We start from the raw sequence: 127,778 nt of genomic DNA, 5'->3' as shown, positions 1-127,778 counted from the left end.
TTATTCAGCTAAAAGAACATAACAATAAAATTACCCCTAATGATAATGACATATTGCTATTCCCATCGATTAATACATTACCCAACCCTCATCAGAGGAATTTATTCATGCAGTAGATGGTAATTATCAAGAAGATCCTCCACAACTGAACAATATTCAGAGAATGAGAAACTTAGGGGCATTCAGCCCTAAATGCCATGTCTTCATCAAACTCCTCCCCTCAAGGTTCAGGGATCTGTGTGAAATGGAGGTTGAAAGATTTTAAGAGAGGTAATAGAGGACTCCAGGAAAACAGTGCCTTCCAGACACACAGACTGTGACAGCATGCACAAGACCTACACAGCTTTACATCCTAGTATTGAGAGGGGGACGTGAGCACAAAGTCACACCCCAACCAAGAAGCTGTTTGCAACTGATGTCTGCTGGGAAAGGGAAAATTACTCCAATGAATTGTCACTGAGTATATCAAATATGCTCTAGAGCAGGCCCCATGGCCAGGAGCAATTGACTCACGCAAAACAGACTCTTATGTTTTTGGGTGTGTGTGTTGTTTTGATTTGAAGTTTTTTGTTACTGATTTTCCTTTGTTTCTTTGTTATTTTTGGTTTTTGTTGTTTTTCTTTTTGATTTTAAGAGAGGATATACAGTTGTGTTGGTATGGAAGGGAGGGAGAATTTGGGAGGAGTTGGAGGAAAGGGAATATAATCAAAATACACTGCATGAAGAAAAATCTAAAGATGAAGGGGGAAATTGAAGCTCATCAAAGGATCTGACACCACCACATAATCATCTTTCCATCGCTGCTCACTGAGGACTTGCACACAAGCTGCACTGGGGCAAATAGAATTGCCTCTGAAAATCACTCTATTGATTGTGTCCTTTTTACACAAATTATCTCTATTTGAAAACATGAGCTCAAACTTCAAGTGCCTGAGAGAAATCTAAAGAGAGTTAACCTAGAAAAACAGTCATTTCCCATCCCATGGACCGGGAATACAAAAAATTTAAAAAAAAAAAGTTTGACCTGCACATGTTTTGATGACAGTGCAGTTTTGGTCCCTGTGTTAGTGGCCTTTTTGTTGCTGTAATAACATGCCATGGCTAAAATTAAGTTATGGGGGAAGAGTTTATTTGGGTTATGGGTGCAGATGGAAAGTCCATAATAGCTGGAGCAGCAAGCTGAGAGATTGCAGGTTTACTGTAAACGTGAAGAGAGAGTGAGCGGTAAATGGGGAGAGGCTCTAAACTCTCAGAGCCTGGCACCATTGATGTGCTTCCTCCAGTAAGGCCCCATCACCTAATTCTCCCCAAACTGTACCACCAAATGAGGCAAATGCTTGAATACCTGAGACTAAGAAGGTAATTTTTCATTAAAACAATCACACTCCACTCCATAGCACTCATAGGCTCATGGTCACATCATAATGTAAAATGTATTTAGCCCAACTTTGACAAGCCCTACAGTCTTTCACATTATCAACACTGTTTTAAAAGTCAATGTCCGAATTTTCTTCTGAGACTGAGGGCACTCTCTCAACTATGATCCTCAAATATAAGGAAAAAATTATGCACTTCCAACACAAAATGGCACAGAATTTACATTTCTATTCCATAAGAAGAATAGAGCATAGTGACAAAATACTGAAACAAAGCAAGACTCAAACTGAGAAGGGCAAACAACAAATTCTGAGTGTAGCTCTATGACAAGTATCTGGAACTTAAAGGGGCTTGAGTGACTCCTCTCCAAATTTGATGTCTGCGACACACATCTTTCTATGGGGTGGGTTCCATTTCCTGTATGGATATTTTATGACTCTGCCATCACCAACACCTTAGTGTCCCCACTTCAAACCAGGCTTTACTTGTATAGCTTCATATAATGGCTTCCCAGGGCTTCATGCTCTCTTAAAGCTTTTACACAGGGACTACACTGCCACAAGTTACCTGGTCTCAGTTGCTCTACTAAAGCCATAGAAGAAAAAACTATTACCCCCTCACTCCTGCATCAGTCATACCTCCAAAGGCCATACTACATAGGTAGCACTGCCAAGTTTGAATACCAACTTGTGACAGACCCTTCTCCCCTAAATCACATTAGCAACAGCTTTTGTGTGCAGTTGCTTTCTATGAGCAGAAAACCCTGTAGGCACTCTATCATAAATTGGAAGCTTAGTTGTATAGGGTCATGCCCTGAAGACACATTCATATTATTTCAATACAGAGAAGGAGGGGGCTCCTTAATGGTGCTAATCTTAACAATTACACATGCTTTTTAGAATATGCCCTTGACTGTAATATTAAGCTTCATAGTGCTATTTTTCATTGTGACCTATATGAGAGTTCTCAATAAAAATGCCACCAACTTAGTGTTATGCTTTCTTAAAATTTACTCTACCATAGGAGTTTCTTTGTTTCTTCTCTCTCTCTCTCTCTCTCTCTCTCTCTCTCTCTCTCTCTCTCTCTCTGTCTCTCTCTCTCTCATCTTCCTTCTTTTCTTTCTTCATACAGCATGTCATGTTTTCCCTCTTCCAGCTTATCCCATATCCTCCTCACTTTTCTCCTCACTCAACCTTACCAACTACCTCAGGTTCTTTGGACATGGGCAGAAAGCAACCAGATACTTTCCCAAAATATCACAGGAAAGGTCTCTAGCCCAGCTGGTGTGAAACTACTTACTTCCCTTTGAAATGTCATGAGCCAAGTCTCTGAAGTCTGCTTTATATTCAGAACTTCTATCTTCAGGACTCATACCAGAATAATGTGCTAAGCTTTCTTTATAGCATTCAAATTCTTTTCTAGTACAAAGTTCCAAAGTCTTCCACATTCCTCCAAAAACATGGTCATGTTCTTCACAGCAGTAGCCCACTCTATGGTACAAACTTCTGTATTAGCTGCTTTTCTATTACTGTGATAAAACATCATGACCAAAAGCAATTTATGGAAGAAGGAATTTATTTTGGACTTAAGGCTCCAGCTAGAAAGAGTCTATAATGGCAGAGAAATTGTAATAGTAGATGGCCAAAGCAAAAATCTGAGAAATCATTATCTTTAACTGCAAATAAAAAGCAGAGAGACTAAGCTGGAAGGGGGTGAGACTATGGACTGTCAAATGCTGCACTAGGTAGTGTAATTCCACCATCGAGACACCATCACCTAAAACTCAGAGAAGCACTATCAACTAGGGAACAAGTGCCCAAATACATGAGCCTATGGGGGCCATCCTTCATTCATACACCCACAAACTTCACATTAAATAAGAATCATTTTGTTTCCATTGTTTGAGAATTTCATACATGATTAAAATGTACCCATTTATCTCCTCATCCATATCTACCACCAATATTTCTTCCCAAATTAATGTGTCATCTTTTTAAAAATCAGCACGAGTCCATTTAATGCTGCTGTATGCTCATGATTGTGGGAACCATCTATATCCTTGAAGGAAATTGACTTTTCTCCTCCCAGCAACTATCAATTGCCAATAACTACAAATAAAGATCAGTTTAAGTGGCAATATCTTCAGTTCTGTGTTCTTATAAGTATAGATGCCAGTAATCAGAAGAAAGTATGACCCAATCAATACAAATAGTCAATGAAAATTATTTCATAAATGTAAGAATGTTTCAATATCATAAAATATACCAATGTTAATTTTCATGTAAATATAGTGAGTGGGCATTTATAAGTTATTTCATCTAACAAAAGATAAAAATTAGTTGAGTCACTTAACAATTCAAAATTTTAAAACATTATTATTTTTAAAACTTCTATCTGGCCCAAAATATAAAACTATTTCCTTATGGTAAATATGTTTTGCACCTTAACAGCAAATATTGCAGTTACTTTACTGTGGAAATACAAAGTACAGCTATTGTAGATCATTCTCTCTACCATGTAAATCACATGCTATTCATAATCTTGGAACTCACTTAAATAAGACCAGGTCAGATCTTTATGAGGGAGCTATATTTCTCCCTTCACTAGTGTTTTAAGTTAATACACACGAATCAATAGCTTTCATTATGGTGTTTTTTTTATCTTATTGGTCCTACTTACTCATGGACTTTCCCTCTCCTCTTGCTCCCTCTTTCTGGTCCCCTTCCTTACCCCCATAGTCTTCTCTTCTGTTTTCATGTCACATGTATTCCATTATACCCTCTTTTTTCCTTTCCAATACATTATGCTCTTTTCTTTATATTTGTGGTTTACTTTTTTCATTTCATCTTTACTCCCACCCACCCACCTACACCCCCACACACAAACATTTATCTACATGCCACATTAAACAGAAAACATACACATTTAATTTTCCTTTTAAGAGCATGGCATATTTTGCTAGGTATAACAATTTCCAATTGTGTTTGTTTCATTATTTTGTGGATGAATAAAAATTCATCTCCATTAACCTGTTTGTGGATATCTAGGCTGAATCTGTTTCTGAGTTATTATAAATAGTCTAACAATAAACATGAATGTGCAAGTATTTCTGTGGTAGGACTTATATATCTTTGAATAAAATCTCAGGAGTGATATATCTGGGACATATAGTTGTTTAAACCTTTGTTTGTTATTTGAGAAGCATTTATACTTTTTTTTTCTTATAGTGGCTACACCAGTTTTCACTCCCACAAGCACTGATTAAGAGTTCTTCCTTCCCCATATCTTTGGCAGTACTTGTGGGACATTTTTTTTATAAACTATGCCATTGTTCCCTTTATTTTTTATTGAAAAGATTTTTTTCCTATACATTACATTCTGATCATGATATCTTCCATAACACCTCCCAGATCCTTCCTACTTCCATACCCACCCACATCAACACTTTCTTTCTCTATTCTGTTAGAAACAAACAGGCAACTAAAAAACAAACAAAAACTTACCATAATAAAACAAAACAAAAAATGGAAAAAAGAAAAGTAAGCCAAAGGAAAAGCACAAGAAACATACAGATGCTGAGACATACACATTTACACAAACAGAAAATCCATAAAACCAAAAAATAAAAATCCATAATAACGCTGGGCAGTGGTGCACATGCCTTTAATCCCAGCACTCGGGAGGCAGAGCCAGGCGGATCTCTGTGAGCTTGAGGCCAACCTGGGCTACCAAGTGAGTTCCAAGAGAGGCACAATGCTACACAGAGAAACCCTGTCTCTAAAAACCAAAAAAAAAATGCAAAATATATAAGCAAAAGACCTGAAGGGCAGATAAATGGCCAGACAAAACATTATGAGACAAAAACCTTTTAAAAAATAGCACTGAGTTCATTTTCAATTCATCATCTACTGCTGGTATTGGGGCCTGCCCTTAAGTGTGGTTTGTACAGCCAGTGAGACTCTGTTGGAGATAGCTAATTTTTTCCTTTGTAAGCAGAAGTCAATTGGAGATAGCTTCTAGATTAGGTATGTATGTCTGTCCCCACTTCTTTCACGTCTGGGATCCCAGTGCTAAGACCTGTGCAGGCCCTATGCATCCCTCCTCAGTTTCTGTGAGTTCATATTGCATCAGCCCTGTTGTATCTAGAAGGCTAGTTCATGTAGATCTCATCCATTTCTCCGTGTCTTTTTTGGGATCCCGTTTTTCAGGTAGCCTCACTGGTGATGTGAGTAGCAGTCCAGTCATCCCTGTTCCATATCTAGCATCCTCCTATGAGTGAGTACATACCATATTTGTCTTTCTGAGTCTGGGTTACCTCACTCAGGATGATCTTTTCTAGATCCATCCATTTGTCTGCAAACCCCATGATGTCATTGTTTTTCTCTGCTGAGTAGTATTCCATTGTGTATATGTGCCACAATTTATTTATTCATTCTTCAGTTGAAGGGCATCTAGGTTGTTTCCAGGTTTTGGCTATTACAAACAATGCTGATATGAACATAGCTGAGCAAGTGCTCTTGTGGTATGATTGAGCATTTCTCAAGTGCACTAGCCCATACATTGACTAGAATAGTTGATATTTTGGTATTTAACTTATCATTATTTATATATTTTATGCGTTAACTCTCTGTTTTATGTACATAAAGACTTCCTCACATTCTACAATTTGCTTCTTCACTATAGTGACTGCTTCCTTTGATGTACCAAATATTCTTTATTTGGTCTAATTTCTTTTGTCAAATTTTGATAATATTCCCTCTACTACTGGATAACATTTAAAAAATTCTTTTCCTGGTTGTGTTTTGTAGTGAGTGTTTTCCTGAGTTTCATGTTTCATATTAAAGTTTTTGATACACTTTGAATTGAATTTTGGCAGGTTGAAAGACATGGGTATAATTTTATTGATCTACTCTCATGCATATTCAGTTGCCCAAGAATCACTTGCTGAATAGAAAAGATTATCTTTTTCCCTGTATGTGCATTTGGCACTTTATAAAGGAACTTAAAATTGAATTAAAAGTAACTATTTGGGATGATATGCTAAAATGCTCATTATCTCAATTTTTTAAAAAATATTTATTTATTTTCTTATATGTGTGTGAGTGTTTTGTCTGTCTGGTGCCCTTGGAGACCAGAAGAAGGCTTCAGACCTCCTGGAATTCGAGTTTCATGGGGTGGTTCTGAACCCCTTTGTGGATACTCGGAACGGTACCTGAGTCCCCTGCAAGAGCACCAAGTGTTCTTTTTTTGTTTTTGTTTTTGTTTTTTGAGACAGGGTTTCTCTACGTAGCTTTGTGCCTTTCCTGGAGCTCACTTGGTAGCCCAGGCTGGCCTTGAACTCACAGAGATCAGCCTGGCTCTGCCTCCTGAATGCTGGGATTAAAGGCATGCACCACCACCTCCTGGTGTGCCAATTGTTCTTAATTACTGAGGCATTTCTCAAGTACCCATTGCCTCAAATTTAGCAATGAAAATGACAGTGTAATATTTAAGTAAACTTATCCTAAAAATTCTGTCTAGAAAAAGAAATGTAATAATAGGCCAGTCTTCAAAAGAAGAATGAACATGGGATATTGTTATTTTCTGTTATTAAGTTATAAGACAAATTCACAAAACAGACTATGTTATCAAAACAAGAATATTTCAACAAAGGAAATACCAATGTGTTGTGGGATATTTGATTGCACAGTGATACTCCTGATACTGTTAATAAAGTTAAACCTTTAATAAAGGGGCAGAGTCCATGCCTAGCTCCTGCTGAGGGTTTTGCCCACCGTGGTCTCCTTGCACTCCCCCGGGCTGACAGTCCCAGGGCCTCAGTCACAGCTACTTTCAACCTGTTATACAGCAGCCTGAGTCAGCTGCTCACTGCCCACTGCTGGCTCTGTCATCCAGGCATCCCAGTGCCCTTGCACACTGCACCCTCAGACCCTGGCTGTACGCTGCTACAGATGCCCTAGGCCTATCCTGTGCAGCACAGCGGTGAGCCCTTCTGTTTGGACACCTCACAGGCCTGCCTCGTTGTTATCCTGGGCCTCAGGATGGCAAAAGTACCTGGGACAAGAGGAGTTAGCCCAGCTGCCAGAACACCCCACAGCCCTCTTTCCCCAGACACACATATGGGAATTTGATGAAGTCCTGAATTACACACCAGTAGAAAAATAGATTATTCAATTGATGGTGTTGGGAAAAATGGATCACTCTATGGAGGAAAATAAAACTGAATAATCATTTACCACTAAATGGAATGCTCAGTTATACTTGTGTTAAGACTAAAATTTAAATAGTGAAACAACTAAATTTATTGAAAATGTGGAACTACATGATCTATAGGCAAAAGATATCTTTTAAAAATATTTTATTTTTGTTTTTATTATGAATACATGCGGTTCTCAGTGTGGGCTTTGTGCTTTGAGTGAAGTGCCTTGTGCAGTCCATAAGAGAGTGTCAGGTCATCTGGAGCTAGAGTTACAAGTGGATGTGAGCCATCTGACATGGGTGGTAGCAACTGAATAGAGAGATGTTATCTGAAAGAGCAGTATGCACTCTTTTTTATTTTACTGGTAAGAAATTTTGTATTCATTTTACATACCAACCACAGATCCCCCCTCCTCCCTCTTCCCACCCTCCAGCCTTCTCCCACAACCTAAGCCCCATTCCTATCTCCCCTATGTCAAGGTCTCCCATGGCGAGTCAGCAGAGCCTGGTACACTCAGCTGAGGCAGGTCCAAGCCCCTCCCCTATGCACCAAGGCTGTGCAAGGTATCATATCCTATGCACTGGGCTCCAGAAATCCCACCTATGCACCAGGGACAGAACTCATCATGTAGATCTCATCTATTTCTCCTTCGCTGGGCTATCTATGTGTCCCTCTTAGGATCCTCCTTGTTAGCTAGCTTCGCTGTAGCTGTGGGTTGCAGTCTGGTTATCTTTTGCTTTACATCTAATATACACTTATGAGTGAGTACATACCATGTTTGTCCTTCTGAGTCTGGGTTACCTCACTCGGGGTGATTTTTTCTAGTTCCATCCATTTGCCTACAAATTTCATGATATCATTGTTTTTTTTTTTTACTGCTGTGTAGTATTCCATTGTGTATATGTGCCACATTTTCTTTATCCATTCTTTGGTTGAGTGGCATCTAGTTTGTTTCCAGGTTCTGGATATTAGGAATAATGCTTCTATGAACACAGCTGAGCATGTGTTTTTGTGATAAGATTGAGCATTCCTTGGATATATGCCCAAGAATGGTATAGCTGGGTCCTGAGGTAGATTGATTCCCAATTTTCGGAGAAACTGCCATACTGATTTCCAATGTGGCTGTACAAGTTTGCATTCCCACCAACAGTGGAGGAGAGTTCACCTTGCTCCACATCTTCTCCAACATAAGGTGTCTTCAGTGTTTTTTATCTTAGCCAGTCTGACAGGTGTAAGATGGTATCCAGAGTCATTTTGATTTGCATTTCCCTGATAACTAAGGATGTTGAGCAGTTCCCTAACTCCACATCTGACAGAGGGCTAGTCTCCAAAATATATAAAGAATTCAAAAAGATAGACATAAAAATACTGAACAATCCAATTTTTAAAATGAGCTATAGAACTTAAAGAATTCTCTCTCTCTCTCTCTCTCTCTCTCTCTCTCTCTCTCTCTCTCTCTCTCTCTCTCTCTCTCTCTCTCTTTAGAGAATCTCAAATGGCAGCATGTGCTCTTAATTGCTGAGTCATCTCTCTAGCCACCACAATAAGACTTCATGGAACTTGGAACTTGGAAAATACTTAAAAGAAACATTTTTTTATGAAACTGATTACATCAAACCAAATTAATTCTGTTTAACAAAGAATACTGGACAATGTCTCTATGCCTTATAAAATTGAAAAAAAAACATATTTATAATACCTGAAAGAAATATTTTCCTCTTATATAAGATTGTCTAGAAATACATATTAGCTTAAGAACAAAAACATAATAATGTAAAACACACTATGATCTTATAGTTTTGTAGTAGAACTTGAAATCAGGAATGTGGATGCCTCCGGTAGTTCAGGATTAGTTTAGCTATCCTTATTTCCTATTTTTTCTTTCTATTTTATTTTTGTGCTTGTGATTGTGTGTTTCCATATAAAGCCACAAATGGTCATTTCAAGACCTGTGAAGAGCTGTGTTGGAATTTAAATGTGCATGGCTTGAATCTATAGCTTGCTTTTGGTAGGATGGCTATTTTTACTGTTAATCCTACTCATCCTTGAGCATGAGAGATCTTTCCATCTTCAGATATCTTCAACAATTTCTACAATGACTTGAAGTTTTTAATCATACAAGTATTTCACTTGCTTGGTTGGAGTTATCTCAAGGTATTTTATATTATTTGAGGCTACTGTAAAGGATGTTGTTTCCCTGATTTTTTTCTCAGTCCATTCATCATTTGGAGGCCTAATGATTTTTATGAATTAACTTTGTATCCATCTAATTTGCTGAAAGTGTTTATCAGCTATAGGACTTTCCTGGCAGAATTTTTAGGTTCACTTATGTTACTATTATAAGTTCTGAAAACGGAGATATTTTTATTTCTTTCTTTCCAACATGTATCCCCTTGATCTCTGTACTTGCTGGTTCTGTGTGTCAACTTGACACTAGCTAGAATCATCAGAGAGGAAGAAGACTCATTGAGGAAATGCCTCCATGATATTCAGTTGTAAGGCATTTTCCCATTTAGTGGTCAATAGAGGAATGCTCAGCCATGGTGGGTGGTTCCATCCCTAGGCTGCTGGTCCAGCCTTCTATAAGAAGGTGAGCTGAGCAATCCATGAGAAGCAAGCCAGTAACCAGCTCTGCTCCATGGCCACTGCATCAGCTTCTGCCTCCAGGACCATGCCCTGTTTGAGTTCCTGTCCTGACTTCCTTATATGATGAACAGTGATATGGAAGTGTAAGCCAAATAAGCCCTTTCTTCCCCAACTTGGTTTTTGGTCATGATATTTCATTGCGGCAATAGAAACCCTAAGACAGTCTTTTTCAGTTTTCTTGTTCTAGGTATACTTCAAGTACTATATTGAATAGGAATGGAGAGAGTGGACAAATTGCCTTGTTTCTGATTTTGGTAGAACTAATTTGAGTTTCTCTCCATTTAATTTGCTGTTGCTGTGGACTTGCTATCTACTGCCTTTATAATGTTTGGGTATGGCTTTGGATCTCTATTCTCTACAAGACTTACCATGAAAGGGTTTTACTGAATCTAATGAGATAATCATGTTGTTTTTGTCTTTCAGTCCATTTATATGGTAGATTATACTGATTTTCATATATTGAACCATCCTTGAATCACCAGGGTGAAGGTTATTCCATCATGGTGGATGCTCCATTTGGTGTTTCCTTGGATTTGGTTTACAAGTATTTTACTGAGTATTTTTGCATCTATGTTCATAAGGGAAATTGGTCTATAATTCTCCTTTGTTGGGTCTTTATGTTGTTTGGGGATTGGGTAACTGTGGCCTTGTAAAATGAATTAGTAAATGTTCCTTCTGTTTCTATTTTGTAGAACTATTTGAGGAGTATTGGCATTAACTCTTCCTTGAAAGTCTGCAAGACATCTGTCCAGGCTATTCTGACTTTTAGAGTGTGCATTATGGAGATGGGTTAGAGTGTACTTTAAGAAACTGGGTGTAATTCTAATAGCTCTGCCTTTATATGTCACTTGGCCTTTTTCCCTTGAAGCTTTAACATTTTTTCTTTGTTCTCTATGTTTAGTGTTTTGATTCTTATGTGACTCTGGGACTTTCTTTTCTGATCCAATCTATAAGGTGTTCTGTGTGCTTCATGTAGCTTTATAGGTATGTCCTTTTTTATGTTAGGAAAATTATATTTTATGCTTTTGTTAAATAGATTCTCTGTATTTTTAAGCTGTGATTCTTCTTCTTCTATTCATATTCTTCTTAGGTTTGGTCTTTTCATTGTGTCTCAGATTTCCTAGATTTTGTTTTGTTTTGTTTTGTTTTGGTTTTTGGTTTTTCGAGACAGGGTTTCTCTGCGTAGCTTTGTGCCTTTCCTGGAGCTCACTTGGTAGCCCAGGCTGGCCTCGAACTCACAGTGATCCGCCTGGCTCTGCCTCCCGAGGGCTGGGATTAAAGGCATGCGCCACCACCGCCCGGCTCCTAGATGTTATGTATTAAGATTTTTTTAGATTTAACATTTTCTTTGACAGATGTTTCTATTTCTTCTATTGCAGCTTCAATGCCTGAGAACCTCTCTTCCATATCGTGTATTTTTTTTTTTTTAGGTAATTTTTGCATCTGTAGTTTCTGTTAGCTTACCCAGATTTTCCATTTCCAGAATTCCCTATGTTTGGATTTTCTTTATTGCTTCTCTTTCAATTTTCATTTCATGAATAGGTTCCTTCTCCTGTTTGTTTTTCTCAGCTTTCTCATCATTCTTTATGAGAAATTATTAATTTCCTCCATTTTTTATTGTATTTTTCTCATTTTCCTTCAGGGAATTTTTCATTTCCTCTTTAAGGACCTCTATAATCTTTATAAAATTGTTCTTAAGGTTGTTTTCTTGTGCTTCAGCTGCGTTGGAATATTCACATCTTTCTGTGGTATAACAGCTGGGCACTGGGGGTGCCATATTGCCCTGGATATAGTTGCTTGCATTTTTAAACTGGCATTTAGGCATCTGAATTTGTGATGATTAGATCAAGGCCCCAATATCTGAGTTTGTCTTTGTTGGATGTGTGTTTTGCTCCTTGGTTTCTGTTTCATCTTTGATTTTCTAATCTTGGTAGCCTAGGTTTCTGGAGGCTTGTGTGACTTCTGGTCTAGTAGCGAGTCTCTGTCCAAATTGGGAGCTGGCCTTATGGTGGGTAGGTTGGCCTTTGTTGCAACAGGTCTCTGTTCTTCTGAGTGGTATGGACTGTGCCTGAGTGGCTGAAGTCCACTGTGGTTGGGGCCTGGGCCAGTAGCAAGGCAAGTAATGAGCTCGGAAGGCATGGGATATGGGTAGGGTCTTTGCAAACATAATCTAGGGAGGGATCAGTTGCACTTACTTGTTGTAGATGGTATGGCCTGTGTCTGAGTGGAGAAAATCTGATGGGGTTGGGGGCAAGGCCTGGACTTAAGTTGGCATGGAGTGGGATGAGGGAAGGGTCTTTGTGATCAGAAGGTAGAAGTGGGATAGTTCAGGAGGCATGCAAGTCACTCACCTGTTCTTCTAACTGGGTTGGACTGTAGCTGAGTGTTGAAAGTCTGCTGGGGAAAATGATCAGGTTACATTTTAAACTTTGAGAACATTATTCCTGTTTGGATGTTTAGGGGAATTAATGTTGTTCTCACAGATAATTATAAAGTCATATTTTAGTTTTCAAGAAAATCTACTACATATGCTTGAAAGTTACCATAAGGAAGGTGATTTGTTCAGGTTTCAAACAAGTTGCAACATTTATGGACATCTCTTGACTTTTGCCTATTATCTCTTCAGCTTCAACACTCTGACTATCTAAAATCTTAACAATTTTATCATAAAAATCACATATATATTCACCAAACAAAATTTTCAACTATCATATATATATATATATATATATATATATATATATATATATATAAAATCTTTGATGATTGCATATAATTATATACACATATACATATGTACATATATATGTAAATATATAACCCTAGGTGATCCCTTGATTTGGTTAAAGAGAAATAAATGAAGATTAGCATAGAATCATGTTGCTTTTAGTAAATTGTGATTTATTAATGGTGATTTTTTTTCCCTTAATTCTGTCTCTGGTATCTGCACTTCATGAAGAACTTTTAGCACCATGCAGTAGAATTTTAACAGATGACATTTTCATTGGGGTTTTAAAATTTTTATTTATTTCTGAGAAAAAAACTAAGTAGTTTTTAAATATATTAGCCCAAGGCCATTAATGAAAGTTTTTAATGGTGTATTTGCTTGTAACATAAAACAGATTTTCCTTTATTATTTTCAGTTTGTTGCCTGCATGTTGAAATATTTCAAACAAAAATCTGATATAATAATTCTATTTCTAAAAACATAAAAACAAAAACAGTGTTCACAGATGTTTACCATTTATTTCCTTTTGCTGTTTGCATTTCCAAATTCCTCAGAGCTTGTATCATTTTCTGTTAACCTTCTAAAATGTTCATCTCAGGAATTTACTCCTCTAATTCAAAATTGTGTGCAAATTGCCCTGGGTATCAGTGAACAAATCAACTTACTCAAAGGAATAGTTGAAACTTTCATAATCAGATATGACATACTTTTCTTCTAGTTAACATAAGTAATGTACTTTTAAAGGATGAATTGAAAATAGAGATAGCTGCAAAGTAAAAAGTAAAATGTAACCTTAAGATAACACTTGTGAGCAATTTTCTGTATGTGCATCCAGATTAACAGAAGCAGTGCCATATGGAGTTCTTTGTAATTTTTCTAAGTTTAAATGACAACTTAATAATGAAAAATTTAAACATGTAGAAAAATACAAAGTCAATATTAATCATATCAGCATGTAGTTCTACTAGATCAGTCAGATTTTACCAGAGAAATAGAACCAATACTATTGGTGGAGAGTATGCACACACAAATGTTTACCAGAGAAATATAACCAATACTATTGGTAGAGTGTGTATACACACCAATGTTTGCCATAGAAATAGAACCAATAATATTGGTAGAGAGTGTGCACACACAAATGTTTACCAGAGAAATAGAACCAATACTATTGGTAGAGTGTGTGTACACACAAATGTTTGCCATAGAAATAGAACCAATACTATTGGTAGAGAGTGTGCACACACAAATGTTTCCCAGAGAAATATAACCAATACTATTGGTAGAGTGTGTGTACACACAAATGTTTGCCATAGAAATAGAACCAATACTATTGGTAGAGAGTGTGCACACACAAATGTTTCCCAGAGAAATAGAACCAATACTATTGGTAGAGTGTGTGTACACACAAATGTTTGCCATAGAAATATAACAAATACAATTTGTAGAGAGTGTATACACACAAATGTTTCCCAGAGAAATAGAACCAATACTATTGGTAGAGTGTGTGTACACACAAATGTTTGCCATAGAAATAGAACCAATACTATTGGTAGAGAGTGTGCACACACAAATGTTTCCCAGAGAAATAGAACCAATACTATTGGTAGAGTGTGTGTACACACAAATGTTTGCCATAGAAATATAACAAATACAATTGGTAGAGTGTGCACATGTGCACACACACACACACACAAGCAAATGAGCACCACACACATGTATATATAGACATGATATATGTTTGTATACAAAAAAGAAACAGGAAGAATAAGTATTGCAACTTAAGTGTGTAGGTAGTTTACTGCCAGAAGTCACCCATGTTAATGAAGGGAACCTATATTAAACTCAACAGGTTGCCAGGCAGTGGTGGCACACACCTTTAATCCCAGCAGAGCCAGGCGGATCTCTATGAGTTTGAGGCCAGCCTGGGCTACCAAGTGAGTTCCAGGACAGGTGCAAGGCTACACAGAGAAATCCTGTCTCGGGAAAAAAAAAAACCCTCAACAGATCACCAATAGATGACATGAAAATGTGGAGAGGAGAGGAATTGTTAGGAAAAGGGAGTCAGGGAAAGCAGAAGAGACATAAGACAATAGTGGTGGTGAATATGGTTTCTCTCTCTCTCTTCCCCTCTCTCTCTCTCTCTCTCTCTCTCTCTCTCTCTCTCTCTCTCTTTCTCTGTCTCTCTCTCTCTCTCTCTCTCTCTCCCCATACACACACACACACACACACACACACACACACACACACACACACAAACACACACACATGACACTTCAGGGAAAGGCTCTCTTTGACTAATTAGATAAGGTCCAATAATAATTGCTATGTTGGGATAACTTTTACAGATTTAATTTGCATTTTTCTCTATATATTTTTAAATTACCTTTCATGGAACTCTATTACTTGCATTAAACAGTAGAGGAAAAAGTCACATTGTATAAACAGAATCTGCCAACTCAGTCTTCTGGCTTATGTCAATGTCATTGATACACACTTGAGTCATCTTTAAAAATGTCTTTACAGTTACATCAAGAGCTTTACAAAAAATGTAGTTAGTGGGTTGTACTCAAGTCACTATATACGAATAATCACCAAATCCATGTGGTATTAGTTAATATCATGTGAAATATTGCAGTCTGAATGTACTATGGGATTCCCATTAGAGAATATTTAATTTTAGTTTGTGTGAAAAACGACTATGATATTGTACTTGACACTTCAATGATTGATAGAAGATTGGCAGAAACTGGGAATTTAAGATATGGGAATTAATAAGGGGATTGCAGAACATAGTAAAGTTTACTAGGTATGAAAGCACACACACACACACACACACACACACACACACACACACACACACACACATTGTACTATGCTCAGGAACTATGATGGAAAAAAAATGAAGGGCTTCCTGACATTGAAGTTGGACAGGCCCTGGGGTTTATGTATACTTTTCAACTGTGTTTATATAGCACATGTGATAACTTTTTGCAACAATAAAATGAAAATACTGTATATTTAAAGAATTTCAATGGAATTTTGGCTTTAAATTTCTATTGGATCAGCTTCTCCTTGATTGCTCTTAACAACCAAAGGTTAAGATATCTCATAGTTTCACAACTTCATAAGAGTTAACATGCCAATGTTGTCCTCTGTCCCTTCCCCCAATGCACCTGGTCCCTCCAGCTCCTATACCCACCCTCCAGCTGCAAAATCTATTCTATTTCCCCTTCCCAGGGACCCAATCTTTCTGTGCCTGTGGATTTTCACTTAATTATCATTTATTTAACAGCTAATATCCACACAGATTATTGAATGTAGAGAGGTACTAGCATGGAACTTTCACTGCTATGTTCTAGTCTCTTTGACACAAGAAGGTACTCGGCAGGAATGAGAAACCTGGACACCAACCTATCCACAAAACCCACTCTCTACAATCTGTCTTGCCTGCAAGATGTGCTGGGGAAATGGCGGCACAGAACTGGTGGAAGTGGCCAACCAATGTTTGGTTTAACATGAGGCTCATGCCATGAGAGAGCCATGCTCTGCATTGCCAGGATCTGGAGACTGGGTGGACTGGAGAACTAGGGTAGAACCAAACATAACTGAAAACAAAAAAGAAAAAAAAATCAGCAAAATGATTTCTAGTGATATTCTGCTATGCTCATAAATTGGTGCCATGCCCAATCATCAGCAGAGAGTCTTCATCCAGAAAAAGATGGGAGCAGTTGCAGAGACCCACAGCCAGATATTATACAGAGTCTAAATTAGCATCACTCCTCTCAGTGATCATGGATCGATCCCTGTGAATGAAGGGAAGGAAATACTGTAGGAGTCAGAGGAAATGGAGGTCAACAGGAGAACAATACCCAACTGTAGCTTGAGTTTTCTCTCTGGGTCCCTCCAAGCCCTGGAAGTCCCTTAGCCCACTTATAAAATAAACATACAGATGCTTATATTATTTAAACTGCTTGGCCATTAGCTCAGGCCTATCATTGTTTAGCTCTTACTCTTAAATTTAGTCCATTTTTATTAATCTATACTTTGCCACGTGGCTCGTGGCTTACTGGTACCTTATATCTTCTTTGTCCTGGCAGCGGCTCCAGGCAGTCTCTCCCTTTTCTTTTTGTTCCCTCAATTCTCCTTGCTGTTAGTCCCGCCTATATTTTCTGTCTGGCTACTGGCTAATCAGTGTTTTATTTATTAACACATTTGCCACAGAATATCCCACAGCACCCAACAAACCAACTAAGCAGGGCTCATATGGCCTCACAGAGACTGAAGCGAGAAGCATAGGGCCTGCATGGGTCTGCACCAGGTCCTCTGTGTATGTTATCACTGTTAGCCTTGAGTTTTTGTGGGAGTCTTAACAGCAGGAGTCCAGGTGTCTCTGACACTTTTGCCTGCCCTTGGAACTCTTTTCCTCCTATTGTGTTCCCTGTCCAGCCTCAATATAAGGGTTTTTGCCTTGTCTTACTGTATCTTATCTTGTTTTGTAATTTGGTTGTTGTCTCCTGGAGGCCTGCTCTCTCTGGAGGGAAACAGTGGAGATATGGGGAGCTAGGAGGAGTGTAATTGGGATGCATTGTATGAGACAAGAATCTATTTTCAATTAAAAATAAAAGAATCAACATTTCATCTAGGTGCAGGGGGTGGCACAGGTCTATAATACCAGTACTCTGAAGGCTGATATAGGAAGAACATAGTGTGCCTATGACCAATATTAGCTATACTATGAGTTTCAGAAGGCTAGCATATGGGTATAAGCGAGAATACATTTCCCAAGAGAAAAAAACAAAACAAAATTAATGTGTCTATTTTTCAAAGTAAGGATAATTAAATGTTTAAGTCAGTAGTATATTAAAAATTTCATGGTTTGGATGTATGTAAGATATTCCTTTCTGTGAATTTGTGATTCATGTGAATCAAACTTATGATTATTATATCTGAGTATCGCTTTTAAAAAGATTTCTCTTTTCAAGGGAGAGTTTCTTATTTGACAACTGTTTCGTTACGTCTGATGTCATTAAGTTGACCAGAAATGTCTATATTATTTCATAAATTGTTAGAAAAGAGGCAGCTAAGAAGCTAATAAAAAGTAGGATTTTTTTGTGGTTGTATTGATTTAATCTACATAAAGAATATTGAAAGTTAGTAATATATTTTTTTTAATCTGAAGATTCATACATGCCTGGAAACATTGGGTAACTTTAAGGTCATGATTAGAGGTTTACAAGAATTAGAAACACAATTAGGTGGATGGCCCCTCAAGCTTTGTACAATGGCAAACATCTAAATCATGGAAAGTTCAGAGTTCAGTGTCTTATGAGATTTCCAGAATATCCAAGGCTGTCTAAGAAATGATCCCATGAAGGGATGATTAGGGAGACAAGAGAATGGACTGAACATTCTCAGAGCCCAGTGTTCTCATGTCATTGATTAAAGAAAATGAGCCAATTGCTAGTCTATAAAGGAATTTCAATCTATATATGTGACTTACAGAGTAGTAGTCATTCAATGCAAGATTTCTCATAAATTATGATTAGAGAACTTTAATGCCAATATGACATTTCTAACTCTACAAATGTGTATGCATGTCTTCTGTATCAAAAAGGGAAAAGAAAACTTTTAAAAATCTAAGCTCCTGTAGAATTTAATATCTCACTAACATTTGAAAATTGATTTTATGAAAACAGAGGACTGGGTACATATGTATGCATCTATACCTATATGCCTAACTTTATGAATTCCTTGAAAATTACTCAAATAATTCTCCCTTGCATGTGGAAAATTTCCTTAGAAAGGTAATTCTTTTATGTCAATAAACTACAACTACCAAAATCAAGATATAACTGTAATATTTTAAACTAGTCCATAGATATGATCCAAATTTTACCACTGTCCCCAATTTGTGGGATTTATTTTCCTCTAGTCCATGTTGATCCAGGATCTCATGTTGCAATTGTGCTTGTGGTTCTCTAGTTGTATTTACCCTGGGATATTCCCCTCGGACCTCCCTTGTCTTTTCATAGCTGAGACATTTGAAAAATATACCAGGTAGTTATCTTGAAAAATTTCACCAATTTTACTTAGTATGATATTTCTTGATTATTAGCTTCAGGTTATACTTTTTTTGTCAGAAGCTACCTTTTAGGGCACACATTTTGGAGAGAGCAATGATAATATAAACTTATGCTTGCAGTTTTAAGAATGGTGCTAAATGACTGCTATTCCTTGTTCTTATAAAGGTAAAATAGGGGTCAATAATATAGTGAAAAAGAAAATTTGGCAGCTTTCTTGCCTTTTAGCTTTCCAAGTAGTTGAGATTTTTCTCCCTTTAAATTAGATAATTTTTCTGCACAATTTCCTGTTTGAATGAGTATTACCACAATTACACATAGAGAAAACAATATAAGGTTACAGATTCCAACATAGTACTTTAGTGAGTGGATAGTCTTTAATTTTTAAATTTGTACCATATCCCTAAGAGTGTGACTCAGCACAAATAATGTTTGAAAAGATATAAAAATTATACTTTGCATTGTGACAAAGGTTCATCTGGTCACAATATTGCTATGCACTGTCATTTTAAGTATGCATTTCCCACTGCAAAAGCAGCAGAGTACAGGAATCAAACACATTGATTTACTGGAGAAGAAACCCAGGTCTTTGATCTTGATCTTTGGAAGATCCTGGATCGTTCTAATTTTTGCCTATATAAGGGAAATCATACTATTACTAAATGATGTAATTATGGAAGATTAAATGGAATAATTGAACCAGATTCCTTACTGTAGCTCTGGAAATTTACTCCTCACTTACATCTATGATCTAATTCTCAATGACATATTCAAATCCATTTTTGTAGCCTTGATCGAGTACTTCAATTTCTCTTCATCTCTAGCCTCTATTTTGAAAAGGAAGCAATAATAATACCTACTTGACTGTGGTAATATATTGTGTTCCCCAATTTACAGTGTACCCTAATAAAACTTTTCTGTGGTGAGAGAACAGAACAGCCATTAGATTAGACATAGAGGCCAGACATGGTGGAACACACCTTTAAACCTAGGACTTGAGATCTCATGTCTTGCTTGGGAAAGACACATGCCTTTAATCCCAAGAAGTGATGGCAGGAAGCAGAAAGGTATATAAGGCATGAGGACCAGGAACTAGAGTCTTTTAAACTTTCAGGCTTTTAGCAGCAGTTCAGCTGTGATCCATTCAAGTGAGGACTCAGAAGGTTTTAGTCTGAGGATTCATGGAAAGAGGATCTGATGAGGAGTTGTTGAGATGAGGTTGGCTGTAGTTTGTTCTGCTTCTCTGATCTTTCAGAATTCACCCCACTATCTGGATCCAGGTTTTCTTTTATTTAAAAGACTGTTTAGTAATTTGTGTTAACAACTTGACAGTGTCATTAAGTGTCTTAGTAACCATTCAACATATTTCTATTGTCTTTCCTATTATTTTCATTAAGATTATTAATAAATCACCATGTTTCTCATTAATGTCCCCTTTTAGAAAAACAGGCTTTATAAGAATTAGTAGTTACTAAAGTGCTATTTGAAACTTGAAGAACATTATTAAGACAAATAGTGCTGAAGAACATTCGCTTTACATCCAGAAAGTAATTGTCAAAAAAAGACATTTATTTTGTATGAATACCAGTACTTCATAGAAAACTTCAGATCTGTTTTTACCATTTTCTACAGTTATGTATAACATGAATTTCTAAATGGTCTTATTAAATAAAAAAAAAAAAACATGGAGCCAAATATAGGAGTGAAAAACTTGGAGGCCAGGGAAATAGGAATAGCTACCTGTAGATGTAATTCTAAATAGTCTTATTAAATAAGAAACAGAGAGCCAAATAAAGAGTTAAAAGCCCAAGAGGTCAGAGAACTAGCAAATAGCCTTTAGCTTATCAACCGCTGCCGTCCTTCTTTTGAGAAAAGAGACCTACTTCCTGTGTGTCTGTATTTTTTATTGACTTTCTATTCTGCCTTCTCATTGGATCTAAACCCAACCACATGACTTCTTTGTCACTGCCTGTCTATACAGACTTCCAGGTCCCTATGGTTGGTACTTGGATTAAAGGCCTGTGTCACCAAGCTGGCTATGTCCTTGAACACACAGACCTGGCCTGCCATGTGATCAGATTAAGGGAGTGTGCTACCATTGCCAGACTTCTGCTAAATAACTTCCTATTAGCTCTGACCCCCAAGCAACTTTATTTATTAACATACAAATAGACATTTTAGCACAAATAAAATATTACCATAGCTCCCAACCAGCCTTACCTCACCAGCTCTGCAACTTCCAAATGAGAGCTACTTCCTGTCTTACTCACGCCTTTATTGCCTTGCTCTTCTGCCCTCTCATTGGCTATCTTAGCCCAGCTCCCTGACTTCCAGGTCATTGCCTGTCTGTACAGACCTCCAGGTCTCTATGGTTGGTACTGGAATTAAAGGCGTGTGTCACCACACTTGGCTCTGTTCTCTAGTGTGGTCTTGAACACACAGAGACCCTGCCTGCCAAGTGATCAGATTAAGGGCATGTACTACCACTGCCTGACTTTTGTGTTTACTTAAAATGGCTTGATATTTTCTCTGATCTCCAGGTAAAACTTATTAAAGCACACATAAAATATCACCACAGTTATGTTATAATTTTTGTAAGTTATAGCAATATATTGATATTTGCTGATATTTTAAATTTATATTAGACAATATAATAAATACTTGGAAATAAGGTTCAAAGGTGTGTGTGCAAGTGTGTGTTCATTATGTTGACCTTAAGAGGGCACTGATTTGATTAACCAGAATTTCACCTTGTTTGGTTAATGTTTGAGATCAATAATGGCTTACTTCAACTGCTTAAATTGAACATCAAAATTTCCTGTCAATGTCATTGTCACCTAGGGTATATGCTGTGGATATTGCTCTAGATAAATAAAACACTGATGGCCAGTGACCAGGCAGGAAGTAGGTTGCCAGGCAGGAAGTAGGTGGGACAAGGAGAGAGGAGAATTCTGGGAAGTGGAAGGCTGAGGAGGGAGACACTGCAGCCACCGCCAGGACAAGCAACATGTAAAGACTCTGGTAAGCCACCAGCCACGTGGCAAGGTATAGATTTATAAAAATGGGTTAATTTAAGATAAAAGAACAGTTAGCAAGAAGCCTGCCACGGCCATACAGTTTATAAGTGATATAAGCATCTGAGTGATTATTTTATATGTGGATTGTGGGACTGTGGGGCTTGGGGAACCTGGAGAGAAGCCCTCCAGCAACAGGTATACAATGTTCAAATATCTCATCCATCAAACAGGGATATATAGAAATCCAGTTTTTGTCATGTCTCTTCTCTCTCTCCCTCCCTCCCTCCCCCCCCTCTGTGCGTTTCTTTAAATGTTGTGTTTGTGTTCACATCAAGGCTAAGATAAAAATCACTAGAAATTATTATTCTTTGGCATTTTCTATGTGTGTGACAAGTAGCCAGCAGCAACCAGGATTCATCTAATATTGACCTGTTCCCTTCCTTTTAATGTAATACTTCCTCTAATGCCTGCAGAAGTATAATTCATTACCCTGAAGACAGAATATTCCACTTTCTAAGAAAAGAAGCTCAAATTGTTGGGAAAGTTATTTTTTAGTTACAGCATAGGCTGATGAGTACATTATAATTTTAGTTTTCAACATGGACAGCTCCTTAGTTTTCTTTTGGAAAACTATAGACATTGTCTCTATGTGACATGAAAGTAAAATTGAATAATAAAAAGAAAAATATTAAATTTTGGGGCTGAGTGGATTAAGTTGATAGAGTATATACCACAAAATCATGAAGACCTGAGTTGATCTCCCTGGCATCCATGTAAAAAGTCAGGTACAGCAAAATGGATTCCTAGAACTTACTAACTAGGTAGTCTAGCCATTCTGTGAGCTCTTGGATCACTAAGACATTATGTCTCAAACATAAGATGAAGACTGATAAAGATACTCAATACCAACCTCCATCCCCCACACACGGATATGCTGGAGCACGCATACCTGCCCACCCATGTGGACACACCAAAATACATATACACATAAACGTAACACATGTACAAATAAAATGATGAAAATAAAAAAACAGAAAATTATAATTATAAAAATGTATGACAAGTTTATAAATTATTAATCACAGAAGACACATTTTCTTTTAAAATAATAGATAAAAATCCATTGTTTCCTAGTTAGTGTCAATTTTCTCCTCCATTCAATAGTAGCAAATAGATGAGACTAACACAGTCTAACCTGTAAAAGACCTGTGAAACAGGCATGACAAGAATGATTTTTCTTTTTGTCAGGCTAAGTAGATTCCACCATGAATTAGCAAGTGACTTATCAGAGCTCCCATAATTATTCCTGTCAGAAGCATGACCTGTCTTGTGGCTCTGGAACCAGTGTTTTCAGTACACCACCCTGTTGTTTAGTGTTACTCCAAATGTATAATCTGCCAAATCAATTCCACAAGTCAATTAGGACATGTCTTCCTGTGTTGAGTTGGCTTTAGCTTCACTTTCCCCTATGAAACAGAATAGACCTTGAGGTGGTTACTGAAAGTAGGCAGATGAGTTCAAAAGTTTAAAGGAAACAATTAAGAATTAAGAAAAGGTTACAGCCTATATGATAATATATACCATTGGCCTCCATAATTTTGATGGGCAAGATGACTGAACAGGTAAATATTCTTGTCGACAAGCTTAAAGACCTGAGTTCGATACCTGGAACTCACATGGAGGGAGGAAAGAATGATGTCCTATGGTCTCCATATTTGTGCCATGGCACCATCACCTTCAAAAATCAATAAATAAATGCTAATGTTCCATAGGATCATTTGAAACACGTTTGTATTTTTACATGTGTCTCTATTTGCTTTAGCACCTTCCAAAATACATTTCAACAATTATCCTGTATATTTGAAGGCATACAATAATACTATCTATCTAACATCTGTAACTTTGTCCTAAAACAGGTTTCCCCACCACCCTCTATATCTACTCACAAATGTAAACATTAAAACCAGGCATTTTTTTAAAGTTTAATTATAGTTTCAAAGAATTAAATTTTTATTTATTTACTCTTCTCTCCCTACATTATATCCTGACCAGAGTTCCCCCTCCCTTCACCTCTCCCAGTTCCTCTCCCACATCCCCTCCCCTTCCATCCTTCTCAATTTCCCTTCAAATAAGGGCAGGCCTCCCAAGGATATCAAGGGATCACGGCACATCAAATTGCAATAAGACTAGGCACATAACTTTATATCAAAGCTAGATGAGGCAACCCAGTAGAAGGAAAGGGATTCCAAAAGCAGGAAAAAGAATCAGAGATATCCCCTAACTCTAACTGTTAGGCATCCCACAAAAACCCCAAGCTAAGAACCATAGCATATATTCAGAGGACCTAGTACAGACCCATGCAGGCTCCATGATTGCCCCTTCAGTCTCTGTCAGCCCCTATAAGTTTCTGTAGACCATGTTCTCCTGGTGTCCTCAACCACTCTGGTTCCTATGATTCTTCCTCTCCCTCTTCAGAGGGATTCATTCCTCAAATTCTGCCTGATGTTTGGCTTGATCTGTGTCTGCTTCCATCAGTTGCTGGATTGGGCATCAATCTATTAATACAGCAGAGACTATCATTAATAATCATTTCACTGACTTTTTTTTGCCAGTTGTGTTTGGTACTATCGGGATATCCAAACTCCGGTTTCTGGCCATCCAGCCAGTGTTGTGTGCATGGGCTCCCTCATGATGTGGGCTTCAAGGTGTCAGCCATTCTTACAAGTTCTGTGTCACCATTACCCCCAGCATATGTTGCAGACAGGATAGACTGTAGGTCAAAGGTTTTGAGGCCAGATTGATCTCCCAGTCCCACCACTGAAGAAGGCCTTGCTTGGTTACAGAAGATGGCTGGTTGAGGTCCATATCCCTCATTACTAGGAGTCTTCAATAGGGTCATCCTGTTACAACGAATTAAATTTTGGGGGTCCAAAAGAGCTTCAATGGAAGACCTTGGAGATACTCATTTTATTCAATAATTTATGGGCATTTATAAAATATTTCATTGCTGATATTGACAAAAACAATCAAATAAAACTAGTGTTCTAATTTTTTAAGAGACTTGATTATAGCATCTCTATTTTACCTTGTTCTCAGATATAATCAAAACTATTACATATGGATTGTTAGATAGTTTTGAAAAAAATTTCAGAATGAGAAATTTTTGAACTGAAATGCACTTATCTGAAGCTTAAAAGCTAATATCCACACATAAAATATGCAATATTTTGTCCTTTTGGTTCTGGATTAATATATCCAAGGAAACAGCATCTAATTAATACAAACTCACAGAGACTGGCAGTATGCACAAGATCTGCACAGGTTAAAACCTGACAAAATATCAGCGTAAAGGGAAATGGACACAAAGTCCTACCACTAACAAAGAAGTTGTTTGCAATTGATACTAATGGGAAAGAGAAGTATCAATTGTCCTCAAAGGAGGGTGACTTGATCTATCAACTATATACCATGGTAGGCCAAATGCCCAGGAGTAGTTGAACAACACAAAATGGACTTCACGTGTTGTTGTTATTTGATTTTTGGTATATGCAATTTTTGTTTTGTTTTGGTATTTTTTTTTGTCTTACAATTTTTTAAGTTTGCTTATTTATTTTGATTTTCAATTGTTGCCTTTTTTGCTTTTCCTTTTTCAAGAGACAGAGTACATAAATTTGGACAGGTAGAAGTTAGAAATGTGGAGAGCATCTGGGAAGAGTTGGAAAAGAGGAAGGAATATGATCAAAATACATTTTCTGAAAATAATAACAAAAATTAAAAATAAAAGAGCAAAAGTTACTGAAATGTAAGTTCCCGATAAGGTTGAAGAATTAAAAGTATTCCAGTCCTAAATGGTATATCTGGGAGAAATGAAAATCAGAAAAGAAAATAAGGATATACTCTCTGACTCAGGTTTGAGTAACTAATCTACAATAACAATATATTGTTATTCTTCAGGAATTAAGTTATTAAAAATAGCTTCTGATTCACTCTAGTAACAGTGACAATAACATTTCTTGTGTTCAAAATTGGTATCTTAAATTGTCCTATAACTTTTTTTCTTTTTATTATCATGACAACCTCAACCTTTCTGGTGGCGGTGTGTAAATCTCTAAAATTTAATGTTATTATTGCATTGCTATGTTACTTTTTTTGCTGAGATTTAATCTGGCAAATAGTAATTGTACATATTTCTTAGATATAATGTGATGCTTTTATATATACATATAAACACATTATGGAATGATAAAATCAACTTAATTAGTATATAGAGTATTTCCAAAATGTATCATCACTTTGAGAAAAAAACATTTAAAATCTTGTCTTTTGGCCTATTATGGAAGTAGGAGGGAATACAGAAGGATGGGAGGGAGAAAATAATGGCTATTTGGGAAGGTATATATGATCAAATGTATATATATATATATATATATATATATATATATATATATATATATATATACTGCTCATGACAGAAAAAATGTAGTACATATCTTTCTGAGTTTATTTTTTCACTTAATATAATAATCTGCAATTCTATTCCATTTGTATCTGCAATAACATGATTTAATTGATCATATTTTAAATTAAAATTTTAAATTAGTGTGAACTATATTAGAAATTACAAAGAAGTAGAAAGCAGATTTGGGACAATTAGGTAAAAATGAAGACTAGTGAGAAGAGAGAGAGAAGAAAATGTTAATAATAGTGAGGATGTATAAAATCTAAATACTTTAAATTAATGTCTGAAAATTAACTCATTAATTTTTACAGTTAATATGTAACAATAACAACCTAAAAATTAATTAGCATTTTTTTCACAAGGCACATATTGATGTTTAATATCTAAACCTAACTAGGTCTCAGAAGGATTCTGGAGGAACACCTTGTGCATATATTTGAGTTTTCCCACAGTGGTGGACATTTGACATCTTCAAGTTTCACCGATGCTGGAGGACCCCAAACTTCCCTTTCTGCAGTTCATCAATCAAAGTTCATCCTTATCTGTTAGCCCTTTGAACAAACTAAGGCCTTGGAACAAACAGGCTGGATTTTCAACATTCTCACCCCTCCTGACCATGCACTAAAGCATTCAGAGCAAAGGACAGGAAGGTGTCAACAGGGAACAGGGGAGCTCAGACCATCTTACCTTAATGGACTCTCTTCATGAAAACCCAAGTACTCTAGATGGGGCCCAGGCTTGGAGAAAATCTTGAGTAGGTCTGAGAAACTTTCATTGTTATCCTTAAATGGGATGATGGCTGGGTTGGAGATTTCTCTATCCTTTCTTTTTTAGGAGGCAATCGGGAATTTGATACGTTTAAGGCTCTTTAGTAAGGGGAAGGGTTTCCTATTAATTTTGACAACTCATCTGTAAGTAGGTTTAATCAGACACTTCATCCAAGATCTCAAGAGGCTAAAACACACACACACACACACACACACACACACACACACACACACACACACACACACCACAAATCAAATACCTAGGTGGTAGGTGGCCAGGAACCCAAGACCTTAGGCTATCCCCATTCTAGGTAGCACACCAAGTTCCCTGGTTCAGTCTTCGCAGATCTCATCCCACACTGTTGTGGATGAAGAGGCTTTAGCTTCTAGTCACAGATGGCAGGCCACTTCCCAGAGAATCTGAAGGGCCATGGAGACACAGGCAAAGTGAGTCAGAATATAGGCCGTGGAGGAGATGCATGAGTTCAGCTTGCCAAAGTAGGTCACTGTGTATACTGCATGATAAGGATGAAAAGGAAATATAACCAGACAATCAAACAGTTGAGTCCAAGGAACTAGTGGACAAAGCCCAGAAAAGGTATTCTCCATGTTACTTTGGTGGGCTCTGAGACAGTGCTCCATCCATGTATGGATCACTCCTGTAGTTCTGGAAGCCAACACATTTCAGAGCATCCTTGGGGTTGGCAAAAGCCATCTTCAACAGCCTAGTGTAGCCTGTGATGACAGCCAACAAGTTACATCTTGCTGACCAGCCACATGCCATAGAACAGGATGGCCAAGAGTACCTGGCTGTTCTCCATCACCAGGCCCAAGGAAGGTATCTCTGCTAGCTTTCCTGTGCTCCAATACTGGACAGGGCAATGGTGGGTGAGACCAAAAGTGAAATTAATACCAATTAAAACACTATGTATACACATTTGGAAATTTCATGCTGAAATCTTTTAACTTATATAGTTAATATTACTTAAGTATCATGAAACAGAGAGTACTTCACACATTTGAGGGAATTTTTATATCCTACTCTATGAGCTTTATCCTATGTAATAAATACACTCAGGTCATTCATTTCTTATTTAAAAGCTTGGCTCTGAATATATTCCATTCTCAGTTTCCCACCAATGGACATATTCTCATTTGTCTACATAAGTACCTATCAAAGTGTGCCACCAAATTTAAATGAGAAACCTCAAATGGACTCTCTGGCACAAAGCCATTATTGCTTCCTCACTTCCAGAGATCTATAATTCTATTACAGAAATTCTTGTTCAGTTCATAATCACTTTTTTGATCACATCATACTAACATGCATATAAATATTTAGATATATAAATGATGTGTATGTCATGAGATTCACAGTAAGCATATATTTAAAGGATTTTGTCTCAATGTTATGACCTCAAATATTTCATTACTGTATTTCATTGTCTTTGTTCTAAGCTAATGGCCCACATATTCAAACAACTTAAAATTTTCATTCTGTTTTCTTATGTGTTTACTGTCCACTCTACCTCCAATGCAAATCATCAGGAAATTTAAATTTTGATATATATTTAGTAGATAATAAGTAGATAAAATACAGAATTATCTTATGAGTTTTTTTTTTTTTTTTTTGAGACAGGGTTTCTCTTTGTAGCTTTGGAGCCTGTCCTGCAACTCACTCTGTAGCTCAGGCTGGCCTCAAACTCACAGAGATCTGCCTGCTTCTGCCTCCTGAGTGCTGGGACTAAAGGCGATTACCACCACTGCCTGGCATCTTATGATTTTTTTTACCGGTATATTTTATCTAAGCAGGTACACAGCTGTCAATGTTCATCCCATTGATCATCCCAATATGATTTTGTTTCTTGGTATTATTTTCATCTTGTTTCTCTATGTTGTAACAAAATTTAAAAAATAATCAGAAAAATACTTTCCTAAAACACCTATCATTTCTATTTTCAGAAGAGTTCTGATACTTAGAATATGAAACAGTAATTTATATGAAGTGCTATGAGGTTTTTAGGAAAGGAAATTAAAGCATAAATTAAAACCAGTTCTTTGTTTTGAAATATACATTATATTATTATTAACTATTATGGTTGAGTTTACATCTCCTATTTAGCTATGTAAACATGGTGGTTCAGATGAGAATGGCTGCGGATAGGCTCATATATTTGAATTATTGGTTCACAGTTGATGGAACTGTTTGAGAAGGATTAGAGGGTGTAGCTTTGATGGAGGAGATGTGTCACTGGGGTTGTTTTTAAGGTTTCAAAGCTCAAGCCACGTCCAATCTCCATCTGTTTGTCTGCTGCTATGGATCATATGTAAGTTCTCAACTACTGGTCCAGAGCCATGCCTGCTTACATGCTGCCATGATCCCTGCCATGAGGGTCATGGACTAATCAAGCAAGCCACAAATTAAATACTTTCTTTTATAAGTTGCCTTGGTCATAGTGTCTCTTCACAGCAGTAGAACAGTAAGACAGTAAATTAAACAAAACCATGAATTATTTGTTCCTCTTTTGAGGTTAAGCTCTTTTTAATTTTCATTTTACTCTCTTTCTTGGCTTTATAATTATAGTTGTTAGATTTAAATGGTTGTTTGGGGATGATACTACATGTCTTTAACATATCACTATTCTTAAGATAAAAATGTCCTACTTCAGCTACATATCAGCCTCTTTAAACCCTGCTCTCCCAGTCCTTATGTTTTGCTTGTAATATATTTTATTACAATACAGGGTTTGAACAAAGCCTTGCATCGTTATTATCTTAGGTTTAAACATATGATTATATTCTGAAGTAAGCTTTGTCATGTGAATAACATTTTAGTTATTTCTTATGTTTTAGAAATGAATTGTCATATCCATCCCACCCCCCATCCCCTCTGCTCCAATTCTTCACACATACTCCTATCACTATACTTTAACAACTTCATGTACTTGTTCTTTTATTTTAAACACATTGAGTTCATTTTGTCTGGCCAGTATGTGAAGGAATAGAGGGCTATCTACTGCAACAGGCACATATTCTCAGGTGCTGCTTTCTTGAAAGCTGGTTCTCCCTCCATCAGCAGCATCCAATTATCAGTACCTCCTCAGCTAGGGGCACAATGTCATAAATTCCTTTCCTATCTATGCTTAAGTGTTGTCTGGCTTGACCCATGCAGATCTTGTGCAAAGCTGTTACAGCCTCTGTGAGTTTGTATGTACAATAGATCTCTCATGTCAAAAAAACATTATTTTGCTGTAGTCACCCACTGACTCTGGCTCTTACAATTTTCCCTCCCATACTTCTGTGATAATCCCTGATCCCCAGGAGGAAGTAGTATGATATACATATCCCATTTAGGGCTGAGATCTCATAAGTCTCTTTTTCTCTGCACCTTGACTAATTGGTTGTAGATCTCTGAATTTAATAGTCATCAACTGCAAAACGAAACTTCTCTAATGAGATCTGAGAGATATACTAATCTATGTATATAAAGATAAGTACCCAGTAGGGCTGTTTAATATTATATTAATTTAGAAAATTAGAGTAAGTTTTCCCTTAGGACCTATGATCTACCCAACCATGGTTTCTTGGCTTGGTTAATGATATAAGACATGCATTTTTATCTTAGAAAGCATGTCTTAAATCAAATCAGGAAAATTTGGCTTACTCATAACATTCATGACACTCACATACCAGTTGACATATCTTCCCCTACCAGGTCTTATTATATCAGGTTTCAGGGCTGCATAAGACTGTCAATTAGCTTACTCCCTGATAGTATTCATTGAAATTGTAAGCACTTTAGAAGATGGCTCATAGGGCTGAAACTTCCAGGTTGGTACCAGCTTGATTTTTCCATTTCCTATGATTCAGTGATGTGCTGTCATAAGCAATAGGATCATACCATGAAGTTTTAGAGGGCAACCAAAAGCAGTGACAATATGACAACAGTTCATAATATTCAGAGTATATGTGACATCATTGACTAACTACTGGAACAGAGGTATGACGTACTACTGGGGTTTGTTTTTGAATAATGTAAAGTATATGAGAGAGTAATTACACAAATATTATAGGGTAACTACATTTAAACTCTTTATTTTAGGAAGCTTACACATTATGTGTGCCTGTACTTTTTGCAGAGGTCTTCAGTGTTAGTTATCTCTCCCAAATGCCTACCTCTATCTACACTGCTTCTCACCTCTACCTCTTAACCCTTCCTATTCTAGTAATTCACATTTCTTCCTTCATAACATCTATATTCTACCCTATCTTTAACATTTAGCCCTGTGGTGGTGTGAATGAGAATATCTCCCATACTCTCAGGTTTTTGAACATCTGGTCTACATTTGGTGGCATTATTTTGGGAGGTGATGCGGCCTTGATGAATTATAACACTTGGGGTGGGCATTAAGAGTTCAATGCCTTGCCCCATTCCCAGTTTTCTCTCCCTACTTCAGGTTTACTTTATTTTATATACAAATCAATGTTTAAAGTTCTTGTTACATTTACTATTTTCAAGATGCTGTTCTAATGTCATCTTGATTGCATTTATTCCAATGAGAAGTCTACTGTTTGATTCTTTTCATATAACGTATCGTTTTGACTTTGGTTCCTTTTATAACCTTTGGTTATTAAGAGTAATTAAAAGTAGATTTTTATTTTTTATTAAGAAAATTATTTTATTCATTTTACATACCAATCACAGATCCTCTTCTTCCCTCCCCCGACCCCTCCAGGCTCCCCCCACAACCCACCCCTCATCCCCTCCTACAAGAAGGTAAGGCTTTTCATTGGGGAGTCAGCAGTGCCTGGTACATTTACATTCAGTTGAGGCAGGTCCAAGCCCCTCTCCTGTCTCAAGGCTGTGCAAGGTGTCCTACCATAGGTAGTGGGCTTCAAAAAGCCAGCTCATGCACCAGGGATAGATCCTGATCTTACTGCCAGGGTGCCCCTTAAGCAGATCAAGCTACAAAACTGTCTCCCTATGCAGAGGGCCTAGTCCAGTCCCATGGAAGCTCCACAGCTGTTGGTCTAAAGTTCATGAGTGCCCACTAGTTTGGTTTGGTTGTCTCTGTAGGTTTCCCCATCATGATCTTGATACCCCTTGCTCACAGAATCCCTCTTCTCTCTCTTTGACTGGATTCCTGGAGCTCGGCCTGGTGTTGGGCTGTGTATCTCTGCATCTGCATCAGTTACTGGATGAAGGCTCTATAATGACAGTCAGGGTATTCACCAATCTGACTACCGGGGTAAGCCAGTTCAGGCACCCTCTCCTCTATTGCTAGTAGTCTAAATTGGCGTCTTCCTTGTGGATTCCTGGGAACTTCCTTAGCACCCATTTTCTCCCTATCCCCATGATTTCTCACTCTATCATGGTATCTCTTTCATTGCTCTCCCACTCCATCCTATTTCATCTCTCATCCCCTAACCTCCATTGCCTACTCCTTACACCCCCCCCCCGTTTACTCATGGAGATTTCTTCTATTTCTCCTTCTCAGTGTGATCCATGCATCCCTCTTTGGGCCATTTGAGATTCTTCTGTGGAGAATTCTCTGTTTAGCTCTGCACCCCAGTTTTTAATCAGATTGTTCAGTATTTTGATGCCTAGTTTCTTGAGTTCTTTATATATTTTGGAGATCAGCCCTCTATCAGGTGTGGAGTTAGTGAAGATCTTTTCCCATTCTGTAGTCTGTCATTTTGCCTTATGCCCTCCCTCTCAGCAGGGTCCCCAACGGGGACCTAAAGGGAGGGCTGGCAAATGAGAGGAACAAGAGACACAAAGAATGAGAGGAAGACAGGATGTCTGATCAAGCTCCAAAATTTTATTTTTCTCTCAAGGCATACATATATAGGTAGGCAAAGGGGGTTGCAAGCAGGAAGGGGCTTAATTATGGGCTGTTCAGCCAGCAGGGGATGTTGCTCTGGGGGTTATCTATCTACTCTTGTCTAACTGCCTAATTGCCTAACTGCAGCTCATTCACCTGATATCTGAGAAGAGGTTCTGGTATTTGTGAGAAGAGGTTCTGATGCTATGGAGACTTAAGCAAGGCCTATATCTAAGAAAGAGGAGAAAGAGGAAAGAAGCCAAAATATGGCAACATGTGTGTCAAGGGCCGCTTAGGCTTATGGCTCCTGTCAGTCTTATTTACCATGTCCTTTGCCTTACAGAAGCTTCTCAGTTTCAGGAGGTCCCATTTATTAACTGTTGTTCTCAGTGTCTGTGCTACTGGTGTTACATTTAAGAAGTAGTCTCCTGTGCCAATGTGTTCAAGAATACTTCTGAGTAGAAATTTATTAATGAACACATTTTATAACAACAAAACAAATTATGCAAAAATAAATCAAAACTTTCATAAAGAGAATAAAAATGAAACATTTTAAATAATGTTTGTTAAGTTTTTGAGAATTACATACAATGTGATTTGATCATGACTTATACACATATAGAAAATTCATAGGAAAGAAATGTTGAGTCTACTGAACACAGAGCTTTTATATTATACAGTAAATATTGTTATTCTTTGCATTCAAGGGAGCTAATTTATCTTTCTCCTAATTTGATTTTATATTAACATCCCCTAACAAAACATGTCAGATCAAACGTAGTTATTGATTCTGTTTGGAAGACATGCCAAAGATAGATCTTCTTGGACTAAACTATATCCTTTCAAAATTATATGTGAAATCCTCTTCTTTGAGGTGACTATATTTAGAAATAAGGCCTTCAGAACTCAGTTTCTTAAACTCTAGGTCACATAACTGGATGCATAGGTTGCAAAATATTTGGCCACTGGGAAATGTTTTCTGAAAATGCAGTAAGCAGGAATCAATTAAGAAGAAAAGGCTGATGGAACCAGAAGTGTTTCTGGTAGCACACTCTTAGTCGCATTACACATCACTGAAGCTTTAGCTCTGAACAAACATGTGCAGATCTTGTGACACCAAGCAATTCCAACACATGCTGTCTCTGACAACATATTCAAGACTAGAATACATAATGGATGACATAAAATTTTACTGTAATGAAAACAACCATGAACTTGAATGCATGCACTTTCCAGACTCCTAGATTCAACTCTTCCACTCAAGAGTGAAATCCTAGTTCTTCCTAGTCTTACCACAACTGTGCAGAAGTTCAGAACTCTTAATGTATAGTAAGCTGAAGCTTATACCATTTTCCCTTCTTTTAAGAATTCATATTTTACTCAGCCTGATACCCAGTGTCTATAAATCATTTGCAGTACTGTTTATCTTTTTTAGTTGTTTTAGACAGAAAAAGAACATCAGACCCAGACAGAAAAGGAAGATTGTTTCCCTAAAGTATAAATATATATTTGTAAAAGCTGAATTGATAATTAGTTTGGAACTTAAGGGATTCATCACTGTTTTGACTCTACTACTTCTCAGAGTTATGGATGCATGTCAAATGCCCTGAGTATTTATGCCTCATTTCCTCATTTGTGGCTCTGGGAAGCAAATAAATAACTAAGCCTTCTGAGTAGAATTTCATTAGAGGAAGTATTTTGATGAAGAGTTGAACTCACTAAAGTAAGTTTATATATAAAGAAGAGGTTTCAACATTATTAACCACACCTAGAAAGTTCCAGTAATATTATAAAATGATAAAATGTCAAAGTGAGTATGAAAGTTTTCTACTATTACTGTGATGGCTGCAGTTGAACTCTGGGAGGGAAGGGAGGGGAGGTGAATATATATCTATATATAATTCATATATATGAGTTTTGAGAGATTTTCAATTTTATATCATACATTGGCCTGTAAATGACTATGTAGCTCAAGCTGTCAATGAACTCATGGCAATCCTTTTGACTCAACATCTTGAGTATTTTCGGTATGAGCCACCATGCTGGGCTCCTATTTTTTGTTGTTCTTGCTTGTTTTATTTGTGAGTCTTTTGCTTGATATTTAGTTATTGAATACCCAAAACAAACCTTTCATATATATATTTCCAATCTTATAGATTTAAGTTTACTGTATTCCTTTTATTTAAAAGGAAGACAGAAAAAAAAATGACTGAGGCAATAAAAATATATAATGGAACTTGCATAGAAGTTGAGTTCTGCAAGCTACAGTGTATAATATTGTGAATCATAAATAGTTTGCAATAAAAAGAAATAATTGCCTTTGATAACAACTCACAAATATTGGAAAATTGTATCAGAAGTGATGACAATTCTAAAAAGGAAAAGGAAGGTGAAGGGGACAAGAAACAGAAAATAGATTAGACAGAGATACCTTTTCATTGAGGAAACAAGTGTTTAAAAATGACTTCTAAAAAATTACTTTTCTTGATCAAAGGGAAGATGTCATCTAGGAGAGTACACTATGAAACTGTCTTTAAATGATTTTCAAAACATGTATCTGGAAAAAATATCATTTAGATTCATTTTAGTAAAAAGTCTCCTCTTCCAACATATTCACAATTGCAAAAGAAATGCTAAGTAAGAAATTGGTTTTAAGTAACTTAAAATTGATCTTTAAATACAACCTTTACTTTTAGTGAAAAAAAAAAGAAATGGCAGACATTTTCTTTAGTTTGCTTTTTGTACAACCTTGTGTGAAAAGTTTCATAGTTTAATATGTCAAAGAGGCAGTTTTAAGGTGTTCAGAAGAGAAGATTTAGTATAAAACTAACCCTGCATGCACCTTGATATCAGTCTTCCAAATCAGTGATAAAATAAATTTCTGATCTTGAAACCACCCAATATGTGGTATTTTGTTATAATTTTACTGGATAACGAAAACAGAAAAACTTTCTACTTATTTTTAATGGGAAAATATCTTGCCATACAGTTGAATTATTAGAATAAAAGAAAAGAAGAGAAAGGCAGAAGGGAGCTTTATGTTATAGGAGTTAGCAAGCTATTGGCTTCTTGCTGACTTTCAAAACTAAGTTGTGTCAAACTGTATTGTTTTCTGATTTATTTTTCAATTCAGCAAAATACTTAGTCATTGCTTCAGTGTTTACTCTGAAAGAAGTCAATGTTCTTTCAAAGTTCTAAGTTTGAGAAATATGACACTCTCAGGTTCATTATACTGACTCATCTCTTCTGGCATTTACATAATTGTCTGAAACACAGCAGTATTTTTAGTGTTATAATTATTATTTTATTATCTATAGTCTTTTTCTTTTTATTAAGAAAATAATTTTACTTATTTTACATAACAAAGATCCCCCTCTTCGCTCCTCATGTTCCTCCAGCCTTCCCCTCCCAACCCACACCCCATTCCCTCCTACAAGAAGGTAAGGCCTCCCATGGAGTAGTATTTTGATAAATTAGAATTGCTACAGATAAAATGGACTTGATACTCTGTCGCAGCTCTAGAGGTGATGGGACCTGGAAGAATGGAGTCAATAAATGAGATGGATTAAAGTCTCATCCAATAATCAACTTTATTCAAAGCATCAGATATCTTGTTCTCTGATGTTTAAGAAAAGTCATGTGAGTAAAATATACAATCACAAGGGTAAGCCACGTGATGGATAAGCTGTATGTGACAAACATGATTTCTATAGAGGAACATAAACAAACAATAGCCAATAAAAACAAATAGTTAGAAGTAAACTCATTCCTATGCACTATACCTAGAGGAACACAAAATCACATTCCAAGAACAATTTCGTGTTTTTGAAGAAACTGAAGTCACAAGACATTTGTCTTGATTTCATGGAGTTTACTAATGAACACTCAAAAATTTCCTTACATGACTCTGTTCTTGGACCTTGTTCCAATAATATTCTATTTTTAATATTTGCTGCTATTTATGTTAATTATAAATGTGACAAAAAACTAATAATTTCAGTTTTTACTACATTTTGTCATTATTCATTAAGTGCCTTTAAATATAGGGATTAGATGTAATAAAGGACAGTGCTTTACTTTTCTTTTGATTTATATTTGGCTTGAGTTGTAAACAAGGCATGCTAGCAGTTATGTTATGCTTGATATTTGTATATTATACATAATAACTATAGTTCAGGTGTCTAAAATTCTTATTCCAATACCACAATGATCATTTTACTGTCCTTTCAAATCTAGGTAAAACTTATGTTCCATAGATATCTTCATTAGCAAACTTTAACTACACATATACATTATTATACATACATTCACACAAACTCATCCAATAATCACTTAATATTTTAGAGATTTACAAAATGATATAAGGAAATTAATGCTCTGATTTATAGTTACATATGCTTCAATATATTTTGAGAAGTTGTATTTCTTTCATTTCTAGGTGAGTTTTGTGTTCTAAAGATAAAACAATGGATATTTTACTGAAAGTATAATCATTATAAGTATCTGGAAAATGCCCTTGGTAAATGCCATTTCTTGAGACAAGTATTCATGTATTTCATGTCACAAACATATATTTGTGGGACTGATGAAAGTACAGAAGTTGCTAAAGAGACTAAAATCATACAAGGAAAAAATAACTGATCTCAGATAGAACACGATGAAATTCTAGGCCCCAGAAAAGGACAAAATTGAGGCACTCATGATTTCATAGATCCTTACCTATTAGGTAAGGATGTCAGTAGAGTGATGTATCAACTTAATTTGCATTCATATCTTCAATGAGTGATAGACTATAACTCTAGCCTGTAGTAGAAGTTTTTCTGTGTCCTGGCAGGCCAGAGGTCAAGACAAATCTCTTCCATTTGCATCCCCCAAGTAAATACACAGAGGCTTATATTAATTAAAACTGCTTGGCCATTAGCTCAGGCTTATTACTGACAGCTCTTACACTTAAATTAACCCATAATTCTTAATTTTGTTTAGCCACGTGGCTTGGTATCTTTTCTCAGTTCTGTTTTGTCATCTTACTTCCTCTGTGTCTGGCTGGCAACTCCTGATTCAGCCTTTCTCTTCCCAGAATTCTCCTTGTCTGCTTGCCCCGCCTATACTTCCTGCCTAGCTACTGGCCATACAGCGTTTTATTAACAAGAGCTTTTATTTGTACAAGAGCATTATCTCACAGCACTAGCCCTCAGTCAATGTGTCTAGTGAGAATACATTATTTTTTTTCAATTTTTAAGTGAGATGCCACATAGTGGCAGATGCATATCTGACCATCTGGCATTGTTCTTTGGTTCGTAGTATACTTTCCATAACAAACTTAGAGGGATTTTTCATCCAGTAAGTTTTGATATGTTAAATCAAGTTTTTTGTGAGTTTTACTGTTTAATAAGGAGATGACTTTTTTTTTATTATTATTTTACAACACCATTCAGTTCAACATAATAGCCACAGATTCCCCTGTTCTCCCCCTCTCACCCACCCCTCCCCCCAGCCCACCCCCCATTCCCACCTCCTCCAGATCAAGGTCTCCCCCGAGGACCGGGGTTGACCTGGTAGACTCAGTCCAGGCAGGTCCATTCCCCCCTCCCAGACCGAGCCAAGTGTCCCTGCATAAGTCCCAGGATTCAAACAGCCAACTCATGCAACGAGCCCAGGACCTGGCACCAATGCACAGCTGCCTCCCAAACAGATCAAGCCAAATGACTGTCTCACCCGTTCAGGTGGCCTGATCCAGTTGGGGGCCCCTCAGCCTTCAGTTCATAGATCCTGTGCTTCCATTCATTTGGTTATTTGTCCTGGTGTTTTATCCAACCTTGGCTTCAACAATTCTCGCTCATATAAACCCTCTTCTTACTCACTAATTAGACTCCCAGTGCTCCACCAGGGGCCCAGCCATGGATGTCTGCCTTCAGATTCCTCAGTCCTTGGATGGGGTTTATGGCACCACTATCTGGGTGTCTGGCCATCCCATCACCAGAGTAGGTCAGTTCCTGCCGTCTCGCGACCATTGCCAGCAGTCTTTTCAGGGGGTATCTTTGTGGATCTCCGTGGGCCTCCCTAGCTCTCTGCTTCCTCCCCTTCTCACCTTCCCATGTGGTCTTCATTTACCATGGTCTCCTATTCCTTGTTCTCCCTCTCTTTTCTTGATCCAGCTAGGATCTCCCACTCTTTCCCTCGACTGTCGCCCTTCATTGTTCCCACTCATGACCAGGCTATTCATGTAGATCTCGTCCATTTCTCCGTGTCTTTTTTTGGGGTCCCGTTTTCCAGGTAGCCTCACTGGTGATGTGAGTAGCAGTCTAGTCATCCTTGTTCCACATCTAGCATCTTCCTATGAGTGAGTACATACCATATTTGTCTTTCTGAGTCTGGGTTACCTCACTGAGGATGATTTTTTCTAGATCCATCCATTTGCCTGCAAACCTCATGATGTCATTGTTTTTCTCTGCTGAGTAGTATTCCATTGTGTATATGTGCCACAATTTATTTATCCATTCTTCAGTTGAAGGGCATCTAGGTTGTTTCCAGGTTTTGGCTATTACAAACAATGCTGATATGAACATAGCTGAGCAAGTGCTCTTGTGGTATGATTGAGCATTTCTTGGGTATATGCCCAGGAGTGGTATAGCTGGATCTTGGGGGAGATTGATTCCCAATTTTCTAAGAAAGCGCCATATTGACTTCCAAAGTGGTTGTAAAAGCTTGCATTCCCACCAGCAGTGGAGGAGAGTTCCCCTAGTTCCACATCCTCTCCAGCATAAAGTGTCTTCAGTGTTTTTGATCTTAGCCACTCTGACAGGCATAAGGTGGTATCTCAGTGTAGATGTAACCAACTGTCTTATTAAATAAGAAACACAGAAACAATGTAAAAGAGAAAGCCGAGAAGTCAGAGCTCAGAGCTAAAATCTCACCCTTCCTCCTGCTGTCCCAGCTTCGCGAAAAGAGACCTACTTCCTGTCGGTTCGTATTTTTAAAGTATGTTGTTCTGCCTTCTCATTGGTTGTAAACCCAAACACATGACTGCCTCGTCACTGTCTAAATGTACAGCCCCCTAGGTCTTAAAGGCATATGTCTCCAATGCTGGCTGTATCCCTGAACACACAGAGATCTTATGGGATTAAAGGCGTGTGCCGCCACCGCCACACTCTTGCTATGGCTCTAATAGCTCTGAACCTGAACACACAGATATCTATGGGATTAAAGGCATGTGCCACCACCGCCCAGCTCTTGCTATGGCTCTAATAGCTCTGACCCCCGGACAACTTTATTTATTAACATACAATCAAAACAATAATTCAGTACAATTAGATTACCACCACATTTCCCCTTTTCTATTTTAATAAAAAGAAAAAAAGCAAAAGGTTATAACTAACAAAAGAAAAACTATATACAAAAGTACAATAACTATATACAATATATACAAGTAATAAATACCTAAACAGGTATTTGACAAATCAGCGTTAGAAGAACTTGTTAAACCTGTAAAAATTCAGACAGAAGAAATTAACAGTGAAGTTGTTTCAAGTCGGGATCATAAGGTTGCAGAAAGAAAGCCTGTTTTCACACAGTCACCCTTAATTTATCCTGTAACAGTACAGCAGATGCCTGATCAAATGGCTACACAAAATACTTGGGCTCCAATTGAAATGTTGGATTTAAAAAGGTTTAAGGAGGCAATAGTATCTTATGGCATGCATTCCCCATATGTAAAGCAAATGTTAAACACTTGGTCAACATATAATAGGATAGTACCACAGGACTGGCGGGACCTCGCACAAGGTGTTCTGGAACCCAGCCAGAGACTTCAATTTCTGACTTGGTTTAAGGAGGAGGCTAAAAACATAGAAAAACAATGGAGGGATAAAGGAGTACAAGTTTGCCAGGATCAGCTTATGGGCGAAGGCCAATATGCTTCAGCACAAGCACAATGTTTATATGATGTCCAAACCCTAATTTTATGTCGAACGGCAGCCTTGAATGCATGGGACAAAGTTGAGGAACCAGGAAAAAAATCTGAGTCATTTACAAAGGTGAAGCAAGGCCCAAAAGAGTCTTTTACAGATTTTTTACAAAGACTGGCTTCAGCAGTAAAGAGAACGGTCTCGGATTCAGAAGCTGGTAAGGCAATAATTGAATCTTTGGCCTTTGAGAATGCGAATGCAGCATGCAAAAGAATAATCAGGCCATTAAGGGCAAGATCTGCACCTATGGAAGATTGGATTAGAGAAACAATTAATGTTGAAGCTGATGAGCATGATGATACATGGGTAGGAGAAGTAATTTCAAAAGGTTTGAGGAGTGTTAGATGTTTTGGATGTGGAAAGCAAGGACATTTGAAAAGGGACTGTAGACAGGTCATTTCCAGAAACAATGTTTCTTCAAGGAACAATGGCAACAGAATGCCCCTTCCTTCTGGAGTATGCAGAAGGTGTGGTAAGGGAAAACACTGGACCAACGAATGTAGATCAACAAAAGACAGACAGGGTAATCCTTTGCCTCAGTCTTCGGGAAACTCCCAGAGGGGCCTCAGGCAGGCCCCCAGTGCAAATCCAGTTCAAACCTTTCCGGCAGCCATAGAGGAAATGCCTGCTCTGGAGAGCGATTAAATAACCAAATGCCTATTGGAATAAATCATGCTGGTCAGGATGATGAAACAGAGAGAATAGAAAATTCAGGAGAAAACATAAAGAAAATTTTTTGGCAAACTTCTATTAATGAACAAAGACCAAAATTAACGATAAAAATAAATGGTGTTTTGTTGTCTGGTCTGGTAGACACAGGTGCGGACGTTACCATAATAGCACCAGAATTTTGGCATCCAACTTGGCCTCTTCAGGAGGTAAACGTTCAACTGTTAGGAATTGGGACATTATCTCAGGTGAAACAGAGTGCAAGATGGCTCGAATGTATAGGTCCAGAAGGACAGAGAGGAAAATTAAAACCATATGTGGCTAATATAACTATGAACCTGTGGGGTCGAGACTTGTTGCAACAATGGAATACTCAGATTAACATCCCTCCAATCTCAGAAACAAATCATAAACTAGCACATGTTACTGAGAGAAATATTAGAAGATATTGTTCTAATGAGTGGTCACCAGCCATCCATATTATACAAGAACAGGGCACAATAACTGATGATCTTCCAAAGACACCAACAGCTCTACCTTTAAAATGGTTAACAGACAAGCCTGTATGGGTCCAGCATCTCAGAGTTGTCTTGATTTGCATTTCCCTGATGATTAGGGAAGTTGAGCAATTCCTTAAATGTCTTTCAGCCATTTGGGATTCCTCTGTTGAGAATTCTCTGTTTAGTTCTAAAGCCCATTTCTTAATTGGACTGTTGGGCATTTTGATGTCTAATTTCTTGAGTTCCTTATATATTCTGGATATCAGTCCTCTGTCAGATGTGGGGTTGGTGAAGATCTTTTCCCATTCTATAGGCTGTCGCTTTGCCTTGTTGACCATATCCTTTGCTCTACAAAAGCTTCTCAGTTTCAAGAGGTCCCATTGATTGATTGTTTGTCTCAGTGTCTGTGCTACTAGTGTTATATTTAGGAAGTGAACTCCTATGCCAAGGCGTTCAAGACTATTTCCTACTTTCTCTTCTAGCAGGTTCAGAGTAGCTGGATTTATGTTGAGGTCTTTGATCCACTTGGACTTAAGTTTTGTGCACGGTGACAGATATGGATCTATTTGCAGCCTTCTACACGCTGATATCCAGTTATGCCAGCACCATTTGTTGAAGATGCTTTCTTTTTTCCATTGTACACTTTTGGCTTCTTTGTCAAAAATTATATGTCCATAGGTGTGTGAGTTAATGTCAGGGTCTTCAATTCGATTCCATTGGTCCACATGTCGGTTTTTATGCCAATACCAGGCTGTTTTTATTACTGTAGCTCTATAGTAGAGCTTGAAGTCGGGATTGTGATGCCTCCAGAAGTTGTTTTATTGTACAGGTTTCTTTTAGCTATCCTGGGTTTTTTGTTTTTCCATATGAAGTTGAGTATTGTTCTTTCCAGATCTGTGAAGAATTGTGTTGGTATTTTGATGGGGATTGCATTGAATCTGTAAATTGCTTTTGGTAAGATTGCCATTTTTACTATGTTAACCCTGCCTATCCATGAGCATGGGAGATCTTTCCATTTTCTGAGATCTTCTTCAATTTCTTTTTTCAGGGACTTAAAGTTCTTGTCATATAGGTCCTTCACTTGCTTGGTTAGTGTTACCCCAAGGTATTTTATGTCATTTTTGGCTATTGTAAAGGGTGATGTATCTCTAATTGCCTTCTCAGCTTCTTTGTCCATTGTATATAGGAGGGCTACTGATTTTTTTGAGTTGATCTTGTATCCTGCTATGTTGCTGAAGGTGTTTATAAGCTTTATCAATTCCTGGGTGGAATCTTTGGGGTCACTCAAGTATACTATCATGTCGTCTGCAAATAGGGAAAGCTTGACTTCTTCCTTTCCAATTTGAATCCCCTTAATCTCCTTATGTTGTCTTATTGCTCTGGCTAGAACTTCAAGTACTATATTGAATAAGTATGGGGAGAGTGGACAGCCTTCTCTCATTCCTGATTTTAGTGGAATTGCTTTGAGTTTCTCTCCATTTAATTTGATGTTGGCTGTTGGTTTGCTATATATTGCCTTTATTATGTTTAGGTATGTTCCCTGTATTCCTGATCGCTCCAAGACTTTTATCATGAAGGGGTGTTAGATTTTGTCAAATGCCTTTTCTGCATCTAGTGAGATGATCATGTGGTTTTTTTCTTTGAGTTTGTTTATATTGTATATTACATTGATGGACTTTCATATGTTGAACCACCCTTGCATCCCTGGGATGAAGCCTACTTGATCATGGTGGATAATTGTTCTGATGTGTTCTTGGAGTCTGTTTGCCAGTATTTTATTGAGTATTTTTGCATCAATGTTCATGAGTGAGATCGGTCTGTAGTTCTCTTTCTTTGTTGCATCCTTGTTTGGTTTAGGAATCAGGGTAATTGTAGCCTCATAAAAGGAGTTTGGTAATGTTCCTTCTGTTTCTATTATGTGGAACAATTTAGAGAGTATTGGTATTAACTCTTCTTTGAAGATCTGGTAGAATTCTGTGCTGAAACCATCTGGTCCTGGGCTTTTTTTGGTTGGGAGACCTTTAATGACTGTTTCTATTTCCTTAGGGGTTATTGGACTATTTAAATAGTTTATCTGGTCTTGATTCAACTTATGTATGTGGTATCTATCCAGAAAAATGTCCATTTCTTTTAGGTTTTCCAGTTTTGTGGAGTAGAGGTTTTTGAAATATGACCTTATAATTCTCTGGATTTCCTCAATGTCTGTTGTTATGTCCCCCTTTTCATTTCTGATTTTGTTGATTTGGATTCTCTCTTTCTGTCTTTTGGTTAGTTTGGATAAGGGCTTGTCTATCTTATTGATTTTCTCAAAGAACCAACTCTTTGTTTCATTATTTTTTGTATTATTCTCTTAGTTTCTAATTTATTAATTTCACCTCTCACTTTGATAATTTCCTGGCGTCTATTCTTCCTGGGAGACTTTGCTTCTTCTTGTTCTAGAGCTTTCAGATGTGCTGTTAATTCATTAGTGTGCGATTTCTCCAACTTCTTTATGTGGGCATTTAGTGCTATGAATTTCCCTCTTAACACTGCTTTCATAGTGTCCCATAAGTTTGGGTATGTGGTGTCTTCATTTTCATTGATCTTTAGGAAGTCTTTAATTTCTTTCTTTATTTCTTCCTTAACCCATTGGTGATTCAGTTGAGCATTATTCAGTTTCCATGAGGTTGTAGGTTTTCTGTAGTTTTTGTTGTTGTTGAAATCTAGCTTTAAACCATGGTGGTCTGATAGAACACAGGACGTTATTCTGATTGTTTTGTATCTGTTGAGATTTACTTTGTGCCCAAGTATGTGGTTGATTTTAGAGAAAGTTCCATGGGGTGCTGAGAAGAAAGTATATTCTTTCTTGTTAGGATGGAATGTTCTGTAGATATCTATTAGGTCCAATTGGGTCATGATATCAGTTAAATCCTTTATTTCTCTGTTAAGTTTCTATTTGGGAGATCTGTCCAGTGGTGAAAGTGGGGTGTTGAGATCTCCCACTATTAATGTGTGGGGTTTTATATGTGGTTTAAGCTTTAGTAATGTTTCTTTTACATATGTGGGTGCCCTTGTGTTTGGGGCATATATGTTCAGAATTGAAACTTCATCTTGGTCGATCTTTCCTGTGACAAGGATATAATGTCCTTCTTGATCTCTTTTGATTGATTTTAGTTTGAAGTCTATTTTGTTGGATATCAGGATGGCTACCCCTGCTTGTTTCTTAAGACCATTTGATTGAAAAGTCTTTTCCCAGCCTTTTATTCTTAGGTAGTGTCTGTCTTTGAATTTGAGATGTGTTTCTTGTATGCAGCAGAAAGATGGGTCCTGCTTTCGTATCCATTCTGTAAGTCTATGTCTTTTTATAGGTGAATTAAGTCCGTTGATATTAAGGGATATTAATGACCAGTGATTCTTCATCCCTGTTATTTTTGGTGGTAGTGTGTGTGTACTTCTCTTCTTTGGGGTTTACTGTTGTGGCTTTATCTATTGCCTGTGTTTTCAAGTGTGTATCTGACTTCCCTCGGTTGGAATTTTCCTTCTAGTGCTTTCTGTAGGGCTGGGTTTGTGGATAGGTATTGTTTAAATCTGGCTTTGTCTTCGAATGTCTTGTTCCTTCCGTCTATGATGATTGAAAGTTTTGCTGGGTATATTAGTCTGGGTTGACATCCATGGTCTCTTAGTGTCTGCATTACATCTGTCCAGTTCCTTCTGGCTTTCAAAGTCTCCATTGAGAAATCGGGTGTTATTCTGATGGGTTTACCTTTATAGGTCACTTGGCCTTTTTTCCTTGGCTGCTCTTAATATTCTTTCTTTATTCTGTACATTTAGTTGTTTAATTATTATGTGTCGAGGGGACTTTTTTTGGGGGTCTAGTCTGTTTGGTGTTCTATAGGCTTCTTATATCTTCATAGGCATTTCCTTCTTTAAGTTGGGAAAGTTTTCTTCTATAATTTTGTTGAATATATTTTCTGTGCCTTTGAGTTGGTATTCTTCACCTTCTTCTATCCCTATAATTCGTAGGTTTGGTCTTTTTATGTTGTCCCAGATTTCTTGGACATTTTGGTTCATGACTTTGTTGGCTTTAGTGTTTCCTTCGACTGATGGAACTATTTCTTCTACTGTATCTTCAATGCCAGAAATCCTCTCTTCCATCTCTTACATTCTGTTGGTTATACTTGCATCCGAAGTTCCTGATCTTTTACTCAGGTTTTCTATTTCCAGCATTCCCTCTGTTTGTGTCTTTTTTTATTTTTTCAATTTCCCTTTTCAGTTCTTGGACTGTTTCCTTTGTTTGTTTCATTGCTTTTTCATGATTTTTTTTCAGTGCTTTATTGTTTTCTTCCAGGACTTTAATGTTTTCTTCCAGGACTTTATTGTTTTCTTGGAGGGCTTTATTGTTTTCTTCTAATTTGTTTGCCCTTTCCTCTAGTTGTTTACAGCGTTCTTCCAATTTTCTTGTCTTTTCCTCTACACAATCCTCTACCTTCTTCATGAAGTTACTCATAAGGCTACTTTCTTCTGCTTCTTCCAATTTTTGGTGTTCAGGTCTAGATGTTGGAGGCGAGCTAGGTTCTGGTGATGCTGTATTGCTCTTCATTTTGCTGTATGTACTTCTGCCTTGATGTCTGCCCATCTCCTTGTGGTTCCTTCTTGGTCTTATCAGTGTACTTGTTTCACAAAGAGCTGACAGATTCAGGAAGACTCTCTCTCTTGTCCAAAAGGGAGTTCTCTTGTCCAACTCTTTGGTCCAGAAGGGAAGTCAGTGGCAAGCTCTGGTCCAGAATGGCAGTCAGGGACAGGCTGGGAGCTGGGGGCCGGTCTCTAAGTCTCAGGAAGTGGCTGGGGTCTTGGGCAGATGGGCGTGGGAGCAGGGCGCGGAGATTGCAGGGGCTTCCGGGGGGGCCGGAAAAGGGGATCCCTCCCGGTGGGGCTAGAAGGGGAGCTGTCCGGTGGCCACAACCTGGTGCCAAGTTGGGCAGGTCCTCCCGGAGTGGCTGGTGCCCAGGGATGGGGTCCGGGCTGGACCCAGGCACTCACCTCTGGTCCAGAAGGGAAGTCGGGGGCAGGCTGGGAGTAGGGGGCCGGTCTCTAAGTCTCAGGAAGTGGCTGGGGTCTTGGGCAGATGGGCATGGGGGCAGGGCGCGGAGGCTGCAGGGGCTGCCGGGGGCTTGGAAAAGGGGATCCCTCCCGGTGGGGCTAGAAGGGGAGCTGCCCGGTGGGCAGAACCTGGCGCCAAGCTGGGCAGGCCTCCCCGGAGTGGCTGGTGCCCAGGGATGAGGTCCGGGTTGGACCCGGGTTCTCACCTCTAGGAGATGACTTTTTAAATTTAATTATTTTTTAGTTTTCTCTCCCTTTGTCTCATATATAAGATTTCAAAATGGTCATCAAAACCAAAATAAAAAAGGGAAAGAAAAAGATGTTTACTCTCCACAATTAAATAAGGTCTTCTGAGTTATGAAACATCATACATATTTTGTAATACTTGTTGTTTGATCATGTGTTTGTGCAGCACATCATCTAAAACTGATCTTTGTAAGTTTAACTTTTAATCAGTATACAGGACTAGATAAAAAGCCTCTTCTAGGCAAATATTCTCTATTGTAACATGTTCCATACTATTTTAGCTTGTTGAATTTGGCTTATATTACTTAGGAAGATATATTTCTCTTATTTGAGTTATGAAGGCTGAATTTCTTTTGATGACATTATAGCTCTAATGACCAATACCTACAAGCTGTTTATTTCATTTTACTTTATGATACAGTGATCCAAATATCATTTATTTAAGCAAACCAAATGTATCATCTTACATTTGTAGACATCATAAGACTCATAGTGATCTCTATGGGCTAATTTCAGGGTATTTCCAGAGTTATATTCCTTCTTTATATTCTAGAGGAATCTATTATTTTCCAGCTTCCAGGGTCTACCTGTTTTCTTTGGCTTATGTCCTTCAAAGTCAGAAATTTTAGGTAGAGTTTGTTCTTCCAGAGTCACATTATTTTTCAACTCATAAGCATTTTTATGATGACATTGAGCTCATATACATAACCTAGAATAATATTTCTATTTTTAAGTCAAGTAATTAATTAGCAGCTTCAATTCTACCAGAAATCTTATTCAATACAGCTAGGTAACAAAGCATATTCAAAGTTTTGAGGATTTAGAAATGGACTTATGGGGGTGGGGGCGAGGCTGGAAGCTTTAGCCTGCCAAGAACAATTCTTAATACATGAAAATATCCAGCCATTATTTGGTGGAAGGAAAAGTGTATGGATAAAAGCAAATAATACAAAAGTGTTAAGTGACAAAGAAGGTTGTCCAAGAATGGACCCATTTACCAGCCTCTGGTATAATAAAAAAGGAAATCAATCAAAACCAAGAAGAATTTTAACAAAAATAGTATTTAAAGCTCAGTGTTCTTTTTGGGTTCATGGGGCCCATTATTTCTGTTATTTTCATTGAAAATATTTTTTTCTTACAATACATTCTGACTTTAGTTTCCCTGCCTCAAACTCCTCCCTACTTCCCAACCCACCCAAATCCACACCCTGATTTTCTCTCCTTAAGCTATGCCCTACAATTAAAATGATAATAATATAGGAAAAAATAAAAACAAATAAACCCCCAAAGTACAAAACCAACAAACAAAAAGAGCTAAGAAAAAGCATAATAAAAGCACACAGGCACATAATCACATAATCACTCACAAAGCAAAAAATTAGTTTTCTTCATCAATATCTTCCTGGTTATACAAACCACCATTTAGGGCAGGCCCCATGCACTGTAGTAGATGGGTCACACAAAATGAATTCAGTGGGTTGTTTTTTTCCTCACAAAGTGTTATATGGGCAGTTTCTTTTTTAAAGTTACAGATCTTCTGCTTATGCATTATATTTTATTATGTTTTTATTTAAAATATCTTTCATTCATTCTACATACCAACCATAGATCTCTCTCTTATCCCTCCTCTCACTCCCCCTTCCCTCCCCCTCCACAGACCCACCAGCCATCCCCTTCTCTAAAAGGAAAAGGCCTCCCATGGAGAGTCAGTAAAGCCTGGTAGATTCAGTTGAGGAAGGAAGAAGACCCTCCCTGCTGCATCAAGGCTGAGCAAAGAGTCCCACCATAGGTAATGGGCTTCAAAAAGCCAGCTCATGTACCAGGGATAGAGCCTGATCCCACTACCAGGAGGCCCTCAAATAGACCAAGCTACACAACTGTCTTACTTATGCAGAGGGCCTAGTCCAGTCCCATTGAGGCTTTACAGCTGTCAATCTAAAGTTTCTGAGTTCCTACAAGCTTGGTTCAGTTGTCTCTGTAGATTTCCCCATCATGATCAATCCCCCTTGCTCATATAATCTCTCTTCTATCTCTTCCACTGGATTCCTGGAGCTTGGCCTGGTCCTGGGTTGAGGATTTCTGCATCTGTTTCTATATATTCCTGGCTGAAGGCTCTATGATGACAGTTACAGTATTTATCAATCTGACTACCAGTATAGGCCAGTTCACATATCCTTCCCACTATTGCTATTAGTTTAATCTGGTGTTATCCTTATGGATTCCCAGGAATTTGCCTAGCACCCCTTGCCACATAATGTCTCCTATCAAGATATCTTTTTCATTGCTCTCCCACTTCTTCCTTCTCCCAGACTGATCATCCCATTCCCTCCTGTTTTCATCTCCCATCCCCTTCCCTCTTTTGCCCCCCATTCCCAATTAGACATCAAAATACCAAACAATCCAATTAAAAATTGGGCTATAGAGCTAAACAGAGAATTCTCAACAGAAGAATTGCAAATGGATGAAAGACATTTAAGGACTTGCCCAACATCCTTAGTCATCAGGAAAATGCAAATCAAAATGACTTTGAGATGTAATCTCACACCTGTCGGAATGGTTAAGATCAAAAATATTGATGACAGCTTATATTGGAGAGGATATGCAGCAAGGGTAATAATCCTCCACTGTTGGTGGGAGGGCAAGGTTGTACAGCCACTTTGGAAATCAAGATGGTTGTTTCTCAGAAAATTGGGAATCCATCTACCTCAAGACCCAGTGATACCAGTCTTGGGCATACACCCAAGGGATGCTCAATCATACCACAAGGGCACATGCTCGACTATGTTCACAGCAGCATTATTCATAATAGGCAGAACCTGAAAACAACCTAGATGCCCATCAACTGAAGAATGGATAAAGAAAATGTGGTATGTATACACAATGGAGTATTACTCAGCAGTGAAAAACAATGACATCATGAAATTTGCAGATAAATGGATGGAATTAGAAAATATCATCATGAGTGAGATAACCCAGACTCAGAAAGACATAGTATGTACTTACTCATAAATGGATACTAAATGTAAAGCAAAAGAGAATCAGAATACAACCTACAGTTCCAGAAAAGCTAGGAAACAAGGAGGATCCTAAGAAGGATGCATGGATTGCCTTGGGAAGAGTAAACAGATGAGATCTCAGTGTATTATCTTGTATGATTTTATTTTAATTTTTATGCACTTTCTGTGTGTTCATGTGTGTATCCAGTGCCACAAATTTCTGCTTTTCCTTATATTCCATCTCCATTCATTTGCGACTGCCAAATGACTTAAAGAACATCTCTCTAACAGGGACCCCATAGCCACCACAATTGTCTGGTACCAAGAAAGGCAGCTGTTCTAAGAGGAATTTGGACAAAACAGAACTGAGGATAGAAGGTGGTCATAAGTAGCCTTTCTGGGTACCAGAAAAGTGTGGTGGCTGTGAGGTCCCTGTTAAAGAGCTGTTTTTCAAGTCATTTGGCAGTCACAAATGAATGGAGATGGGCTGGGAGGAGGGGCACAGCCCATCTCCATCACATTGGGGCTTAAAGCACTTCCTTCAACCTTTCCTTCTAGCCCATCACTATTCTTCTGTGACTCTCCATTGACTCCCAGAATGACAGATTTAGTTAAGATTCCTAATGGATAAATATCAATCTAAGAATGGAAAACCCACCCAACAAATGTGAGACCAGATATTTACACGAAGAAGCACCTCAAACATAAGAAGTTCAGATGCTTAGATCCTTGCATGGGAACAAACCTCACAAACATGAAGAAGCAGACAACATGCCCTATTCAGAAGAACGCAGCCCTATTGTAATAGGCCCCGAGAATAGCATTTTAGCTGAAACACTTGACAAAGACTTCAAAATAGCCATTATAAATATTCTCGTGGACCTTAAAAAGGATGTTAATAAAGGCCTTCATGAAGACTATGACAGTACAAACAGTTTAATAAAATAATGAAAACAATTTATGACATGAAAATAGAATTTAGCAAAGAAATAGCAACACTAAAGAAAAGCCAAACTGAAGTATATCTCAGGAATCCAAATAAAAACCTCAGAGCTAAACCTCACCAATAGACTAGAAAAAAATAGAGAAGTTCAGGTCTTGAAGACAAGGTGGAAGAAAAGGATATCCCAGTAAAAGAAAATGTTAAATTTTCAGACACAAAATATCCAGGAACTCTGAGACACTTTGAAGAAAAACCAAACCTGTGAATAGTAGATGTAGAGAAAAGAGAAGAAACCCATGTCAGGCACAGGAAATATTCTTTAACAAAGTCATAGAAGAAACTCCCACTCATCTGAAGAAGGAGGTGCCTATTATGGTACAGGAAGCATACAGAACACCAAATAGACATCACCAGATATTAAATATCCCATGGCATATAATAATCAAAACATTAAATGTGCAGAACAAAGATAGAATAGTAAAAACTTTAAGGGAAATGCACCAAATAATATATAACAGCATACCCATTTTTTTGGGTCTAAACCAGGTGAAAAAAACACCTGATTTTTTTTCAGTATAGACTCTCAGAAGCAAAAGGCAATCTTTGAACTCTGAAAGACCATAGATGCCTGCCCAAACTACTACGCCCAGCAAAACTAGTAATCACAATTGATAGAAAAGGAAAAACATTTAATAATAACAGCAAATGTATGCAATTTTATCAATGCACATCTACAGAAGGCACTAGAAGAAAACTTTGAGGTTGAATAAAAAGTAAACTGCATTCAAAAGGACACATGAAATGAACAATCTCAGAACAGTTAATGAAAATGGGAGGGAAACAACACAATATCAAAATATCAGGAATTGATAAACATCCCAATAATAATTCTCAATACTAATGATCTCAATTTCCCAATAAAAAGAAATTAGCAGATTGAATTAAAAAAATAGTATCCATCTTTCCATTGCATCAAAGAAATACACCTTACCACCAAGGACTGATACTTCCTTAGGATAAAAAGATGAACAAGAGTATTCCAAGCAAATGGTACCAAGAAGCAAGCACTTGTGGTTATAATGCTGTTTTCTGTTGCTTTTTGAGATTATAACATAATTACACAATTTCATCTTCTCTTTCCCCACTCCAAACCCTCCAATATATACCTCCTTGCTCTCTTTCAAATTCATGGCCTATTTTTCATTAATTGTGTTGTTACATATATCGATGTATATATTTCTAAATATATAAGTACAACCTGATGAGTTTGTATATTTTTCCTTCTTTGGCTGTTTTTAAGACTGACCATTTGATGTTGGATAACCAATTAGTGTGCTTTTTCCTAGGAAAGACTATTTCTCTCATTGTCACCATTCCATTGTTGTCTGTAGTTCTCTGTGAAGATGGGAATGCCTAAATTTCCCCTGTTTACATTACTGCATCTATTGTTGTTATTTTTGTTCAGTTCGTTTTGAGGTAGTCATGGTGGTGGACTTCAGGGTTGTAGCTTCAGGAGTTCCTAGGAGACATAGTCTCACACAAAACTTCCTATTCCTCAGATTCTTACAATTTTTCTGACCCCTTTTCTATAATGCTCCCTTAGTCTTGGATGTAGGAGTCCTGTTGTAGATGTATCCACTGGGACTGACTTCCATAACTCTGCATTTTTATTTATTGTATATTTCTATAGTGGTCTCTGTCAGCTGAAAAATGAAGTTTCCTTCATGCTAAATGAGGACTACACTTATCTGTGAGTATAAGGACAAATATTTAAAATGTAGTTAGGGATTATGTTGTTTTAGTAAATTGATGCTTGTAAGTTCTCAAGATTCATGACTTTATAGGCTCTGCGTTTTTGGCTAGGTACCACTGCCTGGGGGGCAGCCTCAGCAGAATAGGACATACTAGAATTTTCTAGCTGAGGGGGATTAGGGAAAAAAACACTCACACTCTTTTTTGATGGTTTCCCTCTTTATTCTTTATTTTTTTTTGTTCTTCTATATTCTTTCTGTGTACTTTCTACTGCATACTTCTTTTTCCTACAGTTTATATACCCCAACAAAGTTTTTCAGGCAAAACAGGAATTACAGTGTGGTTACATTCTGTTTTTCAAGTGAATGATTATAATAAATACAGGTAAAAATGTGTTTTCCATCTCCCTTACATAATTAAACATTTTGGATATTATGGATGAAAAACAAATTATCCCAAGAACCCAGAGACATTCATACCCAAGCAACTTGTTATAGATTAACCATGTAGGCAAGCAAGACATTTTTCTCAGTCAAGTCTTGTACTGGTAGGCTGCAGTTTTGCAATTATAAAGAAAAAGCCAATTACTTTATTACTTATCTTAAAAGGTAATCTTATATCTTAAATGAATCACAAACCTAAACTTTTGTACATGAAAAAGAATCAGTCAGCTCTACTTTAAATCCTTAGGGTACATACTCACTCATCAATAGTTTTTTATATCAGGAGATGGAGGGCAGAAATGGATATAAGGAATTAATTATCACCTTTGGTCATCAACCAATCCCAGCAAAAAAAAAGTACATCAGCTAATAATTGGGCTGCTTTGTTCATGTTCCCTGACCTTAAAGAGTTCTTTACTCAACTATGTGCCTTTCTAAAACTTTAGATTATCTTCTTGGGTTTTTTACCTCAATGATGTTTAACAAAAAACATCTTAGTGTAGCCTTAAATTATTTTTAAAGCCCCTTTTCAGCTATGCACCCAGAAACCTGAGAACACATCTCCCAACATTAATATCAAAATAATTTAAGCTAACTAGGCTACTGGGACTCAATTGTTGTTCTTAATCATTATCTTCAGTCAGAGTGTATATGGCTCCTCAAACGAAACTCATGTGTTCTAACTGTGTGGCACTTCCTTTCTTTATTTTTATTCATCAAAATCCTGTATAAAGGAACATTATTATCAATCAGAGAGTACAGTTTAGGAAGGAATTGTCTTCCTAATAATGCACAGGTTAAAAAAATGCTCAGTAGAACATGGTGTTTCCATGAGATAAACACACTACATTTCAGGCAGTGGGGATCTCCCAACACTTATTCACATCATGCCAGATACAAGAGAAAGATAGCAGCAGCAAACATGTGTAGACAAATTTATAATTGGACTTAATAAATAAAATACATGGAGCCAGAAATTTGGGTTAAAGCCCTAGAGAAAAATCAGAAGAATAGGATAAACCACGAGCTAATCTCACCTCACCAACTCCACAGCTTCCAAAAAGAGAGACTTCCTGTCTACCCAGGATTATATGCTTTGCTGTTCTGCCATCTGATTTGCTCTCTGTCTAGGTACACCTTTTCTTCTTCCTGGCCAGTTATGTCACATCCTGTCTGTACATGCCTCCAGGACTCTATGGTTAGTACTAGGATTAAAGGCTTGTGTCACCAGGCTTGGCTCTGTTCCTTAGTGTGGCCTTGAACACACAAAGATCCCTGCCTGCTAAGTGATATGATTAAGGATATGTGCTACCACTGCCTGATTTCTTTGTTTACTTAAAATGGCTTGCTATTTCCTCTGATCTCCAGGCAATCTTTATTCATTAAAACACAAATAAAATATCACCACATTTCAGCACAAATAAAATATCTCCACAAGCATGTAAAGACACAACAGAAGCAAAAGACATTCCGGGGTCGGTGGTTGCAGGGCCTTTCCTATCTGAGATTCACCTATCAGGGAGTTGCCTTCTGGTGGGCTGATGCCTTGAACTTCACTTGCTCCCTGCTGCTTTCTGACATGGCCACTGGCAACTAGGTTTCCATTACCAGAGATGATTTCCCTCTAGTTGATCTGGTCTTAAGTCCAATTAGAGAGCTGATGGATACCACCAAGGTATGTGATCCATTATTGTACCTTAAGGATTGTTCCATATTGAACATTATTGTAGTTCATAGGCATCACACCACAGTAGGACTGTTGGTTGCTTCCCTCATTTTGAAGATTGCATGACACATTCTGGTACCATGAAAGCTAGTCTTTGAAGAGGAGGAGGCCTTCAGGTAAGTTTCCAAACAGGGAATGGAAGTGCATAGAATCTTCACCAATAGGTTCTTATCTTCCACTCTGGGGGCAACCAAGTGTAATAGTAATAGCCTGTAACATTTTGGGAGTCTCCTGGAAAACTATTAGAAACAACTCAAGAGAGAGCTTCCCATCCCTCCTGTTTGAGTTTGTATTAGTGGTCTTTGGCCCTTTTAAGGAACATTGTTTGCCCTGGTAGTAAAATTTCATTGAAAAAATACACAAATTATCTATCTAAAATACCTGTAATACATATGTCTCTGTATGTGTGTATATCTAAATTTAATATTATATTTAGTAGAATGACTTTTTCAGACATCCTTACTATCGCCTTAATTTCCTATTTCCTTCTGTATTTATCTCCTTCCCTTTCTAATTAGAGCTCCCTGTTTTTCCTATTTCACACGTCAAATCATTTATTTCCTATATGCTCTTTCCTATTGCTTCCCAATCCTACTTCCCATACTGGAAATGATCCAGTTTTACTTTTTTGGTTTCTGCAGATACTTCATGATATATATTTACATCTGGAAATTAGAAAGGACATGTGAAGTTTATCTTTTTCTGTCTTGGTTACCTTGTTCCATATGATCTTTTCCAGTTTCATCTGCTTTCCTGCAAAGATCATTATTTCATTTTTCTTTGCAGTAATAATAGTATTCCACAGTTTCTGTTTATAATGTTTTCTACTATTGAAGGAAATTTAGATTGCTTACATTTCCTGGTTATTGTGAATCAATTGGTAATTAACATGGTTGAGAAAGAATCTGTGGAGGGTGATATGAAATCCTTTGAGCATGTGCCAAGGAATGGTATAGCTGAGTCATATTGTAGAAATTCATTTTTAGCTTTTTTTAGAATTCTTCACACTGATTTCCAGAGTGTCTGGACCAGTTTGCAGTTCCAACAACAGTAAATGAATATTCCATGTTCCTCACTGCACTGAAAGCATTTATTGTTGGTTATTTTGTTGATTTTTCCCATTTTGACTGGGATAAGATGAAATCTCAATGTTTTTTGATTAGCATTTTTCTAATGGTTAGGAACAATAAACATTTCTTGAAATGTTTCTTCACTATTTTATTTTCTTCTTGTGAGAATTCTCTGTTCTAGTCCCATGCCCATTTTTGAATGGGTTGTTAATTTCCTTGACTCTTCATTTTCTGTGTTCTTTATATGTTTTGTACATTAATTCTCTGTTACATGTGTATCTTGTAGAGATTCTTTCCTGTTTTGTGGCTTTCTCTTTACTGAATTGATTGCTTCTTTAACTGTGCAGTTTTATCATGTTCCAATGCCTAGAAAATGTATTCTAATTCACATAGTCCTTTCTTAAACCTATATAACATAGGATACTGCATATGTTGAACTTATGTGTAATCATGTATAGAACTTGGTAATGTAATGTCTAAGAGTCTTCCATGTGACACTAGCTTTGAAGGCACAAATCAGTCATGGAAAGCAAACTGAGACTTGGAATTGTGCTAGGCCAAGAGAAGACACTGGGGAAGATGCAGCCTTAGTTACAGTAGAACCCTCAGTGCTGAAGAGATCATTGAAAAATCCTAGGCTTGGCACTATGTGGCAGGGTCAGAGTACCTGAAAAGAGTCAGGGAGAGGCTGTTGATGATGTAGCCCAGTTATAGCAGAGGAGTCGGTGTTTTAGGTATAGCAGTACTGTGGAGTAATCTCCAAGGACAGCAGCAGATATAGATTAGAGCCAGTTTGGTTCTACAAGAGAAGCTGCATGTTCTAAGGAAAACAGAACAAGATAAATGGAAGATAGCCCAGAAAATCATAAATGAATCCCAGATGTCTGACACCATGCCTTTTTACACTATTGGACTTTGTGTTTCTTTGTTTGTTTGTTTTTATCTGATTGTAACTTTGGCGTGGCTCTTACCTTTTCAGATAAGTAGTGTGTAACTTTAAAAAAAATTGCAGGAGCTGACAGTTAAGAGATTCCAGAATTTTAGAGAGACTGTGGAATTTTAGAGAGACTTTGAATATTTAGAGAGGATCTGAAACTTGAAAGAGACATTGGGCATGTTTAAACAGAAAGGACTTTTAAAGTATTGAAGATTTAAAGACTATATGACTTTTGAAGTTATGCTATATTTATATTGTGCTGTTAATATATGATATCTTGAGGATGAAAAAGAAAGAAAAGGATAGAATTGAATACTGATGTGTTTGTATGTCAAGTTGAAAAGTGGTCAACTGTCTGGGCTGACATTTTGTCAACTTGTCACAAGTTAGAATTATTTGGGAAAGGAACCACAATTGAGAAAATGCCTCCATACAATTGAGTTGTAGGTAAGTTTGTGGGTCATTATCTTAGTGACTGATGTGGGAATGACCAGCCCATTTTGATTGCGGCTACTTCTGGACAGGTGGTCCTGGGGTATAGAAGAATGCATACTCAACAACCTATGTGAAGCAAATCAGCAAGCAGTGTTCTTCCATGGCTTTGGTTTCAGTTCTGTCTTTAAAGTTTCTGCCTTTATTTCCTGCTCTGACTTCCTTCAATGATGTACTATAATGTGGAGGTGAAAGCTAAACAAAAATGTATTCCTCCCCAAGTTTCTTTTGGTCATGTTGTTTTATCACAATAGAAACCCTAATTCAAAGGCTGATACAGAAGGAAAAGGAAGGAGGAGGGCCAAATACCACTAAAAATGGTTGGACACCCTTAAGGAATCACATTGCTTTGTATTTACCTGCAATTACTTATATATCTAAAATGAAGTTATGTCACTTGGGCTGACAATGCTTCAGACAAGAACCAGAGATTATCTAACAAAACCCCCAGTACTAGACATGATATTCCTCCTTTCCAGTTGTTGATCAAAGTAATCCAAGAGATTCTCAAATCAATGGAGGCTACTTATTGCCCTTGGTTGCCTCTCAGAATCCCTACTGCTGAAAACACCATACAGGTGAGACACAACACTAAGACGATTCAAGCTGGTTCTGAACTAACAGCCTTGTTTTCGAGGTCTAGCATTCATAGCAACTTAAGTTGCTATACAAGCTGCTAAGAGATAGAATCAATGAATAGTCCCATCCAGCTGTGTCACTTATGAACCACAACAATCAACAGCATGACAAGATATCCCCAAAGGTATAATATTGGCATTCATATCTTGGTGGTAACCAACAGTTCTAAATTGGACATGAGGCCCACTCAACAGCAGTGATATTATGCCTGGTAATGGAAACTTAGCCAACTACCCAAGTCAAGTGAGGTCATCGATCTTAGACAAGAACCTATTGCTTCCATTTTTGCAGACCAGCATTTTTTCTAATTAAACTCTAAATACTTATCATTATACCCACAGGTCAGCATATCTTGTGCCTCTCATCAAAGCTTCTCTTTGCTGCTGCTGAAGACCATTACAGAAAGCCACAACTGGTCAAAATCCAGTTGTCAATTGATCTTTGGGGTTTCTATCCCCAACAGGCCTACTTATAGCACAACTCCTGCACTTAAGGCTCTGGGAACATTTTGGAACAATGATCAGAAATAGTGTAGGAGCCAGAGGATCAGGGCATCTGCTATCAGATTGTGTTTCCTAGAAATAACAGAGAAAGAGAAACTACACCTGTGGTACTTCAACAATATTGCTGCCTAAGCAAGACATGAACAATGACAAACACCAAAAAGCATGCTAATATGGAAGGGTGGGATGTTATGAAAGCCCACACCTAGACAAAGACTGTAGACAACTAATGACTGCTGAGACTGGGATAATTAGTCTTCCTGTAATGAATCCCCTAATTCTTTATCCAATATCAAGTGGTCAGCCACAAAATCATATATACAGATGCAATAATAAGAAGGACTTAGCAATTTTTATTATTTATGTATTTATATATACATATATACATACATATGTAAGAAAAATAACAAAAGAAAAAGGCCATGAATTTGAGAAGGAGTTAGGGAACATGGGAGGTATTTTGAGGAGGAGACATGGGAGAGACTAGATGGAGGAAAAGGAATGGGGGAAATGATTTCATTGTATTTCAATTAAAATGAGAAACATTAAAATACACAAGCACAGAATATAAACAAAACCTCAAACTTCAGCATGCACAGGAATACTCCAAAGGGCTTATTAAGGCAGATTTTCAGGTTTGTCTCTGGTACTATCTCAGTAAGTAGGTTTGTTCTAAGGTACATAAATTTGTGTTTTCAAGAAGTTTCAAAGATGTGTTGATGCTACTGATCTAGGGACCACATTCTTATAGCAACTTTTATTATAGAAAAATGCTAATGTTTTTCAGTATAAATCTTTGTGCTTAAATATTTGTTTAATCATTTTATTACTTGTGTAAATTGTGGTGAGTTATTTAGCTTCTTCTGACTTAAGATTACACAGAAATAGGCATATTGAAAAGAAATATTTTATGAGGCTATAAATATCATGGCGATAAACGTTATACTTCATTAAGCATATATAAATGTGCTGTTTTCTAGAAGATACTCAACAGATATCAACATCTTCCAATTTTACCCTGAAATTACTACTTTGTTGAATGTAATGGAACTAAGAATCCAAGTGAGAACAGTGGAATAGGGCAACATTTTGTGTGCTGGGAATACCATTAAAGACTTAAGAATGGTAGATGTATAAAGAATCTAGATCCTACATTAGGCAATATTGAAAGAAACCGTGTGAGACAGGGGGAAGAGAAAACTGCTAAGAGTTAAAGTTCCTGTAATAGAAAGTCTGGGCAGCAGCTGGAGTCTTAGCTCCTGCTTAAGCTCTTGATTGGTTTTAGACTAATTGGAACCAATTATGGTAATTAGTGTTCTCTTCTTCCCATACATGATCATAAAACCCATTAACATTAGGTTTTGTAAAATTGTTTCTGATTTAGGGAAGTTGATAAACGCTGGGAATGCTTTTTAAGGGAAAATCTGTATTTTGTTGCTCACAGTTCTCAGGGGAAATGTCTATGAATTTTTCCTGGTTTGGGGTCAGATAAATGTACTTTACTTTTATTTTGTACATGTAACAATTGACAGGTTCCATAAACATCTTGAAATATGCTCTATACTTATTGTCACATCAAATATTTCAACACATTGCCATATGTAGTCATGTGGCTTCTGCCAATGGACAGTCACCAGTTGTTATAGTTTTTTCTTGGTGAAATAGTAGTAGTAGTTGAGCCATCAAAGTGTAGGCATATGGATTTAAATTTAAATTATTCTATAAAATAGACCTCTTTTGTCATAGGAAATTCACATATGTGTATGAAGTATTCAGTATGATTGCATACATTTTAAATCAAGATATTTTTGTTATACCTGGTCCATATTGGCAAAATGCTAAGAGTTTTCAGGATGTTTTTCTAACTTTCCAACAGACGTATTTGGTAGCCCACCATGATTGTCTTAGCTTTCACCCCTCAAATTTCTTTAAGTGTTGTCTAGTGATATTAGAGCATGTTTGTCTTTATAAATAAAACAATGATCAAAGTGATAGAGAAGGAGGATGGTAGAGGGTAACTGGAGAATTAATGTGGCCAAAGTACCTGATATAATTGAATGAAAATACTGCTGTGAAACCCATCACTAGGAATAATTTATGCTAGTAACATTTCTAGAGAAGGGGGCCCAGCTCATGATATAAAGGGATCTGTTACTAAACCTACTTACTTGATTTCCATAATACCAAGACCCACAAGGTGATAACTTTATAACTGATTTTTTTCAAGTTTTCCTTAAACCTTCACAGACATGCCATGGCTTCATGGCTCTCTCTGTCTCTCTTTGACTCTCTCTGTCTATCTGTCTCTCTGTCTCTGTCTCTGTCTCTCTCACACACACATTCTAAATGTAATTTTACAAGTTAAGAAATAAAAGCAAATGATGAGATGTCACCATCATCCTATCTTCCCTGAGAGATAGTCATTCCCACTTCTCCATCCTCTCTCTCCTTCCCTCTCCTTCCCAGTGGGAAGCATTGGGAAATGACTGAGTAGTACAGACATTCAAAGGCTACCCCTTGCCTTCAATTATTTACTTAGTCTCTGAAAAGTTCAAACTTCAGAATATATTGTAGGGACAGTATTCATTTAGACACAAGGTTAGACTCCATTATTTTAAAAAATCTGCCTTCATCTGTTATATTTGCTTCTATCACTTCCTTTCTCTGTATTTGCTTATAGGTACATTAACTCAATACTCTTGAAATTAGTAACAAGTTGTCAACTTTATCTTGTGTTTTTTAATATTTTATCAAAAAGATGAAGATATTGACATTATACATCTACTTTCTACATAAAATAAAGATAATGAATTACGCCAAAAAGTCTTGTACCATTTGATGAAACTAATCAAATGATCTAAAGCTTATTACAATAAGATCACTCTTTTCATTTGGATTCAAGAATGTGATGCAAATTGAGGTGATATAGAATAATGTCATCTGTCATACAGTGATGAAAGTTAACTCTAGTTGTGGCTGCAAAGCATGAACAGAAGTACATCTTCGTATTCTAACAGCCAATACTTGATTGTCTCAGTATTTCTTCTGCTGTTATAATGTTACAAATAGATGGGGCAAATTATGAACAATGTAAATTGAATTCATGGCTCTGGAACTTATGATATTCAAGATCAAGGGTTTGTACTTGGGAAGGGCCTTCTTGCTACATCATAGCATGGCAGAAAGTGTCGTGTGGAGAGATAATGTGCCAGTGGATCATGTGAGAGCTAACTTTTGTCTGACTAATTAAATCCAAAGATAATGACCTTAATATATTCATGAAGGCAAATCTCTCAAAATGTAATAACCACTTAAAGAGCCCAACTCTGAATACTTTGAGGATGCTAACTAAATTTCAACATGAGTTTTGGAGGGGAAATTCAGGTACTAATATGGAGAAACAATTTAGGATTCTCTATAATGTATGTGTTCTGGTAGAAAGAATCAAATTGATCTGAATTTCCAATAGTTTCTCATTTAGAAAGCACCATGACCCAGCAGTTCAAGTCTAGAGACCAGGGTCAGAGCTGCACTTGTAGCATGTGAAGGAGGCAGCCCTGAAGATCCAAAGTTACAGGATCTTCATGACACAGGGCAACAACAGAATATCCAAGAGTCCCTGTGAGGGCCCAGTATCAAAGGAGTAGCAGAAGCCAGAGGCCTCTAACCAGACCAATAACTCATTGCAATCATCAATTACAAGTAAAGATGTATGGACTGTAGGGTATACTGTATGACTTACTGGGCCACACTACAGCTTACATACTGAGATTTTTTTGTTTGGTTTTGTTGCTTTGTTTGTTTTGGGTTTTAATTTAAAATTTGTTTTGGTAGGGAGGTTGCAAGAGCAGAAGGCAGAAGCAAGGAGATGGGGAGATATTTAGGACAAAGAATCAATAAGAAGTTTAAAAATAAAAAAGTAAAAAAAAAACACACCATGAATGTTGGAGAAGCTATTTAATTGCAGTGGTACAGTTTCACATTTAGTTTCAAAATCTACCACTGTGCAATTTTAGTGCCTTCCTTTTATGTTGATTATATAGCTAATTTTCTAAAGAGTAGAGTATGATGAGAAATTATTTTCTATTTTGTAAACTGATCAAAGTCTACCCAACTCTCCTTGCCCCAACATCTCAAAAGTACTTAATTTTATTATTATAAGCCCATCCAAAATAACTAGCATTGTTCTGAAAATAAAATAAAACAATCCTACCAGTAATAACAGGACTGTCCTACTAATAATTTGAACCTTCCTTTCCACTATGCTTTGATATATACTGTCCGATGCAGTTAGTCTTCAGGTGTTTCTTACTCTTCAACTGCCTCTCTCTTCACTTTCAGCATTCCTATTCTGTGCAGCTTTGGACTTGCAGTTTTCATTTTAGCAGAGCACTTTGTAACTTATTTTCTTGATCACATCTATTTCTCGGTAAATTATTAGATGGGTCACATTTGAAACTTACTTTAAAAAGCTTTTAGCTGGTTAAGGTTTCAGGCTTTGAGCAGCAGTTCAGCTGAGATTCATTCTGGATGAGGACTCAGAGGCTTCCAGTCTGAGGAAACAGGATCAGCTAAGGAACTGGCAAGCTGAGGTGGCTGTGGCCTGTTCTGTCTCTCTGATCTTCCAGCATTCATCCCCAATACCTGGCTCAGGTTTGATTTTATTTAATAAGACCTTCTTGAAGGAGGTTCCTCCTCATTTTTAAGTTAAAATACTATATAAACAAATAATTAAATGAAAAATTATAAAAAACTAAGTTACATATAAAACATTCTAACTTATTCATTGTTGAATATTATGTCATTTAATCTTAATTTTCTGTATATATATGTATATGTATATATATATATATATATATATATATATATGTTATGTTTATCATGTTTATCAGTATTCACTTGTTTGCAACAGATGACACCAATTCCTCATTCATCTGGAGAAAAAAACCAACAAATTTATTTGACAAATGACCTAAGATCAAAAAGCATGTAATTTCTGTTCACTCTGACAATTTATACCTGTCAATTTTATGTTCCTATTCTATTGCATATTATTTCACTATATTTTTATTCATGTTACCTTATCTATTATGATACTGAAGAGCATTTAAGTGGTTTTAATTTTTCCTCTAGAAACAATTCTGCTAAGACCTTTTCTGTTCATGTATTATTGTTTAAGCATGAGTTTTCTGAGTTTTATAATTGAGAGCCAAATTTATGACACCAAAATATGTATTTTCTATTGCATTTTGTAAAGCCAGTTTATTTTCCAATAAATAAATCATTGAATCAAATTATATTCCCACTATAGTACATAATGGTTCTAGTTATTCCACATCTTTATTATATGCTCAATATGTAAATTTTCCCAATATTTTGGGAAGGAAATAGCATTTCAATTGTGATTTTAATTAGATTTTATTTGTGTGTGTGTGTGTGTGTGTGTGTGTGTGTGTATGCTACATATAAGCAGATGCCTGAGGAACCCATAAGAGGGTGAGAGATCCCTGGAGCTGAATTTACAGGTGTTTGTGAGCCACACGGTATGTGGGCTGGGAAATGAACTCTGGTAATCTGGAAGAATGGTGAGCAATCTTAATCACTGATCCATCTCTCCAACACAATTTGTATTGTTTTGATCAGTAATGAGACTGAGTTTTGATTATCTACACTTTTGTTCATTGGGTTTCTTTAAAGTCCTTGTTCAAATACATTATATTTGTCTAATGAGGTTTTTTTTTTCATACTGATATATTGGTGAGATAAACATTAGGTCATTGTGTTTATTTATAAAAAATATTAACCAAGCAACACTAATTCACATATTTTGTGGATGCATATACACACACAAACACACACATATGTATGTATATATGTTACTAAATATTAGATACATATTATCCTCCAATCCAGAATAATGATTAAGTTTACACTAGGGGAAAGGAAATGTTCATGATCAGGGAAGAGCATGTGAGGAGATACTACAATGCTAATAAAATTATAGCTTTTAAAAAACTGCCTATGCACTTCTCTTAGCAACCCAACTATAACTCACTGGATCTTAAAAAAAAGAAAATAAAGAATTAAGATGATTGATAAGAAAGAAGAGGGAGATCATCAAAGGTGGAAAAGGATAACAGAAAATCATGGGGTGTGAATATATAATACATTGTATATGTATTTGAATATATCTTAAATGAAACATAATTAATATGTACAGATAAAATATGAATGACAGAATGTTTACAGTTTACCAATAAAAAATTGTGTATGTGGTTCTCTATTACATTAATATTTTTAAATGAATATAAGTTTATATTCTACTCCTAAATTGAATGTTGAAAAAAGTTACACTTTTCATATACTTATTGTGATTGATTATATATATTGATTTTGTATACAGTCTTTTCAACATGTGATTAAAGTTCTTGCTAAATAATAAGTAATTGTGAATCATCAAGTTCAATATTGTCTAATAAAAACATTGATCTTTTTTTTCTCTTTTGAACTGTAAGATTTTTTTCTTCTGGAATTGTACTGCCTTTTAAACTCAATATAATGTCAAATATGAGTAGTATATTCCTAAAATTAAAGGGAACTTTTAAAAATATATTCTCCTAATATTTGTAACCTTTATTAGGATTTGGGGATGCATCCTTAATCAACATTAAGAAATTACCTACTGATGCCAGGCAGGCAGTGGTGGCTCATACCTTTAATCACAGCACTTGGGAGGCAGAGGCAGGCAGATCTCTGTGAGTTTGAGGCCAGCCTGGTCTACAAAGCGAGTTCCAGGAAAGGCACAGAGATACACAGAGAAATCTTGTTTTGAAAAGAAAACAAAAAGGAAAAAGAAAAAAAAATTACCTACTGCTACATTTTTTTAAATCATTAATTTGATTATAAAGCAATGCTAAATTGTATTAAATGTGTTCTAGACCCCTGAAATCTAAATAGCTGATACTACATTCTTTAAATCATAAATTTAGTATAGAGTTTCCCATATTTATTTCTGTGATCTCTCTTTCCTTATAGTTCTCTACTCAGTCACGTATTATATTGTTCAAACGTATCAGTATACATATATTTTCATCTATTCTGTAACAAGCAAAATAAATGGGGAGTCTTTGATTATCCCTCTCCATCCTCCCTTTGTGGCATTCATTTATGTTGTTACACTTCATTGGGCATTTGCTACTTCTGAGTTTGAGTCAGTTTGAGTTCAACATCTGAAAACTACTTCTCTGAAAATCCTTCAAAGACCATTATCTAGGTCAGATTCTTCAGAGTGTATTTTCCTTTTGCTTTGGGATCTAAAAGAATGTTCTATTAGCTCTGGCCACCTTAAATTATTGGATAGATGTTTTTAGAATTACCCCTTGAGTTGTGATTTAGATCATAATTAATATAAAACAATTTGGGATACATTTCATTTTTTAAATCTTTTTTAATTATTATTTTTTCATTTTACATATCAGCCACTCTTCCTCCTCCCTCCCCTTCTTCAGTCCACCCCACCTCTTCCCATCCCATCCCCCATTCACTCCTTATAGGGGATGTGGCCTCCCTTGAGTAGTCATCATAGGCTGACATAGGAAGTTGGGGCAGGACTAAGCCCCTCTCCCCTGCATCATGGCTGAGTAAGGCATAGAACGATAGATAAACTAAAAAGCCAGTTCATGTACCCAGGGTAACTCCTGGTCCAATTGTCAGGGGCCCTACAAACAGTTCAAGCCACACAACACAGAGGAAGAGCAATGAAAGAGATATCTTGACAGAGTGAGCCAGTATGGGCTAGGGAGAAATCTGGTGCTAAAGAAACCCCCAAGAACCCACAAGGATGTCCCCAGCTAAGACTCCTAGCAATAGTGGAGCAGGTGCCTGAACTAGCTTCCCCTAGATTGGTGACTACCCTAATTTTCATCATAGAGCATACATCCAGTGACTTGTGGAACCAGAAGCAGAGACCCACAGCCAAGCACTCGGCCAAGATTCTGGAGTTCAGTTGAAGAGAGGGAGGAGGGATTATAGGATCCAAAAGGGTCAAGATCATGATGGGCAAAACCACAGAGACAGCTGACCTGAGCTAGTGGGAACTCATGGACTCTGGACTGACAGCTGGGGAGCCTGCAGAAGACCGAACTAGGCCCTCTGAATGTGGGTGACAGTTGTGTGGGATACATTTTTTAAAAGAAAATTTTTGTGCTATTCTGTTTTAAGAATAATTTATTGTTCTGTCCTAGTTCTCAATACATGTCCAGTTGAGTAGGTTTCCAGACATTCTTCTGAAAACAGGGAGGAAAGATTTGCTTGTAGTATTTTCTTACTTTAAAGGTACAGATCTTTTGGATTCCAACTCAATTTGAGGATGTTTCCTATTAGACATTTTGGCTTTGTCTATTTTCTCTAGGGTCTTGAGATGATCTGAAAACCACAGTTTAAGTTTATGTTTGTCTGGTGTTATTAACTTGAAACCCAGACATCAATTTATTATTTTTTTTCTCTTGGTTCCAGTTCACACATACTTTTCCTTGGCTTTTGAATTATTTGATACCATTTTTTTCTAGTCTTGAATGCAGTCTGAATATTTAAAAATATTTTCCATCATTTTTATTTGTTTTCACTCGATATGTTCAGATTACTTAGTTTGTTAAGATTCCAGAGGCAATAACTTAAACTTTATGATTTCTGACCTCACTTTCAACTTTGTGGTTGATGCTGTGTTCACTATATTAAAGATTTGTTGTTAGTATGTGCCATATTTCTAAAAGCAAATACCAAGTGCAAGCAAGCACTATAATTGTCCAGTTGTGAGAGGTTTGTGAGCTACATGTTCCCATAGTTTATACCTCAGTGTCCTTGCCCTAGGCAATTCCGTTTGATGAGCAAAGCACTTTTAGTTAAATGATAAGTTGAGTTTAATTAACTCTCCATTGCTTCAATCATTTCATAGGTTATAATAATAATCTCTTGACAGTTACTGAATATTGTTTATATTAATGAATGATTTTTTCTACAATTATACATAAATTGATATGGAATGAAGTAAATCAGCTATTAAGTATATGAGCTTCTTTTAGACGTTAATTTGTTAAAATGTGAATTGTTTGTCATCATGCATTTGGTCTTCTGATTAAAAATATGTGCAACAATTCATGTCTTTGTTTATCTAAAATTAAAACTTTTACAATTACAAAACTACTAATATGGTAGTTCTTAAAATCTTAGATGTAATATGAAATGTTTTATAAATAGAAGGGGCTGCTGCATATATTTTCTGAAGTTAAATAATATACAACCTGAGTTGTTCTTTTACATTAAAATATAATAAGTAGGTGGATGCTTAATTTCCTTCTAACTTATGAGCCTAATGATGAAAGAAGCAAAGTCTGATTTTAATAAACATCATTTTCTAAAATTTAGCAATGTGTCTGATTCAGATTAAGCAGTTCATGAATAATGGTTGGTTACTTTGTAATAGATGATAAATATGTTAAATAATATGCCCATGTTATGTTGTATGTCACTGAAATACTTATTTGAAGAAACATTAACTCAGACTAGGGATTTTTCATATCTTTTCCTTTAGTTTTCCTTTACAGATTATATTTGTTAAATGACAACTACGACAACTTCAAAATAAACAGATTTTGTGTAGATAGGAGAATGTTTAGAAGACTTTCTCTGGCATTGATAAAGAGACATATGGGCAATTATTTCCTCTCAATGTTAAATGAAGTGTATACTTAATTTTCAACTTTTAGCCTAGAAAATACTTATGAAAAAACTTAGCAAAGGTATACAAACATGCAATATTTCTAAGTATATAAAATTATCTTTAGTAGTACCCAGTGAATTACTTTTTGGAGCAGGATCATGCAATAAACTACCCATGTACATACTCTAGTTGGATTGCTTTCCAAAGACATAAGACATTTCCGCTGCTTCTTTTATCTTACTGGCAAAAAATATTTGTATCTAAGATCACAACTAAGCATCCCAGTAAAATAAACATGAAATTATGTTAATATGCAAACAGAGAGGAAGAATTATAACTAGCCATATGCTATATACTATTTGAAAATGTCAGTTTTCTCTTATGTTTTAGGGCATGAAATCCACATGCTGGGCAAGCCATCCGCCACTGTCCTATATCCTTAATTCTGAGGATTGTTTAAATTTAATGAAATAATATTATTTTATTAAAATAATAAATTTGACTTATCACTATATCCATAGATTAAGGTGTCTCTCAACTCATACCAGAGAAGCTTCTCTTTGCAGTAGATAGTGACCAACACAGAGACCCTTAACTAGCCAATGTATAAATAATAAGAAACTGCAGAATGTTCAATCTTAAATGAAAATGTGTGTGTGTGTGTGTGTGAGAGAGAGAGAGAGAGAGAGAAAGAGAGAGAGAGAGAGAGAGAGAGAGAGAGAGAGAGAGAGAGAGAGAGAGAGAGATATTGATTCTCTCTCAAAGGCTCAGGGATCGTTACAGAAGATGGAGCTGAAAGAATGCCAGAGATGGTGAACCACTACAGAGAAAGAGTGTCGGTGTCTTCTGGACACACCACAGCAATAACATATATGAACTTGTGGTTGTTGAGACAGAACACACAAGAACCATGTAAGCCCAAGACGACCAAATGCCAAAGTGGAGAGTGGAGGGCATTGGGTATACAATCCCATCTCTAGCTGGGAAGCTATTGTCAATTCTTAGCTATTGGAAGGGGGGGGTCAGTGTTCTCTAAGAATATAAACTGGCTTACCCCAGTAATCAGATTGGAGAATTCCCTGACTGTCATCTTAGAGCCTTTCTCCAGTAATGGATGGAAGCAGATGCAGAGATCCACAGCCCAACATCAGGCCAAGCTCCAGGAGTCCACTTGAAGAGAGAGAAGAGGGATTTTATGAGTAAGGGCTTCATGCTCATGATGGGGAAACCTACAGAGACAACTAAACCAAACTAGTGGGACTCATAAATTTAGAGTTTTGTGGAGCCAGCATGGGACTGGACTAGGCTCTCTGCATGGTGAGACAGTTAAATAGCTTGATCTGCTTAAGGGGCCCCTGGCAGTAGGACCAGAACCCATCCCTGGTGCATGAGTAGGCTTTTTGGAGCCCACTACCTATGGTGGGATAGTTTGCACAGCCTTGAGAAAGGGGAGAGGTTTGGACCTGCCTCAACTAAATGTACCAGGCTCTACTGATTGCCCATGGGAGTCATTACTTTCTTGCAGGAGGGAATGGGGGGTGGCTGTGCGGGGAGGCTGGAGAGGTGGCAGGAGAGAAGAGGGGGAGTCTGTGATTGTATTTAAAATAAATAAAAAAATTCTTAATAAAAAGGAAAACTATTTTCAATATAAACAAAAACAAACAAACAAACAAACAATCAAAAAACCAGTATATATCCTGAGAAGTTGACCATGCTCCCATTGAAGGGCATATCCAAGTATATTTAAGCAGCATAAGATGGCCTTCATGAGTAAAAATAGCAAGATATAACGTTGTGTGTGTAGGTAAATAGGGTAAAACTGGGAAGAATTGAGAGGAAGACAGTGAATATGTACAAACATGTACAAAAAATCTTAAACTACTAATGCAAGTTTAAAATAACAAATTCTTTCATGAGAGAGCCAAATCAGGTTGCAATGAAAATAGTGCCTAGAAATCTCAGTGTAAGCAGGGACTCTAAATTCAGGAGAACATAGTAGTTATCAGTTTGTAAATTTCTATGAGCATTTTGGGTATGTAGTGGATCTTTAAGTGAACATTGATTACAAGCATACCTGATGGTTACATTACTGCTCTATCTCAGTGTCCATCATCTCTATTCAATGGCACCGTCAACAATATCTGTGTTTAAAAGGTGGTTGTAAAGCACATGATTGAGTTTTAAGTGGATTTTAAACTGGAGATTATACTTGGGGAAATGAAAGAGAAGCCTAATTTAATCTTTCCTTTACAAATATACCCTTACACAAAGAGCATATTATTTTAATGCTTAACATAACATTTATGATGTTTTGTTATACGATTTATGATGTTATGTTTTATAATAATAAACTATTAATCTTTGTCACAACTAGAGATGCTGTTCTTAAATTTTTCTCCATTTTGTATAACTGTATATTAAAAGTCAGAAAGAAAAGTTAATGCTATATGTTAGGGTACATCCTAAAAATTCTGAAAAGGGTAACACTTTGTTGTCAACATAGATTTCTGAGAAAGTGGATGGAAATGAAATGTGCTTGCAAAATGTATTCTTTTGAGACGTGACTGTAAGTCTGCAGTACTCATAAGAAGTTCACAGGTTATCTATGACAGGTATGTGTGGCTGTTGATCCAAGGATCTCACTTGCTATCACACTCCCTTCAGACAGTGAATCAAAGGAGTATAAACTAAAAACCCACAGATAAGGGATTGTTTGGAGATTATAAATAATTCATTCACCCCTTACAGCATTTAAATGACAATAAAATATTACTGATCTAAGGGCATGCCATGCTTCTTTCTCTTCATGTCAGTTTCTACTTGGTTTTCTTTTCTCCCTTGGATATTCCCAAAATAAGAATGTATAACAAAGTATTTCTTTCTAGAAACCATCACTTCTGAGCAAGTAATAGACAATTTTGAAGCTAAAGTGATTAATCACAGAAGAAAAATACCGTAATTTGACTGGATTATGAGCTATTCAGAGACTAGTTTTACAACACAGTCATAATTTGCATATTAGCAAAATTTTATTAAACCCTATATGATGACAAATTTCTTCCTCTAATGTCCTTTGAATTTGAATTCTATGACAAAGAAGATTTAACACAAAATAAACTGATATCCCAAATTTGAGAAAACAAGATTTTTAATGGCAAGTTGACAGGAAAGATATTCATTGTAATAATATACATCATTGATAAATAATGGAAGCACTTTGTGCCTTCTCTTCACCAAATAGTACCTTTTGTAGCACTGAAGAATACTAGCTGTCCAACAGACATGAAACAATTCCAACATAATCTGTTATCAGTGACTTAAATGGTTCTAGAAATAAAGATTCAGCTAAACTTAGGCCAAATTTAATGGTATGGCTGTTAAGAAAGAAATTAAAATTCAGAATGATTAAAGTACCATATAGAACAATGTATGGTTTAATTATATACTTATTATAAACTTAACATATGTTTATGATTGACATATACCCTGAATATACAAACATTAATTAAGAAAAAAACAACAACATTGGGCTCACAAGATGACTCAGCAAGAAAAGGTGCTTGCTGCCAAACCCAACAACCTGAGTTCAATCCCTGAGGTCCACATAATGGAAATAGAGAACAGACTCTGAAGCTGTCCTCTGAACTACACATAGGTGAAATGGCATACACAAGAAATGCTGGATCAAAAGCACATACACACCATGCATATATACACACACAGTATATCTATATTTATATACATATATACTATATATAGGTACATATAGTATCTACAGTATACTATATACACATATATACTACATATATACTTTAAAAACATAGTATACTATATATATGTATATTGTGTGTATATTTGTACTATGTGTGTGTATATATATGTGTGTGTGTATGTGTGTGTATATATATGTGTGTGTGCTTTTTAAATAGCAATGATTAAAAAAGAACTCTGTGTTTAATATTTTAAAAGAATCAGACAAACTTATATAACTGATTTATGTTGATTCTGTTGCTATAACCAAAGAGTTGTAATAGCTCATTCATTAGGATACACACACACATACACACACACACACACACACACACACACACACACACACATATAAAACATGACAATCCTATTTTACAACAATCTCGGCTTGTAAAAATTACATTAAGCCCTTCAAGAGAGAAGAGCTTCCGTCACGAAATTACTTATTTTTTCCATTTCATCAACATGTATCTACAACAGGAATTTAATCACATTATGAATTTTGGTAAAGACAAACTACATTGACTGAAGAAAATTCTGAGTAATACACCATTAAAATAATGTGGAAGATATTACAGAAATCCTGCTTGTTACTGCCAAATGTACCAAAAAAAGCCTTATACTGAGAAAGTAAAATGTTTGATACAGTTTTAAAAGATTAATGGGAAGATGAACAGGCAAGATTGGCAAGGAAAATAAAAAATACCCAGCAGAGGTATAATGAAAAGGTAACATTATGATTAACTATATCTTTATATAAAGAATGAATAATTTGATAATACTAGATTGCAACAAATGAGAAAATCCATGTTGTTTCTAGGCTGAAATATAACTTATAAAAGAGTTTTGTTGTAGTGAACAGATGCGGCTGGAGAGTTGGCTCAGTGCTTGCAAGTTTATGCTGCTCTTGCAGACTCACCTTTAGGTGCCAGCACCCATGTCAGATGGCTCATAAAATGCTAGCAATAAAATTTGCAGCAATTTATCCATATGTGCACATATGGGAATAAGGAAATTAATTCATAATGTATGTTACTTTATTTAATTTGAAATTTAAAGATAGTACTTGGTGCAAGTATTAGAAAATCTTGAAACACTGTGGGAAAATGACATTGTAGATAACTAGAAACAATGTTTTACTTTTTGAATTTTGTTGTATTTATTTATGTATGCCTCTGTGTGGTGGGGAGTGGCATCTATCTGTGCCACAGTGCATATATGGAGGTCAGAGGCATGTGGGGATCATTACTCGCTTAGATCATCATCATGTGAGTCTCTGGTATCAAACTTAGTCCTCATGCATGGCAACAAATGCAATTGCCTGTAGAGCCACCATATTGGCCCCAAATAAAATAATTGTAATTGTGAAAATATCCAAATTAGGACATCAGAGAAAGACTAGATTTGGAAGACATAATAAAAATATGAAATACATCATTATTAACTATTATATTTATTTCATGTGATAATAATGTTTGGTTTATGCAGGGTGAAATTAATATTATTAAAGTAATTTACTTGATCCTCCTGCATTTTATAAAATAGCTGATATGTAAAACTTGAAATTATATGTGTGGTTCACATTGCATTTATATTGGATGGTACTTAACTAAGGAGACACTATATTTTCTTACTGGGGACAGTGGAAAAAAGTTAAAACAAAAAAAAGAAAAACCTTAAAAAAATCCCTTAACTTTCTGCTGTGACATAATGGCATAGACTAATGCTCTCTGTTCTCTTACAAGTGTAAGTATGAACTTTGGGAAAGTATACAAGAAAAATGAAGACATGACAGGTACAAATAGGAAAGTATTTGCTCCAAATATTTTTATTAATAAAACAATCAAAAGTTAAGATAGCTGATGAATATTTAAGAAAAGCTATTTTGCTCCTAATTTACTCACTTGACTATGAGTTTTTGTTCGGTTTTGTAATACAATTTCCAGTGCTGGAATAAGGTTTACAATCCCAGCAAAATGAGTGGAATAGGGGTGCATGATATAAAATTCCCACAGAATCAATAAAGAATCATGTTATTAAAAAGTCTATAAGTATTAAAGCAGACATGAGTGTTCACTCTTTAGTATTCATGGCACGACTTTTAAAAAACCATTGCTCTTTTGAGACAAGATCTCGATAAGTAGCTCAGACTAGCCTGGAATAGTCATAGGTCATCTAGCCTTGATCATGTAGCTATCTTTCTGCCTTGTCCTCTTGGGTATTGGAAATAATAGGTACAAGCCACAATAGCAAACTTTCAATAATTTTATGGATCTTGATTCATAAGCCCCACATAAAACTTAAAAGAGTAACAAGACAGAAAGTTCTAGAATACCTAAAGATTTTGGAGGGTTAAATTATTTATTTACATATTTCATGTAAGTGTTAGTTCCAAAGGATAGCTTAGCAATATATAAGACTGATGCTCTTCACTGATAAAAACAAACCAAAACAAAAAACTGAAAAGCTGCATTCAAAGTCAGAATTAATGATTTGTTTCTCAATCAGTCTAAGATTTCAGATAGTTATATAATGCATTGCTAATGAACTGTGAGGTATAGCTTGTTTAGAGGATAAAGACCTATAAATAAATGACCAGAATCTTAAAGCATAAGTATTGCTGTGTCTATAGCATAAGCGTGAAACAAATGAATCAGAAATGAACTCAGTTTTTGAAGTATAGTCCTATACTGTATAAACACATTCATTTAACAATCAACTACATGTACTACAGAGATATAATAAGATTGCATTGGTAAATGCACAGCCATCTAGTTCGAATAAAGATGCTAAGATGTTTGCATAATGACAAAACCAACATAATCTGATGTTGTGTTTCTCAAAACATAACCCTGTCATTGTGTAATATAAGATGGGGAATTTGTCATAAAAACCCCTTACAAAAACATAGACCAACTATAAGCCAGGACTGTAAAATTTTATGAATGTGTAACCTATAAAGCAACTCCAGGCTTCTGAAGCTACAACAGCAGAAAGACAGGTGGAAAAGCTTTGTTGCTATGCTTCAAATGTGGCACAGAAGATAACAAGCACAAAAGAGCCTTCTAGAGAGCAGAGATAGTTGCCACTATAGAAAGAAAGAGAAAAAAATTTCCTCTGAGAAAACACATCTGTTGGGTCATGCAGTCAGCTTACAGCATTGAGATCCTATGACATTTTTGCAGTCCTTGCCTTATAAGGCTTGAAAATGGCTAGGAATCAGTAACTGCCATCTGTATTCACTCTTTTCCCCTTTTAAATGAAACCTTCATTTTGGTTGTTCTATTTATATCCCATTATTTAATATCAAATAAAGAGAAGTCAAATAGCATGCTTTTGAATCTGAGGGAAAAGATGACCAGTTATGCATGATGCTTAGATTTTGACACATAGAAATTATAGTACATTGATATTGGATTGTTCCACAAATCTCTCCATGTCCAATTCCTAATACAATTATAGAAACTTTAACATTTAATAGAGCAAATAACTGATCACAAACTACAAATTGAAGCCTTTTAAAAATATGAGTTGCTTTAATTCATTTAAAACATAAATTATGAGCAAAATTCTGAGAAAGAGTTTGAAATAACCATGCTCTTTCCTAAATCTCACAGTGTAATAGCCATACTCTAAACTACTTCATTTTTTTCTATTTTCTAAGCTACTTTATATCTTTTCTTCTTCTAGATTTTTTACTGATTCTTTGGGAATTCCACATCATGCACCACAATGCCACTCATTTCCTAGTACATCAATATGTGCCTTTTACCCTTACAATGTCCAACCAGCAAGAAGAAATTATATACATTATATATTAAATATAAAAACAAAACAAAACAAAATCCTACCACTTCATTCCTCTGTCTTTTCTTCATCTCCATCACCTCTTCAATCTTCTTAGTGGCATTGCCAGCTGTGGTATGTCACACTGTATACTCTTTTGTCCAAACAACTTACTTGCAAATGTTCACTGTAATGAGTTATTGGTTTGGTTTAAGGCTTCTGGTACACGATCAATACTGGACCCTCACCAAAACTTCTCTCAGATATCCTGCTGTAGTCTTGAGTCATGGAGATCCTAAGGTTATCCTACCAGTCCTTTCATGTACTTCATCAGGTCGTAGGTGGGGTAAATGTTGGAATGGGCCAATTCAAAAGACTGGATGTGAGTCTAGGTAGGAGATGAATTGTTCAGTACAGGCCTATGCTAGGATTGCCCCCTCAGGCTAGGGGTGGAATAAAAACATAACCTCTCCCCCAAAGTAATATATCTTTTGACTTAAATTTTGAAGGCAAGATAATTTATATATACATATTCATATATATGTTGATTTAATTTAGTAGCTTTCATAATCAAATGTCTCTTAGCAGTTAGCTCATTAAAAGAAAAAAACTAAAGATAACACAATAAAATATAGAATGCAGACTCTTTGTATTTTCCATTTTACATGGCTTATTATAGTATATTAGTCTATTCCTTTTTAAGGACTTTATTATTTTTAAATTATTTTTTAAATCTATGACCATTGCTATTCTTTTTCTTCTCTCTTCCATGCCTATGTATATTCTTAAACACATTGTAACCTGGTTAGAAGTTTTTGTTTTTGTTTTCCATCTGAATATGTCCTTACGGTGCATCTGTAACCTTCTCTGTCTGTCATGAGCAAAAACCCTAAATTAGCCATGCAGACATGCCTCTCTGTACTGTGGCCCTGTGTGAGACTGCAGAAATCCACCATGCTTCAGCTCAAGCCCACAAGCCCAGGGGACACTCTGTACCGGGCCCGCATGAGAAAGATGAACTATGAAGCTGCCCTTGGCTCTATTTTGTGCGTCTAGGATCCTTTTTAAAGCTTTTTCGGGCTTTATGTGGATGTACATGCCCCACATTGGGCCACCATAGGTAAAGAGAAGTGGAGTTTTTCTGTCCCGACTGCTGGTCCCAAATAAAAACACAAAAACTTATATTAATTACAAAATCCTCAGCCAATAGGTCAGACTTATTGCTAACTAGCTCTTACGTTTAAATTAACTCATTTCTATTAATGTACGTAGTGCCATGTGCCTCATGGCTTTCCAGCTCCTCTCACATCTTGCTTCTTGGGCAGCTGACTCATGTCTACCTCAACTCCACCCTTCTTCACTCTGGTCCTCAATACATTCACTAACAACAAAAGACCAATGGCTAACACAAACAAAATTGTTGCTGAAGCATAAAAACAAACAAACAATCTTATTTTGGATCCTAAAATTTCAGATCATTTTAAAGAGATTAGTTGGGAAAGGGGAGGTAGATTAGCAGTTAAGAGTACTTGTCAGTCTTCCAACAGAACCTAAAATCTATTTCCAGTACCCACATAACAGGTCCAAAACATATGTAACTTCACTTCCAGGGGGTCCAATATTCTCTTCTGGTCTGGCAAGAACACCAGGCACAGTGGTGCACAGAAATACAGACATGCAGGCAAAGTACTCATACATAACAAATTAAATATTTAAAAGAGAATAATTCATAAAAATATATTGTACATAGTTGAACACCAGATAAAAATATTAAAAATACTTTAAACTATTTTGAAAAAATATTTTAATGATTGAGGCTATGATTGAAATGAGCTCCAATAGTATTAGAAGGCATTGGAAGGAAGTAGAAAAGGATGGAATTCAGGTTGGAGTATAAACATTAAAATGATGTAAAGAAAATATAATTCATAGACTATTAATGATGTACTAGACAATAAATAATTACAAGTTTTGTATAGAGCCAACAGTGATCTTTTGCGATTACTTGACAAACACCCCCAACACACAAAATATAGACCAATGATATCTATACAAATATCCTAAATTGAGTTTTACAAAATGAAGTAGCATGTGACTATATTGTGTGAAATAGAAAAACACTTTTTAATGTATATTGCATTGCTGAGTTTTTTGTTATGGTAGTTTGTGTGTCATAGCAACTTTATTGATATATGAACCATATATTACACAATATTCCTTCCTTCCTTTCTTCCTTCCTTCCTTCCTTCCCTCCTTCCCTCCTTCCCTCCTTCTCTCCTTCCCTCCTTCCTTCCTTCCCTCCCTCCCTCCCTCCCTTCCTCCTTCCTTCCTTCCTTCCTTCCTTCCTTCCTTCCTTCCTTCCTTGCTTTCTTTCCTTTTTGTTTGTCAAGACAGGGTTTCTCTGTGTAGCTTTGGTACCTTTCCTGGAGCTCACTTGGTAGCCCAAGCAGGCCTCAGAAACACAGAGATCCGCTTGCCTCTGCCTCCCGAGTGCTTGGATTAAAGGTGTGTGCCACCACCCCACCCCCCACACACACTCAGTACCTTTTTTCAACAAGTTTGTCTTGCTTCTCTCTGCTTCTAGCACTTCCACCCTTCTTCATCCGGAGCTTTTTCTCTGTTCCCAATTCCTGCCTTACCTCTTCCTGGCTATTGACCATTTAGGTCTTTGTTAAACCACTAAGAGCAATACATGTTCACAGTTCCATAGCAGAAAGAGGCATATGATACATTCATATAATTATTTAGCCCATTTCTCAGTTGATGAACATTTTAATACTTAGGTGATAGTTCTAAATTAAAATATAGTGCAGTGAACATCCTGTAGCAAATACCCTTTTGTACTTGTATGATTCTATCTTCAGGATAAATTACTTGAATTGTAATTGCTGTATTAAAAGAGATCAACATTTAAAACTTTTAATGTGGTTTTACAAAGATAAAATTAGTTTTATACTTGTCAAATTTTATACTAGATATAAAAGATTGTTTCCAGTTTTCAATAGAAAAACTCTAGTTTTTAGTATAAACATCTATTGTTAAAAAATAAGTGTAGGCCAGTGAAGCAGATAAACTGACTTTATATATTCACTTCTTTCTCTGTTCCTCCACACCCAATCTACTAATCTCACACAAGTTCTGGAACAGAACACCAGCTCTAGACTTCCTTGTCCCTCTACCCCAATCTCCTGTGATTCCCACAGATCTCCCCCCCAACCTCCCTCCCTCTACCCATTGTTTTATCCCAGCCCCCAAATGTAACAGGCACTCCAAGGCCACTCGTGCCAGAAAAGAGGGTAGGTTGACTGCAGAGCTTCACCTCTCTTTCTGCTCCTGCGGTTCCCTCCTAATCACCCTTACCCCACTTTTTTACTTTATCCTAGGCCCCAACTCCAGGAGGCACTGCCTGCTAAACTATAGACCATTGCTGCCTAGGAAACTGGTAGGCAAACAGTAGATATTCCCTTCTCCTTCCATTTATCCAAGTCTAATCGCCCAGTCCCATCCCCACCTCTATGGCAGACTTTCTGGGGTAACCTCTCTTTACTTTTTACCCCCATTCCAATGAGACTAAGTAAGTAGATCCTGGTGGAACACTCTCATTTCCTATTTCTTGTGAATCCTATCAGAACCCTGGCCTGTCCCAATTCCTAAGGGTCAGCCCCTAATACACAGCAGTACATTTTACCTGGAGCCCTAAATGGCCCCACCTATCAGGCCCACATAAAATTCCCTACCAAGCAACACATAGCCACTTCACTCTTCTGAAATCCAGAGTAGAAACAAAAACCAAGGAAAAATATACCTATCAAACAAAGACAAAACCAGATATCCACACCCAGAACTATAATCTTCCCAAATCCAGATGCATAGATGCTGGTTTTAAAACACAACCAAAATGCCCAGACCACAGCAGGTCCTGAATATTCTAACATAGATGAAACACACGAAAAAAAAAAAAAGAAAGAAAGAGCTTAAAACAGCCAGTATGAATAGGAAGTGAGTAAATTCCTTAAGGAAATCTGGGAAAACACAAAGAAAGACTGGGAGTGAATGAATAAATCCCTTAAAGAAATTCAGGGAAAAAAAAGAGTGGGAGGAAATGAATAAAAGTTTTTAAGGCCTGAAAATGCAAATAGAATCAATAAAGTAACCCAAAATGAGGGAAATTCAGAAAAGAAAAAAATTAGGGATTTGAACAAGAGCTGCTAAGGCAAGCTTCTCCAATAGAGAACAAGAAATGGAAGAAAAACATAACATATTTAAGATATGAGAGAAAAAAACAGATACCCTATTTAAAGAAAATGTTAAGTCTAATAAAAATAAAAGTCCTGGCCAAAAAAAAAATAAAAATAAAAAATCAAGAAAACTATGAAAAGACCAAATCTAAGATTAACAGGAAAAGCAGAAGAAAAGAAACACAGGTCAAAAAGACTGAAATCAGAAAAGAAAGCCCCTAGGCACATTGTAGCTGGAGAATTTCTCTCCAGTTACCGCCAAGTCCCGCCAGTCCTGGAGCCCACTTATAAAATAAACATACAGATGCTTATATTATTTAAAAACTGTATGGCTCTGGCAGGCTTCTTGCTAACTGTTCTTATATCTTAAATTAACCCATTTCTATAAATCTATACCTTGCCATATGACTCTTGGCTTACCTGCATCTGTACATGCTACTTGTCCTGGCGGCGGCTGGCAGTGTCTCTCCCTCTCTCTTCCTGTTCCCTCAATTCTCCTCTCTCTTAGTCCCGCCTATATTTCCTGTCTGGCTACTGGCCAGTCAGTGTTCATTTATACAGAGCGATATCCACAGCAGCACATAATTATCAAAACAGTCAACACATAGAAGAAAATAAGAATATTAAAAGCTGCAAGTGAAGAAGACCAAGTAATGTATGAAGGCAGAATTATTAGAATTATACCTGACTTCTCAATGGAGACTCTAAAACCAGAAGAGCTTGGACAACTGTGCTGAAGATGCTAAGAGAACAGAGATGCCAGCCCAGATTACTATGCCCAGAAAACCTTTCAAACAGTATAAATAGAGAAAATAAGATATTCCATGATTAAGTCAAATTTGGACAATATCTATAAAAATTTCCAGCCCTACAGAAGGTGCTAGAAAGAAAAAACCCCAACCAAGAAGGTTAATTAAACACATGAAAAAAATAGGAAATAAATAACCTCACATCATTAAAATCAAAGTAAGGGAGTCAATCTCTCTGTCTCTCTCTGTCTCTCTGTCTCTCTGTCTCTCTCTCTTATGCTCTCTGTCTCTATCATACACACACACACACACACACACACACACACACACACACACAAGATATCACCACCACCAATAACAAAATAAAAGGAATTAATGATAATTGATCATTGATATCTCTCAAAATCAATAGCCTATATTCCCCAGTAGAAAGACAAAGATGAACAGAATGGATGGTTTTGCTGCATACAAGAAACACACCAAAGAAACATGGATAGAAATTACATCAGGGTGAAAGATTGGAAAAAAATATTTCAAGCAAATTGGTCTATGAAGCATACTGGACAGACATTGTAATATCTAACAAAATAGACTTCAAACTAAAATTAAGCAAAAGAGGTGGTGAACGACACTACATATTCATGAAAGGAAAAAGCCACCGAGATGACATTGGAATTCTTGTGCCCCACACAAGAGGGCACCCACACTTTTTAAAGAACTACCACTACAACTTAAATCAAGTGCTTACTTTAAAAAAAAATTGAATAGATCTCATACTAGCGAACTAACAGAACAGCTGAAATCTCTAGAAGTGCTGTGGAGTGTCATTCTGTACGCTGTGAATGTGTGTTGCTCTGATTGATTGATAAATAAAACACTGATTGGCTAGTAGCCAGGCAGGAATTATAGGCAGAATAAGCAGACAAGGAGAATTCTGGGAAGAGGTAGGCTAAGTCAGGAGTCATCAGCCAGACACAGAGGAAGCAAGATGACAAGGCAGAACTGAGAAAAAGGTACCAAGCCACATGGCTAAACATAGATAAGAATTATGGGTTATTTTAAGTGTAAGAGCTAGTCAGTAATAAGCCTGAGCAAATGGTCATACAGTTCATACTTAATATAAGTCTCTGCATGTTTATTTGAGTCTGAGCAGCTGTGGACCAGGTGGGACACAGGAAAACTTCCAACTACACAGAAGAAAAATAAGTAAACACACCTGGGAGAAGTGGACTGTAAAAGTTAAGAAATTGAGGGCTGGAATCAATAAAACAGAAATAAAGAAACCAATAAAAAATCAATGAAACAAAGAGTTGGTTATTTGAGAAAATCAACAAGATAGAAATATTTATCCAAACTAACTAAAAGACAAAGAGAAAATTTCCAAATTAACAAAATCAGTAACAAAAAAGGATATAACAACAGACCCTGAGGAAATCCAAAGAATCACAATGATATACTTTAAAAACCTGTATTCCACCAAATTGGGAAAAAAAGCATTATTTTCTCGATAGGGATTGCTAACCAAAGTTAAACCAAGTAAAGTTAAATAGACCTATAAATAGACCTTTAAATAGACCTATAACTGCTAGTTAAATAGAAACAGTCATTAAAAGTCTCCCAACCAAAAAAAAAGTCCAAGGCCAGATGGTTTTAGCAGAATTCTACCAGACATTCAAAGTACAGTTAACACCAATTCTCCTCAAATTATTAAACAAAATAGAAACAGAAAAAAATATTGCTAAATATATTTTATGAGGCCAAAGTCATCCTGATACTCAAACCACATAAAGACTCAACAGGGAAAGATAACTACAGACCAATTGACCTTACAAACATAGATCCAAAAATACTCAATAAAATACATGCAAATGAAGTTCAAGAACACATCAGAAAGGCCATTCACCATGGTCAAGTAAGCTTCATCCCAGAGATGCAGGGATGGTTCAACATATGAAAATCAATAAATGCAATCCATCATATAAACAAAGTGAAAAAAAATACACATGCTCATCTAAATAGATTCAGAAAAGGCTTTTGACAAAATCTATCACTCATTCATGATAAATGTCCTACAGAGATTAGGGATACAGGGGACATAACCAACCATAACAAAGGCAATTTACAGCAAACCCATAGCCAGCATCTATTGGTGAAATTATTAAGCCCACTCCACATAGTTAAAAGGGAGGTATATTTAGTGGTGTAACTTACAAATAAAGGGATAGGTTGGTTGCAGGGTCTGGGAAAGACGTAGCGCAGTCCAGCAGTGTTCTCTGCTTGGTCTACCTCTAGAGTCCAGGGTCTAGGAACCAAGAGAGACAGGACATCTGGACCTCGGTTCTTCAGGGTCCTCTCTTGGCCCCACCTTGTAGGCGTGACAGTTACCAAAGCCTCAATGGGGATTGGAACTTCCAGATCAAGGTTGGAATGGCTACCCACTACATCTCCCCCTTTTGTCTAAATAAGAAGGTTCTAACCTAATACAAGACTATATACAAAGGAATGGTTATCAAATATTGTCCAGGAATAATGAGAGATAATGACCTAGATAAGATGGAACTACAACAAACGCAAAGAATATCAAGCAAGAAACACATGCTAAAATCCAGAGAAGTATAGAGCCTAGGTAAATGGCATGTTACAAAGATCATTCCAAATGGTGTCCTATCATAAAGAACCTGAATCTAATACTTAATATGTTCTATCTAAGATTATATCTATACATATACATATACATATACATATACATATACATATACATACATATATTTTTTAAAGAAATATATATATATACTAAGTTGTAACTATAACTGCTAGTCTTCAATCCCATCAAAGACCTGAGAAGCAATATAATGGTACCTGAGAAATGGTAGATGGATGCAAGTAACTTTCAGGAATCTAGCAAGAGTAGACTGAGACAGCTGGCAGCCTGGACACTCACTTAATATTTCTCAGCATTGTTGGTGCATTCAAATTGGCTACAGGCCTAGAGTATCTGACAGACCATTTTCAGAAGCAGAAATTCTGAAAAACCATCTTACCCTGTCTTGGCAGAGTTTAGAAGTCACTTTTTTTTGTGTCCCACTTGTCCAGAAGGATCGCACTCGTCTTGTCAGTAGTTGAGGTAAGGGCAGTTCTTTGCCCAATAGGCCATTTTGTGCCAAGAAGACAAACTTCCAACTGGAAATGTCTTAGAAGGCCAGCATTCTCTCAGGATCAAATTGGTGCTGCCAGAAGCAATTGGGTCTCACATCAAGAATTCTAATTTATTTAAATGCCATATCCTCTAGGTCTATGAAGTGTTTGAAGATTACCTGTCTATCCAACCTATGTATATGTAAATATGGATAACCTAACTAATGTAACTATAGAGATGACAAACATAGGTGACTATAAATCTATAAGTCTTATCTACCGAAATAACCTAAGGACTAAGGCTTCATGTAAACAAGGTAAACAGTCTATAAGCAAATGTACGGTAAGGGATGATGACTTCAAAATTGTGACAATACACAACATATTTATAACAGAGGTAGGAATGCATAGTGCAGAATGCAATATGACAATAACCTTAAATATATATCAATATACAGAATATGCTAAGCAGAAGTAGAACATACATACAATACAGTATGATAGCTATAAATTTACATTTGTATCAATATACAAATATTTCAAATAAGAGTAGAAATATATGTACATTATAACAAATATAGTTCTGTATCTGTACCAATATACAAATTATCTTAATCAGGAATATAAAAATAATTTACATTTTTATCAACATATAAGAATCCATAACAGTGTAAATTACAGTGTAAATTATCTAAGGCTGCTATTTTATTAAATTTGTTTACTAGTCTATACAATAATCTACCATAATATCTTATACCTTTCCATTCCATTTCTTCTTTTCTCTTTTTTTGAGAGAATTAAATAGAGAGTAATTCAAAGCAATTCCACTAAAATAAGGAATAAGACAGGGTTGTCCACTCTCTCTGTACCTATTCAATATAGAACTTGAAGTCTGAGCTGGAGTAATAAGACAGCTAAAGGAGATCAAGGGGACACAACTGGAAAGGAAGAAATCAAATTATCATTATTCACAGATGATATCATAGTATCCATAGGTGATCCTAAAAACTCCATCTGGAAAACCTGACAGCTGATAAACACTTTCAGTGAAGTAACTGGATGCAAAATTACCTCAAAAAAATCAATCGCCTGACAAATGATCTGAGAAAAAAAATCAAAGAAACAAACTTTCATAATAGTCTCTCTTTTTTTACAGCATTTCTTCCTTGATTATTTTTTTATTTTATAATTTAATTTAGCTTTACATATCAGCCACAGATTCCACTGTCCTCCCTCCTTCCCTCCTCCCCCCAGCCAAGCCCCATTCCCACTTCTTCCAGGGCAAGGACTGCCCTGGGGATTCATCTCAGCCTGGTAGACTCAGTTGAGGCAGGTCCAGTCCCCTCCTCCCTTCACCCAGACTGAGCAAAGTGTCCCTGCATAGGCCCCAGGCTCCAAACAGCCAGCTCATTGACTGAGGACAGGTCCCAGTGCCTGGGGACCTCCCAAACAATTTAGGCTAATCAACTGTCTCAAATATCCAGTTGGGGGCTCTTCAGCTTTTGGTTCATAGTTCATGTGTTTCCACTAGTTTCAAATATAAAATACCTTGGGGTAACTCTAACTAAGCATGTTAAATACTTGTAGGATTAAAAACTTCAAGTCACTGTAGAAAGAAATTGAAGAATATCAAAAGATGAAAAGATCTCCCATGCTCAAGTATCTACAGGATTAGCATAGTACAAATGGCCATCCTACCTAAAGTAATGTATAGACACAATTCAATACCCATTAAAATTGCAGCCCAATTATTCAGAGATCTTGAAAGAACAATTTCCAGCTTCAAGTGGGAAAAAAAAACAGGATAGCTAAAACAACCTGGGATAATAAAAGAATTGTTGGAGGTATCACTCACCATATCTGATTTCAAGTTGTGCTACAAAGCTATAGTAAAAAAAAACAGCATGGTATTGTCATGCAAACAGACACTTTGATTAATGGAACTGAATTGAAGACCCAGATATAGGACCCAGACATGCCTATTAACACCTGATTTTTGATAAAGAAATCATAAATACACAGTGAGGAAAAAAAGAAAGCATCTTCAACAAATTGTTCTGATAAAACTGAATCTTTGCATGTAGAAAACTGAAAATAGATCCATATTTATCATACTGCACAAAAATCAACTCCAAGTGGATCAAAGACCTCAAAAACCTGATACACTTAACTGGATAGAAGAGAAAATGAGATATAGCCTTGAATACATTGGTACAGGAGAAGACTTTCTAGACAGAACACCAATAGCACAGGCACTAAGATCAACAATTAGTAAATAGAACCTCAAGAAACTGAAAAGATACTGTAAGGCAATGAACACCTTCATTCACACAAAGTGGCAGCCTACAGAATGGGAAAAAATAACCAAATCCACATATGGTAGATCAGTATTATCCAAAATAAATAAAGAACTGAAGACAGCAGATATAAAAGAAACTAATAATGCAATTAAAAATAAAGTACCAAGAAATCTCAATAGAGTAAATTCAGATGGCTGAGAAACACATAAAGAAATATTCAACATCCTTTATCATCAGGGAAATGAAAACCGAAACTATTTTGAGGATTTGTTTTACACTCATCACAATGGCTAAGTTCAATAAAACAAATGATAACTCATTCTGGTGAGGATGTGGAGTTAGGGAAACATTCATCCATTGTGAATAGGAGTCCAGACTTATACAGACACTATAGAAACCCACATGGCAGTTCCTTAGAATGTTTGGAATCAATCTAACTTAAGACCCAGCTATATGACTCTTAGGCATATATATACCAATGGAATCTTCATCCTATAAGTGCACTTGCTCAAGGATGTTCATTGCTGCTCTGTTCAGAATAGCCAGAAATTGGAAGCAATCTAGGTGTCTGTTAAAAGAAGAATGGATAAAGAAAATATAGCACATTTACATGACAGAGTATTGCTCAAGTGTTAAAGATGACATTATGAAATTTGTAGGCAAATGGATATATGTAGAAAAATCATTCTCAGTCAGACCCAGACCCAGAGACGCAAATATGATATATATTCATTCATGTGTGTATATTATCCATTAAATAAATGATAACCAAGCTACAATCCATAGGCCCAGAGAGGTTAGGTATAGAGGAAAGACCAGGTGGTACACATGAATCTCCTTGGGATGGAAAAATAGAATAGCTTTTATGGGCAGACTGGGGCCAAGAGTAGAACAGGAAGATCAGGTTTTGAAGAAAAAAGATGGGTTTGAGGGAGGGAATGTGAGGAGAGACAGCTACAATTGATGGGCACTTGAAGTGTGGTATGAAAACCTAGTCCAATGAAATCTTTCTAAAATATATAAAGGTGATCATAATAAAGTGTCCAAATAATGAGGGGTATAGAATCCCCAACTAGCTATCTCTTGTCACCAAGTACCAGGACTGGGTTATATCCAATTGAATTGTTGGCCACGTGGTCCCATGGAAATCTCCAAACAACCTAGGCAATAGGTTGCTCTCCACAAACTGACAGCAAAGTCCCAGTTGCTGAAGACAACACTCAAATAACGCATTGAATATGGAGAGGTTGTGCTGGTGCATACATAGAACCCTCACCCCTGTATTCTAGTGTCTTTGGTACAGGAAGGTACTCTGCAGGCTAACAAAAGAGAAACATCAGTACCAATCCAGCCACAAACCCTTTGATCTACAATGGTGTACTGCTTGCAAAATATGTCAGAGCAGTGGAGGCAAAATGCTTGTGAGAGTAACCAACCAGTGTTTGATATGACAAGGTCAATTCCACAAAATGGAACCTATGCCTGACACTGCTTGGGTGACCAAGAGACAGAGCCCAGAGACGTAGGGTAAACCAAATATTAATGAAAATAGTAATGAAAATGACTTCTAATGATATTCTGTTATACTCCTAGAGCAGAACCTTAGTCAGTCATCATCACAGAAGCTTCCTCTGGCAGCAGATGAGAACAGATGCAGAGACCCACAGCCAAACATTATGCAGAAAGAGAATCAAGAAGACATGTTTCCATTAACTTTCTCCACTTGGAGTTCTGGGAACCTTCCAGAAAAGGAGGCAAAGTGATTGTAAAAGCCAGAAGGGAAGGAGGACACCAAGAAAACAAGTCCCTCTAAATCAACATGAACTAAGTTCATATAAACTCACTGAGACTTAAGTGGCACATAGTCTACATGGGTCTGCACCATGGCCTCCATACACATAGCTTTCAGTTTAGTGTTTTAATATGGGACTCCAGAGTATGTGAATGAGTTGGTCTCTGATTCTTGTGTCTTCTCTTGGGTTTTTTTTTCCTTCCATTGGTTTACCTCGGCCAACTTTGATGTAATATTTTTTTGTTTTATCTTACTATATTTTATGTTCTTATGTTTTGTTATTTTCTTAGAACCCTGTTCTTTTCCAGTGAAAGACAGAAAAGGACTGGATTTGGATGATAGGAGAGGATGGGTTGAAAAGACTGGAGAGAGCGGATAGAAACTGTAATCAAGATATATTTATGAAAAAGAATCTATTTTCAATAAAAAGAAAATAATTAAAATGTAACTTTTGTTCCAAGAGGGTTTTTTTTTTACAATGTCCTGAAAACTAAATGCATATTCTACAGCTGCAGGGGAGAACATATTGCAGGAGTAGTTTATCTATTTCTGAGAAATAGAAGGAGTTTGTATATTAGTCTTTTCTACTAATCCTTTTGCCTATTTCTCCCAAACTTTTGATATGTCTATATTCTCTTTTAAAATGTGTGCTCTAATTCTGTAGTGCCTGAGAGTAGACTGAACTGTATTTCTAATCATTTTCCAAGTAGTATGAACATTCTCTGGGGTCACAGATTTAGAAAACTGTCATGGACAATATGTTGAATTCTAGTCTGCACTCTCAATGGGGAGCACCGTGTTATGTGGCACAATATGCATTATATATAATATTGAATGATTTTAGGACCAGAAGTAGACATTACAGCTAACTATGGCTTATGTGTGTTTAGATAATATATACAACATAATAAGCACATTGGGCATATCGCGGTGTGCCTTTGAAGTGGGTGAAAACAGGGGAAAGACTTGGGATACTCCATAATCTCTATGAGATAATTTATACATTCTCACACATATTAGCCATACATAACTTATGGTAATTTTAAAAAAAATGGTAGATTTCATAGTAGGCTGGATGTCCTTTTTTGTTGGGTGTGTTGTTTAAGCTCTCACAAGGCTGTAGCGAAGATGTCAGTTCTTACTGTAGTTTATCACAACCTTGAAACATTTGACTGTTAAGATAATTCCCGTTTATCCACCTGCAGTACCAAGTGTCTTAGAAAATTTTTTTTGAATTGGTCTGACTTCATATACAATAAAATTCCCCAAATTCTTTGCCACAAGTCAGGCTTAGGGTAAATATGTGTAACTTAGTAAAAATTTCAGTTTTCCTTTCCTTTCTTCCTTCCTTCCTTATCCCCTTTAACCCTCTGCCTCTCTCCTGTTTTGCTAGTAATATCAACCCAGGGCATTGCACATGCTAGGCAAGCGTTCTTCTACAAAGTTACCCTCTACCTCAGCCAATTCTGCTTATAAGGTATTTCATCTCACTCAGTTAGGTTCATCCAAGACAAACTTGATTTGGTTTATGAGTCATAAACACATCAACAAAAGTGTCTTACCATGTCAAATAATATAGACTAATCAAGTTACTGATATCCCATCACCTTTGCCATATTCTATTGTTTAGAAGCAAGTCACAGGTTCTGATTATTTTGCTAGCAGGTCAGATATCACAGAGGTTTGGAAACTAAAGAATAGCAATGATGCATTTCAGTTTACAATGTGTCCACTATACAACATAACAACTCCCAAATTTAAACACATTTAATATATATGCTTTCTGTGATCACACATGATTAAAACTAAGTATTTCAATAGTGTGTTAAAGAGAATAGATACATTCCTTGATCACTGTAGCACTATTTATGATAGGAATAATCTGAAAACAATTTAAGTTTTTAGCAGTGGAGACATGAATAAAAGAAATTTGGTATGCTAATCTATTTTACATAAAATTATATAAACTAGGCATAGAAAGAAAGGTATTACATGATCTAACTAGCATGTAGATTCTAAAATTGGTAAATTCCTAGATGCAGAAAATGAAACAACGGCTATCAATGTTTGAAGATTAGGGGTTTAGAAGTTGGGAATGGAGACATGTTGACTAACACAAACAAAGTTGTATACAAGATGAATAAGTTTTTGAAATCTATTGCATAACATTGTTATTATTAATATACTATTAATAATATCTGTTTACACCTTGCTAATATAATGGATTTTAAATGTTCTAACTACAAAAAGATAAGTATATATGATGATGTATATGATTAAACACGATGTAATAATTCTGAAATATATATCAAATTATATTTTTGCCTATAAAAGGTATTTTATTATTTGCCTATTAATTCAAAATATAAACAAAATAACCAAAATAATGAACACAATAAATTAACAAAGCATGGAGAAAGGCATAGTGGCACACTGTGGTGGTCCCATCATGAATGAAGTATAGGCTGGAGAATTATGAGTTCAAGACCATCCTGGGCTACACAGAAAGAATATGTTTCAAAACTGAACAAGAACCACAGAGCCTCAGCAAAGGCAGACACAATGTCAAGGACAAGATTGCATAATATGATTAAAATTAAAGGAAATAATTTATACTAAAATATACAAAGCACTCAAGATAAACATCCTAACAACACATAGCATAGTAATTTTCTACTGACTCACAAACTCCCAAGCCCTCACCATGTAAGAGCAGAGCACACTATTATAGTATAATAGTAGCAATAAGCTGAAGCCATGGAATAAAATGCAAATCATTTTTAGAATACTAAATTTATTGTGCTGTCAATATTTGATTAAAAATATTTTCCTTAAAATAAAAATATTAATTTTGATATCAAATGACTGTATGACACTATTACATATTGGAAATGTTAATTAGTATTATTGTTTGTGTAAATATATGCTGTTCAGTACATATTACTATGTAGAGGAAGAAAAGAATTTTTTTTGTTTTTTCAAGACAGGGTTTCTCTGTGTAGTTTTGATGCCTATCCTGGATATCACTCTGGAGATTAGCCTGGCCTCAAACTCACAGAAATCTGCCTGGCTCTGCCTCCTGAGTGCTGGGATTAATGGCATGTGCCACAGCCACCTAGCTAAGAATTCTTTGATAAACCACAAGGTATCTCATGTTAGAAGACAAAAGAAGGCAACTTTGTGCTCAGTATATGTTTTTTATTGTTTGTTTTTTTTTTGTAATCAAATCAATACAGAAATTACATGAAATTACTTCTAGTAGAACAGGTACAAGTAATAGCAGGTTTTTCAACTTCCTGTGACCTGTAAATAGAGTTACTGCTCTGGGTAGGTGGTTAGACTACTTGAGCTCATATGACCACTTTTCATTTTTTTTCCACATAATCCTGTTGACTTTTAATCTTCATCAGAAAGATTTGACTTGATAATCCTTGTAGTATACAAAATTGTTTGAGACAGATTAGAATTATGTATACTTTAGTCTAATTTTTTTATGTAGTGGAGTTTTTCAGACCACAAGTAAAAGCTAATGCAATATTTGTGAATGCTCAAAGTACTATAAAGTCCTTATGTGGATGAAAAGAGAACAAATAATTAGGAAATAATCCTATTGTCAGGGGAAGGCATACTGTCTTTTATTTGGAAAAGAGCATGGAAAGGCAAGGAAATGAGCAGAATATGGAATGCTCTTGAACAGCAACTTTGTACCAGATTTTGATTTCTTTTCCTGCTTTTGTTGGACTGCTAAGAACGCAGCCGTAGCATATGGGAAAGCAATGTAATTAAAAAGATCCAAAATTTGTTCTTGACAATTTGGAACTATCTGGACACCTTTTACAATAGTTTTGGCAAGAGCATAGGAATCCAATTTCCAGCCTCTCACTTATACTTTTCTGTATTACAATTAATGAATTTGGCCTTTTAAAGCACTTATTGGCAAACATCCTTAGTGTTAATTATCCCTATTTCCATACCTCTTCTGCCATTATCTCCCACACCTCTTCCTACCTAAATTTCTCTCCCCATTTTCCCCGTTTTTTTCCTCTTCATGGCACCTCTGTTCTACTATCTCTCTGCCTTAATATTTTTCCCCCTCCCCACCAATGGTTCCTTTCTATTTTCCTGTATTCTACAGTTAAAACAAATTAAAAAATAATTTAATGGCTTGATGCTATAATCCACACATAAATGAGAACATGCCCCACTTGTCTCTCTAAGTCTGGTTACTTCATTCAACCTATTTTTTCCAGTACCATTCTTCAACTTGCAAATTTAGTAATGTTAATTTTCTAACTAAATAATATTCTGTTGTATGTACCTCATTTTCATTATCTACTCACCTGTTAATGGGTATCTGGCATCTTTTCATGTCTTAGTTATTGAAAATAGAGCAGCTATGACCACAGAAAAGCATGTCTCTAATAGGAAACAGTTTTTTGGGGTATATACCCAGGAGAGGTACAGCTGGGTTAGTTGGCAGATCATTAGCAGCTGCCACACTGATTGCCATAGTGGGTGCACCAATTTGCATTCTCACCAACAGTGCAAGAAGGTTCCCTGTTCTGCACATCATTTCCAGCATTTACACATATATTCACATGAAAAAGTTAAATAGTAGGTGACCTATAGAAAGGATAATGCTCTTCTAGAAGCCATAGGTTACCAAATTGAAATCCCAATGCTAGGTGTAGGATATCTCCTCTAAACTTGTTTACTATAGGTTTCCTGGAGACTCTTGCAAAATCAACACTATTGGTGTGGCTCGTGTCTGTCTTCAAGGACTTTATTGCTGAAGACACCACATACTTTGGCCAGAGGACTGAAAAATCAAGTTAGTACTAACTGAGAAGTGCACTCTTTGATGGCTAGTACCTAAAAATACTATGTAGGCTGTGAGGAGAGGAGAGTCATCAGCAGTCTTACCTAGCTGTGAATCACAGTAATCATCAGAGTAGTAAAATATGCCTAATGGTGTAATGATGGCATGAATATTATGGGGGTAACCAACTGCCTTCTGAGTGAATTTATGGCAACCTCCATAAGAGGAAACACATTCCTGTTACTGAAAATCTGGCCAAGAACATGGTTGGGGAGCTCTCAGGCACTAGGGGTGAATCTACTCCTGATAAATGGACAGGATATCAAACTGCTCTCTAAATTTGTATTTCTATCCATGTAGATTAGTGCAGCTCCCAGAACTCACCAAAGAATTTCTTTGTGCAGTGTAAAGTGGCTAACACAGAAATTCACAACTGATCAAAATGCAAAAAACACATGTCAGCTGACTGATTAGCCACAAATGGGACATCTATAACAACACATCCCTGTACTGATGGCTCAGGTGCCATCACAAAAGTAAGGGTGGAAATACTATAAAAGCCAAAGGACCAAAAATAGTGTCTTCTGGACAATGACACAAAAGCTGTAGTGTCAACACAAGCCAGTCAAATTTCTAGAATAGAGGAGAGACAGGGCTCATGAGTCCCCACTCTTAACCAAGGTATTATAGACTCACTTTTCAGAGAGGAAAAGTCAGTTTTCTTTAAGAATTTGACCCTGATAGGTTGCTTGTGATCCACTGGATGGCCTCACACTCATGGGTATATGGACACACAAATTGGACTTGGGGTACTAAAAAAAATGAGGAGACAACATTGGGAAGGAGTGGGAAAATGAGGGTATATCTGCAGGGGTTAGTGGGAGGAATGGGGTATAAAAATGGGTTAAAATACAAAATTCACAAGGAATTAATAAAATATTGTATTATTGAATATTTATTTCTAGCATTAATAATATACAAATTAAAGAATTCTGAGTACTTTTGCTATCTTTTTCATTCTATCATGTATGACATACACCTGTTTTCACACAAAGGAACATTCTTGGATAAAATATAAGAAAATACAACCTACTAATATCATCTCTCTTTACAACTTTCCAATGTTATAAAGAATCTCCATATGGAGAATATTAAGATTGAATATCATTGTATTTTTCTTTCTTAATTGTTTATTGGTGTTGGAAATCAGTGAAGATTAAACCCAGGGCTTTCACACTATGTGAAATAAATACTCTACCCCTAAACTCTTCCTAGCTCTTGTATCAAATTTTATGAGGTGTTTGTTTGCTTGTTTGCTTGCTTGCTTGCTTTTTCATCTATACAGAACAAATTGTTTCAACAAGACAAGTCTTAATTTCACTTAGTAGTACCTTTATGAATACATATAGTTTTATACTCATATTGTTTATGTTACCATGTGATGAAAGCTCATTGATGTTATTGAATTACAGGGTTTTGTTGTTGTTACAAAACAATGTTAAACTGTGTGCATTTTTGGCTTTAATACTAAACAGTTAAACCTTTCAGAGTTTTTTATTTTTCATGTTGTTAAGATTGATTAAACTGAAACCCAGACTACTATATTAATAATAATACCAATATTTGGAAAATATTCAGCTAAATTTAATTTCTTCTTCAAAACAATCAAATTTAAAGCATTCAAATAAAAAGTTAATATAGATTGTAATAAAGAATGCTGTATTTTCCACAAAATGGTATTTTGCATGCATCTTCTCATGTCTCAGATTCTGACATAGTAAAGAGGTGCATAAAACTCACTTTCATAAATTCATTTTGGGAAATTTTGAACTATGTAAATTGCCTTGATCATTATTTCCTGCTTTAATTTTTAGAAAATCACCAGGCCTGGATACTTATAATTTACTGATGAATGACACATGGTATTAAGATTAGAAAGCTTGTGGTTGGGGCTACAGAAATGGGTCACTGGTTTAGAGTACAAACTATGCTTGCGGAGAACCAGAATTCAGTTCTCTGCACCAGTCTCAGGCAGCTCCAAAGCACCTGTAACTCCAGTTCCAGTGGATCTTACACCTTCTGACCTCCATTGGTACCTGCACTCAAAAGCACATACCCTGACCCATTCCACACATATGTAATTAATTATTCTGGATTTACATTTCCTTGAATATACTCATTTTTAGGATATATAGTAATATCTTCTGTTTGTACATTTGTTCCTTTTTAGACATTCTGAATGTCTGTAAACAATATTGAAGCAGTGAGAGAAGATTTCTATTGTATTAAAGTTAAAATAAAATGAAGTTTTGAATTATATAAAAAATGTGGTTTTAATGGCTTAGTAAGTCAAGAAAAAGGCAAAACTTGAGTATTTTATCACTACAAATTGTTTTAGGAACACAAAGTCTGTGTTCATCTTACTAAATTTATCTAGATGTTCTGCAACCACAGAGTACTTGATATTATTAAAATAATTCAAGTAGACAGGATGTTCTGCATTATCACTTCTAATATACAAACAAAGGAAAACTTCACAAGACTTTGGGAGAAAATTTGTGATTAATGGACAGAAGAAAGTTTACTGTTTATAATCAAGTATAATAATTAGAATAACAGACAAATTTAAAGTGGTAGGGAAAAACACAAACATATAAAGAAATTTTTTTGTTTTCAAATAACAAAGTAATATCACAGCTTGTACATAGTATGCTATAAGATACACGCACACACACACACACACACACACACACACATATGTACATTTGTTCCATTGTTCATATGTGTGTGTGTGTGTGTGTTCATATATATATGTACCATGGTATTTTTCATTTAATGTCAGCAAAATACTCAAACCAATTTTCCTCAAACACACGAGCTACTAACATAACAAAAGTCTTTGGAAATATATTGGCATACTCTCTTAATTAATAAAGTAAATTAGTTAGGAAAAACAAGACAATAATTATAATAAAGGATTATTTTAAATATGTACACACAAATCTCTAAATACACATATTTAGATATAAACATATAAAAATAGTGCATAATTTGCATCAAGACAGTAGTGTATAATAGGTAATAAACAAATAGTAACCTATTAACTCATGTGTGCTTAAAACAGATAAGATATTAAATTGTAATAGAATTTTATACAGTACATAACATTCTGGAATACCTGGATGAATGTGATATAAATATAATTATAATACACATTATATAATATATGATATGTAATGCCTTTGTTATATACAGAGTGTGACATGTAAAATTTAACACATTTTATATATTCTTACTTTTTTCTCACTACTCTGGTTATATATGTTTTATTTATTAGCAGTATTTAGAATTGATGCTGATATTTTTCTCACATTTTCTCACATTGACAATATAGTAAAAATTCAAACCACAAATTACTTCTGAATTTCAAAAAAACTCCTAAGGCCTGAATTTTATAAATCTTAGTTATTTATACATTTACTCTTTCAAATATTTCCAAAAACATTTCTGAGGAGATTCAAAGAAAACAAGCCATGTGAATACCGATTGCCTGCTGAGTGATTTATGTAGGCAATCTCACTAGACTTCCCATAAATCCTGTAAGACACATGCCATTATAATCCTTTACAAATGGATTATAATTACCTGGATAATTATCTCTTCCAAAATCTTGCCAGGATTTGAAACCAAGTATATTTACCGCTAATGTTAGTCATGTACTGTATCACTATGCTGGCAAAATTTATGTGACATATATTTTTGTATGAAGAATAATTGGCAATACACTTTTCCCAGAATAGCCATCAACTAATTATATGACGCTAGTAAAGTAAATCATTTCTAAAACTGTGTCAAACTTGTGAATCAATGCAGAATCTCACATGATCTTATGCCCCCAGCAATTAAATATAGTTCTGTCTTATTTGTTCATGAAGACTTTTCTTAATTTGGAAGTCTTATCTTTCATCTGTGGTTTGCAGCCAATAGTACACTATAGATCCTCCCATTACCTTGAATCATTACCATCCCATGTTATTATGAAAAAGAATCTCGTAGATTCATATTAAATCCAAACTTTCTAACCTTGTGTTTTCATCATTACGTAAGATTGATATTGAAGGTGGTTTTGAAAACTATCCAACCTTGTAATAGAAGGTTATTTTAGGAAGGTACGCTGTATTAATCCCAGCATGGGTTATTGATGCTAACATCAGGGAATGGGGAAATTTAGGTAGGCATGACCTTAAGATAAAATGACCCTTCCGCTGCAAAAGGAATACCCTGGTGGAGCTCTGGCTTTAGGGATAATTACTGGACAAGATGAATGATCTCAGTTTCTCTATACTTTATATCCAGGTTCCATATACTCTATTACCCTTTCTAGAAAAATCTGAATAAAATAAAACACCACAGAGGAAGGTCTGGAAATTATATGAACATTTTCAACAAACTGAGCAGAAACTACTAACATTCATTTTCTTATATTATTTTTCTTGACAAAAACTAGGGTCATTTAGAATCTTTGCTCAAATCCATTGTTCCTCTTGAAATATTTTGTTGTTTTTCTGTCTTTCCTGGGAACAAGTTAACAATGATAATAAACTGTGTTCTCCTGTTGCTTTGGGATTCTGAAACCCAGGGTCTATGCACTTCAACTGACCAATTAATAACTAAAATTGTCGTTTATGCTGCACATCTTTCATTTGTAAAATTTAAACATTTTCCAGTTCATAGTCAATTAACAGAATTATTTTAGATGTATATATTTCTTTCTTTAATCCTTTATTTATCTTAAGAATTGGAGCTAATACTCTCACATCAGCTTCTATTTGTAATGTGCATAGAGTGCAAGAGATGGAAGCACACAATGTAGCATTGTAGGATCCTTATACATTTTAGAATTCTAAGATAAACATTAATTCTAACAAATTACTTCTTTTTAAAGTATAAATGAACATATACTTTTGAAGAAGCCAAAAGCACCTGAAGCCTTCCCTCCACCACCACGTACAGGTGTGTGTGTGTGTGTGTGTGTGTGTGTGTGTGTGTGTGTGTGTGTGTGTGTGTTTGGTGAGCAATAGAGTGGTAATCAAGAGGAGGTTACAATTCAATAAGCCAAATCTAGAAAAATTAAGTCTAAAGAAACCAACATGGCAAATAATACTAGAATCTCAATCCCACAACAGTGCATAAATCACTAATGTCCTGAATCAATTCTGTTGTACTAAATGCCAGTTTCTAAGGCCAACATTGAACACATTGAAGCTCAGTATTTCCCTATGCACATATCAACGTCTCTTGCTGATGGTAAGTGGAAAACAGTATAAAATTTGATGACAATGAAGTAGAGCAAATCAATTTAAAATATAGAAAAATAAGATGGTGGAACGACAATATACAATAAATTGTAAATGAGCAATAAAAATCAAAATACATGTTAGACTGCTTTTAAAAATTCATATGTGTGATTATAAGATATGATAAAACATAAGAAAAGCAAATAATTAAAAGGGTAGAAAAATCATATTAGGCATATTCTAACTCCAAAGCCAATAGTAGGTATACTGTAACCCCAAAGCTAATATTAGGTAACCTAGTCCCCAAAGCAAATACATGTATATTAATATAAAATAAGAAAAAATTAAAACAAATGGTGTTGTTAGAGAAAGAAATAGGTAATTACATGATGATCAAAATGATAACTAGGGACTGGAAAGATGGCTCACTGGTTAAAAGCACTTACTGCTCTTGAAGAGGACCTGAGTTCTGTGCCTAGCACCCAACATTGATAACAAGTTCTTAAATTCCTGCTGAAAGAGATTCAATGCCTCTCTAGTTTCCTCATGTACCTGCACTCACTTACACATACCCTCACAGGGTCTGCATGCATAGATATAATTGAAAATAAAAATCGGTATTAAAAGTAAAGTGATAACTCAGCAGAAATTCAAAATTTCCAAGTCAGTATATAACTAAAATATATTTACAAAAGTGTACTACAACTCATGAGAGATGAATTAATTTGCTATTGTCCTAAAATATTTCAAGAAAACTATTTTTGATATGTGAAGTTGCAAATAAAGAAGAAACTTAATTATATGAAATATCTGTGGAAAAGTTCTCAAACAGCTTGCCTAATTGGGAAAATACAGGATTCCATCTAATATTAAGAGAAATGCATTATTCTATGAAAACAAGGGAAGATATTCTAAATCAGTGATTTATTATAAGAAGAGCAAACTTCATACAATTTAAAAAATAGATTCCATATTCTTTTACTCTAATATCAATATAATTTAGAAGTTCATAATAAAATGATATAAATTCCTCTCTAGTAGAAAATGAGAAACATAATGGAAATTCATAACAAAAATTTTACAAATAACAGGAATGAAAAGTAAAGAAAATATTGCACATCAAAACCACAGAAGATTGTAAAATGTGGCAAAATAAGAGCATGTTAAATATCAATATGTATACTGTGAAAGAATATAGGCTCAAATTTATATGTGTGCTAGAAAATAAACCCAGTTTCACACATGCTAAGCATAAGCTATATCATGAAACTGTCCCTAAAATCAAGGCTCAAAATTCAATGCAAGTACCTACCTTTGGAGTTAGAAAAGGAAACACTGAAATATCTTAGATAGCAGAAGAAATCAGCTGATCATATTAGTTTATTAAATGAAATAGTAGAAGAGAAACAGGCATTGTTTTTAAATGAAGTTAGCTCTCAAAGAAACAAACAGATTTATGGATTTCTTTAACACTGACAAGACAAAAGAGGAGACATGTTCTGGTTTTATTGTGTTTCTTTCATAGACATGCTCTAGTACCATTGCTGTGATAAAACACTATAGCTAAAAACACCTTAGAAGAGGCAAGAGTTTTGCTTTCACTTTGTAGGTCACAATCCATCATTAAGGGAAGTCAGGCCACAACCTTAAGCAGGAACTTGAGATAGAAGTCCTGGAGAAATGCTGCTTTCTGGCTCATTCAACAGGTCATTCTTAGTTAGATTTGTTCTTTCTTTATTTTATTTTATTTTTCAATACAAGTCTTTTATTGTTCCAAAAGACACAATAACTTGTACTTATAACCCAGGTTCTTTTTTCTGAAGCTAGGTGACCTGGGGTCTTACTCATCAACCTGCTGCACTGTTCCTGTTTCAGACACACAGGTGTCATCCAAAAAATTTCTGATATCCTTGATTTGAACTGTTATGGCTTGCTGAATCAAAGCTGCTGCATTTTAAACAAGTTCATTTCTGTCAAAGAATAATTTATCCTTCTGGGCTTGAGAAACAGAACAAGCAACACTTGTCCTCGTACAGAGAAAACTCACCAAAGAAATTTCAGATTTCAACCAAGTACCCATTCTCCCAAATAGTGGCATTGGTATGGAAGTGAGCACATATAGACCTCACCTTGTAAGGGAATCCCAGTGTAACACCCTTGATCAAGTTCTGAACATGACTGCAGATTGTTTAGACAGTAGCAAGTTCCTTTCTGTTATCCCAACATTTTTCAAATTTAGCCTCTTCTTGTTCTTTCAAGGAAACTCTACCCTCTGGAGGGTTCCTCTGGGACCCTTCACAATGACTATGCACCCTTTCAAAGTGATGTAGATTCCTATATAGTCCAGAGCCACCTTCCTGAGAATGGTGCTGCCTACAGTAAACTGGCCTTTCCTACATCAATTAACCATCAAAATAAAACCCCCATAAACAAACCCACTATCCAATAGGAACTGGGCAGTCCCTCAATTGAGACTTCCTTCTCAGGTTACTCTTGGCTTGATCAAATTGACACTTAAAGCTATCAAAGAACTACATCTAACAAAATGAATGCTAAAACAGGTCATTCATAGGCCAATAATGAATGCATACTTATAGTCAAAGTTAGTCTTCAATATCACTTCTCCATTTTCAGGCAGTATGATAAGCCTATGCGATATGCCGTCGTTTTATATTGCTATTAGGTCAAAGCAAGTCAATGTAAACCCTGGAAGAACAACATGAGGAGAGAATTAAGTATATTTGTGGTTTTCTTCACACCTCCTGAAATTCTTTATTAATACTTTGCTCCTTGTTAATTCCACAAGGCTCACTCAATATCATTCTGCCTTTGAATTTTAGCAAAAATGTGCTGTTTGTGTGGGTGATTCTATTCTTGAGAGTATCAACACTCCAATAAAATTGGTGTTTTGAGCTGTTGTTAAGAGCAATTGGGTATGGTTTGGAAATGCCTGCATTGGGAAAGAACAAATTAAGTTTAGAAGAGATTATTATATTTTTCCCTTCAAATACAACTCCTAAAGTAAGAAAGTCAAATTCTTTCTATTCTCTCTGATTTTCCTGTGTGATGAGGCCAATTTAAATTATTTCTAAAAATAAAGCTTTGGCTTTTAGGGTTTAGGTAGTTCTCTGGATGATTGCATACAAAGGAGGATGTGTCTACCAACTCCTAAATATCCAGACACAATCCTAAAACTACTTATGAAATAAGTATCAGAGCAAATAGCAGTTGAAAATAGAATCTTATTCTGGATAATTTTCATATTTTCAAACTTGGAGAAATGAAGCAATTAACAGATACATACTTTTAATTGTAGCACTCCTTCACTCTACTTATGGGAATATTATCTATTGTTGAGTGTATTGCTCCTTTATATATAGTGAACTGGAGTCTAGTTGGATAGCTCTACTGACCTTGGTTGAGCTTATTCACACATGGGAAACATGTACACTTGGTTCAATGCTCTGATTCTATATCTCACATTCTCCAGCAGGCTAGCCAGAATTTTTTCCATAGTCATCACAAAAGGCAAACAGAAATGTGGAAGACTTAAAATCATTGTCATCAAACCTATTGCTGGTAAGTCTCCTGCCCAAACCTAACACTAAAGAATGAAACTAATACAACTTGTGCAGCAAGGAAGAGGAAACAGCTGAGACTGATTTACTAATCTACCAAAGAAACTTTGATCTGTCTTTATTCCCCAAACATTAGCCTTTGTGTCCTAAGGCCAATTTTCAAAACTTCACATCCCTACCTACACCATCTAGTAGTTCAAATATACCCCCTCTTATTTCGGGACTTTGATGGCTTTCTCTGTCCTAAGGACCAAGAGAATTTTACCAGTTTGTGGCTAAAAGATTGATAAATATGGGTATTTATTTCTAATTTGTGATGTATTATTTTATAATCTGGGTTATTATTTCAGATAAATATGCCTCCACAAAAAAGTTATACCTTAAAATCAAGGCTATCTTTTAGACATCTTCAATTTCCCATAGACTTTAACTTGGTAGATGTTCAATAAATAAATCCTAGTTGTTTAATGTGCTTGCTACTTGTGATATTATCACACAAAAAATCTTTCTTCTATATTAAGTGCAAAAAAAAACCAGAGCTTATTAAAATGTAGATTTTTCTAGAGGCGGTATGGAATGCATATTAGCTTAAAAATGAAGCTCTCAATTAAATATCTTTCTTCCTTGATGGAACACCTTGTTAATTGACCTTAGAGAAGATTATGTAAAGCATAGAAAAATCTCAAGTAACTGATGCAGTTATAAAGCAGAGGTTTTCAACCCTGGCTTCACACTAGAATCAGGAGGGCAATTTCTTCAAACAGTATCTATGCCCAGGGCTTACCCCAGATCAATTAGATCACTATCTCTGAAGATAGAACATGGACATCCATATTTTTTAAACATCCATAGATAATTTAATGTGATGCCAAGGTTGATGGCAGGTGCTTTAAACTCTTCTAAAAATGCCAACAAGAAAGTTCAGAAATTGAGCAACGCACCTGGAAGCAGCACACGGCTGTTAACTTGGATATTGCTAAGCAACTCTGACAGGTGAAACAGTATCCTAATTAATTGGTCTTCCTAAGTCCATTATGGTCCTTCACCTGGCAGTCGTTCTAAAAAACAGGTTTGGAAATGCTGAATTTCAGTTAGAATAAAGTAGTTCCTAGATGCTGGCCAAGCAAACTTACAACTTGACTTATATTGTGATATAAAATTGATTTGATATCACTGGGATGCAGATCTCCTGATGAGAGCTGACAAAGACCAGCTGAGGCTCTAGTTAAATGATGTGTGAGAACTCCTAGGAGCAGACAATTGGAAACTAATGAGATGATAAAGGCTTTCAGGTATGTGAGTTGATCAGCTTCCTGCTGAGACCCTCGCTCTGAAGTAGAAGAGAATTCTCTGGCTCAAGGCCCTCCTTTACAGTTTAGGAGTAATCAGGATTAGTCCAGGGCAAATGTAATATTCTATTAAGATATGTCCCTGTTCATTTTGGAGATGAAGTCAGCAAGAAATCTGATCCAGTAAGTATGGCTTCTATTACCCACAGACATATATTTTAATACAAAGAATATTTGTGTAATCATGTTCATATAGTTGCACCAAGATGGTTGGTGACAGAATTTAAGAAGACAATATTGGAGGTTTCATATACAGCTCATCAATAGAGTACCTGTTTAACTTATCATGTGTGAGGCCTTACTTTCATTCTGTAACACTGAAACCAAAAGACCAGACAGGCCTGTAATCCCAACATTTGGTCAGTGAAAGCGAGAATAAGTTCAAAATCATTTTTATTTACATACCAAGTTTGAAGCCAGGCCAGGACAGAGGAGTCTTTGTTTCAAAAAACTGAAAACAACAAGAAAATAGTGTTAGATCATAGATTCAGACCACATGGCAAGGAACCAAGTTTTTTGCCTCTTAAGTCTGCAGACTTCGACTAAAACTTTTACCCATAATCATCATCAAACTGGCTGTTGACTATTTATCCAGCACACAGTGGTTATGGTGAACAAAATTATGGATAAGGTTGTATTTTACAGTCAGAGTAAAATTATAAAAGGGCCTCTATAAAAAAATTAGTGGAAATTAGAAGTTCCAAGTTCAGGGAAATTAAAATCCTCATGCTAAGAAAATTTTGCCTGGGAATAAAAAATATTGGCAAAGTATGAAGAAAGTTTCTAGCATTATCAAAAGATTATCAATTTATTTAGACTAGCCTAGAAAAGTAATCTCCAAAATGGCCATAAATGCTCCACAGTACAGGGTTTTCATTATCAAATATGTATAGAAAATGTGGCAAACTACCTCTTTATGAGAGATTATCACTACATAGATCAAGAGTAAAGGCCAGTGATGAGCCAGATGTATGCTTACTTAGTCCAAAGTCACCAAAATATTAGAAAAAATAGAATCCATTATACTATACAATACATAGTACATCTTGGGAAAAACTGAAGCTATAGAATTTTTGTAACAGAAAAATGATCAATTAAATAAAACTAAATGAAACAAAAAGCTAGATAATGAGCAAAATTCTATGAACTTATTTCTTAATACATATGACTTGAAGTAGGTATAATTATAAAAAAATCTTTTAGATTTTAGCACTTACAGGAGTAATGTCTTCTGAGCTAAACTATTAAAATTAATTCAAGGAACAGTTCTAAAGCAACTAATGACCAAAATTCAAGAATCTAATATCTGTATCACTTTCCTCTGTAAGTCTTTCAGTTTTTCAGTGTCTCTTGACAACAACACCAACATTTTCATGACACTTTGTGCAGCAAACTAAAATGTAACTATGACCAACTATTTCTCATTTCATTTATATATTCTTTCCAGAAAGACTGTTTTTATAATAGTTCAAAACTTTTTAGAATCTGCTGTTATCAGTTTTTCAAAATGTATACTATATCATGATTGTGTTTCTGTAACACTTAGCTCACTAATATTGCTACTAGATAGGGAAGAATTACTTAATATTGATATGGTTTCATCAATAGCCTTTGAATATGAATGAATAATGCATTATCTATTATAAATCAGGAATCAAAAGTTGTTTTACATTAGAATATCTACATATTACTTCAGTAGACTGAATTTTATAATCAAATGTTATTACACAGTTATTTGAAGGAAGAGGTAGTTTTATATTTTTTCATTTTATTGAAAATAGATTTTTTTCTTATACAATGTATCCTGATTATAGTTTCTCCTCCCTCTGCTTCTCTGAATTCCTTCCTACCTCCTATCTCCTCTGATCCATTCCCTTTCTGTCTTTCATTGGAAAAGAACAGGTTTCTAAGACATAGCAACCAAACATGATAAAATACAATATAATAAGATAAAACAGAAAACATCTTTTTGAAGTTGAACAAGGCAACTCAACAGAAGGAAATGAGTCCTAATGGCACACACAAGAATCAAAGACCTACTGATTTTCACACTCGGGAGTCCCACAAAAATACTAAGCTAAAAGTTATTCACAGAGGACTTGGTGCAGACCCATGTAAGCCCTGTCCTTGCTGCTTCGGCTTCTGTGTACTTATAGGCACCTTGCTTAGCTGATTCAGAAGGCCTTATTCTCCTGGTATCCCCCATCCCCTCTGGATCTGACACTCTTTTTGCCTCCTCTTCTGAGGGATTCCCTGAGCTTGGAAGGGAGAGATTTGATTGAGTCATCCTTTTTAGATTCTCTTTCTATATTTCTGGCTGTGGGTCTCTGCATCTGTGCCCATCTGCTGCTGGAGAAAGTTTCTCTGGTGATGACTGAGCAAAGCACAGATCTATGAGTATAGCAGAAATCATGAGGAGTCATTTTATTAATACTTATTTTAGAACACCAGTAGTATTTAGTTTTACCCTAGTGTAGATGAAATTCTAAATGGTCTTATTAAATAAGAAACACAGAGCCAAATGCAGAGTTAAAAGTCCAAAAGATCAGAGCACTAGCAAAGTCTTTAGCTTACCAGTCACTGCCATCCTTCCCCTGAGAGAGAGACCTTCTCCTGTGTGACCCATCTTTTTATTGCATTTCTGTTCTACCTTCTCATTTCTTTAAACCCAAACACATGATTTCCTCATCACTGCCTGTCTATACAGACCTCCAGGTCTTTATGGTTTGCACTGAGATTAAATGTTCTGTTCACCTCTTGGCTGTGTCCTTGAACACACACAGATGCTACCTGCCATGTGATCTGATTAAGGGAGTGTATCACCAATGCCAGACATCTGCTAAATGGCTTGCTTTTAGCTCTGACCCCCAGGCAACTTTATTCATCAACATATAAACAAAATCACATTTCAACACAAACAAAATACCATCATACCATAGGTCTTTGCGCTGTCTAGCCTTTTATTCTCAGTTACCCAAACAGTGTCAGGTAACGAGGTCTCTTAAAAATTGGTGATATAGGTCCCAACTAGCTATATCTTGTTACCAAATGAGGATTATAGTAGTGTGACTGAGCTGCATTCAGTTGATTTCTTGGCTAAAGGAGTCACACTAAAATCCCCAAACAACTCAGCCTGCAGCTAAAGTAATGGGTTGCTCTCTGGATACTGACAGCAAGGCATGATTGCCAAGGATAACACCCACACACCTCGCTGAACATGGGCAAATCCACAAGCCTGCACCCCTACATTGTAGTGTCTTTGGTGCTGGGAAAGCACTGTCCAGGCCAAAAAATAAATGTAAATACCAACCCAGCCACAAAATCTTTGGCCTACAATCTGTCCTGCCTACAAGATACACTGCCACAGTGGTGGCACAGAACTTTTGAGAGCAACCAATCAATGTTTGATTTGACTTAAGGCCAACTCCAAGAGAAGAAATAGTTTTTGAAAAGGCTTTGGAATAACTTCTTGATGACAAGTTGAATGGTATCATGAATGCAACAGAACAGAAATAAATATGCAAGTAGTGGTAAAGCAAAGGTAAAAATATATGATCCACATACTTAACCACTCATATATGTATGAAGAAACACACACACACACACACACACACGTATATATTTGATAAAAGCCAGCAATATTTTTCTCTGAATAATTTATTTAATGAAGAGCACATAGCAATAAGATCAAATATATTTGTACTGACTTAATCCTCGCACCATATCTGTTGCTTTACTATATCAATTTAATACCCTCAATGAATTTATATCCTATGTATTAATATGCATTCTTTAAAACAGGAAAATGATTTTAATCCATTGCATAAAAGTCTAAACCACTTGGTGTTAGTGATGATAATGGTATCCCCAGTTAGGGACTGAATAGTGGTAAGATGTCCTTTAGACCATGTAGAATATTTCTGTAGCATGTAGGAGGTTTCATCAGTCACAGAGTGTATATAAGTTGATAGTCCCATAAAACTGGTGTTTCAACTACTCCCTATGATACTCATAAGACAATGTGTCTTAAGATGGCATCTCTCAAAACATATCTCTCTCATTAAATTACTTCTAACTCATGCATGAAAATAAATTAGCATGTACTATGATAGCTTCATGTTAAATAATTGTATCTATTACCCAAAGTTCATATCATTGTTTATTGTTTCTGCAAGTTTATAGAAATCAATACTTTTTATATCACATATTACAAATTCTCTTCACAAAGTATGATAATGTATCAAGGAAAATTACTCTGTAGTTTTCATTGAAAAATGTACTCAAATTTGTGCTTTCTCATGCTGGCACCGCAAACAATTATATTTTACAACAGAACATTGAAACAAACACATTTAGGCTGAAATCTCAAGATATATAAGGCTTATATTATTTGATTGGAACATACCTTGTTATATTATATGACCAACCCAGAAATGTCACATATATAAATTATATTACATTTTACAAAGGAAAAAAATGTTCATATCCTTAAAGATTTATAAACTTATAAAATATAAGGAAATATATGCTACCTTAGGAAATGAATATGATTTTATTCACAAAGACAAATTATAGAAAAATAATCATTTAGTCTCTTGTAGTTGTGGTAATAAATTAGGAGAAATTTTGGCTTGGGTAATTAAATCCCTTAGTAACAAAATCATAAGTCACTGGCAATTGAAATAATGAAACTGCTCTTAGGAAAAAAGAACCTCTTTGGTCTTTACAACTCTTTAGTCACAACGCAGGTATTGTAATAAAATTAATGAACAACAATTTTTGGAAATGTATTTGAATCCAAATTAACCAAATTTACTGAAACATTTCACAAGAGAAATTTAGAATAACTAGTCAATTTGAAGAAAGTATAAAATTGTAATATGGTGCCCATGCTTCTCAATTTCTATAATGTGAATATTTGAATATTGAAATCACCATATTTAATAAAATTTCTAATACCCAAAGCATGCTTCTCTTTTTCATTTTTACTTTTTATTTTATTGAAAATAGATTTTTTCATACTATATATTCTTTTGTTGCTGTTGTTGTTTTCTTTTATTTATTTAAAATATTTTTCATTTTACATACATACACCAGTTCTCCATCCCTTCCCTCCTCCCGCCCCACACTTCCTGCCATCCCATCCCCTATCTATTCCTCAAAAGAAGTAAGGCCTCCTTTAGGGAGTCAACAAAGTATGGAATACCAAGTTGAGGCAGGACAAAGCCCCTTCCCCCTCCATCAAGGCTGATCTAGGTATCCCACCATAGAGAATGTGCTCCAAAAAGCCAGTTCATGCACCTGGGATAAGTCCTGATTCCACTACCTATAATGGTATTTGCTCAGTCCATGACCTTAGGCTATAGGCTCAGAAGGAGACAGTGCTTCTTGACTTTGTATGTGACTCTTAAAAGGAAAGAGAGAAGGGTCACAAGCCCCTTCTCCCTGCTCCTGTCTGTGAGGTAGATTTGCTCTCAGTCAGATCAGAGGACAAATTCAGCTGTCTGTTCCATTCTGTATTCATGAATGTATTTCCTCAATTTACCTTAATAAATTTACCTAATACTTCTTAAACAGACTCCCATGGATTTATCACTTTAACTACCAGGGCCCCACAAACAGATCAAGCCACAGCACTGTCACTCACATTCAGAGGGCATAGGTTGGTCCAATGCAGGATCCCCAGATGCCAGTTCAAAGTCCATGGGCTCCCACTAGCTCTGGTCAACTGTGTCTGTGGTTTTCCCTATCATACTCTTTGACCCCCCCTTTCTTGTATGATTCCTAGTCTCTCTCTTTAACTGAACTCCAGGAGCTCAATTGAGTTGTTGGCTATGGGTCCCTGCATCTGCTTCCCTCAGTTACTGGATGACAATTAGTTACTAGGATGACAATTAGGGTAGTCACTAATCTGATTACAAGGGAAGGCCAGCTCAGGCACTCTCACCACTATTTGTTAGGGCTCTTATCTGGGTTTGTCCTTGTGAATTCCTGGGAATTCCCCTAGCACAAGGTTTCTCCCTAGCCCCATAATGGCTCCCTCTTGATTATCACAATATTTCTTTCATTGCTCTCCCTCTCCACCCCTCCCCCAAATCAGCCATCTTGATCCCTCATGTTACCCTTCCCCATCCCCTCCCTTCTACCACTATCTCAGTTTGCCTAGGAGGCAAACAATTTGCCCTTCCTGGGGCCCTCCACTCCTGTCCCTCTTAGGATTCTCCTATTTACCTAGCTTCTCTGGTGTTCTGGATTGTAGCCTGGTTATCCTTTGCTATGCATCTAATATCTACTTATGAATGAGTATATGCTGTGTTTGTCTTTCTGGGTCTGGATTATCTCACACACAATGATTTTTTTCTAGTTCCATCCATTTGCCTACAAATTCCATGATGTCATTGTTGTTTACAGCTGAGTAATACTTCATTGTGTAAATGCAGAATATTTGCTTGATCCATTATTTGGCAGAGGGGCATCTAGGTTGTTTCCATGTTCTGGCTATTATGAATAATGCTGCTATGAATGAAGTTGAGCAAGTGTCCTTCTGGTTTGATTGAGCATGTTGGGTATATGCCCAATAGTGGTATTGGTGTTTTCTTTGAGGTAGATTGATTCCAAATTTTCTGATAAACTTCCATACTGATTTCCAGAGTAGCTGTACAAGTTTGCACTCCCATCAGCAGTGGAGGAGTGTTCCCCTTACTCCACATCCTCTCCAACATAAAGTGTCATCAGTGTTTTTGAACTTATCCATTCTGACATGCATAAGATGGTATCTCAGTGTCATTTTGATTTGCATTTCTCTGATGACTAAGGATGTTGAACAATTCCTTGAATGTCTTTCAGAAATTTGAGATTCTTCTGTTAAGAATTCCCTGTTTAGCTCTGTACCCCATTTTTAATTGAATTATTTGGTATTTTGATGTCTAGTTTCTTGAGTTCATCATGTATTTTGAAGATCAGAAGTGTCAGATGTAGGGTTAGTAGAAGATCCCATTCTGTCAGCTGCTATTTTGCCTTATTTACTATATCCTTTGACTTATAGAAGCTTCTCAGTTTCAGGAGATCCCATTTATTAATTTTTGCTCACAATGTCTGTGCTACTGGTATTATATTCAGGAAATGGTATCCTGTGTCAATACATTCAAAGCTACTTCCCACTTTCTCTTCTATCAGGTTTAGTGTAACTGGATTTATTTTGAGGTCTTTCATTCGTTTGGACTTGAGTTTTGTGCATGGCAATAGATATATATTTATTTGCATTCTTCTACATGTCGACATCTAGGTATGCCAGCACCATTTGTTGAAGATACTTTCTTTTTTCCATTATATAATTTTGGCTTCTTTTTCAACAATTAGGTGTTCATAGGTGTGTGTGGATTAATGTCAGGTTGGTCAATTTGATTCCATTGATCCACATTCTGTTTTTATGCCAGTACTAAGCTGTTTTTGTTACTATAGTCCTATAGTAGAGTTTTAAGTCAGGGATGATGATGCCACTTGTAGTGGGTAGCCATTCCAGCTTGGATCTGGAAGTTCCAACCCCCATTGAGACTCTGGCAACTGTCACGCCTATGAGGTGGGGCCAGGGGAGGCGCCTGGAGACCTGAGAGCTGGATGGGCCAGCACTCTCTTTGTGTGCTCTCTGTTGCCGAGATGCTGAACGGTGAAGTTGGACTGTGCAGAGCTCTGGAGAACACTACTGGACTACGATATACCTTCCCCAGACCCTGCGACCTACCCATTACTTAATTTGTGAGTTATGCCATTAAATAAATATCCTTTTAACTACGTGGAGTGGCCAAAATAATTTCTCCAATAACCACTGGAGGTTCCTATGTTGTACAAGATTGTTTTGACTATACTGGGGTTTTTTTGTTTTTTCATATGAAGATGAGTGTTTTTCTTTTGAGATCTGTGAAGAATTGTGTTGGGATTTTAACGGAGATTGCATTGAATCTGTAGATTGCATTTGGTAAAATTACAATTTTTACTATGTTGATCCTACCTATCCACGAGCATAGGAGATTTTTCCATTTTCTGATATCTTCTTTAATTTATTTCTTCAAAAACTTAAAGGTCTTGATATACAGGTCTTTCACTTGCTTAGTTAGAGTTACCCCAAGATATTTTATGTTATTTATGGCTATTGTAAAGAGTGATGTTTCTCTGATTTCTTTCTCAGCCCATTTATCATTTGTGCATAGGAGGGCTCCTTTTTTGTTTGTTTTTAGTTAATCTTGTATCCTGCCACATTACTGAAGGTGTCTATCAGCAGTAGGAGTTCCCTGGTAGAATTTCTAGTGTCACTTATGTATATTACCATATCATCTGCAAATAGCTGAAGTTTGAATTCTTCCTTTTCAATTTGTATCCCCTTGATCTCTTTTTGTTGTCTTATTTCTCTAGCTAGAACTTCCAATACTATACTGAACAGATATGGAGAGAGCTGACAGCATTTTCTTATTCCTGATTTTACTGGAGTCACTTTGAATGTTTTTTTCATTTAGTTTGATGTTAGCCGTTGGCTTGCTGTATATTGCTTTTATTATGTTTAGGTATGTTCCTTTTATCCCTGATCTCTCCAAGACCTTTATCATGAAGGGGTGTTGGATTTTTGTCAAAGGCTTTTTCAGCATCTAAGGAGATGATCATGTGGGTGTTTTTCGTTCAGTTTGTTTATATGATGGATTATGTTGACAGATTTTCATATGTTGAACCACCCCTGCACCACTGGAATGAAGCCTACTTGATCATAGTTGATGGTTTTTGATGTGTTCTTGGATTCCATACAATATATTTTAACTATAGTTTCCCATCCTCCAACTTCTCTCAGTGCTCTCCACCTCCCTTTGCACCCAGACCTGCCCCCCTTCTGTCTCTTGTTAGAAAGCAAACAGGCATCTAAGGGATAATACTAAAACAAAATATAATAAGATAAAACAAAACAAAGTAGAACAAAAATGAAGCAAAGAAAAGAGCCAAAGATAAAGCACAAGAAATACATCTAAACATCCTTGTGCAGCCATCATCAGAGAAACTTTGACCTGTATGAAATGGGAATCAATATAGAGATCCACAGCCAGTTGATATATAGAGTGAGAGAGCTCTTAGAACACTCAGTCCTAAATGGGATGTTTCCATCAAATCCCTCTCCTCAGAGATCAGAAGAGGAGGCAGAAAGAATGTAAGAGCCATAGGGGATGGAAAACACCAAGGAAACAAGGCCTTCCAAACACAGCACTGCTGACCCACATTTGAACTCACAGAGATTGAGACAGCATGCACAGGGCCAGCACAGGTCCTCACCAGATAAGCTCCTAGATCTGGAAAAAGAAGTGTATATATGCCTCTAGCCCTAACCCAGAAGCTATAGCCAAATGATAACCACTTGAAAATGAAACAAACAAACAAGCAAACAGTTTTCTCCAAACTACTCTTAAGGGTAGGCCCCATGTCCAGCAGAAGATAGCAAACAGAAAACAGATTCAGTGGCATCTTTAGAGGTTCCTAGTCTCATAATACTGTGTCAGGGCATTTTTTTTAACCATACATGTCATTGGCAATATATGTGTGTGTGTGTGTGTGTGTGTGTGTGTGTGTGTGTGTGTACATATATACATATATGTATATGCAATATATATGTATATATGCATATATATGTATATATATTGCCTTCTGTTATTGTGCTTTTATGGGACCCCTGTGGGTGCAAGCACATGTGTCTTTGTTTCTCTTTTTATAACAATATTTACTGAATAATGCATTTCATGGAAACATGTACTAGCATAAAATGAAATACTACATAAATAATTTATAAAAAATATTTATCAAAATTATAATTTTCTAATTATACATAATCAATTATATTATTAGATTAGTGAATACATCACCTTTATAAAATTAAAATATTTTGCCTCTGGATGTTTTCTTCTCTATCCAAATTTCCATATTCTCTGCAAATCAAAGCCATATTAATTGCCAATTTTTTATACTTTGCAAAATATGCTTGTAATCATATATAAAACATTTACAAAGTGAGCTAGTTTTTTAAGTGTGTTTAACAGTACCTTTTTAAAAAATACAATGGTAAAGTTCAATCATCATTACTTTATTAAAAAAACAAAGGAAAATAAATTAATAATAGTAAAATGTCAGCAATTAATTCTCAGGTCTACAAAAATGGTATAACAGTTATAGGAAGACTGAATCATTTTGCAAAACAATATATTCTTCTGTAATTAAAAAAATATCATGCCATAAGATAGTAATTGTATAGTGTCATTTTAGGAGACCATTACTGTATATATCCATGTGGTTTTACTTTAAAGAAATAATCAAATATTGAAAATATCTCTAAGAATCCTCAAAACACTCAGGAAGAAAAAGCAGATGGATCTTAGTGAGGTTGAGGACATACTATTCAACATAAAGAGTTCCAAGATAGGCAGTGGTACGTAGAGAGACCTACCTCAAAAAAACTAAAAAAATTGAAGAACAAATCAAAAGAATGATTAATGGTTGTGGTGACTGATGTGGTCAGAGGAAAAAAATAAAGGCATTTCAAGGGTCAGTCAACAAATATACATGGCAATAAATATGTATTTTCACACGCTGTTATATCAGAAAAATATTTATTTGACAGAGACACACATACTATCTAACTATGCTGTACACAAAGACAATTAATTTATAGCTAGAACACTAGGTACTCATGGTACCACAAGATTTGGAGGGTCAATCTCATTAGATGAGTGCCAATACAGGGGCTTAAAGAGATACCTTAGCAAATAAGAGGACTGGCTGTTCTTTCAGAAAACCCAATTTAGGTTCCTGAGTTCGTGCAGCAGCTCACAACCATCTGTAACTCCAATTGCAGGGGGGGGCAATATCTTTTTCTGACCTCTGTGGTCACCAGGCATATGTGTGTTCTGCATACATATGTACAGATGAACACTCCCACATATAAAATAAAAATATGTAAATCTTTAGTAAAAAAAAATATTCAGCAGCAGTGTTTCTAATCTGTGCTTCATAGGAAAAGGATGTTTAGCTTCTGGAAAGCTCTAGTGATATATTATGTATCAAATAAAGCTTGCCTGAGGATCAGAGAACAGTGCCAGCCACTAGATTAAACATAGAGGCCAGGCAGCGGTGGCATAAACCTTTAATCCCAGTACTTGGGAGTCATACACCTTTAGTCCCAGCACTTGACATCTCATGCTTTTGCTACCAGTATTTGGAAAGCATACATACCATTCATTCTAGCACCAGGGAGGAAGTGATATGGCTGGGAGGACAAAGGTATATAAGGCATGAGGAGACAGAAATAGAAGCCTGTTTGGCTGGAGGCCTTTTGGCTGAGGACTCAGAGGCTTTCAGTCAGAGGATTCGTCAAATTGGGGCTGGAGAGATGGCTCAGCCATTAAAAGTTAGGCTCACAACCAAAAGATAGGATCTTGCCTTCTTTTCGGTCTAAGGATTTGGTAGTGGTGAGAAGTTTCTCTAGTGGCTTGTTCTTTTATCTCTCTGATCTTTCAGCATTTACTCCAATATTTGGTTCTGGGTTTTTTATTATAAGACAATTAGCATTTGAGCAACAGACAGCCTGGGGTTACATAGGACACCTTTCCTCCCCTCCTATACTACTAAACTGGTGCACTGAAGTGCAGTGGCAGGTGGAGTGGGAGAAACAGTCATTGGAATCACTTTCATTTTCTTTGGTTCCAACAAAGCAACCTTAGTGAAAAAGGCTGGCTAGAGGCTAAAGAATCGCCATGAGAAGGTGTTGTTCTCCACATACTACTTACTGCCCACAAGCTGCTGTGACTGCCTCACCTGCTCAGGAGTTTGTGTCAGGAGCACAGCAAGAGTTCACACATTGGGAAGTCTTGAAAGGAGACACTGGAGAGTGAGTTCCGGAAAATATCAGTAAGAACTTACAAGAATATCTTTCCCCCATCAAAAATGTAATTACCATATACAAATGGAGAAGGCTGACGGACATGGCCTGTTGATAAAATAGTGAGAAGCCAAGAGGCTGAAACTGGTGGTAGATAGGAATTGAGGTGGGATATGTGAAAAGGTCATGGAGGGCCTGGACTATCAAAAAGTATTCAGACAATACAGAGAGGCTCAAAACTCACTGAATTTAGCAGTCTGGAAGTGATATGACAGGATTTGTTTGCAATAACAGGAAGATTGATGGTGGTTGGAGGGTGCCGTTAAGAAAGAAGGATTAATAAAGGAAAGATACCTCAGGGACAATGGGCAATTCAAGCCAAGCAGTTTGGAGAGAGAATGACCTTGAGTAAAAGTCTTTTTTAAAACTCTGCTGTTTACCAGAGACTTCCAGCTGGCTGGGAAGAAGGCCCATTATGTGTGGACCAGTAAGGAAAAGCTGAGAGACTATCTGCAGCAAAAATACCTGGCTCACATCAGGAAATTTCTTCTGGTCCTCTGATGGGCTCAACTAGTAGTAGATGATGCTCATACAAATCAAGTATTAGGAGCTCAGGAACATTGTTGATTCCCCATTTACTATCAAGCAGCAACCTAAATTCTGAGGATTAAATGTATCTGTCACTGCAAAAAAAAGTCTTCAGAATGTACTATGTTCAAAAATGTCATAATCATTTAACACATTATATGTTGACAATATCTGCACATAAGCAGAATAACTACTTATGGATTAATAGAGAGAAATATAATTTTCCTGAAAGTGGAAAGTGTTCCATAAACATTTTTAAAGTCATTAATCTGTCAGAGAGTGGTTTTGGGGTTTTTGTTGTTGTTGATTCTTTGTTTTTGGTTTGCTTTTTATTTTAAAACAACAGCAACAAAACAGTTGTAATGCTCAGACATTGTAAAGTAGAAACTAAGCCAGTATTCTTGGAAGGACTTGATAGATACTTTATTCACATATAAAGGTGATGCTTGTTCTTTGTACAGTTGACCTACTTGATTTGATCAAAATAATTTACAAAGATGATATGTTAGGAATGACCACAATATGGTCAGTTACATCTGAGTAAAAGAAGTTATTAATATATTGAATATATACAAATGAATAATATTACAAAGAAAACTGTTAGACCAATGTACTTGTTTCTGAATTCTGGGAGGCTACAGGGTTGCAGATACTGATAAAATGTTTCATTTTTATTTATAGAAGCTTGATCAACAAACTGAGCAATAGAAATAGACTAACAAAGAAAAGATATTCTACTCTAGAGATATAGGATAGTAGCAGAGGGATTGTGTAGCATGCACCAAGCTCTAGGTTCAATCCCCAGTGCTATAAAAGTAGACATTCTTTAATTCCATCACAAATTGAATAATGATGTTTCAGCCAAATAGCTACAATAAGACTTTCTTCTTTGCACATATGTGAACTCAAACACTGGGCTTTAAGGTAGCAATCTGATTTTGCTGTCTGCTTCTAGACTGACAAAGGGTCATGAACTTCTTGACTCAGTTCATTCTTGGGACCATGAGTTGTTAATGCCTTCTTAGCTTGGAAGCTTGTAATTGAATCTATTCTTTAAAATATAAATTGCCCAGAAAACCTATTGCACTTCCTTGCAAGAAGCTCTGGGACTATTTTCCTTCATTGAAGACATAGATTTCAGCTTTTCTATTTCTAAAATCTACAGGAAAGTATCAGAAAGTAAAAACTCACTTGGTAATGAGACCACGAAGTTATGGTTAATTTACTGTTGTGATAATAAAAAATTATCTATTGTACTGCAGTCAATAACCTTATTGTTAGAGCTTCACTAGATTTTTAATAGAAAGAAGAAAACTGTTTTATAGTAGTATGAGTACTAAGAAATTTCGAATGCCTTCCTATAAAATATCTAATATCTGAAATACTTCTATTAATAAAACAATATATCTGCAAAAATGTGACACTAGAGCCCAACAGTGGTGGCACATACCTTTAATCCCAGCACTCAGGAGGCAGAGGTAGGTGGATCTCTGTGAGTCCCAGGGCAGTCTGGCCTACAAAGCAAGTTCCAGGAAAGGTGCAAAGCTACAAAGGGAAACCATGTCTCTAAAAACAACAAAAAAAAAGTGACACTAGGAGAACTGAAAACTGAACATCTCTTCCAATTTGATGATTTTTTTGCATGTATTTTTTACATTGATAATTAGGAAATATATTGGGTTGGCAAGATGGTTCAGTGGGTAAAAGTATTTTGCTGTGGGATGTGAATATGTGTTGCTCTGATTGGTTGATAAATAAAGCTGTTTGGCCAATGGTGAGGCAGAATAAGATTAGGCAGAACATTTGAACTGAAGAGATGGGAGAAGAAAGCAGAGTGAGAGGAGACACCAGCCTGCTGCCCAAGGAGCACCAAGATACCAGCAGACCAGCACTGCCATGGAGAAGTGGCAACATATAGATTAATAAGATTGGGTTAATTTAAGATGAAAGAGCTAGCTAGCAAGAAGCTGAAACCATAGGTCATACAGTTTGTAATTAATATAAGCTTCTGAGGAATTACTTTATAAGCAGCCGTGGGTGGGAGAGATACATCCAGACTGCTGGGCAAGGCAGGACTAGAGAAAATTCTGTCTACAAATGGTTCCCATATGTGACAGATAAAACCTGAGAGAACTTAAAAAGAGGTTCTAAAATGGTGCTAAAAACAGCTTCCTAGTTCATGTCTCTCATTACCGGCCACAGTACAGAGACAAGTTCCCTGGTTGTGGCAGGCTTCAGCTTCAGCATGGTGGATTCCCACCATGGTACACAGAGGTGTCTCTAAGCCTTGCAGTACACTGCTTGGCAGATTTAGCTTTCTATAATACAGACAAAAAGAAGGTTTCTGGGCTACACGCTGCTTGATGGAGGCATAGACCCACTGCTTCCCAGAGTTGTCAGTGAGCATGGCTCCCAGAGCTCTTGGTAAAAGTACCTCTGCCATGTTTAAAAGTCAAGCAAGGTGGAGTCAAAAGCCAAGGCTTCTGCTTCAGTCCTAGCCATGCTGCAGTTTAAAGCAATGATCAGAAAAGGATTATAGATGCACAATAAGACAGATTCAGATGGAATAAACCTCCAAATGTTTTACAATGTGTGTAAAAGTGTACATAGGCTTCGAAGAGAGAGGGAAAGGAGTGTAGGCAGTTATATAAAGAAACATGTTTTAAAAAATAAAGTCTTTATAGAGAAAGTAAAAGTAATATAAAATATAAGCCATGTAAAGATAGAAATTATACAGAGAGTCTGGATTATATTATAGTTATATCTTGGCTATAGTAGTCTGTGAGGCTGTATCAACCTTTCAGGGGGTCTTGGTTGATCAAACCATATTAGTCTAGAAGCAATCCACTGCTTCTCATCTTCTATGGAAACAAAAGCTGAACCTCTTTTCCAAAGAAACATATTCTTAGACATAAATTTTGAAGTTAAGATACCTTTAAAATATACATATTGGTTTAACTGAGTAGCCTCTACAATCCAATGTCTCTTTGCAGTTAAAAATCCCAGTGCCAATATAAGACTGCCAGACATTCTACAAGACATCAGGTAAAGTGACTGATGAACTTTGCCAGAATGGGCAGAACAGCCCTTAAAATTTCCTGCTTCACTGAAAGCTATGCCAGAAATTCTAGGCCTGTAGGCTGATGATAGATGTCCCAGTGTTACAGAAGAATTTTGGATGACTGTCCAGGCAGCCAGATGTCTCTGTCATTTCTAGAATTATGGAAGTTGCTTGCAATGCACTTCCTGTTTACTTTGGTAATATTATATCCTTCTGGGTTCTTTGATGTAGGTGAAGCCTAGATAGTTATAATTTTCCTTAGTTGTGATAAAAGATAGTTTAGATATAAAACTTTGGACTCACGAATATAGAATAGATGATAGAATGTTTTTTTTTTTTTGGTTTTTTCAAGACAGGGTTTCTCTGTGTAGCTTTGCGCCTTTCCTGGAGCTCACTTGGTAGCCCAGGCTGGCCTCGAACTCACAGAGATCCGCCTGCCTCTGCCTCCCGAGTGCTGGGATTAAAGGCGTGCGCCACCACGCCCGGCTGATAGAATGTTTTAATTTTGCCAAGTACAAATAAACTAAATACTGTAACTGTAATTCTTGCTTGATAACTGTTTATGTAATTTTACTATGTTATAGTTAAAATCTCCCATTTTGATTAGACAGAAAAGGGGAAGTGCTGTGGGATGTCTTTCTGTATGCTGGTAATATGTGTTGCTCTGATTGGTTGATAAATAAAGCTGTTTGGCCAATGTTGAGGCAGAATAAGGTTAGGTAGAACATTAGAACTGAAGAGATGGGAGAAGAAAGGAGAGTGAGAGGAAAAGCCAGCCCACTGTCCAAGGAGCAACAAGATGCCAGCAGACCGGTACTGCCACAGCCATGAAGCAACATATAGATAAATAAGAATGGGTAAATTTAAGACAAAAGTGCTAGTTAGCAAGAAGCTGAAACCATAGGCCATAGAGTTTGTAATTAGTATAAGCCTCTGAGGAATTATTTTATAAGCAGATGTGGGACCCATGGGTGGGAGAGATACATCCAGACTGCTGGGCAAGGAGGACTGGAGAAACTTCTGTGTACAGTGTTTACCACACAATCCTGGCAATCTGAGTCCAATACCTGAAACCCACATAAAAGTGAGAGAAGAGAACAGAGTCCAAAATGTCCTCTGTCCTCTAGTGCCACAGCAATACTATGTCACACAGACATTAATCTATGATGAATAAATATATACCTATCAATAAACAGGTTTCTATTTGCTTTGTTTTTCAACTCATTTATAAACAGTTTTCTCAATTGCCAGACCTATTATAAAATCCAAAACATGTCTCTAAATAAAAATGGTAGCCTCAATTTTTTTTTTTCATGCATGAAATTCTAGTTTAGGAAAATAAAATCAAATGCTTTCAAATATCTGGTCAGTACATTCAAATATAATTATGGGTAACTATAAATCAATGTCTTGATCACATATTTAATCAAAGAGACAATAAAATAATTTAGAAATAATATCTGTAAGATAGTACCAAAATTTATAAGCTCTTCTCTTTCTAGACAATAATGAAACTATATTTTCTGATACTGTTACCTTAAATGATCTAAACAGAAAAGGGGCAACCATTTTATGGAAATAGCAAACTACATATAAAAATAAGTAATAAATGTTATTTCTTCCTGATATGAGATTTGAGATATTTTAATCACTTCAATGGGTAGAAACTTATGTTCCTGCCATTAATTTCTATAGAATTTGAAAGAAAATGATTTAAATAATTTTTATTTTATATAAACACATCCAAATGAACCAACCCCTTTGTAAAGCTTACATTTATATTTGTCTTTTTTTGCTTAAATATTATGAAACAGATGTGGAGAGATGACTCGGTCATCAACAGTGCATATTGCTCTTATAGGGAACCCAAGTTGTGTAACCAGCCCTTGAATTAGGTGGCCCACAGTTACTTGTTACTCCATCTCCAAGGTATTTGATGGCCTGTTCTTAGGTTCATGGGCACCTCTCTCTCATGCACATATCCACATAAAGATACAAATTGTGCTAGTTTGTTTTTTGTCAACTTGACACAAGATGAAATCATTGGGGAAGATTAATTGAGAAAATGTTCCATTAGAATGATATAGAGACACTGGGGCATTTTTTAAAGTTGATGTTTAATGTAAAAAGGCTCAGTGTACTGTTGGTACCAAACCTGGACAAGTAGTCTTCAAGTGTTTAAGAAAATAATCCAAGCAAGTCATGAGGAGTAAAGCAATAGGCATCACTATTCCATGGTCTTTACTTCAGTTCATACCTCCAAGTTCCTGCTAGAGTTCCTTCCCTGACTTCCATCAATAATGTGGAAGTGTAAGCAAAATAACCATTTTTGTTTTAGTCATAGTATTTATCATAGTAATGGAAAGCAAACTAAGACACACACATATATATGCACAATTAAAAAGAAAATCATTAATAATATTATGAACCAATGCAAATGAAACTATTTTTAAACTTTATACAATAGGATTTTGACTAAAATATGTTTGACATTAGGAAACAAGAAGACACTTTAAGAAAATTACTTTTTTTCTTCTAATGAGAAAACTTTATTACATTATGTGTCATACAAACTTATTTTGTCTTATGTAATATTTCTTCTAGTATAGTTGTAAACTACCATATTAGTTATAAAATTCAATAAAGCAAGTGAACTTTTCACAGAAAAAAAGCATTCGGAGGACTAAAATTTGAGACATTTCTATAAAATACTTTAGCAGATCAAGAAATCTCATTACCTATAGCCATATATATCTCATTTTCTACCTTCTTAAATTGACATAGATAAACATATTACTTGATACTGTCCTCAAATGGAGCCAAATGTGATTGAAAATATAATTAAGAACATAATATAATCCATCTCTCTATACTTATAATTTCTTTGTATTGAATGATATTTTTTTCAGTAACTTCATATCATACTATTCTTGGCAAAATGCATCTTTATATCTTGTCCATATTTTCCAAATGGACTTTGTGATCTTAATGTATTTAGTTTGAATATTTGGTTTTGCCCTAGCCCTGGACTATCTAGTCTCAAGTTCTTGTTCATCTAAGCAGTGGTGTATATGGGTTCCATCTTGTAGAGTGAGACTTAAGTCAAATAAGACGTTTGTTGTTTACTTCCACAAACCTTGTGCCATCATTGCTTTAGCGTATCTTGCAGGCAGTACACCATTGTAGATCAAAGGGGTTGTGGATGGGTTGATATGGTGGTTTGAATAAAAATGGTCCCCATGGGCTCATAGATTTGAATGCTTGTTCACTGGGGAATGACTTTATTAGGAGCTATGGACTTGTTTGAACAGGTGTGGCCTTGTTGGAAGAAGTGTGTCACTGGGGGTGGGCTTTGAGGTTTCAAAGGCTCAAGCCAGGACCTATGTCTTTCTCTCTTCTTGCTGCCTAAGTATTCAGGTTTAGAACTCCCAGATCCTTTTACAGCGCCATGCCTGCTTGTGTACTGCTGTGTTTCACCCTGTGCTTTCTGCTACACTGATAATGGACTAAACCTCCAAATCTGAAAGAAAGCCTCAAATAAATGCTTCCCTTTATGAAAGTTGCCATGGTCATGGTGTGTCTTCACATCAATAAAACACTAAGACAGTGTTTATGTTTCTCCTTTATCAGTCTGTAGAGCACCTTCTTGTATCTAAGAGGCTAGGACTTTGGGGTGAAGATTCTATGTAGGCACCAGCTTCATTTCTCCATGTTCATTGAGTTATGTAGTTGTCTTCAGCAATGGGGCCTTGCTGTCAATTTGTGTGGAACAGCGACAGTCTTGGCAATGGCCTGGGTTATTTGGAGATGCCCATGGCACCCCTTTGGGTTTTTCCATGGGCCCATTTTGACCAACAACTCAATTAATTGTAACCCAATCCTGGTACTGGAAGCTTCATTTGGTGACAATAGATGGCCAGTTGGGGCTCTGTCTACCCCATTTGGTTATTCTGTTTTGATCTACTTCATATATGAACATATTTTAGGAAGCTTCTATGGTATTAAGTTTTCATACTACCCCTCAAATGCTCCAGAATTTCAGCTGTCTCTCTCAATATTCCCTTCCTTGCTCCACTTTCTCTTCCCGCTCCTTACTTGATCCTCCTGTTCAGTCCCCCTTGGCCATGAAGGAGCAGCTTTCCTCTAGGCCAAGACACCCTGCTCACAGACCCCTCTTCACCCACGCTGTATACTACTGCACAAGTTACAGACTCTGCAGCACCCACTGGAGAAGGATTTGGGTGAGTCCCTGTGACCTACTCTTGACCACACACCTGCCCTGTCCTGACAAGGCTAACTTCCTGCTTAGCTACAAAACTGTCCTGCTGTCACCTCCCTTAGACACATTGCTCTCTGGGATCTTTGTTTTGTGGCTCTCTTCTGCTCTGCTGTTCCTGGCTTCCCTGAAGAGGGTCCCGGAAGCATTTCCTGGACATGCCCCATTGACTGGCTTGACAGCAGCAGGTATAATCAATTCATGGGATGCTTAAATCCCAGAATGGCCCCCACCAAAATGTCAACAGGTAGGTTTCTCAACTAATTCTGCCCCACCTTACCTAGATCCTACAATAGCTTGGTAAGGCCCTTGGACTACAGAAATTAAGACAGATGTCTGCCCCACCTACCGTGTCCTCACCTGGGACCTGATACATTGACAGATGGGAGTCACCACATACCTTCAGGGTGGGATTCTGTTCCTCTGCCTTCCACCTAAAGCAGACAGTGCACTAACTTGACTCCCCTGCTTCTTCTCTAGGCTGTTTCCCTTCCTCTAGTGGGGCACAAATAGATGCTAGCCTTGGCCTTCTCTCCTCTTACTCCTTCCTGCCACTAAAGTTCTAGTTCCATCTTTTCCTTTGTTTAGGAACTACTTCTGAAGAGTTGTGTTAGTTTTGTTCAGTGTTCATTCTTATATACCCACCATTGCTACTGCTACTAATGCCAAATGTTCATCCACCCATATTGCCTGCCTTCTCCTCCCCAAGACACTCAGGGGAAGGGGCTGGGGCATAGCAGTGAGTTTGCCAGCTAAAAATACCACACTCCAAGAAAAATGGGGTCCTGCCCCTTTAGTGATGGAGCAGAGTGAGGAGGGAGGTACTTTGATGTGGGAAGGTGTAGGGACTACCTTCTCACCTTGTTTTGTGGAGAAAAGGTGGCCATTATTTGTTCTAGTCTGGAGATCCCCTGTGATTTCCTATTTGCAGTTACTTGAATCAAAAAGTATCCTTTTCTGGACTGAAAAAAAAAAGATTTCTTCTCTAAATACAATGATAACTAAATTTTATGTATCAAAAAGTAGTTCAAGTCCATTATATAAATTTCTCAAGGATAAATTTGTAAGACCAAAAACACTCTAAACTGTGTATAACTTAAGTTTGAACACCATGCATAACGAATATATACAAGGAAACAAACCAAGCTGTAGATGACATGTCTCTAAATCTGAATTTATGCCTGTTTCTCTCACATAGTAATGAGACCTTTTCTTTCTCTTAATGAAATTTTGATTTCAGTGATAAATTATGCTGTCATCTTAGGTATAGACTAAACAATAGAAATCTAAAATTGAAACTAAAAAGAGGCCCATTGATAGAAAGGAATTTTCAAATCTCTTTTCTTTAACACAATGGCAAATCAATATTGTTATCTACAAAACAGTTGTTACCTACAACATAAATTCTTAGGGTTCATATGAGAACAAGACAAGAACAAAATTATAAAGTTACCATATATCACAGATGTGACATGATTTAAATTTCTGTAAAGATTTCTAGGATGAACTTAAAGAAGAAAAAGCATTCAGCATAATTGCATATATATATGTACATACATATTTGTAATAATAAAAATGTAATAATAAAAATAATCTAACATACACATAATATATATTAATAACCATATATATCAAATAAAAACTGTGTAAAATATTTCTCATATGGCTATCAATAAAATGTGTTAAATATTAACACAGTTTAATAATGCTGTCAAACATAACAAAACTTTATAATGTCATATGTTTATAGGATTCAACTGAGAAAAGGTGTACAACTCAGTAATTCATTCCAGACAAGCAAACACTGAAAAGTGTTTCCTTAAGCAATCAATCATATTTTAACCTGCTTGCTGAAAAAAAATGACCACCTATCTTCCTGATATGACAAATACCCAGTATTATGTTTAGCCCTGCTACCAGCACTATTAAATTCTGTATTGACTTTTCCATCCATACTATCTATCAGCTAACATTATTATTGAAATGTTAACTGACAAAATTTAGATGTAAAACATGGTTTGGAGAAAGTAGTTGGTTTCAATATTGACATTAAAACATATATTACTTAGATAAGATAGTAACTAATTACAAATATGATCAAATTGAAGTGCTCCATTTACATTGACAAAAAAAGAAGATATCTAAGAAAAATTCCAACAATAAGTATCCTGGTTTTCATTCACACACACATACATGCACACACACACATACACACACTATCTATAACTCTTCAATTTACATTTGTATATATATCTGTATATATAAATATATATTTTGTATATGTATGTAACATACATATATATATAGAGAGAGAGAAAATAATTTTTTCAAGGGGAATCGCACAAGGGCCCAACCCCAAATGAGAAACTACAGCAGTCAATGATTTCTGACAAGAGAGAATCAGTCCTTTTTCTTGTTTCAATTTTGTTTTTGGATTTGGAGGAGACCTTAATCCTAAGTAATCAGCCCTAAACACAAACAAATAAGGGTAATATTAATTGGACTCAGTAGGTTCTATATTTATACACACAAGTTATAGATCACATATCTGTTCTGTTATATATAAATATATAAAAATTAAATATAGAAGATGTTATTATTAATTCAAAAGTAGGAAGTTGGAATGACATGGAAAGAATTCTATGGAGAGGGAGGAAGATGAAAATCGTGTAAAGTCATAAATGATGTCCTTAAATAAAACTTTTTAAAAATTAAAATAAAGGTATTCCTCAGCTATAAATTTAATGTTCTTTTAAATAAATTCACATCTCAATAGAGACAAAAAAGAATTTAAAATACCACATTTTCTAAAGTAAACATTGTACATGAAAGAAGGTCACAGCTTAAATTCCAGAAGAAGATCATTTGGGGTTTAATCAAAGTAAAAAGGAAATGTTAAAGGCCAATTTGGCTAAAGCCTTAGATATTTGTATTTCTGTTATATGAAAATGTCTCTATCTATTTGTGATGAGATTTCTGGTTTGTCCATAAATATGTAATATTTATAATTTCATTTTATTCAGTATGGTATAAGTTGCATAAGAAGATACTGAAGTTTATTTTTTGTCATTGTTTTCTGTTTTTAAATAAAATATAATGCAATAGAAGAAAATCTCCAGGACAGCAAGTGAAGTGGAAATTACAATACAAATTTGTAATAACAAAATACTCAGTGAAGAGTGAAGATGAACACGAAGCCATAAGATTGAGAGGCAAGGTTAAAATGAAGACTAGAAACAGAAAAGCTCATCTTAGAAGCTATAAATACAATTAAAGTTAAGGTTACTGATATTTTTGGAATTTATAAATCCCATCTTCTCTTAAATATACTGAGAAGGTATCTACTTAAAAGGGCAGATACAATTTCTATTTCAATTCCTTAAATGTTACATTTGAATTCACACTAGAACTATAGGTGCTTTCATTATGAGCTGTTACTTTATCAGTTCTCCAATTGTTAATATAAGTAATAATCATTTATGATATTGGTTTATAATAATTATGAAGTAGCATATTTTATTTTGTCACTAAACATGTGCATGTTTGCAGTAATTTTTCTTTAAAAATTATTTCATTACTTCATAAAGAATTGTAACTTATATATGCCTAGTGTTGTCTTAATTTATAAAACCATGTTCTAATATCATGTATTCATATACATACTCAAAGTAAAGCTACACTATGTCTTTCCATAAAGCTAATTAAAACAAGATTATGAAAAACATTTCAAACATTATATCTTACCAAGTAACTCTTTTTCCAAGTTTTTACTTTTGTGATTTATATTTAAATTCTATCTTTCTTCCACTAATAAGCACAATTGTCATGGGTAGTTCTTGTTTGACATTAGATACACTTTAGATGACTGCAGATGCTTTGCATTTAATGAGGATTGTCAGTCTGTAGATAAACAATAATCTTATATTTTCCCCGTGACTGCTTAACTACATTTGCAGACATATCCATAAACCGAAAAGAAATACTATAACATTTAGCAGATTTTTGATATTATCTCACATAAAACTTAAAGTCCAATTTCTCTTATTTCAAATCAAGGTGGTTCACATCAGCACAGATAGCATTTTAAAAAATACTTTTGTAGGACATTTGGTCCAAATACATTTAATCTTATATATTTTATCAGAAAATGAAAGGACACTCAATAAGGGATGTATAGCTAGAGTTTTCCTGCCTTGCCCACAGTCAGGACAAATCTTTGCCACCCGCCAATCCCACAGCCGCTCAGACCCAACCAAGTAAACACAGAGACTTATATTGGTTACAAACTGTATGGCCATGGCAGGCTTCTTGCTAACTGTTCTTATAGCTTAAATTAATCCATTTCCATAAATCTATACCTTGCCATGTGGCTTATGACTTACC

The 127,778-nt window shown here is 36.2% G+C and overlaps 2 pseudogenes; both read right to left on the bottom strand.

The window, feature by feature from the left end:
* Positions 1 to 27,663: 27,663 nt before the first annotated feature.
* LOC102916355 (prostaglandin E synthase pseudogene) lies at positions 27,664 to 78,971 on the bottom strand (annotated as a pseudogene).
* Positions 78,972 to 100,481: 21,510 nt separating this feature from the next.
* On the bottom strand, positions 100,482 to 111,605 carry LOC102916666 (large ribosomal subunit protein uL6 pseudogene; annotated as a pseudogene).
* Between the last annotated feature and the right edge of the window lie 16,173 nt (positions 111,606 to 127,778).

The sequence above is a fragment of the Peromyscus maniculatus genome, chromosome X (genome assembly GCF_049852395.1).
Source record: "Peromyscus maniculatus bairdii isolate BWxNUB_F1_BW_parent chromosome X, HU_Pman_BW_mat_3.1, whole genome shotgun sequence".
Classification (NCBI taxonomy): Eukaryota; Metazoa; Chordata; class Mammalia; order Rodentia; family Cricetidae; genus Peromyscus; species Peromyscus maniculatus.
Note: the sequence above shows the minus strand (reverse complement) of the source record. Positions and strands in the feature narration are given on the sequence as shown.